Source organism: Melopsittacus undulatus, chromosome 8 (genome assembly GCF_012275295.1).
Source record: "Melopsittacus undulatus isolate bMelUnd1 chromosome 8, bMelUnd1.mat.Z, whole genome shotgun sequence".
NCBI lineage: Eukaryota > Metazoa > Chordata > Aves > Psittaciformes > Psittaculidae > Melopsittacus > Melopsittacus undulatus.
In genome coordinates this window covers 18,238,570-18,360,465 of record NC_047534.1, presented here as the reverse complement: position 1 = coordinate 18,360,465, position 121,896 = coordinate 18,238,570, and the positions used below count along the sequence as shown (strand labels likewise).

Here is a 121,896-nt window from a genome sequence, read left to right as displayed (position 1 = left end):
TGAAAGAAAAACCAATTGAGGGTCGTATAGCTGGGGCCTTGGCTGTGGTCGGGGCTGCCATTGGTCAGACTGCCTGTAAATCACCAGCTGCGTGACCCATGGTAGTTTGGGTCACGGCATGTGGCTTTGTGTGTAACGCTTGCCGGGAAAGAGAGTCTTCCGCGGTACGGAGGAGCGCAGCTGAAGCACCGAGCTCACCTGCCCTTCCCACCTGCCCTTCCCACGGCCTTGCCACTCTTGCTGGGGCCTTAGCCCGGCCATAGAGGTGGTGCGGCGCTCAGCTAGCCCGGAGGGATTCGCTAGCCTAAGCGAAGCTGGGTTGCTGTACAGGGCCCGTGGCTGCATTCCCCAGGGCTGTCTATGCTCTCCTTGGAGTTGGCAGGGATAGTGCCACGGTGTCCACCAGGGAAGCGCAGGGCTTGGTACCTAGCATCTTGCCACAGCGTGCTCTTGGCGGCTCGGTAGTGTCGGTTGAAGAACCGATCGCTTCCCGTTGCTGTTGTAGGAGAGGAGCGCTGCTGCAGAGGCCGTGCCTCACAGCAGCTTCTTGCTGGATAGCGGTGTTAATTAGAGATGTTAATAAGCTCTTTGTGGTTTGTGGAGGTTACAAATAACATATGAAGTGATAAACGCAACATCTCCTGGGAAGGTTGTGTGTGTGCACAGCCCGGGCCCTCCCGAAAAGTTTGCACATCTGCAGCTGCCCTTTGCAGGGATCTCGATTTTTAATCAACTGTCTACCAGGTTATGAAGCTTCAGGTAGTAATGGACTGAATTAAAGGGTGAATTTCGTTTGCTGACCTAATGTTTTGGCCTGTTTTCCAGTCACTGCTCTCTGATGTTGTGACTTCATGTTAACTGTCAGAATGATTAAAAAAAAATCCTACAACTAGTACTGCATGAGATTTTATTTCCTTAATAAATCCCTTGTGGGAAGAACGTTAGATGATCTTTTTTAAACGTTGTGCCTATCATAGCAGGGAAAAGATGCCTTAGTCCCATTCTGAGGAGAATCCTCACAATCTGTAGCTTAGAAGTCTTAATGTTATAAAAATTTAGTCTTAGCCATGTTCTGATCCAGTGAATTTTATTACAATTGATTAATATCGAGAGGCAATAAGCAAGCAGCGCAGGGTGCGCCAGGGCGTCTCCACTCCACCAGGGATGCACACTGGGATCTTTGGGGTATAGTCTCTTATACTTCTTGGTCTTGGGTTTTAGCCAATCCTGTCGTCTCCTTTCCATTGTTCTTTTCTTGTTTGCTGGGGTCTTCTCCTGTGAAGACTTTGATGAACTTTCTTGGTAACGTATTAACAGAAAAATGCTTACAAGCTTAACCGTAGTCTTAACATTTTGTTCTATACCTTATATGGTTATTTGCCTAGTACCCGAGGTTTACAACATCCTGTAACAAGATGTATCTCTTGGTTATATAACCTCCTTAAGCCATTCAAGAAGTTAAACAAAAGCACCCTTTGAAAAACAAAGCGATTGATTAAGAGAGATTATTCCTTTGTTTCTCCTTCTCTTTCATCATTGTATTGACAGGAGCACTTATTGTAATCATTGTCACAAAGGGGGGCTGGTTTCACGCAAAGTGCAATGGTGACAAGGACTCCTAAGTTCCTGACACGAATCATTCCTGTATATTTCACATTAACAATTTAAAACTTTATGATGGCATCTAAATTCTGGAAGTTTGGGTTCCCATGGAAAGTGTTACAAGTTTAATCTCAGGATGGTGAATTAAACTTGAACGTGCCTTGGGCTCTGTGTCATCTCCTATAAATATGCTGTGAAGCATACCTGTGAGTAACCAAGTATATTGCTATAAATGGAATTTGTCAACAAAAGAGCCAAATTGCTTCATGGTCTTGTCTCCATTGTAGAACTTTGCTTTAAATCCACATCTTAAATATTTTCGTTGGGTTTGTTTTGGTGTTGGTTTTGGGTTTTTGTTTTTTTTTTGGGGGGGGGAGGATGTTTGTTTGTGTTTTTTTTGTTTGTTTGGCTGGTTTTGTAGGGTTTTGTTAGAATGTAGCACAGAATCATACAGCTGTTTTTTGCCAGTTGGTTTGACCACAACCAAGTTTAACCATGCTGACAGGAAACGATGCATTTGCCATCTGCAGAGCCATGTATTTCCGTAGAGCTTTTGCAAATCGAAATGAAGATACATGCAGCTTCTCATGGAGCTCGGAGTTGAAGGTTTCCACTCTCTATGTAAATAGCTTCATATGCTTAAATAGCCCCATTGCCTCAAGTGCACTGTTAAGGTGTGAAATTGCTCCTGTGTGTAAATGTTTGTGAAAGAATGACTGAGTGAAAAGGAGTTGGATGAGAGCTGAGAGGCAGGGGCTAGGTTGAGATGTCAAAAGACATTTGAACTTTCATTCGTTCTTTTTTAACAGTAGGAAGGGTCCATGGTCCTGCTTTGGCAGACCTGCATGGGTACAAAATGCACGTTGTCTTTCAGTGTTTGTTGGCAGGGTTTTCTAGACTAGGCAAGAAGGTTAACGCAGATTTGTTGCACATCCTGTGTATTTTAAGTTATGTATAAGAAATTGCCTTTTTAATAGAAATAGAGCATACAATACAGAACATCCAGAAGAAGGACAAAGTTAATACTTCTGTTTTATATTGAGATGTTTTTATTTTTTTGTATGTAATGTGCATGACCATTACATTCATTATAACATGAAAATACTTTTCCAAAGCTCTTAGTTGTCAGAAGCCAATATAGCAGATGTCCTGTATTTTCCTTTCAGGCTACTTAGAAGCTACTACATTCAATTCATAACTCATTTGTTCTTAAAAGGCTTTTAAATTGTTTAATCTGGCAAGTGATAATGGATGATTTTCATGTTATTAAGAAGTTCTTTCTCATTCAGGTGAGAGGATTTAAACTGAAGGTCAGACATTTGTTGTTGATCCTTTATGACTTACTAAATAGGAAGCACTTAACCATGCAACTTTTTTTTTTTTTTTCTCAGCATGTCAAACCCTTAGAGGAAGGGATGAAATGCAGTGTGTATGACTACACTACTGCTGCCTGTTCTTAGCCTGTCCTGGAACTTCAGGGACTCAAAGCTGTTGGACATCTTCTACAAGTGCAGCACTCAGAAGGGAAGATGTTCGGGTGCCCTGTTCATTTGTGTAATTGGGATAGAAATCTTTTACAACGGCTTCTCTGTTGAATATTGGAGGGCAGGAAACTTTAATTTCCATCTAAGCCTGCACAAGTAGGGATGTGTTGTTTACTTGTTGGGCAAAATTTTGTGTAACATAGAACCAGGCAATTATGAAAGCTGTAAAAATGGTCACTTGACCAGAAGCAGTTTGGGGTTTTTTAAATTATTTTTCTTCCAGCCAAGAAAGGCTGGAAAGAAGGAAAGAAAGGAAGAAAAATAATGGACCAGACAATGGCCTAAGGCTCCTACTGGCCAGGGAGTTCTGACTTGATTGTACTGTGTGCAATTGTACTCAATTATACTGTGACTCTATGTAGTTACACTAGTTTCCTCGTTAGCCTGGTTTTCTGAGAAAACAAGACATTTTTATATGTGGTCTGCTCAAATACTGAGGTATGATGATATCAAAATTACAATGAGCACAGGGCAAACAGTCAGCTGAACAGAGCCAAGAAGTAAATTACTGACTGGACTGTGGGAGTGCCACCTGATTGAGATAATGGTGGCATTACATGTCCAGGAATCCACCAAGAAGAGATGCCATGAATTACTTTGTTAGAGCTGATGCCTCATAAGGGAGAAAATGGAAAGCTGCAGGAAACAGGACTTTGTCAGTTCTGCTGCTCAGCAAATAATTTGTTCTAGAGCAAATCACTGAGCTAGTAGCAAGAAGGTGTGAAGCTAGTGTTTTGTCTCTCTGACTAAAGCCTGTCTCTGAGTTCTGGAAGAGACACAGTGGATTTTAATGCAGTTTACCTCCCACCATTTTTTTTTGCCCTACTTGCTAAAAAAAAAAATATTTTTTTTTTCCCGTCAAAAGTGTCCAGGTAATTGCTGTATCCTTGGAAAAGGGAAACGGTGTGAAACACCACATGCCAGAGGTTTGGCAGCTTCCTATCTGTGTAGAAGTGTTGTGACATCAGAGGAACTGCAAATGATTGTGGAGGTAACAGAAAGAATAAGGATTGAGTCTTGAATTCTTTCTGTTGAAAATATGTTGGGTACAGGTAGCTGCTAAGGCTGATTGCAATGGTGGGGAGTGTGTGTGAGGGCAGCTGCAGGAGAGTTGTGTGGGGCTACCTTCACTTAGAACCATGGAACTGTAGAATGGTTTGGGTTGGAAGGAACCGTAAACCTCATCCAGTTCCAACCCCTTGCCACGGGCATGGACACCTTTCACTAGACCAGGTTGCTCCAAGCCCCATCCAACCTGGCCTTGAACACTGCCAGGGATGGGGCAGCCACAGCTTCTCTGGGCACCCTGTGCCAGTGGACTCACCATCCCAACAAGGAAGAACTTCTACCCAAGTTTTCATCTCAACCTCCCTTCTGTCAGGTTAAAGCCATTCTCCTTTGTCATGTCCCTACAGGCTCTTGTCGAAAGCCCCCCTCTGCCTTTGTTTTAAAATATGAAGCACCAAATCTTATTTCTAGTAAAAAATAAGCAGTGATTTATAGGAAGTAGACACTCCTGAAATATAGAAGTGCCCAGATTTCTCCATCTGAGATGAAAAGAAAAAAGTCTTAGGAAGGTGAAGATTTGAGTGCCATTCTCTCAAGCAGTATTCTCCAACAGTACAGTGTTTCATTTGAGCCAAGGTGATGATAACAAGTTCTGGATGAGGTCAGTTTGGTTTTATCGCTAAGCAATAATTTTGGGGTCACTATGGTATTATCTGTGATTCTGTGACTTGCAGGTTGCAACTTTTTAAAAGCCTCCTTGCCTTTGCAGCTATGAAGAACCCTTCAACAATGTGAGAACTAAACCATCTGCCAGATTTGCAAAGACAGTATCACCAACAGAAAGTGCTACTTCAGCCTGTCTGCAAAGCAGAGCTGCTCCAGCCCTCACAGCATCTCAGTGGCCTCCTCTGGACCCGCTCAAACAGCTCCACGTTGCCCCAGAGCTGGATCAGGACTGCAGGGGGATCTCCCGAGAACACAGCAGAGGGGAGAATCCCCTCGACCTGCTGCTCACACCCTGCGGACGCAGCCCAGCATACGGGGGTTTCTGGGCGCAAGTGCTCACTGAAGTCTGGTCATGGGGAGCTGCTCATTGACCAACATCTCCAAGTCCTTCTCCTTAGGGGTGCTTCCAATTCAGTATGTCACTAGGTGTTGCTAGAAAAACTTGGCCGCTATTGTAAAAAGTTACCCAATTCCTCTTCCCACAAAAGCTCTGAGAAGCTGATGTACTCTGCGCTATACAATCGCGCATGGTTCTGGGTTGTATTTGTATTTCACTAAGTCCCGTCTGGGTCAGTCTGTCACATTGGGGCTTGGTGTGTTTGTGACGAGATCTCCACTTCCAGGAGCTCGGCACTTTCCGTCTCTCTCCGCTGTGCCAGGGGACAACTTCGGTTGTTTCCGTGATACTTCGGCTCCAGGTCGGGAGTTTCCGTGCCAGGGCTCTCCCCGTTGTCAGGGGTAACGCAAAGCATCTCGGAGCGACTGCGGCCTTCTGCGCCTGGCCGCGTTCCGGTGCTGCCGGTGGGTAAGAGCTGGCAGGAGGGGCTGGCCCGCTGGGGTCGGCCCGAGCGAAGGCGCTGGGAGCCCTCCGCGGCTTGGCTGGCTTCTTCCCGGTTGGTGCGGGCCTGGTCTACGGGCGCGGGGTCGGCCGCGATCCGCGTGAGACTCCGAGGAGGCCTGGCCGCGGGTGGCGGGCGCCGTGACGAGAGAGGCCGGACCTCCCGCGGGGCGGGACCCGCGTGTTTACGGCCTCAGAACTCCTGTGACTGTGACGGGTTCTCGGAGCCCATCGTCCTTCCGTGGGGTGGCGATCGCAGGTCGGCCGGGGACACGGCGGGGCTTGTGTCGTGGGCCGGGGCCGGCCCAGCGCCGTCTCTGCTCCATCTTCTTGCCAGCGCGCTCAGGATTCAGGCAGGCTTTTACTGTTTACTCCTACCTGGTTAGTTAGAGAAAGCACTGTTTAGTCGTTCGGCATCATTTTGTAGCGTAACTCAGTTTTGTATTTGATTTTTTTTTCTGGGGCTAGCTATTTTAGAATTCTAATTGCATTTATTATGGGTAGGGATTATAAGAAAAAAAATATTTTTTTTTCGTAGGAAATTGTCAAGTCTTGTCAGGATAACCACCCAGTATTGGTGCCGTATGACCTGTGAGCTGATAAACCCTGAAATAAAGCTTGATTTCCTCAAAAAATCTGATGTCCCAAGCACAGGCCACATTAGTATGATGTATGGTGTATGATGTCTGGACTAGAGCTCACTTTTGTCTGGCCAGTTAAGAACAGGGACAGAGAATGACCCTGAACCTCTCTTCACTTTTCCCTGTGGGCAGACATTCATTCCTGTTGTCTTTAACGTTTGCCTCATAAAGCTCAACAAGGCCAAGTGCAAGATCCTGCACCTGGGTCAGAGTAGTGACCAGTACTGGTACAGGCTGGGGGATGAATGGATTGGGAGCAGCCCTGTGCAGAAGGAATAGAGATACTGCTGTATGAAAAACTGGATGTAAGCTCATAGTGTGTGTTCGCAACCCAGAAAGACAAGGGGATCCTGCCCCTCTATTCTGTCTGGTGAGACTTGGCTGGGGTAAGTGTTCATCCAGCTTTGGGGTCCCCAGTGCAAGAAAGACATAGACCTGTTAGAGAAGGTCCAGAGGATGCCGTGAATATGCTCCAAGGGCCAGAGCAGCTCTGCTCTGGAGCCAGGCTGAGAGAGCTGGGCTTGTTCAGCCTGGAGCACAGCAGGCTCCGGAGAATCCTTAGAGGAGCTCCAGTGCCTAAAGGGGCTACAAGAAACCTGGAGAGGGGCTTTGGACAAAGGCCTGTAGGGATAGAACAAGGGGGAATGGCTTTAACCTGACAGAGGGGAAACTGAGATGAGCTCTTAGGCAGAAGCTCTTCCCTGTGAGGGTGCTGAAGCAGTGGCACAGGTTGCCCAGAGAAGCTGTGGCTGCCCCATCCCTGGCAGTGTTCAAGGCCAGGCTGGACGGGGGTGGGAGCAACATGGTCTAGTGGAAGGTGTTCCTGCCCATACCCGGGGTTGGAACTGGATAAGCTTTAAGACCCCTTCCAACTCAAAGCCACAGCTTCTCTGGGCAACCTGTGCTAGTGCCTCACTACCCTCACAAGGAAGAACAACTTCCTAATGTCTATGTAAAAATGTTCACCACCTTTCTAACCAGTCTAATCAAAGGTGCTGAATCAGATTTAATTTTTCTTTTATTTTGTGAAGATAGACTTCTTAAAGCAAAATATTTACTTTAAGCACTGACAGCATATTTGAGGGAAAGAGACTTTAAAACAAGAGTCTGGTTGTGTCCATTTTACATTCTGGTTCAGCTTCCAGCTGGTGATAGCTGAATAGAGCTGCAGGTCTGGCTGTACAGAAGAAAAAGTGTCTTCCCCTGAAATGTGAAGGGAGTCTTGAACTTTTCACAAGTTTTTTTGTGTGTGTTTTTTCACTGTGTCTTGGCATTATTTGCTAATAACTGGAGATGGTTTTCTCAGTCGATTTTGCTATTGAAACCAAGACACTCAAATCACGCAACACAAATCCCGAAGACCATTTCCATGTGTCATGGAGTGACTATCTCCATTTTTGACACACAACTCTGACAAGAGCATTGCTTTCAGGTTTTCCTTGGAATGTCAGCACTTACTGAGTGTTTTCATTCGAATGTAAATAACAGTTCAAATGTAGGTAACAGACAGTATGAGTTAAACTAATTTTGTATAATTTCAGGAGTACAAGCTCCAAGGTGGTGACAGCTGTTAAAACTTACTTTGAAAGACTATGAGACTTTACAACATAAAATTGCTTTGTCTGTACATTAGTTGACACCTTTGGATATGAAGAAGTGGAAGTAGCTTTCTGGTAAATTCTGAGTTATTTCAGAGTCTTCTGAAATAAGCCAGTACAAGCCACTGGTGAGAGGTTGGTACTATCCTATGTGTACTATGAACCTACAGACTACAAGGCTCAAGTGTTCTTCTGTGTTTTTAAAACTACCACTATAACCTTTTTCATGTCTCTGTTGTGTGTATTAACATGATGATGCTGCAGCTTTATTTTTTCCCCCATTTTTAAGTATACTTATATACTGTTTAACCATGCCAAGTGCAAGGTCCTACATCTGGGTCGGAGCAATCCCAGGCACAGCTACAGGTTGGGGAAAAAGGAAATTCATGGCAGTCCTGCAGAGAAGGACTTGGGGGTGTTGGTCAATGAGAAAATGAACATGAGTTGGCAGTGTGCACTTGCAGCCCAGAAAGCCAACCATATCCTGGCCTGTATCAAAAGGAGTGTGACCAGCAGGTCAAAGGAGGTGATCCTGCCCCTCTACTCTGTTCTCGTGAGACCTCACTTGGAGTATTGTGTGCAGTTCTGGTGTCCTCAGCATAAAAAGGACATGGAATTGTTGGTGCAAGTCCAGAGGAGGGCCACGAGGATGATCAGGGGACTGGAGCACCTCCTGTATGAAGACAGGCTGAGAAAGTTGGGGCTGTGCAGCCTGGAAAAGAGAAGGCTGCGTGGAGACCTCATAGCAGCCTTTCAGTATCTGAAGGGTGCCTATAGGGATGCTGGGGAGGGACTGTTCATTAGGGACTGTAGTGATAGGACAAGGGGTAACGGGTTGAAACTTCAACAGCAGAGGTTTAGACTGGATATAAGGAAGAAATTCTTTACTGTTAGGGTGGTGAGGTACTGGAATGGGTTGCCCAGGGAGGTTGTGAATGCTCCATCCCTGGCAGTGTTCAAGACCAGATTGGATGAAGCCCTGGGTGATATGGTTTAGTGTGAGGTGTCCCTGCCCATGGCAGGGGGGTTGGAACTAGATGGTCTTAAGGTCCTTTTCAACCCTAACTATTCTATGATTCTATGAATATAGCATAACTATGTATGGTATATTGTTAAGCATGTGTGTTTTCCTTGTATAGGTTTTCAGCCTGTGACTGCCTCTGTTGTCATGGCTGTGTATGTGGATCACCGAATAGAAGCTCCAGATTCAGTTACATCCACTTCTCACATAGTGTGGCACCCCCTGCACCCGCTCCTGGCAGTGGGTTCCATCAACACAGCATCTGGAGGCTGTGTGGATATCTACCTGGAGCAGGTGAATCAGCAGCAGCTTTACTTTTGGGCTTTATATTTTGCTGGTTTGAAACTTCATGTTTTTAATCTATTTATTTCCAGCCTTACTTGTGCTCTTTGAATCCTTCTTCCTGGGTTTTACTTATTACTAATGTCCCATGCTATATAGGACTTGTCAGATTAATCAGCTACTGATTAAATGTATTTTATTAAGAAGTCTTCATAAACTGATCTATTGAAATTAAACTTTTACAGACTAAGTCTTGTTTGTGATAGTTACCAATTTGCTTTTTACTTCTCATAGTACGAGAATTTCAGGCTTACAAGTAAAATGGTCACATGCTTTGTTTTGTTTGTTTGTTTTTTTATTTTAAAGAGAAAACCTGTGAATAAAATGTACTAAGAAATTAAAAAAGAAAACCATTCTTCCACCTGAAGACTGAGGTGATGTGCTAGACTCAGCTTGTTCCATTTGAGTAGGTAGTTTCCTAGTATGATTTTTGACTCTAAACAAATATTTCCTTTGCCTACTCTAAACTTTACACAAGAGGCTTGTGTAGGACTTTGGCTTGCATAATTTTCAGGCAAAAAGTGGTATTTAGGGAACTGGCACTACAAGCTACCCAGCAGCAGATGTACTGGATATATTTCAGTCTGTTAATAGAAGTAGCCTAAAATGTACACTTTTCAAAAGGTATGAAAAATTGTCATCCAAATTTCACAAATTGAAAAAGAAATCCACAGAGAGGTTAAATGATTTGCCTGAAATTTTATTGCAGACTATGCACAAAGGAGGGTCTACTTTTAAAAGCTGCTTAAGCATTAGATTATTCTGTGTCCTCTTGGAAGTGCTTTATTCTTCTTTAAAAGTTTGTTTGTTTTTTCCTTGAAATGTACTCAATGCCTGTTACCCATCATATAGGAGTAAAAGCTTGATACTCAGCGAGAGGTGCTCATATGTGCTGCGAGGGAAGAACAACCTGGAAAAGCAGAGGGAGGCCATCACTTAACACTGCTGTGTTTTCATTAACGGTTTTCAAGTGGATGTAGTATAGGTTGTAGCATATATTTATGCATGTGAAATAGCTGCAAAGAGAATTTGTGTAGCCACTTCATATCTCTTTCAGAAAGCTCCATTACTTGTCAGTCCTTCATCACAGGAAAATATCTTGTTGACTGGGAAGTGAATCTGAAGGTTTAGCAGGACCCTCATACTGAGTTTCCATTGCACTGAGCTTGCACTTTATTTTCATTTGCAGGGAGAACATGTGTCTGATTCACATGTTGAGAGAAGCTTTCAGGTCACATCACTTTCCTGGCACCCTTCCAGACCCATTCTTGCAGCAGGCTGGGAGACCGGAGAAATCATGATACTTAACAAACAAGACAAGGAGCACCACGCTGTGCCACCGCATCATAATGCCACCATCACAGTCCTGAACTGGAGCACAAATGGTACCTGCCTTGTGTCTGGTGACAGGGTGAGTGGTTGAAATGCCAGATGTGTGTTTGAACATGGTGTTGCAAACCCTGGGATGAGAAGGGGTTAGAATTATAGAATAGTTAGGGTTGGAAACGATCTTAAGATCATCAAGTTCCGACCCCCCTGCCATGGGCAGGGACACCTTGCACTAAACCATGTCACTCAAGAATCTGTCCAACCTGACCTTGAACACTGCCTGGGATGGGGCGTTCACAGCTTCCCTGGGCAACCCATTCCAGTGCCTCACCACCCTCACAGTAAAGAATTTCTTCCTTATATCTAACCTAAACTTCTTCTGTTTAAGTTTGAACCTGTTACCCTGTGTCCTATCACTACAGTCCCTAATGAAGAGTCCATGGATTATGAATGGATTGTTATGAGAAGGAATAGTTGTGGCAGAGATAGATTTCCTTACTTTAGGTACAAATAGAAACTATTAGGGAGTAAAATAAAATTCCAGTGTTTTAACTTTTTCTACAGTACTTATTGCTGTTTTATCCATTTATCTTTAAATAAAAGTGTATTTAATCTCAGTATATCCTGAGCAGTAGGTTAGGGTTTAGGCTACTTAATAGATGGGGTGACTGAGGCCTTATTTATATGGAGATAACACATTAATGTAGCCACGGCTTACATTAACCCCATATTTATAAGCAAACTTCTTTTCCAGATTAATTTAATTGGTGTAAGATCACAATAACGAAGTTGTCTTAAAACAGATATAGCGCTTCTTACAGTCATATATAACATTTTATTGATTTATCCTAACTGCTCCTCTGATGAGAGTATTAATGGCAAATAAGTAGTGGTTTTAAACAAGTACCTTAAAATGACAAAACAAAGCCAATTCATCTGTTGGCATGAATGGTCTTCAATTTTATGTAGTTTCAATTGCTGTAGTTGGAAAGACTAAACTCAACAGATGGAAGAGCAGCACAGCTGAACCCAGCAAAGTTCATTATTGCAAAATAGCTGTGTTACCCTCAAACAAACATTGAAACATACAGCTGAGCACAGCTCAAGGTACTCTGGCGGCCATGGTCCTTAAAAGCCTACAGCTGTGTGTGTAGTGGCCAGCTTGAGCTAATTAGGTTTGCTCGGAGCCAGGCATATGAGGCAGAGCATATAGCTGGTTTAGCAGCTCATGCCTAGCTTTGAGATGATCCCTCTGTCCATCCTTTGTTTGGTCCACTCAGTGTTGTACCATGGTCTGGGGTGCAGCTATGCTTCATTTCCCGTGTAAAAGCAATAGCTTTCAATTTTAAAGTGCTTCCCATGAAGGCTGATGTTCAGGAAGTTTCCATTAGATGAGTACTGCTGGGATCACATCCTGCTCATATTAGAGGTATAGGCTTAGAAAGAAGATAAATATTTGGGCCCTGATTTGCTTTCTGTTTGATCTTCACTGGGACTTTGTAACTGCAAGTGCTCAGCTGAGAACATTCAGTAGTCATAAATCCTGAGTTGCACAAAAATTATTTGGAAATAACTCCTTAAAGCTCGAATATGACACTGTGAAAATCAGAAGCTCTTGATTTGTGTTATAAGTAACAAATAACATGGATGACTTCCAGGTTTCAATCACACAAAAGAATCCTAAGGATCTGGGTGCTTTCTGTAATGAAAGTCTATTTAGAAGGCAAATAACCTATATAACAAGAAGCTAAAGCTTTGGGTTGTTAAGAATGACTGGGAAGATACAGGATAGAATCACAGAATACCTCAAGTTGGAATGGACCCATACAGATGGTGAGGTCAATATTCCTTGTCCTTTTGAAAAAATACCATTTGAAAACAGACCAGTTCAGCATCTTTTCTATAATCTGTGACACTCAGAAGAGATAGTGAGCTTTTTTATTTCCAATCTCAAGTGCTTTAAACTCAGAACTGAGTTTGCAGCTAGGCTAATCTAGATACAGGATGGGACATCTAGAATGGAATGGAAGGAAGGTCACAGAATTGTAGAATCGTGGAATGGTTTGGATTGGAAGGGATCTTCAAAGGTCATGTAGTGCAATCTGCCTGCAATGAGCAGAGACATACTCATCAAGATCAGGTTGCACAGAACCACATCCAGCCTGACCCTGAATGTCTTCAAGGACGGTGTATCCACCACCTCATGGGGCAACCTGTGCCAATGTTTTACCACTGTCATTGTAAAAACTTTCTTATTCAGCCTGACTATCCCCTCTTCTAGTTTAAAACCATCAGCCCTCATCTTGTCGCAACAGGTCCTTCTAAAAAGTGTCTCCCCATTTTTCTTATGGGCCTCTTTTAAGAACTGCAAGGTTAAAAGACCCAATTCTATCAACACTTCCTCAGAGGAGAGGTGCTCCATCCCTCTGATCGCTTTGTGGCCCTTCTCTGACCCTTTCCAACAGGTTCATGTCTTTCCTGTACTGAGGACTCCAGAGCTGGATGCAGTACTCCAGGTGAGGGCTCATCAGGGCAGAGTAGAGGGGCAGAATCACCTCGCTGGCTGTGCTCCTTTGGATGCAATCCAAGATATGAGACATGGCTAGGCATGGCTGCCAAGCCATAGCTCTGTGCCCCCACCTGCAGTGACTATGTGTCCTCTATGAGAGCTCTCACACTCAAGCCCCAGCAAACACCCCCAGGGAACAGACGGAATAGATGATGGCCCCGTTTACCAGAGTTGTCCTGGGTAGCTCTGTTGGAGCTAGGCACTTGTCCTCATTCCAGCACAGATCTGGGACATGCTCCCATCTCTATTCCCACCATACTGCTGCGGGGCTTTACTCTCCTGCAGTGGCCTCTCTCAAGGCACCCAGGCACATCTCAGGCTCTGGCCAGTCTCTATGGGTGAGGGAGCTTGCAAGCCCCCAGTATGCCCCGGCAGAGCACTGCCATAGAGGGCTGGAGGAGGAATGGGAGAGGAAAAGCTACAGAGGTGAAGAGCAGCACAGAAATTGCAGAGATACAGAAGAGGCAAGTGAGGACAGGAAGCAGGTGGGTGAGAGCAGTTCTATAAAGCTGCAAGCTTTTCCTCCAGATTATAAATGGTGCAGGTGTTCTTAGTTGGGGTCCCTGGAATTTGGAGACATTTAATGGTGAGGGAAAAGTGAGAGGAGGATCCAACAGGCCACAGATATTCAGAGCCTCTAAGCACCTTTCCTAGGGCTCTATAGTCCTTCTTGATGCTTTCTAGGCTGCTGCTGTCTGTATCACTAACACCCACATGGACCACTAGAAGTGGGTAATAGTCAGAAGGGCTTACTAGACCAGGCAGCCTCTTAGCAACATCCCTGATTGGAGCCCGTGGTAGGTGACACATCTCCCCTGAGATCGGGTCAGGCCAACAGATGGGTACCTCTGTGCCTTTCAAAGTAGAGTCACCTACCACAATGACCCACTGCTTTTTTCTGGATGCATATTCTTTAAATTGTAAGAAACAGCATTGCACTTCATAAACAGTTTTGAGTGGTTTAAATATTATCATCTCACTGCTGAAAAGAAGTTAGAACTTTGATTCTTAGGCAAGGAAATATTACTTTGGAAGGCATCAGCTGCACCTTGTGTGTCTTCTAGTTAGGATGACAAAGAGTGTTCAGAGTGTACCACTGCTACTAGTGCTTCGCTTCTAGAAGGACTATACTGAAAACAATAAAGAAAAATAGAACAAATTATAATACCTCTTTACTGTTACCTATCTTAATGAAATAAAATGAGATTGAACTTGATGGTGCAAATTGTTACTGCTTTTTTCATTAAATGCTTGCACAGAGGACCTCCAAATGCAATTTGGTTCCCTAAGCACTAACATAATAACAAGGTAAATAATTATCTTAAAATTGCAGCTGTAGCATAAATCACTTTTGGGATGGTTCCTGTGTATGTCATGCTGAACTGTCTTTTTACTTCTCTGTCTTCTCCATTCTCTCCAGTCACCAGGGGTTTGGTGCTCAGTCTGAGCTGGACCTGCAAAATGAATGCTCCGAACATGTGCCAGGCTCTGAGCACCAGCTTCTATTGCCTGCTGTTGAGTCAGTTAGCTAACCTATCTCCCTTTCTTTGGCATCCATGATTTTTCTGGTTGCTAAGTTCTGTTTCTAAAAATTAATTCTTGGTGTACTTTAATGTCTACTCTGAAAGAATTGGAAGCTCCAGAAATTCTGGAATTCTTCCCTTTGGTTAGCTGCATCCTGTGACTTCACATGTGTATGGTCATACACCCACGCTCATCTCTATCAGTATTATATGCACTTACTCAGGGGTGCAAATCTTATGCTTTACTACCCTTTTTCTCAATATGTTTTGTTCTAGCAATCAGATTACTTGCAAAGAAAAAGTGGAAAGAGAGTTACCTAAACAAATATTTGCATATGCTGCTTACAGAGGAAAAACAAGGCTGTTTCATTTAATTGTTCTGGCTGTGTTTTTTAAGAATGGATATAACCAACAAGCTTTCTGATATAACTTGATTTTAAATAAGCAAATAATATAATGCTAAAGATACTTTTAATTCTTTGTGGCTTAGTTTTAAGTGGGAGATGTGTCAACTAAATGAGAGTAAAGGTGTAACCTGTCAATAAAGTGTTGGTTTGTATGTGCACTGGGTAGCTGGAATCTGGATTCTCATTTGTTTACGAAGTGTAACGAGTTAATTGTTGTCTTTTTCTAGCATGGCATCTTGGTCCTCTGGAGAATGGACCAGCGAGGAAGAGTACATGGTCCTTCCCTGATGAAACAGGAGTATGGACAATCTCTGTGTCATTATGTCTTCCGACCACCCCCTCCAGGCGAGTAAGTCAGACAAACCTTTGTATAAATATATATATAAAAAGTTATTCTCCTGACTGTTGTTTATTTTCAGGTTCTTCTCCTTCTGTAGTAGTTAGCTATTTGTGTCTTGTATTCAGAAACAAATCTTCCTTTTGTTCATGCCTTTCTCTCTTTTGCTGTTGTCTTTTCTTCCTTTAGTTCTTCTGATTAAAACTGTCACTGATTGTGAAAAGCAGAAAGCACATTGCAACATCCATGCAATCTTTGGCAAGAATAATTAAATTTAATAATTAAATGAAATAATTAAATTTAAAGTAACTTCTTAAATAATATTATCTATTTCCTCTCCAAGTAAGAAATAGGAGACAGCTCAGTAGAAAAATTTATTTCTTCTTGTCTGCACCACTTCTGTTTCATATCCCTGTAAAAATAAGGATGCTTGTGGAAAAAAAAGTGAAACAAGTCAAATGAAAATTAGTATAAAAGTTTTGCTTTGTATCCTTTTGAGGTTTTTTTTTTCCAGTCAGTGTATGAAACATCCTTATTCTCTCTTTACAATATGTTTTATTAACTACTCATTTGTTCTTTGGGATGGAAAGTACTCTGTCATATAAGAAAATGGAAATAAAATATCTGTTTGCAGGGACTTTGTACAGCTGGCAAAAGCAGCTGTGAGTGGTGATGAGAAGGCCTTAGATATGTTTAACTGGAGAAAAGCTGGAGCAAGAGCACCTCTGAAAATGGGACTCCAGGAAGGACTGTCATTCTTTATTGCCTTGACAGATGGTAAGAGCAAAACAACTTCTCCAGTCTGCTGGAAATTTGTTCCCTTAATGCTTCAAAATAGCCTAGTGCACAATAGTCCTGTTTCTCTATGTCCAAGATCTAGAATATATCTATATATCCATCATATCCATCTATCCAAAAGAACAGAGTATTCACAGAAGTTGAAGAATATTGGTAAGAAGAAATTAACATCTTAGCATCTTCATGGTGCGTCCTTTCCAAAAGGACACCATAGGTATTGGATTACTCATGTTCCTGAAGAAAAGTGATCTCTAAGTGTAAATAAAATTAGAGCTTGTCAGCATTTTGTGCAAAGCTTCAAAATAATGCATGTGTTGTGTTTTTTTTTTCTAGAAATAGCAAATGCTGCTAGAACATACCTTTGAAAAGAAATTATTACTTTACTTTTTCAGTTTTTTCACATACCTTGAAATGATGCTTCAAGGGAGCAAAATAATCCAAGTATTTGTTTTGTTAGCTTTCTTCCTAATACTTTTTCTTCCCTGGCATTTGTCTTGTCCTGTTACTGTTCAGGTTACTAGTTTGCTCTGAGCTCGTTTTCATCCTACCCCAGTTGTTCTCATTATGCCTTCTCTTTCTCTAACCTGCCAACTCTTTGAACCCAAACCAGAATGTGTGTCACAAGTATTGTAATGAGCATGTGTCTGGTAGATGATTAGAGTATGTAATCTTCTCGATTCAAGTATTAACTACTCTAAAAAACATTAAAGTTATGCTGTTTCTGCAGTTACATTTTGATTTGGATTTACATTTTCAAGAATGAGACCCAGCATTTACACCAGAATAGTTTCTGAATGATTTCAGGGGTGGGGTTGTCCAGCTTTGCAAGACATTAGGCTGTACCTTCATTGGATTCGTGAGTTACAAGCCTCTTTACTAGATATTAACCATTTAAATGTAAAGGGTACAGGGCACTTAAGCGTGCAAAGAGAAAATCTGCGTGACTATGCCCGCTACCCTGTCACTTTGACAGCAGCCGTTGTGGTGCCACACAGCTCCATCTAGGGACAGACTCTGCATCCTGCAAGGGGCTCTCCTTCACGGCCTGGTTCTTGAGCCTTGTATACAAACTTTTCAGTTAGATGACACTGACCTTCTTTGGAGCAGCCTTACTGCCGAGGTTATTTGGGCATATGTATTTTGGATACAGTTCTCAATCTGGTTGATTATCTTTAATAACTCCAGGATTAGTTAATATTTTTGTAGGGTGTAAAGTTGACTTGTAAATTCCCTCCAAGGTACAGATTCTCAGCTCAAACTTGTTTAATAAAAATTAAAAAAAGAATTTTATTACATGTTTTTAAAATCTCAAAAGAGATTTGACTAATGTCAATAAAACATATTTTAAAGCAAAACTAAACAATGAAGCTCCTCAAAAAAACTCAAAGCAAAATTAAACCCTCTAAGTTACAAGTATTTAATGTTTAGATATGTTTTGGTGCTTCCAAAACACTGATTGTTGCAGTAAAACAATAGCTGCAATTCAGGTAATGTGTTGCATGAGACACTTTTCTGAAGAGAGGATCCCTGAACTGATAACAATTTTGGAGGTTGTTTCGTAACACTTTTCATGAGCATAAAGAAACATCTTCATTACTGAGCACCTGAGATGACTGGTACAGGTTTTAGGACATAACCAGAATAGTGGAAATCATCCTGATATTTTTACTGAATGTACCTTTGTTTGTTGAAAACAAACAACGTTTTAGGTCATGAGCAGTAATTTTCTGTGGTCCCCTTTTTATTTCCTAAGCAACATACACTTTTTGCTGCTTTTTGTCTTCTGAATGTCAGAGTTATTTGCTCTACTTAATTAGCTCAGATTTGCTAACTTTTGAGATAAGTCTCTTGTATGATATAGTGTGAAGACTTTCTTAAAGTTACTTAGAAAGCTACAACCTTCTCCGTACCTGCCTAAGTAGGTTCAAAATAGTGGTTAGCATTATCTGTGTGATTCCTGATACTGTATGGCAATATTCAAGTACAGAAGGTTAATTTAATTTATGAAGCTATTTCAGATGGCAAATAAAATCACTGTTTCTTGTAAAAGATCACATAAAACTGAGATACAATAGATAATCAATTACTGCAGAGTATTACTACAATAAACAGATAGCTGTGTGTTAGAAAATTAAAAACTATTCCAACAATCCTGAGTATCAATAGAGGCTGGGGAATGAAAGGATTGAGAGCAGTCCTGTGGAGAAGAAACTGAGTGTACTGGTGAATGAGAAGCCCCAGTGACCTGACTTCAATGTGTGCTTGGGCCCAGAACCACCTGTGTGCTGGGCTGCATTCTGAGAGCATGAGCAGCAGGTTGAGGGAGGGGATTCTCCCCCTCTGCTGCACTCTGGGGAGAGCCCTCCCTGCAGTCCTGATCCACCTCTGGGGCAATAGCACAAGAGAGACGTGGAGCTGTTGGAGAGAGTCCAGAGGAGGCCACTGAGATGCTGCAAGGGCTGGAACAGCTCTGCTCTGGAGCCAGGCTGAGAGAGCTGGGCTTGTTCAGCCTGGAAAAAGCTCCAGGGAGACCTCAGAGCAGCTTCCAGTGCCTAAAGGAACTACAAGAAACCTGGAGAGGGCTTTGGATAAGGGCCTGTAGGGACAGGACAAGGGGGAATGGCTTTAACCTGACAGAGGGGAGATTGAGATGAGCTCTTAGGCAGAAGTTCTTCCCTGTGAGGGTGCTGAGGTGCTGGCACAGGGTGCCCAGAGAAGCTGTGGCTGCCCCATCCCTGGCAGTGTTCAAGGCCAGGTTGGACGGGGCTTGAAGCAACCTGGTCTGATGGGTGGTGTCCCTGCCCATGGCGGGGGATTGGAACTGGATGAGCTTTAAAGTCCCTACCAACCCAAACCATCAACAAGAGCAAAGTTACATGTTCAGTGTTTTATTTCAGGGAGAAAATGAAGCAGTGTGGGAAGAGGTGGGAGAGTAGTTAAAAATTTTTTACTTAAATATGTGGAACGTGGAGGATGGTAACATATTGTAAGAATTTTGGAAAAACATTCTTTTTATTAGATGCATCATATTGCCTCTTGTATGCAACATTTTAGCATGTATCCTTAATGTTCATTCTTAAACATTTGTGTTTTCTATTTCAGCCTTTTTGGGGAAAATATTATTTCATAAGGTTTTTTGATTTGCACTGGTTTGAAATATTATATTTATGTAGTATGAAATATTACATTTATGCAATACCATAATTTGCTAAGAAATTATGTGTGTGTGGCAGGAGATCTGTCAGATTTTGATAACTTGATTTGTTTGGGTGATTTCTGTAATGCCATTTGTACACTCTGTGCTAGTTCAAAGGTTTTTTCACTGGGTAGACCTGTGCATGATTTACACAATATTACACTTTAACAAAAGCTTAATGGATTTTAAAATGTTGATACGAGCTGTGGTTGTCACATCATTCAGTACTGTTGTAAGTGCTCTTAGAATGACACTATTCCATTTGCTTGTGAAATTAATGTGGAAAATATGTATTTAGTGTGTGTGGTGTGGTGTTGGAGTGTTTCTAAGCAATTAAAACCTCCATATGCAGAGTTTTCTGTAATCTGTATTCTGCTGTAAATTGTACCAATTCTTAGCTACCATTCCTCTTTCACAAATTGTTATTAATACTGAAGATTTCAGAAGCAATCATTTGTGCACATGTATGCAGAAAGTTTACTTGTAGTTTAAAATTACTTGAGTGACTCCCCTCTGGATTTCCTAGACAGGGAAAAAGTGAGTAACTTTTGGATTATTGCTCTGGTGAACCATCATAGTCTGTATCCTGAGACAAACTAGAAGACAAGAGAATTATGGTTATTTTTACCTTTTCAGCACTTGAGGAATATTTTAAGGTAGGAAGCAGCAACTTTGATTTTTGTAGCTGAAAACTACTGACTAAAAGCTATACTTTGTTTACATGTACTGCAGGTTCTGTGCATTATGTGAATGAAAAAGGAAAGACAAGGCATATATTGTCCACAGACAGTCTGGTCCAAAAACTTCTGTTCATGGAGGAAAGAGAGGTTTTAGTAGTGATAACAGAGAACCTGCAATTGTCCTTGCATGCAATTACTCCTGAGGGAGAGGCAGAAGAGCTCACGAAGGTAAGAGGCTACAAGGAAAAGTTGCAATGTTTAATCTTTGTAAGTGTTTGTTAGGGTTTTTTGATTGTCACTTTTTCCTTAAAAATTAATCAACTCTCATTTTTATTTCTTGGCTGATACCTTGATGAGTAAATACATCCTCATTTAAAAGTGGAAGAGAGTGATGTGTTATTGAACTTGGAAAGATAGTTTTCATCTTGCCTTCCTATTTTTTCTTGTTTTTTTTTTTTTTGTTCTGGCCCTATGTTAATTCTTTTGCACTGCATTTACCTTGTCTAAGTGAATTTGAAAATAATTTAAAATTCCAGTATGATCAAATATTCGTAAAAATTTGGATAAATAGTTCATAATCTGTGTCCTTGGTTTTATTATCGTCAGTTGCTCAGAGCTGTTTTGCGTTTCAGATCAGTAGAAGTAGCACCTTCTCTTGGTGATACTGTCTGCAAATCTGGCAGATGGTTTAGATCTCACATTGTTGAAGGGTTCTTCATAGCTGCAAAGGCAAGGAGGCTTTTAAAAAGTTGCAACCTGCAAGTCACAGAATCACAGATAATACCATAGTGACCCCAAAATTATTGTGTAGGGATAAAAACTAAACTGACCTCATCCAGAACTTGTTATCACCTTGGCTCAAATGAAACACTGTACTGTTGGAGAATACTGCTTGAGAGAATGGCACTCAAATCTTCACCTTCCTAAGACTTTTTTCTTTTCATCTCAGATGGAGAAATCTGGGCACTTCTATATTTCAGGAGTGTCTACTTCCTATAAATCACTGCTTATTTTTGACTAGAAATAAGATTTGGTGCTTCATATTTTAAGGCAATCTTTATAAAGTTCTAAGAGAAAATGTAATACAGGAGAAAAATCCCTGCTCCTTACTTACTTCATTAACCCACTATGAAGTTTCTTTTATTAAATTTATGCATCATATAATTGATGCATTTAGTGGTGATCACTGCCAGAGAGCAACTGTCGGTCTGTCTGAACTAACAGACAGCTGTAGTTATTCTTATATTTTTAGTCAAGCTAGGCAACTCAGCTGCTTACTCTCTTTCAGTGTTTTTCTCCTACCTTCTGTAAATTTATTTATTTGCTTATGGTTGGCAGGTGAAGTTGAGTGGGAAGGCAGGTCATTCTGCAGACATCATTTTGTTAGACCACAGCCTTATTGTTACAGCACTAGGTGAGACAGTCATCAGGTAAGAATCCTGTTTTAAAACTGTTCTGGCTGCCCATGAGAAGTGCCATCTAAAAGGTCTGTGGTCTGCAGTGCACTGAGTATTTTTATTGAAGTGCTTTTTCATTTTGTTTTTTGTTTATTTTTGCTTTGGTTTTTTATCAATTAAGAAAAACTTCCATTATTTTCTAATTTTGCTTCTCAAAGTAAATAAATGAAATAAAAAAATCTGTGTCCTTGCAAATGAAAACTAATTCTATATATCTTTGTCTCTAGTTACTTTATTTTGTCAGGCAGTACTACCCACGTCTATCTCTTTCTCAAGCACTGTTAGTGATTTCTTCTGAAAATACACTCATTTGTGTTCTTGCATGGAAAAGATAATGACTTTGCTCTTCTTCCCATTGTTACTATCTGATTCTTAGGATAGTCACAGCATCAGCAACAGGAAAAAAGTGCTTGCTTATAAGAATGTGTATCTGTTGCTGTTATATAAGACAAGAATTTGTTACTTCTATACCTAATGATTTAAACTAAGTAAGTTAGTTTGCCATGCTTCTATGTTACAGTGTTCTGTAGATTTTTAAATTTTTTCATCTGAAAAAAAAACAAACCAACAAACCACAAAACAACCCCCTAAATCTTTTTCTTCCCTGTCTTTACTAAGATTTGTTCTACCTGTTTCCTCTTAACTTTTGTTGTGGGGTCAGGCTGTTTCGTTATGTCAGTAGTTCACTTTCTTGAGCCTCTAACAGCTGCTATCGGACAAAAATCATCTGTTACTTTTATGAGAATGTGATAAAGACCAAGTATCAAGAAGGAATATGTTTGATGACAATATTCAGTGCTAGAAAATAAACCTAAAGGATTTAAGTAGTCTAAAGGATTAATGTTTAGCCATGGAATATTTTTAAAATAGAGAAGGAGGCATAAGTATGGAGGAGGAAAGTCAGAACTAGACCTCACTTCTTTTCTGTTCTACTTTTCTTGAAGCTTGCTTTGCTTCTGACTTCTTTCTTCATAGGAAAATATCACAAAACATGCTTCAGGTTAAAAAGTCAAAGGGAAAGGAAGGAGATTATTAAGAAATTCACATTCCAGAGGCAGCTGTTGGCAATTTAGTTTTACAGATTGAATGATCTGGTCATTAAGGAAATAGCAAATTAATGCCATCTACAGCCTCCAGTTATTGACTGCGTTTAGCAAGACACCTGTAAGGAAAGGCATTGTTAACACTCTTTGTTTTGTATACCCTAGGTTCTGGGATTTGGACCGAGGCGAGAACTATGTGCTCTCTCCAGATGTGCAATTTGGCTTTGAGGGAGGAGAATGTATTAACTGTGTTTCTTACTGCAGTGCTAAAGGTGAGAAATAACATGTCAGCTGTGATCTCTGGATCCTAAACCTCGTCTTCAGTGCCATGCATTCAATGCAGTATGTTCGTCTTGTTACTGAGGGTTTCGCTAACAGCATGTGATGTAGAAGTGTTTTAGTTCAGATCAGGAGTGTGCTTTTGAAGGTACAATGAGATCATTTGATACGCAGTGTCTCAGTGCAGAGTTATCTCCTGGCACACAAGCTGGATTCCCTGTGGTGACACTGAACTGGTCTAGGTACTCTTGTGGTCCACCTAATGCACTCCAGTATGTTGTGGGCTTTCAGTCTAGAAGCCCACGCTAGAGCTAATGTGAAGCAGAACTCACCAAACATGTATGGCATGAATGTCAGGTCCTTCAAACTGATGTTTTCTACAGAGCTACTTCTGTGCATCACCTTGTTTGCCAGTGTAGGCATAGCTTGTGTCTGCTAGAATGGTTTTCAACGGTGATTTGTCATGGTGCCTACAAAACCAACTATTCAAAAATAAGTCATTAAAATGAAATCTGATATATTTAAAAGATAACTTCAGCTGGTAGCTCAGAAAATGGGCCTTGCCTTGTGAAACTTCTCCCATTTTGTCTCCAGTTCGGGACTAGGATGCTGGTTTGCAGTAAGGTAAAGGAATAGATGCTGCTAGAAAAAGGCTTCTCAGTACCTTAGAAGCGGGACTAGGATGCTGGTTTGCAGTAAGGCAAAGAAATTATTCTATGATTCTGTGAAATGGATGCTGCTAGAAAAAGGCTTCTCAGTACCTTAGAAGCGGGACTAGGATGCTGGTTTGCAGTAAGGCAAAGAAATTATTCTATGATTCTGTGAAATGGATGCTGCTAGAAAAAGGCTTCTCAGTACCTTAGAAGCAGAGCTAGGCTGCTTGCTGCTTCGTAAAATGTGGTTTTGTTTTTTGGAAGTTTAATGTACAAAATGCCTAAAAGGTTTGTGAATGGCAGGTCTCTTGGCAGCTGGTACTAACAAAGGGCGAATAGCTATGTGGAGGAAAGCTGCAGGGTCTGATCAGGGCACACGGGCTTCGGAGGGCAAGAAGTGGAAGCTCCAGGCACCTACAGAACTTGAAGGAAGTGTCATTCAGATAAAGGTAAGACAGGAAGGTGTCTTCTTCACAAGCATTAAATGAGTAGATCATCTTTGTGCCACAGATGAGTATGATCACTGTCATACAGATGTGTGCACCAGCAGAAGCTGGTTCTTCTTCAGAAGGATGAAAACCCATATAGTCAGTAACTTTGAAAATTGAAACAGTCAGATATATTACTTGTTTGTAGCTGTTCTGTTACAGGAAGGGTTGAAATGCTCAGCATAACACACTAAAATGCAAATACATCTCTCTCTGGGAGAATTATCAGTCATGGTTCCTTAAATCCAAATATCTTTCCATTATATGTCTTACTGACAAACACTTTGGATTCAGCACCCTGAAATGTTTTTCTGAAAAAGGCAGATTGTCAGAAATGTCAAATTTACAGAAATTTATTAAAATAGAAAGCAAGGAAATTTGAATAAATGAATGATTTTATTTGTAGATAATTTTCTTCTTTTTAGGCACTTCCTCAACATAAAATTTGGTCTTACTGGTAGTTACAAAAATAAAAAGATGTATTTATAACCAAATATTTTTTTGTGGGAAGATGCACAATCTGAAAGGGAATGCTGTATTAGTACACACAAAATTATGTTTTCAGCTTTTTTTTTTTCTCAGAAAAGGTGTCTTTACTGGTTAAGTTTTTAGGTGTGACAGACTAGATGTGAATGATAAGTTTTCTCTTGCAAATATGCAAAACTTCGCTTTAAAACATTTCTTCTGCTATTTATAATATTTGTAATGCTGAAGGCTATGCCAATAGATAGCACTATAATATTTATTTTTAACCCATTCTCTGTTAAGTGTCAGGGTGCAGCATTTTAATTTATTTGAAATGTTTACCTTTGTCATAGGCGGCTTAAATGCTGACATTCTGTAGTTACTAGGATCTCGATATATGCAGAAGAGAAATGCTGAGCATTAGAATTGTAAATTTAAGTAGTTTTACACTAAGTAACAGTTAACTTCTTTGACCACCACCTTTTAGCTGAAAAGACAAAGTTTGTTCTTTTAGGTTCTCCAGCATTTTTTGGTTGGTTTTTTTTTTTTATACACTAAGTTTTTTTGGGGCTTTTTAGAGATTCTTTTCTAACTTAGATTATTCTATTGCTTTGCTTTATACATGAGAACATATCTGTTATTTTTTTTGGAAGGTGCCTTTCAAGAGAAAGTAATTTTATATTTTCTTTTATTTTGTATTCACATAAAAATGGAAAGTATTTTAAAAGCAATGGCATTTGCTTGTCCTGGGTTGGCATACACTGAGTACAAAAAGTCCAGGATATAGGAAATAGCATGTGCCATTAGTATATCATACATCTGCTAATACGTTGGGGGAAGGGAAGAAATATAGGTGTTTGTGTCAGCTTGAGCATTCAAGCATATTCTGCATCACAAAATATGGAGCACTGTCCAGAAATAGCACCTTGTTCTCAATGTTCGTTAGCATAAACAAAAGCATTGCAAAAAGTTGTCAACAATCACTGTGCTTTTATCTCCTGTTATGAAACTGGCCTTAATTATGGAAATCCTAGATTATTTTTTATTGTAATCCCTGCATTCTGAAATATATTTTGTAAAAGATCTTCAAAACTTTGTAAACTGGGCAGGTTTAGTGTGGAGAAGAGAAGGCTCGGGGGTCATCTATCACTCTCTACAACTACCTGAAAAAAGGATGGAGCCAGGAGGTGGCTTGTCTCTTCTCCCAAGTAGCAAGCAATAGGGTGAGAGGAAGCAGCCTCAAGCTGCACCAGAGGAGGCTTATACTGGATATTGAGAAAAATTTATTTCCCCAGAAGCATTGTCAGGCATTGGAACAGGCCGCCTAGGGTGCTGGTGGAGTCACTGTCCCTGGAAGTGTTCACAAACTGTGTAAATGAGGCCCTTAATGCCATGGTTTAGTGGTGGCCTTGGCAGTGCTGCATTAATGGTTGGACATGATAATCTTAAGGGCCTTTCCCAACCTAAACAATTCTGTGATTCTTTAACCTTCATAGAACTCACTGGAGGAGTTAGCTGGAACATGGAGATTCTTCCAGGAGAAGGGGAGAAGTGTACTTTTGGACCCTTTTATTGATGCATGTGATTTAGCAGGCTTTGCTAGGTAGGGAGCTTGAACTGACTGAAAACCTTATCAAAACTGCAGAAAAGAATATGGCAATCAAAAAGAAACTATGCATGCAACTGGCTTTTACAGATTGCAGAGTTATTGATCCCTTTAAATATTTGATGCCATCTTGCAGGAATAAAAGTAAGGTGGTACCATAATATTTCAGGAAAGAAAAGTGGTTTTGATTGAAAAAACAGCTTCTGTACTTAGTCAAAGGCAGTCTGCATAGCTGGGTAAGAGCATAACAGCTTTAATGGGTAATAATTTCTAGTCATTTTCTAGTTGCATTTAGAGAGTAGGACTTTGTATAAAAATGTTTATCCTACCACTTGCCATCTAATGTAGGGCATTGCTGTGACTGCTCAAGATCTTAGATGAAATTGTGTGTTGTTTTTTTTTTTCTTCCCATTCTATGCAGTGGGGCTCTCGCAGAAACCTGCTGGCCGTGAACACCACCACCTCTGTGGTGATCCTCAGTGAGCAGGCCATGTTGTCTCATTTTCACCAGCAAGCAGCCATTGTGCAGGTGTCTCCCAGCCTGTTTAACATGACCAGCTTCCGCAGAGGAACCACACACAGTCTCCATGTTGATATGAATGTTAATGGAATCTTCGCTACTGAGGTTAATTGTTTTGGTTTTTTTTATTCATTTGCTTGGTCAATTGCCTAGTTAGGTGTATGGAGACCAATTTTATAAGTCTCTAATATAACCCCTCTTTGATATTCAATTTATTGTGTTATGGAAGTATTATTATGATAGTAGCAATGATGCTGTGATGGAGCTGATTTTTCATACAGCATAGTGACTTAGTAATTCTCTAGGCACTGACCAGAGAACTTTTGGATTACCAGAAGCCTTCCAACCGAAGATACAGGGGCACTAGTAAATGGTGGTGATTGTGTGGAAGGTCTTGCTGCGTTACTGCATGAATTCCTGTATGATTCAAAAGAAACTGATTGTGTATATCCTTTTGCTTTTTTGATGGTTTAGGATGCTGTAGTATTCTGGAACAGGAAGCAAGTTACTGTCTTTGAGTGTGCAGGAGATACCTTCAGAAGTGCAGGTAGGACTTAGAATGATAAGAGTTAACGTGGTTCTCTTCCTCCAAAGTTATAAATACTCCTCATTCATGAAGCTGATGGACTGTGATCATATACGCAAGTTGAAAAATATTATATACAGCTAAGTCAAGTAAATTAGGGGTTTTTTTCTATTATTAATTTCCCCTAAATATTTCTGCCTTGAGAAACAGGTTATTCCATCATTCCCATCCAAAATCTTGAGATCTTTTAAGACCCATCAAGTGTTTCCTGTTTCTTCTTGTCTATATTTACTCATTTATTTTAGAACTTTCCCATGCTGAATCAGTGTGTTAGTGCCACCTAGGTTTCACTAGTCTCTAACACTCGTGAAATAATTTAAAAGACACTCTTCTGACAGAAATTCCTTTATCATTCTTCAGTTGTAGTTCAGTGAAGGAAGGAATGAATTCTCTTAACAGAACCTCATATTGCACTTGTCTATCCCCCTCCTTCCTTCCCCCTCCCTCCCTCCCTCTCCTCTGCTCTCTTGCTCTCTTTCTTCTCTTCTTTGTTTTTGTTCTTACCTCTCCTCCCCTCCCTCCCCTCCCCTTCTCTCACTTTCCCTCCCTTTCCCTTCCGCCCCTCCCCTCCCCATATCAAACCTTTCCCCTTCCCCTCTGCTTGTTCTCATGGGCCGAGTGTACAAAGTTCCTGTTTTCAGTAGAGGTTCCAGCTTTTGGTTGTAGTGGCAGAATGGCTGCAACACCAGAGAGTTTAAGAATCAGTGGAGACTGATGGATTGACAGCTGTATTTTGTGCAAGATAGTGAAAATTGAATGCTTTAAGTCAAAATTCCATTTCCCCCCTGCCCCTCTGCCCTTTTTAAAAATCTATTTATTGCAATGATGGCTTTATTATGACTGTTCCAGGCTCTTTCCCTTGTGACTCTCCAGTTCTGTCTGTGCATGGAGAAAGCCTGTACACAGTTGAGCCATATCAGATCCAGGTCCGTACCTGGCAGGTAAGGGCTGATGAAACCATAAACTGACAAATGTCTTCTTGTTTTCAAAGATTGCTGCTGCAGCTTAAAAGTTAAGTGCATGTTCTATGAATCTATTAACTATCTGTGTTAGAAAAAATATTTTGAGTATTTCAGAAGAAATATTTTTGATATTTTGTGTTCTTGAAAAAGTCTGTCACTTTAAATACTGTAACTGAGAAGTATTTGTGAAAGAAATCAGAATTCTGTAAAGAATAGACTTTAAGAGGATCAAAATTGCAAGCAGGGTGAATATTTATACTACTGACAGGAAAATGAACATATTGAATATACTTATAAGATAATGAAAAATATCCTATGCACATTAGCCTTTGCAGCCTCTGCTAGTTGGGGAGAACCAAAAAGAGAAATCTAATTGTTAGAGTTCTGTGATAATTTTATTTAGGAAATTTATATATTAGGAATATATAAATTCCTATATATAAATATGTAATAGGAAATACTATATTCAAGGATGTGTTGGATTTATCACAATAAGAACTGATTTCATTCATATATTTATTTTTGCATCTGTGTACTAGAGGACCTTCAAGTACTTTTATTTCTCTATCCTTCTTGTTTGGAAAAAGTTATATTATTGAAGTAGAGATTCTTGCAGGATACCTCTATATGTTAATTTTTTGGGGGGCTCTTCATTCAGTTTTCAGCCTGAAACACAGGTTGCATTTATAGGGACAATGTCTGTAGTTCCTCTCACTTTGCTGGTAGTGATTTGTCTAACACTGAAGTTCAGCCTGGTGAACTTGGTGACAAAGTAAGTCCCTTCTCCTTTGACTCTGAACACATAAACCTGTGTAACATGTTTTTTCTCAGGGAACAGTTAAACAGCTGCTGGTGTTCTCTGAAGCAGAAGGGAATCCATGCCTCTTGGACGTCTGTGGGAATTTCCTGGCTGTGGGAACTGATCTGTCTCACTTTAAAATCTTTGATCTCTCTCACAGGTATTAATAAGCTTTTTGGAAACATCTGTTTATAACTGAGCATGTATTTTGTGGGGAGGGGGAAATCTTCAGTTGGTTTTGGTCTGATGAAAAATGATAACTCCTTTGAATCTTGAGATTCAGCATGTGCAGCCTATGTGAACTGATGGCCTATCCCTAAAGCAAGGGAAGAGACAATTATTAGACAAATCATGGTATGAGTAATAGTAGCAATAGTAATAATAATATTTAAGGATATTGTGAGTGATATGTGTGCATTTGAAAGTATGTGGAGATTTTATGGAAGATGAAGACAAGGATGTCCCATGTTTCTGCTGATAACTTGTATAAGACTAATCTCAGAAGAGTTGAAATAAAGAACACGCCCACCCCCCAAGCCAGGTCTTTTATCTCCTCATAAACCAACAACCTTGACTCAGTGTATCAATGGAGGAACTGACCCTAGAATTGTTGACACTCAGTTCTTCCTCCTGTTCAGGTTAAGAGTCAACTTTACTTGACTTTGTTAAAACTTTTCTGCGTGTTCCCATGCTGACAAACAGCTGTGGCATGAAAAAATCCAAGACTGACATGATCTTCAGTTTGGTGATTTGCCTGCTAATGACAAGTGTAATTTTGAAAATCTGAAAAACCTCAGGAGTCAAGTGGATTATGTTCTTAACATACTGTCACCAGAGGAATGCTCAAGGCTAGTTAGTTACCCACTTGGAAACTCATTACATGTGTTGAGATCACACAGATTCTGCATGGGGCACAGTGTGAAGGTTATTGGATTTGGGAAGGTTATAATTAGCACAAATATTGGATTATGATGTTTGATAGTGAAGAAAAAGTAGCTCAAATCCTGCACATGATGTACATTTTTTGTGGCTAGTAATGAAAACCAAATGGTGACACTATAGTGCTTTTTAATTTCAAAGCATGCATAGTTGGTGTAGAATAAATGAGAGGTCTAAACATATAACCCAAGAATGTTATTTTTACGGAATCAGAGGTTTTTTTTTTCAAGGGGCTGTATCATAGGTTTAAATTAGTGTCACTCCTTTCTGTCATATTCTTTTGGTTCATGAGATTTGTCCTCTTTGTGGCTTAGTGATCTCTGGGTTTGTGACTATACCAGCAGTGAGATTCTTTTGAAATAATATAAGCTGTAGGCAGGTGAGGGTGGGGAAGGGTGGGTGTTAAGTATGTGAATGATACAGTCTTTTGAACTTAGGTACAGAGGGAAGGTCACCACTAATATGACATAAATAGAAGCCCCCAATGATATTTCTTTATTTCTGCTCCACGGTGTGTTCTCCATACGAAGAACTTTTATGTGTGGCCTGTATTCAACATTCATGGTACTGTTCAACTTACTAATGTAGGAAAACACACCTCAAAATTCTGCTAGGATGTTCTTGCTGGATAGCTGTGTTTGGGGGATTCTGTAGGAGCATTGAAGTTTATTCTTGCTTATTCATTGAGGAACAAGTGTGTCATTAACTTTTTCCTGAAAGAAAGCAGTTGCAGCAGTTCTCTGGAGAGGAAGCTGGAGTCTGGGGCAGGGTTGTCATGAGGTAGAAATAGTTTGTTTTTAAAAGACTTACCCATCATGTGAAAATGTTTTGGCTCATGTATTGCCAGTTGCTTGTCACTGATTTAAGTTTATTCCTTTCCACAGAGAGGCAAAAGTACATTGCAGTAGCAAGAATTTCTCCGAGCTGTTTCCTGGCCTGGGAGGTATTGCATCTGTCAAGTGCAATGCTAATGGTAATAAAGTCAGCATCCTTGTTAGCAAGGTGAGGCAAAGCTCTTCACTTACTACCCTGAGACCTGACCATCAGTTAATAGACTGGTGCAGTTCCAAAAGATTACTGAAGACCAAAGATTAGCTTCTCAGAAATAAACCTACATGTTCTGTGCAGTGTATTCAGATTTGAAATGTCATGTCCAAGCTTCTAACTAATTGGTAAAATTAAGCTATGTTATCTGAGAAGAACAACCCCCCAGAAAAGGAAGGAATATTTTAGGTACAAAAGCTCTTTGTAGCATTTCAAAGAAATCAGAGGCTAACTTGATAGAAAAGAAGAACAGCAAGAAATTTTCTAATTATTTCTTCCAAAGAATATTTTTTGTGTGATTACCAGTAAACACCAGTAAACTGAGAGCATGAATCCCATGAGATAAACAGCCCTCTTTTTGACTGCATGCTTCAGCAACTTGTTTTCCCTTCTTGTAGGCGGATGGGAACATTGATTCCAAGATCTGTTTCTATGATGTTGAAATGGACAAGGTCACACTCTTTGATTTCAAGGCTGAACAGGGAAATGGTAGAGAGAAACTTTCTTCTGAACGAGGCATTGACAAGTAAGAAGCTTTTATTTCAAGAAGTATTACTTGTAGGTTTAAGATAGGAATCTGCCCTATGAAGGCAAGCAGCATCTTAAACTAACATTCCTCTGTCTTTGTGTAGGTACTCGTACAAATTTAATTATTTTATTTCTAAATAATTAATTAAAACTGGTGCATTGTATGTCAATCAGCCTGCATCCCTGTCTCTTCCAATATATAAACTAGGGGGTGTCAAATGAAGGTATTGAGAGCAAGCTCAAAATATGCAGGATGAGGCAGTTCTTCAGACAACACACAGCTGAGCTAAGGGATTCCTTGCCAAAGGAAGATACAAAGTGTGAAGGAGGGTTCATGCAAGTATTGGACAATACACAGAAGAGAAGTGCAGTGGGAGTTGTTAGATATGTGGAAGACATAATTGGCTCAAAGGTCTCACTTGAGGATGATTGGGTGTTGAGAAGGTATGTGTAGAGGTACTATGGGACTGGAATAAGGATCCAGATCTTAAAATAAAAATCTTGGAAAATCTTGGAAAGCTACTCTTCCATGAAGAGTTTATGGGGTCAGAACTGAAAAAAGTCATGTGGAAGCTCCATCTAGGAAAAAGTTATTTTTTAAGTTCGATACAGGATGTTTTTGTATGGATAAAAACCTCATGAAATGTCTATTTAGAACTGCCAGCTTTGTTTTTGTGCAAGCTGGTCTGTGGCAAATACGTTAGAAATCCTAGTAGCAAGGCTGCAAAATGCAGTGAACTAGGAATTCTCTTGGAAGTACAGTGGAACGCTGGAATACAAATTCCCATCTGTTTTTACAGTATTTTTTTCTGACTGTATTAAGAAAAACGTAGTGTTAGAATAGAAGCTGGTTTGAATTCTTAGAAACTGTCTTCTTTAGGTCTTGGAAGCAAAAAAAAAGGATTTACTCTCCTTAGCATTGAAAATCAGAAGAAACTACCCAGCTCATCAAAAGCTAAGAACACTGCCTTATGTCTTGGTCAGTTAAGCAAACAGCAAAATAATGAGTAGTGAGGAAGTTGTTTTCAAGTGTAGTATCTTGTGTAGCCCAACAGAGGCCACCAGGAGCTAGTGATGCTTTTTCACAGATACTTGAATCCTGGATGGTGTTGGTATGAATAATCCATTTATCTGTGCTTCATTTTATAGTATCTTGAAATTGGAATGAGTAAACTCAGCAGAAAATAATAATAATCTACACTTCTTCCCCTTCTCTCTCTCTCTTCCTGAAGTAGAATCTAAACACTCCCTATTTTTTTTGCACAAATCCTGTTTTTCAGTTTGCAAGTAATTTAGTTTAAATTCATGGCATGGAAAGGACATAGTATATTTCTGCATCCCTTTGGATCTTTTCCTTAATTTGCCTTCCAGCCCTACTTCAGTCCTCTCCACAAAGTCCACCCTTCAGTGGTGACAGCAAATAAGAAAAATATTATAATGTCTTTGTTTTTTCTCATTTTTAAAATTTGACACCTATTTATAGTCTGTATTTTTTCAGAAGGATTCTAAGCCAGTGTTAAAACAGTCTGATACTGCATAGAACTCTGGAGTTCCCCTCACACTGCAAAGTTCAGCAGTTCAAAGCATCGATTGTGCTGCATGCCCAGATCTCTTTGCTGAGCTCTCAGTAGAGAGAGATCTGTTGCCTGGGAATATGCTTTTTTCCCCCATCAATCTAATTACAGTTGTCTAGTTGTGACCTCCTATGACCATTGCTTAGCTGGATTTGGATGTGACAAATCCCATGTGAACCTACCAGAAACTCTCTCTTTACTGGTTCTCTAAATGCACATCAGTGTCCTCAAGCTCTCTTTTAATGCCTGGCTGAGCATTTCTAGCAGTGTTGGCAATAAGCACTGTAAAACCCACAAGAAGACAGAGCTGAGGCAGTCCTCATGTTACAGTACCTACACCAGTAACAGTCACTCAGATAGATTTTTTGAAGGATGTTCAAGTATTTCCGTTGGGCACATAGTCTCAGTGGAGGCAGATTTTGAGTGTCTATTTGTATTTGTGGTAGTACCACCTTTTTTCTACAGAAATGCTTTATGTCCTATGGTCATGGTTAATCTATACAGAACAAATTAAAAGAAGCATTGACATGTATAAAGTGTAATGAGCCAGGAAGATAGATATGGTTAATGTTACAATGCAGAGGTAACTGATTGTCATCTGAAAAATTATCCTTTGGTTAGTCCTTTATTTACATTCATGCACTGAATGGGCTGGAATTATTTTGTCTCACTTTCTACATTTTTTTCATCTTTGGGTAGGTCTGTTGTGGAGTATCCAGAGTTGCACAATCATATCCCTGCTTGTCATTTCTGGGACCAGAGTGAATCAAGACTTTTTGTATGTGAAGCAATTCTTGAAACAGGCCTAGAGTCTACAGAGCAGAAGAAAAATCAGACTGAAAGCACAGTATGGTCTTTTTGTTTGTTTGTTTGACCTTGCTTTACATGGAGTTCTCCCTGTCCAAGTAATAAGTCATTGGTCCTTCATTAAGGGTGTGGGAGTAGGTATATTGTACAAAAAAGAGCAATGAAACTATGCGTTTGGTGTCTGTGGCTTCAGGCAAGCTTTCTGTACATCAGCTCTCTGGTTTAATTCTGGCATGCATACACTGACAAAGAAAAGGAGGTGATTTTGAGAATGATCATAAATGCAAGATTCTATCAGGCCTACAGTTTTTCAGGTGACATTTTGGGTAAATTAATAATCTAGAGGTTTGATACTTACTCTCTCTTCTGTTTTTTCAAAATAATGCATACTTTATATCTTGAGTTCACTTTTAGCTGCAGTAATTAACTTGATAGAGTAACAGGGACCTTACTGTTCACGTGAACAGTGAAATACACTTTTCCCACCCAGTTCTTACCATCTTCTGCTTTTCTGGACAGACATTGTACATTTTTGTGGTAGCTTCCAAATTTTCTTTCACAGTCTTTTTTACATTAGAAAAAAGATTCAATTTTTATTGATCAGAAATGATCTAATCAATTATTTCTTTCATCAGACCAACAATTCTTCCTCACTTTCCCTGCTAACATGCTTGTAGCAGTCCTTACCATTTTATCTGAACAGAGCTGCCTGTTCTTCATAAATACTCCATTGATTTGAGACATCCATGTTGATATAAATTTTCTGATTCATGCATGATTTTAGTTAAACCTCTTCCAATTGGAGAGAGAAAGCTCTTTGTTTCTTTTGTTGGTTGAAATGACCTCAGAAAAATCATGGGAAGATCAATGTAGAAAGGAGGAATGGAATAGGGATGTCCTTAAAGGCCTTGCTAAGATCTTCTAGAAAGAAAAGAATACTTCAACCTAATAATCCTAATATAAGCAAGAAAAAATATTTGTCTTCTACATAAAATTGAAAAATAAAATTATATGAAAAGAGTGTAACTTACTCTTTGGCCTTATTCAAAGGGACTTTTAACTGTGTGTTTATCCTTCAAGAAATGAGAACTTAATCTGGAAGTAAATACTTCATTTTGACTTGAGTCAGGTCAGTGTTTAAGCTGTTAAAGAAACTTTTTGAATGGCTGGTATATTCCCTGGAAATTTAAACCAGTCGGTGAACTGCTAAAATTATGATAGAAATAACATAGTATTAATTAAAAAAAAATAAATTAAAAATTGTTGAAAACAACTGGGACTATTTCTTTGCCCGGAGTCAGATCTGTCAGAGAGACTTCTACAGCAGCCATCTGTGGGCAGGGATTTCCCTCTTCATGGTGGTGAAGTTGGTTCCTGAAAGGTAGAGGTGGAGGTCCCTTTGCAGTCAGAACACAGTCTATATTGTACAATGAGTCATTAGCTGCTTACTCTAGAGAGGAAGTGTGCAGCTCTGCCTTCTCCAGCCAGTGGGGGGGTGTGAACGTATATGTCATTATTTTCAAGAGGCGGTTCTGCCAAGTGAATATGGAAAATAAAAACAAATTGAAAGAAGGATGTTGCAGCATAAAAACAAAACAAAGCTTTGCTTCCTTTTCCAGGTGGATGTTTGGATTTTATCATTCTTCAGTACTGAAGAGCACGGCTTTTTGCTTCAGGAGAGTTTCCCATTGCCTTCATCCTATCAGGTTCTTCTGGGCATAGAGGTGCCCTACTATTACTTTGCAAAAAAGGTGAGGAAATCTTTCACAATTCCTGCCCTTCCCATAAGTGCAGACTTCACAGGGATCAAATTTAACCAAATGGAGTCTGGGATAAGTAGAGCAACTACAATGGCAGTTGCTGCATCACCTGTATAAATGACATAAAGATATTTCTAATGTGGGCATACTTTGCAGTATTGTGGAAATTGCACTGAATTGGCGTTTCATGGGTATTGAAAACTGGATGTGATGAACAAGCACAGGAGACGCAATAATTACCAGGAAATGTAACTAAAACAGGGATATAAAACAATTCTCTTCTACTCTATATAGTCACTGCGCCTGTTGCAAAGGGGTGTGTGTGTGTGTGAACTTTATATAGGCAGGAGGGGGCATTTCCTACTGGCTTCAGTAGAAGAAACCCATTTCCTTTTTGGAATGGAGCTTAACCAGAGAGAGCAAGAATACTCATTTTGCTCTATCACCAAATGCCTATGTGCTACAAATACCAGGAATGCATGCTTTAACTTCTTAAACTTGAATATGAATCCAAAATTGTTCGCAGTTTATGTAAATAATGCCATGCTTAATTCCATGGATACTGGAAGAAATGAAGCTTACAAATTGGGTTTCTGTTTAAGATCTAATCTGAGTTTATTAGTGCCTGTTAAGATGATGATTTTCACTGCTCCCTTCTAGTAGGGGGAGCTTACCAGAGCATTTATTTTTGTTAGATCAGCAGGAACTTAATATTAGCAAGACTTCTAATCCTCTATATCTTCTGAATAAGATAGACCAATATAATCATATCAATCTAATTTCATGTAGTTTAAGAGCAGTGTTAAACAGGGTGAATGTGTCTAGATGTTTATCTGCTTAATATATTTAGATTCAGAGCAGTACTGTGCAATTTACCCCCTTCCAAAGAACTGACTCTTGTCATTCTTCCTGGGCAGATCTAGCTTTTAGAGTTGCACTACATTTTACTTTGCTTTTTCTCTTAATTTAAAAAGTCAAAGGTGATCTGCTGCATTTTCTATTCTTTTAGTGCTTCCCCCCATCATGTCTCGTGACATTTTTCTTTGATATTATGTCTCTTTTTTTTTTTTTTTAAACTCTGCATGGATTATTGATGCTGTTAGTTGTTTTTTTGGAGGGGATGTATTTATAAACCTGTAAGTATCTGCATTATTTTGAGCCTCTTCCTTAATTCTCTGCTTTTCTGTTTCCATTTTCTTCCCTCATTAGGTTCCTGTGTCTTAGTGACTAAATTACTTGTTATAAGTAACTCATTTTGGAAACATGACTTAGTATATGAACAGAGTCTGATTTAAATACAGCAAATCGAGTTGACGCAACCAGTTCTTTTGACCAACTTTCATTCCAGGGTTTCTCCTTATTCTTTATAATGTCTTTTCTGGGAATTTAAAATAATAGGTGCTATTGTATTAATAATAACCATACATGAAAAATAATTATAATTATGACTACAATAACAGGAGGCTGTTTCTCCCGTGGTATTTTACCACTCTCCAAGCTATCCCTGAAGTACTGTGATTGTTATGACGCACCATTCTCTTTTATGACACTCAATATTTTGGGTCATTTTCTAGGAAGTTCTGAAACATTGGAACTGTTGCCACTATTGATCATGGTCCTGCAGAAATAGAAAACTTGGACTGTAGTGGAAATCATGTAATTTATGACATGTACACAAAAGAGTAACTTTCAACTTACTTGATACCTAAATGATAATATTCTCATTTTAGCTGGGAGAAGCTGAGAAAGGACAAGCAGAGTCTGGCTCAATAGAAGTCTCTCAGATGGTTGCGAGAAGACCCATGAGAGATTTCATTGGATTAGGAGATTGTGATAAGGCCACCCAGGATGCCATGCTAAACTTCAGTTTCTATCTGACTGTTGGAGACATGGATGAGGCCTTCAAATCCATCAAGCTGATAAAAAGGTATAAATTTTTGTGTGTATGGGTACAATTTATTTTTGTTAAGCATTTGTAGGAAGTTTTGATCCTCCTAAATTCTCCTTATATTTTTCCTGTCTGACTTCATTCTCCCTTTTGTTTCTAAGAAGATGAAACATCTTTATCTTACACCATTTTAATATATTTTCTGACAATTCTTTGCCTAAAAGATGTTGCAAGTTCTGTGGGTTCTTTTTTCCTAAACAGGAAGAAACGCTTGATAATTAGCAGCCACCTTTCTGTGTCTCTGCAAACATCTCATGTTATCACTAGAAGAAACTAAATATTCACAACTTTATTTATACATCTAACATAATCACAGTAATACTGAGTATTACAATTTACCAACCACATAGCTGATTTTTAAAATTAAATGTACATTATTATAATATGGATATTGCAATATTAGAAGAAATAATATAATGTCTTTTAAATACTCCATTATTTTATTTTTCAAAAACCCTGCAATTAATCGTAGCATATTATTTCTAGAAAATATTTTCCAGAAAGTAATGCAGGCAAATGAATACAAATCTTAGTTGGTTTTTACAAACCTACTGCTAGAAGAAACTCTTTTTCAGCTTTATGGCATTCTGCCCAATGGACTAAAACATTGTTCCAGAGCATCAGTCTCTGCAGAGTGTTGCTCACTTTGAACATGGTGCAGAGCAGAAGTTGGGGTTGAGTTTCTTATTACATCAGAACTGAGTGCAGAACAGAACTCAAGAGCCAGCTTGATGATCACATTTAACAAAGCGTGGAACAAAGTATGCTGGAAATAAAGATAAGGGAGAAAAGCAGCTTACTCAGCTGGGAGTGACACAACAGTCCTAAAGAATGTGTAACATTCACAGCTCATGGTCTTCCAGACCTCTCTATAACTGCTCAGAGTAGCATCCTTAGAGTTTTTAAATATCTGTCATTGCCTCTAGTTGCTGTATCCCAAGAACTTCTGCACAATAATTTTTGTCCTTTTTTTTTTTTTGTTCTCTCCCTGGAAGTTACATACGCATGACTGCTGTGAGACCACATGCAGGGTCAGGCTGATAAACATTATGCCTAATTCCATAGGTACTAATTATTCTCATTTCAGTCCCATATTAAGTTACCAGGTAGATCTGTCTGAAATCTGATGCTTAATCCTGTATATGTGTCTTAGTCTCTAATTTGGGTTCCTGGGAGGCAGTTACATCCTCCAGCATTATGTGGGCAGAGTTAGGTGTCCTGACATAGCACTCTAATCTGAAAATGTCACAGCAAATGTTAAAGCTAGCTGAGAAGAAATCAATTTGGACTGAAATACCTGTTCTTAATAATAATTTACAATAATTTAAGTTAATAGTATCTGTGATTATTAGGGAGTCCTTCTTTTGTAGATATTTGGCCTCGTAACACTGAAGTAGATCTTTCAGTAATGTGTATAGCCAATCCTAGCTGTGTACCCTCTTTATTTTTAATGGCATGTCTGTTTACGTACAGGAGAAACTCAAATCTTTGTCTCAGGATACAAAAGAAATGTCTGAAAAACTGCAACTTATTTCTTCTGCCTTCTATGCAATTAGCATGGTTAGAGTTGCTTTTGCTTCTTACTTTCTGGGCTATGCTATGGCTGCGGAGCAGGTGCTGCAGCTAATGAGAAGTTCCTTGAAGAGAGGTGGATGGAAGGACTGAAGATTCATGAAACTTAAATAGCTGTTAAAATCATCGCTTATTCTATAGTCAGTTTTCTGCTTTCTTAGATTGCCAAAGCTATTGTCACTGGTCTCCTATAGACTTTTTCATTATTATTAGGATAACTTTATGCAGGCAGAGAAAACATGTTTGGTTGCCTCTTTTCTATATTCTCATTGCTTACACTCTACATCTGCTGCAGCTGACCCTGATGACATGTAGCTGTGCTGCTCTGTCAGGATTCTGACAATCCAGCATTCTGTGCTATACAGCAGAGGGAGAGGGCAATATAATATAATATAATATATATAAAATTACGTGTTTTATACATATGTATATAGATGGAGCCCATCCAAGTAATAATTGAGGGCCTCTGCCCACAAGTGTGAGCTTTGTGATGTCTTTCAACCCTTAGTTTTAAATTATAGCATATATTTATAGAAGACAACTTCAATGCAGATCTCCTTGAAGATCTTTCCCCTTTCAAGTCCATGTTTTCAGCACGGGGACTCAACATAGTCATTTTCCAGCCCGCGGCGAAACCGTGCTGTTAGGGTACGGCTAATGACAATGACCCGGGGTGCCATGCAGTCCTCACGTCTGTGAAGGATGTTCCAAATGAGAATGGCAGCTGCCAGTGTGGCCAAAAGACAGGCTCCAATGTTCAGATAGCAAGACCATGAGAGGTTGGTGTATGGTCCGATGCGGTAGAAAGTCACCAATCCGATGACCAGAACAAAACCTGCAGGAAGAATGTGAGAATTACTTTTAGTTAGTTATTCTCTTGAATTTCTATAGTGGCAAGAGGCCATACGCCAACAATTCTGAGTCTGTAAAGCCTTTCCATCCCTCCTATGATGTATGTGTTCTCCTGAAGGCGTATGTGGGCATGATATATATATATATATAATTATATATGCAAGGACTGGGTGCCTAAATGGAGTCTCAGTGTCAGGTTTAGATCTGTTCTCTCTGATTTAAATTTCTTACACCCACTTAGCTGTATTTCATGTGGTGGGGTTTTTTCCCATCCTCTTTTCTCACACAGATGTCCTTATTTCTGTTGCCACTGCAGAAAACTGGTATATTAATAATGAAAATCTTTTATTCAGAATATGCTACACTTATTCTGAAATGAAAAATGTTTATGTAAGGCAGCCTGCTATTGTAAACTGCGAAAATGATAAATAGCTAATTATCTTACAGAAATAATAAAAAAAATGTATAGAGGCTTAAAAAAGTGGAAGGTGAAATAAATGGGGCTTTATGGTCCTACTTTTTCTATGCCAGAAAAAACTGTTATTGGCCAGGAGCAATATTATTCCTCCAGAAGCTGCCAAAGGCAAGGTTTCCATTCCCTCCCTAATCTTAAGCACAGTAGTACATTCCCTAAAAGGTAAGTAATATAGAGTGATAACACTGCACTTAGGACTTCTGGTTAGAGATGATAGACAATGAGATCTGCAAAAAAAGACCCTGAAAAAAAAAATTTTCCACATTGTTTTTGGTAGACACCACTTGTAAATAGTGTTATTTCAGAGATGAGGAGGGCTGAGGTGGGCCATGCAGGAGGCCCATATTAGAACAAGGGGCAGAACCCGTATCTCTGACTCCTTTTTATGTTACTAAGACTGCCCTTTCCCTGAAGAACACACTGATAAGCACACAATTACTTTTCTGCACTTTATTAGATTAGTGCCTTCCTGTGCCTCTTCTCAGATAAAACTACTTTTCAGCTTTTCAAGAGAAGTAATTTATATATGTGATTAGATTGAAGCAAAAATACAAGGAGGCAAATGTGCTTCTATAGCTGACAAAAGGTTCTCTCTTTTCTCCTACACACTTCCTTTAACCACCATCACACAAGAAACAGCACTGATCAAAGGACCCCTTCATGAAGAAAGACTAGAATAAATGAAGACTCATAAATAGCCAGAGGATTTCTATATACCATCTTCCTAAGTTCATGGGCAAGGTCTGGCAAGAGCAAGTAGGTCCCAGTGGCTGCATGCTGTCCTCTCAGCTAGCCACACTGCCTGCAAACACTATTCCCACAGATCTGTGGCTTTAACATGGTGGAACACCTGGCTCTGGTCCTTGATTTTCTGTAAAAGAGCACATCCTGACTATGCATTGTATCAGGTTTCTTTTTAAAAAGAGTATTAGTAATACAGTGAAAATGGAAAATTATGAATTATATACAGATGAAAAAAATAGAGGAGGGAAATGAAATACAAATAAGATGAAAAAAATCACTACATAAGTAGGCACGACATTTTTACTGTTCTCAGAGTTAAAAATGTGAGGGCTGAATCCCCCTCCTAATGAAACAAGCAATAAATGAGTATTAATTCCACAGACATCTGGCATCCTTAGCTCTCTTTGTTCTACTTAGAAGGTGGTTTGTAACAAAGTTGCTTGCTGCACCTTTTTCTCCTGAGGCAGCACTGTTCCACAGATGCCATGGACCACAGAGGGTTTGAAGTGAGGCATTTCTTCCTAAGGATATATAAAGAGGAAATAGGTTCTTACAGGAGGAGTAGCTTTTTCCTGCTCTTTAACTACTCTGCAGTAGCCTTTGCTGGGAAAAAGTCTAACATAGGTTTTAGGCTGTCAACTCAGTTGTAAAAACAGCAGTTAAGAACAACTTGATTTAATCAGTTAAGTCTAGTAGTTATTTAATGGTTCAGCTTAGTTTTAAAAGTCTGGAGAAAATGTGGTGACATGGAGCACACTGACTTAATTGAGTTGCAGAGATCACTGGTCTAGCACTCACAGATTCAGTCTGTAGGATTACTTCTAATGTTAATTATTTCTAATGTTAAACAGGTTGGAGATGGGTTCCCAGTACACAAGTGGTCATCTAACATTATTTCAGAGTATACAGGTTTGAAAGTTGTTTCTTCACCCCTGTTCAAAAATATACTGAGTATAGAAAAATTGTAGAAGATGTGCTTTTGACCAATTAAGCTTGAATCTTCATTCATTTTTTTCAGTAATCACTGCTGAATGACAGTATGGTATGAGGTACATATCATACTGTGCATACCTTTTAAAATCCTGGTCTCTTGGAGACAGGCAGATGTTATCTACATTCTTGGATAGACTGTTGAAAGCAAGTGATCTTCTTCAAAGGAGTGGTTTTTTTCTGTATAGTTCTATGCTTAGCTCATCACCATGCGAAAGTAGGAATGTTCTTATGCATTCACAATCCTCATGCTGATGTTTTTTCAGCATTCAAAGAACTGTACTTTTGTCCTCAAAGCCACAGTAAATTGTGCTCTTCCTTTTCTATGGTGTTTCCTTGAATTGCTTTTAAATTCTCATGACTTTACTGATTGGTGTTATCTGGGTCTTTTACAACTTTAATCTGTTTCTTTATTGTTCATGGTAATGGCATACAAGAAGACAGCAGAAAGAAAATAGTTTTCCCTCACTTCCGGTGTCAAAGTTCAGTTTGTCCTAAGGCATACAGTAGAGAAGAGAGGGGGAGATCAGATACCGTATAATGGAATAAATCAGCTTTTTAAAAACTCTCTTCTGAGATGGCTTGGTTCCCATCTGTGGAACCAAAATGATAAAACTTCTCCTGTGCTCTGTTTTGTAATTAAGAGCTTTGGGAGCAGAGTGTGCGAGTTGTAATGCACTCATAGGGAGAATATATATGTCTACATCTATGTCTGAGGTCTTTAGATCTCGTAATACAGATAATACAGATAGTGCTTTGTTGTACCACAGGTTGCAGTTTACTTTTCAAAGGGTGATAAATACCAATTTTCTGATAAAGTCTGAACCAGGGAAAAGAAGATTACTTGCACCTCCTATGGCCAAGTTGTTGACCTGTTTCTTTTTCTTATGGTTTAAAATTTGCAGGAAGAAGGGTATTCTGGTACAAATCAAGAAACCCATCTTCCTGATGAGTCTGGCACATGACAAAGGTGTGTGTGATCAGTTTTCAGAATTCTTTTCCAGTTCACATACACTTTCTCAGAGAATCCAAAAAGCATTAAATAAGAATAAACCAGATGATCCTTAAGGTCATTTCCAAATCTAACCATTCTGTGATTCTGTGAAATTTTATTTTTCAAGTATGATGCAAATCACAAAACCTTAAGCAGGAGAAGCTTTGAACTAAGCTGTTTGTACCAGTGACTGCTTACAGGTACCTCTGAGAGACAATTATAAATATTAACAAAGGTGCACTTTATCTTGCATTATATGTTTGAGGTTTTCTTGGCAGGAGCTAGGTTCAGGAACACCAGTTATGCAGAGTAACCCTGCTACTGTTGTGTCTTGCAGCTCAATTTCCAGGTATGGAATTGTGGCTGGTACTTTCCCACTGTAGGTTTACGGCTATTTATCTCTGCCTTAGGGAAGTATGGATGGTTAGCACTTTTAGTTTAAACTGAAAGCTGGGTCTGCTTGTGCAAACCTGCTGGGAAAAGATGGTTTGCACAAGTGTAAGAGAACTGTGCTCCTTAGACATCAGTTTTGACCCATTCTTTGTTTATTTAGCTAAGGCAAGCAGCAGTGGAATAAGCTTTTCATCAAGCAAGCAGAAAATACACGTTTCTTTATGGCACAGTACAAGCTAATAAACACCATAGGAACATTTCCATTATTTAAACTTTTTTTTCCCCCCAAATTACTCAGCTTTTTCTTTCTTGCTTATGTATTGCTTACAGCTGATTACTGTCCTAAATGGCTACACATTTCTGTGCTAGACCGTCCACCTTCATGAGCTCTCTTCCATCTGATGGAGCAATCCTCCGCCAGGAAGAAGCAGTAAGGCTTCCTTACTGGTCCCCAAGTAAAACTCTGCTAGCAAGACTGTTTCCCTTCACAGGCCCTTTGCCTGAACCCTGATCAGATGAGCAGCTGGTTGTGCAAGAGGCTTTCTGTCCTTTTGCAGTTTAGTGCCACTGTCTGAGCAGGGGGGAACAGGAAGATAATGGGTTTGCAAACTCCTGGCTTGACAGGTAGCAGGATTGAATCACTGGAGCTCTTGAGTGAAAAATGTATGATCTGTTCAGAATACTTTGCTACAGGCTGAAGAGAAACTGGCATTTTAGAAGAGAGAAAAACATGATGGAGGTGGGAGAGTTGAAAGCATGTTACTGTAGAGACTTTCCACCATTAGTTTTACAGTTCTGCCAGTGTATGCGAGTTCCAGAATAAAAATGCCACTGTGAACATCATTTTCCAGCATTCTTATTTCATATTAGCATGACCTGATACTGGATTTATGAATGTAGGAACTAAGGGGCAAAGGGTGAAGAAATCATATTAATGCAAAAAGAGTGCATTTGCATACAATGATACTTAAATTTTACTGAGTGCTGCTATTGTAAAGATGATGTTGTGTAAAACCCCTCAGAGAGGGATTTTGTGTGTAACAACTTAAGCAAAATCAGATTTCTTGAAGCAAAGTGTTCCACTGTACTGCTTATCTTTTCCTTGCCCTTCCAATGGTGTTGTTCAGCAGCTAGGAATTGAGATGAAACATTCAACAGCAAGTCAGCTCTCTAAATGACTGGGCAAACACTAAATTCTCTAGTTGTGCCAGCCTAGCCCTTCTTTACAGTTTCTTCTTAGGAAAAGTAAGATTTTATTTAATTTTTTTTTTAATTATTCCTTTGTTATACGGATGTGGAGTCTATGGAGGAGTGGTGTCTTCAAGGTTTGGATGGAACCTTACTGGTAATTATGTGTGTACCACTGGGTTCAGACCCTCATGCTCTGATTCAGGAATACTCAGTTGCTGTAAGGAAAGAGAATGAAACTGAAGTTTGACTAATATTTTCTTTTTACTAAGAAGATAGGTAAAGCAGAGCATTTTCATGATATTGATATCTCCAGTTTTGCTTACTGCTTTCACCGTGTTATCTTTGACAACATTTTAATTTGATGCCTTTGAATACTGTTAAGTATTCAATTAGTTTATTACTTGTATGAGAATTTACTGTAAGAAAAGTGATGCTGGAATTCTACTCCTATTGATACTTGTGTAATATGCGTTTGACTCAGTTTTAATGTAAATATACCAGTGCAGAATGTGGTTTTGGATGTTAAAAGTACCTATAAAAATTAACCTTGTATTAAGAATAGCTTCTGTCTCCATGACTAAAACTGACTGTGGTGACTTTTCACTTTTAAAAGACATTTGTTGAATTTAGTTTCAGTATTCCAATAAAATACCTGAAGGGAGACAGTTAGCTTTCCAGACTATTTCCTGTGGGTAACTCCTAAAAATAACCAGAAAATTCCTCTGCTTGCCATCAGTCTTCTTGATCTCTTTATTTATGATACAGTTCGAAAAGGGCTAAGATTGAAATATTTCCTTAAATTTAGTTTTAAGTTTAAAATATTAAACATTTTCATCTGATTTGGTTTCATTTCTGTTTTGTAGCAATGACAAGACTTTCAGATGCATAGCTGAATTTCCTTGAATTAATTTTATTATGTGCATCAGTCAATTCCAGATCATTTTATTGTGTATTGTCTAAAGTCTGGACAGAGGCCACATCTTCACTAAAAATCCTGATGAGATTACTTAAAGTACTTTATTTTCCCATAGAGCTGCTGTTTATCTCTAGTTGTTTCCCATCCATAGCCAAACAAGTCTGGCTGGGGGGACTTTTTCACTGGGGAAGGAAACAGATAATGAATTCACTAGGAAGACTTTTGATTGGTACAGTATTGACTGTGAATGAGGGTGGGTTGGGAAAATGTTACTTTTTGAACTTACATTTCAGTTCTGTATACTGAATTTCCTGTTTGACTGTAACTGGCTGTAAGCCACCTACAGATTTTTACCATTTTAAAAGAACTCTCATAGGCACTTTTTTACTCCTGTGATAGTTTTGTTTGTTTGGATTGGTTTCTTTTTAGACACCCCTTGATTCACATTCCTCCTTTTTATTAGTACATTGATGTTGCAGTTGAAGAAATCTACACTGTTTTTTTCTAGGTTGGTAGAGAGTCTATATTGGGAGATATAGATCTCCTCTTTACAGCTGGTCCTCTAGGATGACTTTTGCTTCCAGGAAAAGAAGGAAAACAGACCAGCCAGACTGTTGGGAATTGACAACCCACGCCTTTGCAGCAGAACTGCAAACAGGAAGGAGAAATTTTTCGCCCCCTTTCTACACACCCCATAAACATTTACAGGGAATGATTTAGCTGCAATGAACCACAAGCCTGAATCAGCCGCTTGTAGGAACTCAACTCATTCTCACAGTGAGATAGATTCCCAAAGTGCGATTGCTATAGGACTTATGTAAATGATTACTCAACACCTTTTCCTGTGTCAGCTTGGAACAAAAAAGAGTTGCTACAGTGTGAGGCAAATGTGGAGCTTCTGTAATCATAAAATCGCAGAATCCCAGACTGGTTTGGGCTGGAAAAAGCTCATCCAGTTCTAACCCCCTGCCACGGGCAGGGACACCTTCCACCAGACCAAGTTACTCCAAGCCCCGTCCAACCTGGCCTGGAACTTTGCCAGGGATGGGGCAGCCACAGCTTCTCTGGGCAACCTGTGCCCAGCACTTCACCTTCCTCACAGGGAAGAGCTTCTGCCTAAGATCTCTTCTCAGTCTCCGCTCTGTCAGGCTAAACCCATTCCCCCTTGTCCTGTCCCTACAGGCCGTTGTCCAAAGCCCTTCTCCAGATTTCTTGTAGGGCCCCTACAGTTGTGTAGTAGTTGTGATCTCTTAGTTGTAGTACCAGGCTGAAGCTGCAGAAGTGTGCTTGCTTGGTTTAAATGCTGTGCAGACTTTAGTGGCCTTTGAGTTTTCAGTTGTACATTGTTGAGTACAATAAAAATTTCCTTCCAAATATTTTGGTAGAACGTAACATTTCTTAGAATGCAGAAAGAAGTGTGTAAAATTACAAGTTCTTCAACTCAAATATTCACTTCATTGCTTATGAACATGCATGTTACGTAGACCAGCCTTCTCAGGGGCAGTATGACCCTTTTGTCCTTCACTTTTCACCACTGAATTAGAATGGCTTTCCACTTCTGCCTTTAACCTGGTAAACTGTGAAATTTAGTCTAAGGCAGTGGGTTCTACTTTATGTTAGTTGGAAATCTTTAAAGGGAGTTGTAGAGCATTATTTAACAAGCCTACTGACAGTGAACTTGCTTTTCTTTGTTACCTTTTAGAGGTTAACTTAGAAATTATGGCAGTCCTTGAACTGAAGGCTGAAAAGGATTCCCTGTGCATAAAGCGTAATTCTTGGTTTACATCTGTTTACATAAGGATAATTGTGCAGACTTTCACCCAGAAAGTCAGCAGCAAACAAGCAAACTTGGCACCTTGATTCAGCTGGAGTCAAAGCAAGCTCTGCTTTTGGTGGCAGTAAACTGTATCAGACAGAGGTAAGAGCTCTTGTCATCCTGAGGAAGAAACAGCTTGCGCAGAGAGAAGCAGTCACTGATGAGTGAGCTTCCTGGAAGCTTCAGTGGTTATCTACTTCTGTTTTTCAAATGCTGTGTCCATCTCCTGATGCATCGAAGAGTTGTGTAACTGGGGATCTAGCTAGGAGACACCTCCATGTATATGTAATATGCATGTTTGTAAGCAATGAAGTAGATATATCAATTGAAGAACTTCTCATTTCACACATTTCTGTGTGCATTACTGCATTATCTCTAATGCTGTGTCTGTCATAAAACGTGTTCCCTGTACTTGCACATCCAAATGATATTTATCTGGTGATATATTTGTTACCGTATTTCTCATTAGAATATGTGCTCTTGACACTGAGATTCTACAAGTCACCTGCTACTCATATATCAGTATTCAGGCAGGAAGAATATGCACAGGTCAGTTGGGTTCAATGTACTTCTTTGAGCTACCACCCATCCAGTTTGCTGGTTCAGCTGCTCACTTGAACCATGTCAGTCAACACAAGTGGGATAGGCTTTTATATTTTAAGATCTTTGCAAATGTGAAAAAAAAAGATCACCTTATTGTTAGGCTTGCAGTCCACATAAAGAACAAGCAAGTTTGGCACTGAGGTGAAATAAAAAAGAGAAATAATGAAAACAGTACAAATTAAGCAGTTAAGTTCTCTCTCTTTGATATGATTTTTAGATTATTTAGAGTATCTCATTTATTTGCTTCATTTTCAGGAAGTGTTAGATTTACAGCTCCATAGATTCCATCTTGCAACAGATCTGGCTTGAGGGTGTTATAAAGGAAAAAGGCGGAAGGAAGTAATACAGAAATCAAAATCACACTGGTATCGTGGATATCTTCAGCTATATTTTCCAAATGGCTGCTTTGCTAGTCTGTCTGCATTAAGATTTTCTGGAAGTCAACCAATCTAAAGTTGTAGTACCCAGAAAGAAGTTAAATGGCCTAACAATTGTTTGATTTCAGTTTAGTAGCACAGAAAGGAGAGTATGGGTAAATTCCAATTTCCTGTAACCTCTTGGGGTCTGGAGTGAAATACACTGTCAGCAGAAAAACACAGTGGAAAAAGCTGGAATGCAGTGCTTGAAATTCAAGAGAGGTGAGATTGTAATTTATTTGGCTGTAAATGACAAGCTCTGTAGGAATGCAGAACTTCTTAATCTTCATGATCTGATGTACTGAAGTAATTTAATGCTGAATATGGATTTGCAAGAATATTAATCATGATGATTCAGGTTTATTCTAATCTTGGACTTTCAGAAACTTGGATAAGATCCAGTGTAAGGGATATTGTATCCTGGATTTTCCCCATTATGCTTCAAACATTTCACTCTAAAGTCTGTGATAATCACCATTGTACAAGGTTGAAGACATGGCTGGAGTCCCTTCAGGTCTGATACAGTCTGGCAGGTTACTGCTTGTAGTAGTTCAGTTTTCTCTGAAGTGCTCTTTCTTCCCTATCCTGTTAGTATGAACTTCCCTTTCCAGCTGATCTTCTGTCAGCTCTGTTATTCAACCTATATTCAACACATAGAGGCTGTAACAATTCCTTGGGGAAAAAACAAACAAACAAAACCCCCAAAAAAAACCAAACAAAAAAACCCACGCAAAAAAACCCCAAACACAACAACAACAAAAACACGAAACTCCAGAAAACCCAAAACCCTCTGGAGGGAAATTTCTGAACATTGACACAAAATTCCACATACAGCACTGGTTCCATTTTCACCACATGCCTTTTCCAAAGCAAACAGCTTGCTTTCCTGTTAATGGGGAAGTGTGAGGTTGTAGAGCTAACTGTGTGAATCCCATTGCTGTCTCTGGAGCAGTGCTGTTTCCTCTCTTCTTTCCTTCCTCTTTACTTCCTGGGGCTTTGTTTTCTGTCAGAGGTCCATCCTTTCTGAATGACTGTCAAATGCTTTTGCAGGTGACAGGAGTGAAAAGCAGTGGAGCCTGGAATCATTGCAGGCTCCAGTGGGGTTAGAGATGGGTGATTTCAACTTGTGGTAGGGTTCAAAGAGAATACTTGATACACTTAGTTTTCTAAAACAAAAAGGACTTTTGTTCAGACATTGGGAAACTGTGATGAAACCCGTACATAATGTTTCAATAGGTAAACTCTGACTGAAAATAAGAAAATTGTGAGTTGACTTTGTGATTATGAACCACGTACTCAAGCCTTCCTCCACAATAATAGATTTCATTCTATAGGTGATTAGTTCTCTATTTTGTTGGCATATTCCAGTGTGAAAGATAGGCCCTTGATTACCTAAGTAGTCAGCAGCTAATGTAACACTGAAAAACTAGGGAGGTCTCCAAAAAGTCTATTTTATATTGGATAATGGCAGACATGATGACTCCTTCACTCTTTTTTTTGAAAGTATACATTCCAGAAGACTTCAGCTGGTTGTTCTGGCTATTGGGAAGAAATTTGTTTAAAATAAAAACTTCATTAAGATAATGAGATGGAAAATGAGTATCATGTTACTGATTGCAAGGCAGAAAACCATCTGATGATGGTGAAGGAAAGTATGGCGTAACTGCAGAGGAAGATGGAGGGGGGGCAGGGGTAGCCACCAGAGTCACTGCATTATTTCTGCAGATGGGAGACCTCTTATTCATACAGCACAATGTCTGTCTCTGTAACTGTCTTGTGCTGCCAGATCCATCTCTTCACACCTTTTGAACACAGGCAGGCAGATGAACTCCTTGGTTCAACAGCTTCTTCAGCCATTCTCATTAGTGTTTTGTTAGTCATTCTGACTCTGGCTTCCCTCCCCTCTCCCCTCCTAGCACTGGGGATTTCAAGGTTCAGCTTGCATAACAGGTAATAGCAGGCATTTCCTTCTCCTGTGTCGGGATATCCTGGCGCCCTTCAGTCTCTCTCTGACTGTGTTTAAAACAGACTCCAGCACAGGAAAAAAAAAAAAAAAAGGAAAAAAACCCAGTCTAAAATTAGCAGCCCTGATAGAAGAAAGGCCCAGGGCTGTCCCCCTGTGCTGTTTGTCAATGAAACAACACAGCTAAACAGGGCCAGAATGCATTTCCGCTCTGGGAAAAACAGACATGTCAAGTTCTGAGGAGATGGGGAGGGAGTAGGAATTGAGCAGGCATCACACCAGTCATCAGGGAGAACTAAGGTATCCAGAGTTGCAAACACCATGGTGTACATGAAGAGGCTGTATGGAATCTTTGTATGGCAAGGTTGTATATGTCTCTTGGTAGCACTGACTTCTGCTTGAGGGTCTCTGCTCCTTGAGGCTGGATCAGATGCTTTGAAACTCCTCCTCTTGTTTGGCTGTCATGTTCGTCATCCTTAATGGCTGTTCACTGCTGCACACCTTATTTCAGTGACTAGGTTCTGATCATGCAGCAGTATAAATCTGAGGTCTCAGCAGGTTTACACCACTCTAAATTGTCTGAGTTTTTAAAGTTGAATTTAAAATTTACAGAAAAATAACCTGTGCTTTACATTAATAACAACATATGTTTTTAAGCTGATCTTGTAAGCAGCTTGGATGTTCTACTCCATTAATGACAGTTTCATGCATGGGTATTTTAAATGATTGGACTTCTGCTGTAATGAGTGACTTATGTAGTAAAGAAAGGCATTATTGCAAAAAGTTTACAGTTCATTGTCACTGCTGTCAACATGGAATTGTGATAAAGCCATTTCCTCCTTTCCTCATTCATGTGGTCTGTGTCCATGAAAACTATTGTGGGAATTTAATTTTAGCAGTCAATATTGTGAATTGACTCCCGCTTTCTTTGCTAGATTGCAGATGTGTCTGTCTATCAAAATCCATCTGACAGTCCTTGAGTACAATTTAGTTAGCTAAAAGCAAATAATCATATTTCAGCAAGACTTCAAAACTTTCCTCAGCTGTTCTGCTCTGTTTTCAGATATACCAAGCCTTTGGTATATTTTGTCCTGCTAAACTGGGGGATGACTTTGCATCCCATGAATTTCTTTCATGTTTGCCTTCCTGGTTTCATAGGAAATAATAAAGACTTGTTTTTCTTGGTTGGCAGAAGACTCATTCTGATATATCCAAGATAAAAGCTTCTATTCATGTACTGCAGAATCTCATGGGGAAAGCTTTTAAGAGACAATGAGCTTACTTTTAGGTTTAGGCCGCTTTGCCTATTCTTTATCACTTGAAAGTCTTATAAAATAAGAAACTCTTTTTGACCTGGATTTAGTAAAGACAAAGTATTTTTCTATCAGTAAAAAGAAGTGGACTTACTGGCAAGTTGAAACACGGCAGCTATAGCCTCCTCCCACCACTGGGTATCCTGGGAAATGATAGGCAGCTCCATTAGGCCCAGGACAAAGATGAGCTGGCCAGCAGTCAGAGCAACAGTGGCGATGAGGTTGCAAGCACGCATCATGTCAAACTGCACTAGGGAAACATAAGAAGTATGCATGACGTTAAAATGATACAAAATGGGGAATAATAAAATCCTGGCTGAGAAGCTAAGTAAAATGTGTCAGTCCACAGAAAATGATTCTGGCACTATTCATAATCTAGCAGCCCCCTGCTGTAGCTGCATTCCCTGTGGTCTGCTTAAGAAAAGAAAGAGCTGGCTGATGGGACCTCTCTCTGTCATTTTGCATTGGTCTTGGGAGTCTGGAGAGGTCTCACTTGACTGGAAGATGGCAAATGTTGCCCCGGTTTTTAAGAAGTGTAAGAAGGAAGGTCCTGGTAAGTACAGGCCTGTCAGTCTCACTTCAGTGCCTGGTAAAATTGTAGAGAAGGTTATTCTGGGAGTTACTGAAAGGCAGTTGAGAGACAACACAGTCATTGGTCACAACCAGCACGGGTTCATGAAGAAAAAGTCCTGCTTAACCAGCTTAATTTCCATTTATGACAAGGTCTGCCATTGAGTTGACCAAGGGAAGCCAATAGATGTGGTGGGTTTGGATTTCAGCAAAACTTTTGGTACTGTCTCTCACAGTATCCTTCTGGATAAACTTTCCAGCACATGCCTAGACCAGTTCATCATACAATGGGTGAGGAATTGGCTTGCAGGTTGGGCTCAGAGTTACAGTAGATAGGGTGACATCAGGCTGGTACCCAGCCACTGGTGGGGTTCCCCAGGGCTCAGTTTTGGGGCCAGTGCTCTTTAATGCTTTTATAAATGGTCTGTATGCAGGAATCAAAGGTACATTAGATAAGTTTGCTGACAATACCAAAGTAGGAGGAGTTGTGGACTCCCTTGAGGGTAGAGAGGCCTTACAGAATGATCTGGATAGGCTGGAGAGCTGGGCAGTCACAAACAGTATGAAATTCAAGAAGAGCGAGTGCCTGATTCTCTACCTGGAATGGAGTAATCCTGGCTATGGGTACAAATTGTAGGATGAGAGGCTGGAGAGCTGCTCAACAGAAAGAGATCTGTGGGTTTTGGCTGATGAACACGAGTCAGCAGCATGCCCTGGCAGCCGAAAGGGACAAGTATGTCTTGGGGTGCATCAAGCATAGCACAGCACAGTCAAGAGAGGTGACTGTCCCACTCTGCAATGCACTGGTGTGGCCCCACCTTGAGTCTTGGGTGCAGTTTTGGCACCTCAATACAAGAAGGATATCAGACTGAGAAGGTGCTCAAGGGAGAGCGACCAAGATGGTGAAAGGCTTCGAGGGCAAGACTCGAGCAGAGTCTTGAGGAACAGCTGAGGTCACTTGCAGAAGAGAAGACTGAGGGAGGACCTCATCACTGAAGGGGGACCTCATCACAGCCAACTGCCTTCCTACATCACTGCCTTCCTCAAGGCAAGCAGCGAAGGGGAGGTGCTGATCTCTCTCCAATGACCAGACACAAGGAAATGGAATGAAGCTCCATCAGGGGAAGTTCAGGTTGGAAGTTAGGAAAAGGTTCTTCACTGAGAGGCTGGTTGGTCAGTGGAACACGCCTCCAGGATAGTGGTCACAGTACTAAGCCTGTCAAGAGGTCAAGGAGTGTCTGGACGATGGTCTTAGTCATATGGTTTAGTTTTAAGTAGTTTTGCAAGGATCAGGGAGTTGGACTCTGTGATCCTTATGGCTCCCTTCCAACTTGAGATATTCTGTGACTGTATGATTCTGTGGTTCGATACTAAATATGAAGAACAAATGCAGAAATAATTACAGACATAGATATCTGGAATCTTGAGCAGAAACCTGATTAAATGTGTCTCCCAGCTGGCTACTGAATGGAATACATTCATTGTAAAGTTGAGTACTTTTAGTCAGGCTTTTTTCCTACTTTTCCTGTTAACCTGATGTATGTCCTGTTTTCCTCCTTTTCCTTCCTCTTTAGCAAAAGGTGGGATTTCTAAATATCATTGTGCCAGTTCAAGATTTCTTGCTAACATGTCGTTGCTATTCTGAAATGGAAGCAGCTCAGTGTTTAGGTTTGGCATATGTTAGAAAGACTCTGGATGTGAATATTCCCCAGATTTTTCAAAAGTAATTTAACTGGTTATAAGTTTAGTGGGTGCACACAGTTTGAATCCTGATCTTCCAAGGAGACAGCTGGGAAGTGCACAATACAAAACTTGATATCAACAAGCATTGTGGTCATCATTGAGTCTGGTCTGCTTTTTTGAGTTGTAAAAATGAGTTTTCCCTCTATTTTCCCCTTATGGGTCATCTTTAGCTTCCAGTGTTCTAAGTAACAACTCATGATTTAATTAAAATTTAATAAAATACGGTATTGTATCTGAAAGATGGTTAAGAACCATAGTCCATTAAACTTTTTCACATTGAATGAAATGTTAAGAAGATAACATACTAAGTATTTTTTTGTTTTCCTAGTGAGTTCATCTCTCATCAGAGAGGAAACTTATTTCACTCCAGAAAATAGTTCCTCAAAGATTTTGTGTTTAACTTTCAAAATTGTCCTGTCTAGCATTGGGAGCATTTAGATCTTTTGCCATGTTGAATGCTTACAGGTCACAGAGCATGTTGGTTGATAACAGAATCATATTCAGATGACTGAGCTTTGTAAATATCAGTAAAACTTTGGCATTTGGAGTGTTCTGTTTTTCCACTTAAACAGACTTCTCCAATACCTTGAAATCAATGCTTGTTGAAGAGTTAGTGACACCTTTCGAAGAGCTAGTGACACCTTTCAAAGGAGAAATGTCCTAAGTAAAGAGTAGGCTTGCTGCCATTAATATTAAAGTACTTTGTCAACAGAGTTATCTGTAGTGTCAAACTAGAAAAATAGTTGGCTTACAGTCATAAGGAATTCCGTTGCCTTGTCTGTATATAATATGCATGAGCTTAAAAAAAAAACCCAACCAACAGCTTCTGTTATTTTATACCCTCTAAATGTCTGAAGCTTAGCCCATACAAACAAACACCAAATGTTTCCCTTCACTGTTATTTATGACTTCTTTTTAACACTTACTGGTATTGTAAATTCTTTTGGCCTTGCCATAGATGATATTATATCTAGAATGTTTGCACCAGTGAATTTATAACTGTGACTTCATTGAATTCCAACAAAATTTGTAATAATTTAGTCTTTAAATAATAGTTCTATCATCACTGTCTTCTTGCAATTGGACAGTGCAGTGGCATTGGATTTGTAACACTGATGATCTTTACTACTGTTTGGAAGAACTGCAGGTTTACAGATGTGCATTTGCCTGATACACTACGCTGTCCAGAGAGATGTAGAAATGCAATTACTATTTTGCATAGCTGCTTCTTTTAACCAGGAAGAAGGTTGCACTTGGTCCAGGTTGGAACGCCTACAGGATGATGACAGGTAGAATAAGGAGGAAGCAGCTGGTGTGATTTCATTAGAGATAGTTATTTTAATGGAATAAGGTATTACAAGAATTGAATTCCCTTCCATATTTTATATGAGAATATTGTTGTCTTATTCTAACGTGATTGTCATCTTTTGGTTTTGTTCTAAAATTGTAATGATTCCTCTCCCTCAGAGGGAAAAAAGTCAAACTTAATAATGTATAACTCTTATGAACTCCATTCTTCTTTCAGTAGAGCTCGTTGTTTTCAGCCTGGCAGTGCCCCTCTGCAGGTGACACTGACTCATAGCCGCAGTAACTTTGCACATTGCCAGTTTGGCACATGGTAATTCTATGTTGAACATATTCAGCCCTGAGCTGAGCTTCTGCAACATGAAACACCACAGATTGTAGTACCTGTGGAAGGCAGCTCTGGCCTCCTCTTACTGGTGACAACCAGCATACAACACTGATCAAGGAAGGGAACTGAGTATGCAATCTTAAAGCATTTCTTTAGAGCCTGTACCCAAAGATGTTTAAGATGTAAATCATGTTGAGGAAAGCTAGGCCACAAAACTTCTCCTGCTTGAATGACTGCTCAATCCAGGAATAAATATAACTCATCTCTTATAAAATTGCCAGCAGTATATTTTTTATGTGAAATTTAGTGTTTACCTTTGCGCTCTTTTACTCTGCCTGTTGCTATTTGAAATTATAGGTAAACCAGAAATTCCTCAGTAGCCAGCTTCAATCCATTCTGATGTGTTTTATATAGATTTTAAAACTAGTATGAATTTAGGCTCATATGTTCAACCACATCAAACATCTCTGCTTCATTTATAGTAGCCCTGATTGCATTGTAACTTTCTGTGGCCATTGCAGACTTCAACTTTTTCAGAATGATTTCTGTCAGCCACAATTTGTAAAACAAAAGGTTTGTAACAATAATAATATCTACACAATTACTGGTGGCGTTTGTGTTAACCATTAGCTTCTAGAATCTACTGTCTAAGACTGTAATGATGTAGGTATTTTGTATTTTTGATGTCCTGCTTTTGAGGGGTTGAATTCATTATTGCTCATGTCAACTGTCTCCTGAAGTTTAACTGTGGAAGGAGTTTCCTATAGCTGGATGTGGATGTTTCCAGCAGAACAGAGCTGGGCACTGCGGATCGTTATTTTGCATGTGTCTGATACAGGTGAGGAAGACACAGCAATCCAGATTCTCCCTCTGCTTTACTTAATACCTCTCCTTCACATCCCTTAAAATGCAGTTTGGCTGTCGAGAACTGGGAAAAGTGGTAGACACTGAATGTCTCCTAAAATCTCCTCTAAGTGGCCGTTGTTCATCAATATGAATAATACTAGTCACTGATTTCTTCCTTCTGGAAGCCCATCTTGATCCCACTTTATTCTGAGAAGTAGTGAGTTCATGGACAGCATATCCATCTGATTCTTGTGTACAGCTTTGGATATTGGCTAATGAATTCTGCTTTGTTTAAAACAATGATCAGTCAAGAGTCAAAACCCAAACTCCAGGGATGAGACCAATTCAAATTCCTTGTTTTTCTCACATCCCAGACCGTATGTATCCATCTGGATTAGAAATGTTAATTTGATTTTGTTATTTGCAAGCAGTAATTTTGTTTTGTTATTTTCCATGATAGCCCCCGGACTATTTGTGTTTTGCAGAAATAGGTTGATCATACTGGAAAGTAATTTGCAGTGCTTTGGGTTAATGAGGAAGGATGACCTCACTGAAAAATCAAATTATGCTAATGGCTTGAAATGTGAAGTTTTCTTCCTCTTTTCTGTCTGCATAGAGGGAAAAAACAATCATAGGTGGGGAATCATGCTTTTTACTGATAAAAGTACAGAGTATGTATGAAGGAAACTAAATGGTCCAATATACTGTGATATTTGTCTAAAACTTTAAAACTTCCCCTGAGAAATACCATTTTTGGTGAACAAAAATTGTAATGCAAACTTAAGTCCAGCTTCTGTAACTTACTAAGTTTCCAGCCCTGGGAATGAGTTTAGTGATGACACGTTTATCCCTAGATAGGAATAGCATCAACTCTGAACTGTGTGGCTTCACAATTCCTGCCTGTCCTCTAAGCATGCTGTTACTGTATCCCCACTGTAGGGCATGAAAAATGCTATTTAAAACTTTGGGAGTCGATGGGCAAGAATTGATTCTGCTGAGCTAAAGGAGCGCATCATTTTAGGCTGCTGCTAATTTGATTATATCGGTCAGTTTACCCATACTCTAAATCTCCCAAGGAATTTTGCTTCCTTGTTTTCTATTGATTCTTTTGGTGTTTAACGATCACTTTAACTGTGTTCAACTTTACTATTCATTTAAGCAAAAGTTACACTTTTAGGTATTGGTTTAAAAATTATTCCAACCATGTTTGGCATGTAATAGCTTTTTATCACTAGCTTGCTCTTTAAACATTACTCAGTTGTTAACCTCTTTTAAATGTCCATGTGAAAAGGCAGAGGAGGAATTCAATGGCTGTATGTTTGCAATGAAAGAAATTAAAACCCCAAGTTATTCTATCAGTGCTCTCTCCTTTTTATGGTTTTTGGGTTTATTTATTGATTACTTATTCAGTGAATTATTGAGTATGCCGCCTGAGATGTACCTGTCTTCATAAATGCTTAGTGTTCATACATGGCTTTATCCTGGAAAGGAGGATGAACTGTTGCGTTTCTGAAATAGCAATTTCTAAATAATTATGGATAGAACTTCTTATGCTGAAGTTGCTTCACTTATTTTTGTAAGAATTGGTTTTCAGTTGCTGGTAAGTTTGCTAGACTTCATCTTCCTGGGCTGGATGTCTGCAGGCTGAGATCATGTTATGCTGTAAAAATTCAATCCAGCTAGGTCAGTAATAAGATTTTTCTGTAATATAATCAGGAGATTGAAACTGAGTACACAGTTTTCCTTTGGAACTTGACATTTTGCAGAGGTGTTACACTGAGATAAGGGGTGCATCTCCTGCTATTCTGTTAATTTTCACTCCAGTAAGTAGTTTGGTGTTAGCATACACTGCCCTGACAGAACCATAGCTGGCAACTAAATTCTTGGAAAGCCGAGCCCTGCTAGGCATGGTTATCACATCATACCTCCCTTGTCCTGGAGCAGTGTGGTTGACACAATATTGACTACAGTCTGCATGTGTTCATCCAGCCATTCAAGAGCAGAGAGCAAAGAACTCATTCTATCCAAGCTCTGAGCACTCCTGCACAGCTCCTGTGAACTCCACTCATCATTCCTGCACACATTACTAAGTCATTTGGAAAATAAGTAATAGTCATGCTTGTGCATTAACTTAGAGGGCTGAAGCCTGCCCAGGCTTTGGCACATGGTTTTGTATAGCAGAGTTCTACTTTTTCAGCCTTTTGGAGTATTTGTTAAGATTCACATTATAGGGACTTCAAAAATGCAAAACCAAGCATGTAAGCATTGGGAAAAGCCAGAACAGTACATTTTTACCCAGCTGGGTTTTGTCACCCAATACATGAAATAGTGCTTTGCAAAAACACTGAACTGGTGCTGTTATACCAGTTCTCTGTTTCATTTCATTCTCACAAACTCTTATTTGTGGTCTTACTGGTAATGAAGTTGAGTTCCAACCTGGAGAAAACTGAATTCCATATTATAAAAAAGGGCTTATTCTAAAATTATTTATTAATTCTAAAAACATCCACTTTATTCAAACTTTTGGCAACAGAGTGTTGTTTTGGATGTCAGTATTGTCAGCCAGATGTGCAGAAAAGGTGTCAGCAGCGACATGGAAATCAGCTGGAGCTGTGTCTTGAATGTCCCTGTAATTATTTATTGACGGCATCATGTTGCACCTCCCAAACTTGTACTCTATTTATGAACCCTTTGGACATTTAATTTCTTCTGTTGATTTAAGTTTGTAGTATTAATGTTGAGCTGGGTTTTGGAATATGAATTAGGAAATATATTGAAACACTTTAAAGGTATTTGTGAAACAAACTAAACCAAATGCTGACAGTATCTAAGTGCACCTTTGCATGACTGTCTAACTGAGACTAAGAAGGTTTAATATAGCACTGCCTTTTTGATACAGATATATTTTGTTGGTCTGAATAGACACTAGTTTCTTAAAAGTGAAAGACATCTGAACTGATCTTTCTTCATTGGTTTGTGCATGATGATGTTGTTTCCATGTCTTACTGTCAGGACAGGACTTGATACTGAAAAGGAAAGTCTCTCCCTCTCTATTTTAAAATCTTCATAAGCATCCATATAGCTTTCAGCTACAAGGAGTCCTCAGTGTGTTCTATTGCTGGATGGATATCTTAAAAATTATAACAGTAACTTATTTTGCTTAGCTTCATCTCTTGCTTGAAGTATGCAATTTCTGCTTTTTCACTTAATATTAAAGAAAGGGGGAGAGAAACCATTCTATTTCAGTACAATTAAAAGAATGTTCTGGTGTGACAGACTGGTGAAATCATCTGTTTAGATATTTTGAAATTTGATGATTGAACTCATCTGAGTGTGAAACTTCAAATGTGAATATTGAGTTTGAAAGGCACACAGATCTTCTTTGGGGAAAGAAGAGTGTGCTTGGCTGAGGTTTGGTTGGCTGGTTTTTAGTAGCGTCAGTAGTTACTTTGCAATGAAGACACAGACACATCAACTATTTTAAATATGAACAAGTACTAATGATTAAGGGGATTTAAGCAAACTTGGCATTGAGAATGCTTCTATAGTTACCAACAGATAGGGCTTTGATCTAGCAGATCAGAGCTCTAACAGATCTAGCTTTGCAAAGATATTTAGTTGTCTCCATGTTATAGTTTGCAGTTTATAAGCATCAGTAGGGTATACTCTGTTGGTGGCTGTAATAAATGTTCAAATGTTCAAAAGCTCCATTTTCACTCTTAATCCCTAAATTGAATTCAAAGTCTTGATAGTGAGAAAAACCAAATATTGATTGCTCTGATAATATTTCTGTACAATGCATGTGAAGGTACTGTATTGAAAGACGTATTAGGTTAATTTTCTTATCCTGAAAAGTTTTGAACTTTTTCATATACACAGCATAGTAAAATCTACATTAAAATGAGCATTCACATTAATTTGAAGAGCCAGACCTCTTACAATATGCCTTCACTGGTATTTACCATTAATTTAGTCATTTCAATTAGAATCATAGAATCATAGAATAGTTAGGGTTGGAAAGGACCTTAAGATCACCTAGTTCTAACCCCCCTGCCATGGGCAGGGACACCTCACACTGTTGATCATAATGCATGTGTTGGAAGGGAAAATCACAAGCCCAAGTTGTCACTGCCTCCATCTCTGTGCAAGAGCCTGAGCTGTTTACCAGGCAACCATATATATAATAAGGTTTTGGGCATGCTTTAATCTACTGGTCATTCCTGTCTTCTCAAAATGCAGTGGGCTTCCTTTATTGATCTGCATATATTCAAATAGTAACACAAGCCTACAACATGCTCAGCTGCTTGGCTCAACCTGGCTCCCACCCAGTCAAATTTCAGAGACGTGTGGACCTTGGAAATTCATGGACATACAGTGGATGTGTACACTCCAGTGAAGTGTTGCCTCTGCAAACCAAGGCAAGCTCCTTGCTCCCACATGGCACAGCATCCTGCAGCATACTGCCGTTGCTGCTGTGTTTCATAGTGTACTTGTGTTTGCATAAATCATACATTTAGGCTGGACAAGTGTTTATGTTTGGGCCCTGTGGCAGTCACGTAGGTGCTCATGACACTGTGCCTCTCCCTGGCACCGGTTACACTCCCTTGTAAGAACTACAGTTGACCAGAGCTATCTTGCTCCAGGCATCTGTAGCTGATAAAAGCTTCCCACTGTTGGGACTTTTGTTATGTCTTCTGGAGCCCTGAAGAACTGAGCAAGGTTTTTATAACTTTTCAAACCCCTCCCTATTCCTGTATTTCCGTATTGTTTCTAATGTTCTTTAGACAAAAAGGGACAGACTGTGATCTCGTGTAATGAATAAATCAGCTCCATCTGTACACCCAGCCAGCCTTGCAGCACAGTAGGAATTTGAGGTGTATTTGTACGGTGCAGTGTGGTTAAAAATATCTAAGCTGATTCCAAGTAATCTGGTGTGCTCACACAGTGCAACACAGTTATTACTGGCCTGGTACTGGGCTAGGACATAAAAAACAGTAGAGGGGCTTTTGACAAGGGCCTGTAGGGACAGGACAAGGGGGAATGGCTTTAAACTGACAGAGGGGAGACTGAGATGAGCTCTTAGGCAGAAGTTCTTCCCTGTGAGGGTGCTGAGGCGCTGGCACAGGGTGCCCAGAGAAGCTGTGGCTGCCCCATCCCTGGCAGTGTTCAAGGCCAGGTTGGACAGGGCTTGGAGCAACCTGGTCTGGTGGAAGGTGTCCCTGCCCATGGCAGAGGGTTGGAACTGGGAGAGCATTAAGGTATCTCCAGCCCAAACCAGTCTGAGATTCTATGATTCTAATAACAGTGGCTGGGAGTAGGTTTGGTTTACACTGAGAGGGCATCACTGGTGGTGTAGCTTCATGTTCACACTATTCGAGGTAGCCTGTGTGTCCTTGCATGATGCTGTATTGCTCAGTATAATGTGTCTGCTGATGCATTAAATGGGCCCAAAGCTGAGTATTGAAGACTCAAAACACACTGTCTCACCCAAGATGTTACAAAGTGCATGCTTCTACTACATGTGGTATTTTTTGAAGGGTTAAAGGATGCAGGCAAGTGCATAATCTTCTGAATTTTTGCAACAGCTCTGAAACTGCATCTTTGGCAAATTTCTCTGCCCTTATTCAGGTGACAAGAGAGTTAGGTGACCTGGCTAGGTTTCCTTAAAGTGTTTGAAGAGGGGGCGTACCATCTGAGTTCTTGATGAAGCCTTTAGAGTTTGTCATTTAGGTTTGTCCATGTCGGAAAAACTTTGATTGGTGTTTTCATAACTGGGTTCTGCTTCTCAGCGTAAGTACATATTTCAGATCTGGTAGTTTGTTGCCACTTTGAGGGAGCTATCACACACTAACAACACTCAGCTTGGGTTAGAAGCAGAACTTGTTGGACTCCAACAAAAAAATAACTGCACAAAAAACCATCCCATCACCACAGCCCAAAAATTCCACCTGTTTTCTATTCTTACTGTTAGTCATTTTAACTGTCTCACAGAAGCTTCTTGGCATCACAGATGGTTACAAGAAGGGTGCAGGGTAAGGAGAGAAAGAAGTGGATAAAGAAGATTAAAAACTAGAGTTGAGGTACTTTCCCTTACTACCAGTGTCATCCATGTTTCTTGCATTGTGCCTTGCTGAAATAGTTGACAGTGAGACACTTTGTTTCCATGTCATTTTTTAAATATCATTTACTTCTATCCTTGGATTTCTTTTTTTCCGCATTTCTAATAGTTTATTTCTCATGTTGCCTCTGCTGCAGCATCTGTAAACTCCCCTTGGTCTTTTGTGTCACTTAGCATTTATACCAGTAGTCCTTTACTGACACTTAAATATCCCTGATGCAGTGTTTACATCATAGAATATGTGAAACACCTTCATTTCCTCTAGCTCCAGTGGTTTGTGTTATGGTGAAATAATTCACACAGGTGTCCTGTTACCAGGGAACTGGATCAGAAAGGTGTTTCTTATGGAATGTGACTTTGCCTTTTCAGACAGGCTTTTGGCTGACATGCTCTATCGCAGTGACTTTTGTAGTTCGTTCCCTGCACAATCTTTTGACAGATCATTTGCTATGATCTGTCATACACACAAAAATGTGCATAACTTCAATTATGATTAGTTTCAGTTTGCTGTAGTTTCTTTTCGATTTAAGCACATGCAATCCTGACACAATGAGCTACTTCCAGAGTTTTTCTTGCAGTCATTTTGCTTGAGCTGTGTACATGATGATAGGGGGAAAACCCCACCCCAGCTGTGTTGTGTTCTCTGAGAAGGAGCATTGGCTGTGGTTTCAGTGGGAGAATGAGCAGGCAGTGAAAATCAGTGAAAAACAGAAGTTTTAAGAATGCACTTCTCTCTGTCAGTAAGTGAGCCTGCTTGTAGTCTTGTAGTAGTGCATTTAGTTGGCTGTTATTCCCATAGTACTTGTATGAAGCCATCAGTAAAGCAAATTCTCAAAGGTTTTACTTTTTTTCTGTTTATCTGTGATATAAATAACTTTCCCCCCCATGTATGTGTGTGTATACATATATATATATATTTTTTTTTAATATGAGCAAGATCGTGGCTTTTATTGCATTGCTGTTGGAAGAACATATTTTCTGTTTATTGTTTGACAAATGGAATCCAAAGTACTGCATTTTAACTCTTATCATTGAGGAAGGAACTTCTTTGTTCAGAAAGTTTTTATATGTATGTATAAACATGCACATACATGTTTGTGATTTATGTATAACTGACAGATGAGGATTGCCATATATATATTTCTAAAATAAGGTGTGATTTCTCATTAGAGAAATGACAAAACCATGGATGTAGAATCACGCCCATATTGACTATGTACAATCCTTGGAAACATGTCTGTCAACAGATTTGTTTCCTGCTTAGTTTGTCATGGCACAGCTGTGGAGATTCTGTTTTAAATGCAGAATTGGCCATTTGCTTACTATTTACTTCCAGTTTAAATAGTTAATGGATGCTTTATTCCTATATAAATTGTGTCACTGGGCTTCAAAGTCTTCCTTTAAATTAGAAATTTTAAGAGTTTTTGTTACAGGATTCTTCTGGGGACTTGACCATGCTTTGATTATTACTTTGAAATTTTAAATTTTCCTATCACATTTTGCTTTTCTTTGATGTAAAAAGTTGCTGCCCAAACAACTCTTGTTATGAAACTGGCATATCTGCACTCATCTTTTTTCTCACCACCCATCTTCTGACTTGTGCAGAGCAAGAAATACAATTTGGTGGGTTTAAAGTGCTGCAGAGGCCAAATTCCAATATGCAGCTCTTTCCAGCTGTTGATTACAGAATGTGTACTTTTAACATTTATGACTGGTGTGCATGTTTTTCAAGTTAGAAGTAGCTTATAAATGTTAATTGGGATAGTGATTCTAGTGAAGAAATTGCTGATAAACATCAAGGAGCTTTTCAACAGTCATCACAAAAGTTCTTTCAATGAAAAATAATTGCAAGTAAGACTTAGGGTTTTACAACAGTTTGTAAGTTTTCTGTTTGTGCTTTATGCAGGTTTAATATTAGCAAATGTGAAGGAAACACTACTGCACAATTGTGTTGGAAAACATTGTGTGGAATGGGTCCACATTAAAACAGGTTTTTAAAGAAGTCCCCCTCAGACTTCTGGGGTTTCATCTTCAGAGACTGTGAGGAGAGCAGAGCATTTTCTCTTTCTCCACATTTCAAACCATGAAAAAAAAATCTCTGAAATCACTTCTGTTATTACTAATGGCATCAAGGTAGCAAAGCTGTTTATGAGCACCCTTAAAACTTCTGGAAAGATCTTAGTGTCTGTCAAGGCATAAACTTCACAGTTCCGTTAAATTCAGTTCCTTGAAGGATGTGGGTTGGAACTGGATGATCTTTTAAGGTGCCTTCCAACCTAAACCATTGCATGGTTCTTTGAAGGCAGAGCAGTGATGTGGGGGACACATGGCCCTGGCTGTTACCAGCTGCTTGTGGCCTGCTCTGAGTGGCCACAGCTACTACAGGCACAGCTCTGCTCTAGAGCTGAGCGACAGCAGCGGTGTTAACACAAGGACTGTGAGAGGTAAACATTTTTATTATTCAGCTTTGTATTTCTCAACAGGTTACAGGTTTCATCTCATCCAAAACTTGTAGCTAGCTCAGGTTAAGCCATAGGCATCTGTAAGGTCCCATGGGTCTGTGAATTTGCAAAATTAGAAACACACCATGCTTCATGACATTCATGTTCCCCAACCAGGATACCATTTGCTGTATGTATTTGCATACATTAAGGCCTGTCTCAATTTTACATGTTTTAACCAAAGGTATTTCTGTCTTTTCCAAGCTCCTGGCACTTCCCACAAATGTAAGCAGAGGGCTAAATATCTTCATGTGGCATCTGAATGCTTACTTTTTTTTTTTTTAATTTTATGGTATTCAGAGGAACTGGGGTTGGGGTTAAATGTATTGAGCAGCAAGGAACATGCTGATAGCAGGGACCCAGGAGGCAAAAGCAGGCAGCAGATGTCTCAGAGCTTTGGACTTGCATTTATATAGTTCTGTGTACTGTGTAAAACAACACAGTATAAATTACTGCTTTGTGGAGTCTAGAGGAGGAGTTCATTACTGGTGAACAGCATTATTTTTTTTTCCCAAATTAATTTATTTGAGGATGAATGTTAAGCGATGTTTAGAATCAGTCATCAACAATTTTGAGATTAGGTTATAAATCTCCTGGGGACCGGGTATACTGTGTCAGTTACAGCATAGCAAAAGCAGAGCAAACAAGAGATGGGACTTACGTTTGACAGTGCTGCGGGATTCCTGGAACCCAGCTGACTCCGAACCCCAGCCCAGGGTTTCGCACTCGCGCTCCTCCCCTTGCCCGTGCCTGGCATTCGTGCTCGCACCTCCTTTGCTCTTCTCTGCCAGCCAGCACATCCTCCAGAGCCCCACACTGCGCTTACGCCCATCCTCCAGGGTCTGGTACACCCAGTTGGAAGTAAAGGCAGCGGCATTGTTGAGAACAAGTGAGACCAGGGCTACCAACACAGCTGTGGCTACCAGTTTCTGGACAGTCATATCTGACTGTCAGCTTGCTGCCAGTCCCTATTTGCAGAAGACACGAGGTCTCAGTCAGCTGCAGCACATTGAGGTTGGACTTGAAACAGGCAGTTTTGTGAGGATGTTACAAAGGGCTAGAGAACATCACCGTTCATTCTCAAAGTAAGCTCCAGAGGTGTTTTTGATCAAGGAAATGAAAATTTTGCGAGGTAGGTTGGAGAATTCCATAAAATAAGAACACAAAGAGGCTTTTTTAGGTGCTTCTCAGCTTTGGCTTATCCACCTTCTTGCACTTTGATAAGTAATGCCAGTCGTGTGATAAACTGAACAGGGAGGTCCATTCCTTGTGAGATGCGGCGAATCCTGACAGAATCCAGTCTCGAAGTAGGAGGTTGGAACTGCTGTCGGGGCTGAGGCTGGGATACTGGCCAGCAGCGTGCCAAGCGCCCGGTCCTCTGACTCAACCAGCACTGCTCCAAAAGCCTTGGTTTTGGGTGTAAGCTTCAGAATATCCCGCAAACTGTGATAAATTTCATTCTCTCAAAGACCAGCCAAACCGGAGGGGAGTGCTGTCATCTCACAGAGAGCTGCGAGTTTGGAGAATCTCCAGGTCTTTGCTCTGCCGTGTCCCTCGCTGAAACCCAAGCTGCAAGTGCAGGGGCCGGAGAACAGCCACTGCTGTGGGGAAAGAGCCCCCCCTCCCCCCCCACCCGCGGAGAGGAAATGGTTGTTTTTGTGGCTGTTTTTGGTGAGCCTCAGGGCGTAGTCGACTGCAACAAACAGAGTCACTGCCACGGCAGTCGAACATTAACAGGATGTGTTTCCTGAAAGGAAAAGACTATGGTGACTTCTAAAGTTGTCCCCCCTCCCCGTCCCACTCCTACTCGCCCATCCAGGGCTGCGCATCCTAGCGGAGATGGGGAGCAGCCCAGAGGTCCTATAAGGAAGGGAGGGGGGGGGGGGGGGGTGTGTGAAATCCCCAGTATCAGCCTTCGGAGCATCGGGTCTGCAGGAACAGGAGGAGACGGATTCTGAAATAATCTTTATTGAAAGCAAAACAATAGGGGGATTGACTGCCTTAACAGCATGGTGAATGCAGTGTGTGTGTGCCCACTGATGTCCCCCATCCTCTCTGCAAGACTAGAAGGGAGCATGACAGATAAATAGAAAATATGAAATCTCGAGAGTCTCCACCTGATAAACAGACAGATTTGGGGGTGGCCGAAAAGTCAGTTGCAAGTGTTTGCGATGTGGATGAAGTTGCAGATGACTGGCACAGCCCTGAGCCACACATCCTGCTTTGCTGTAAGCACTGGTGGCCCTGCAGAGCCCCTGGGAGGCTGGTAACCTCCCTTTGATGCTCAGAGCATGAAAAAGCCACTGCAAGTTGCTTAATACAATTCAGTACAGCATCAACATCCAGACCAGGTCTGTGGCACTGATGCTGCAAAAGCTGCAAGGAAAGCAGCTCTGATAAGCAAATTAAGAAGGAGTTGTTGAGGCCATTATTTCACACTGTCCCTGAACACAGATGTTTCTGGAGGGGTCTTATAGAGACTGGCTCTCCACGTGGCGGTTTGATGTGTCCTGCTCAGGGCTGAGATCTCAGTGGGTAATACCCTGCTGCAGCTACCAGCATCCTGTGCCCCTGCCTGGGATTCTGCTCTTTGGTCTGAGCCTGTCGAAGTCCTGCAGTACGGAGTGTATTAAATAGTATATGGTGAGGTGAAGGTGTGACATTTTTGTCCATAGCCTGGAGAGGGAGCAGAAGCCATCATTCAGTGCTGGCATCACCAGGAGCAGCTGCACCAGCCACACCAAAGATGCTGACAGGAGAGTTCACATCAGTGTAATTAATAAAATAGATTAGAAACTGATTTAATTTTATAGCAGCTCTGTCTTACCAGCTAAATTACTTTGCCCTAATTGACAGATCCATCCTGACCCTCTATACCTAGACAAACTGGTTGGGATTTTTTTTGAAAGGCAGCGTTTCATTTTCCAAGACTTGTTGCTGAAAGTAGTGGATAATATTCCAATGAAGTTAATTTGCTCTATAATTAGTTTTCAGCTATTGGAATTGAATGTACAAATCTGGCTATGAATTCATCCCTCCTCTGTGTGCTTGGTTCATTTTAATCCTTAAATGGATTAAGCGGTAGGTACTTTGAGCATCTGCATCCTCTGACAACAGTACAGAAACTTTGGTTTCTATTTTTTTTCCTGTGTTTGATAATGTTTCTGTACATCTCTAAGTTTAGAAATTTCAATCTACATAACACAATGGTTGGTGTCTGCCATTCTTCAAGGAAACTTCCTAACAACAATGACCATATTTCCATATTTTATAAGCCATTGATTACTTGTTTTATTCAGCAGCAAGGGGGTTGTTCATGTACAGATAATGCCAGGAGAGATTCACCTTTGGGGAAAAATCTGTTCTACCCATCACATACCTGCTTCTGCCCACTTCTGTCTTCGGCTTTTGTGATTTGTGGAAGTACGAGCATGTATTTTCGGAAGGGCACAAACTTTCTTTGCATGTTACATGTAAAATTTATTTTACAAAAGCTGAACAAATCAGTCTAATAATTTAAACTTAGTCAGACCTCTTCCTCTCTTGATACCAGTTATTTGGTGTGAGAATATTCAACCTCTTAATTCCTTCAAAATTAAAAATAAATCATATTCTTCCTAGGTTATACTTGTCTTTGAGTGTCAAAGGGACCAGGTGATATGAACATCATGGCATTAGTTTGAGATTTATGATACTTGAGAAATTCTTCATGTTACATATGCAAATCTATGCAAGTCAACGAGCTTGCATTTCAGGCAGTTTTCCTGGAGGAAAACGGTAGATGTTTGTCCCAGATTGCCTCTTGCTGTGGCTGCAGATGGGTGGGTGGGTACAGAGTGGATTGCAGCTTGGAACGGATGGGGATGAGAAAAGTGGATCCATTTGCCATCCTACAAAAGATAGGAGGTGGTGCTGGGACTGGGGACAACGCTGGCCTTGCATGAGATGCTTCATCCTTCTAACTGCAGTGAGGTGGTCACTGCTGAAGCCTGGAGGATTTTATGTGCATATAGTCTGTCTGTTGATGGGTGCTACCACAGCACAAATGATTTGGGACTTTTTGTAATGATGGAAATGTTTCTGGGAATGCTGATTGCTGCTTACAGAGCAGAAAGGACAGCAGCACTGCAGTCTGCAATGGTGTGATGGTCAGTGTCCTTTTTATAGACATTTCTGAAATTCTACATAGTACTTCTGAATGACCAACTTTTCATCCCTGCTGACCTTCAGTGTCACACAGTTTTTATCATTTGAGCATGTCCAAGCCCTCTGTAGCCATGGGCCACAGCATCACCTGTGTGTAAAGTTGATAATGAATTAATTATTTGTTCAGAATCCACCACTGTTGTACATTTAAACCTCATGACATTATTTTCACACGTTTTTTCAGGGATCAAAAGGTGCAACTCTAAGTTACTGGTGTCCAGGCAAATTATTGACATTTGAAAAATACTACTGGATGTGGTTAATTTTCCATAGGAAGCAGCATCTGCTTTATTCCAGCCTTTTCCTTTGCTCCCAGCACAAGAGGGATGTGGAACTGTTGGAGCAAGTCCAGGGGAGGCCACAAAGATGCTGCAAGGGCTGGAGCAGCTCTGCAGGCTGAGAGAGCTGGGCTTGTTCAGCCTGGACAAGAGAAGGCTCCTTAAGGGGAGACCTTAGAGCAGCTCCAGTGCCTAAAAGGGCTCCAAGAAACCTGGAGAGGGGCTTTGGACAAGGGCCTGTAGGGACAGGACAAGGGGGAATGGCTTTAACCTGACAGAGGGGAGACTGAGATGAGCTCTTAGGCAGAAGTTCTTCCCTGTGAGGGTGCTGAGGCACTGGCACAGGGTGCCCAGAGAAGCTGTGGCTGCCCCATCCCTGGCAGTGTTCAAGGCCAGGTTGGATGGGGCTTGAAGCAACCTGCTCTAGTGGAAGGTGTCCCTGCCCGTGGCAGGGGGTTGGAACTGGATGAGCTTTAAGGTCCCTTCCAACCCAAGCCATTCCATCATTCTATGATGAAACCCCACCCTCAGGAGCACACAGGCTGGGGTGGTGGCTGGGGAAGGCTAGTACGCAGTGCTCTGCAGCAGTGTCCATATCCTGGTTGCACCAGGTAAGTCCCATGGCAAACACATCGTGACCACTGTGGTTCCAGGTGCCTGCACTGCTGAGTTGAATTTCTTATGTGGTTTATTTTTTGATGGGGAGGTGGAGTCCTTGTCCCCACCACTGGGTCTGCAGCTCCCCAACTGGCTGGATTTATTTCCATTTTTGCCAGCCCTGGCTGTGACTGAGGCACAGAGGGATAGCCTCCCATTCCAGGGAGATGTACACATTAGGGATGTGATCATAGATTAGAATATATTGTCTATAATATAATGTTATAAGGGTGCAATAACATGTTGTTCTATACAATACAGTGTTATAACAGTTACATCTGATGTTAGTGTTAAAAATATTGTGTTAGTGTTTCCCTTTGCATTAAGCTGTAATTTTTTAAAGCAGAATGCTTAGGGTCCAGTTCAATGAGGTAGGGCACAAATTGAAAAGAGTCTTTTTTTCCCCTGATCAAGATACTTGGAGGCAAGAGATAGAACATATGTTCCTTTTCTAAATATACCCCATTAAATGGAAAGAGGTGTTGTAGTGAGATTCCTCCGACAAACAAATCTCCAGCTCTTTTAAATAATACTCCCTTTACGAGATTTTTGCTTTAACATTTCATGCAAAAGGCGCAATGAAAAATACATAGTAACAGGAGGGTTTATAAAATCACACAGTTGGATGTTGGATGCTATAAAGTTTCATAGAGTAACAGATTCAAAAGATCAGATACAAAGGAAGAAAAACTTTCATATCAAATACATGGTAAAACTTGTGTCCAGTCTTAAGAGGCATCAAAGTTTGCTGCTGTGGGCTGAATCCTGGGCAGTTCAGGATTCGTGGATGTACTGCATGTGGAGGGTGCTCCCAGAGCCCATTCCTGTGGCTCTGCTCATACTGTCGCTGTATCTGGTCTTCATTAAGTTTCTAGCTTCAGCTGATGAAGTACCGATGCGAGTGGCTTTCTGTGGGGAGTCAAATAGGAGGAGGGGAAGAACATGAAATTTCTAGAGCATGAGCTGGTGGCTGGGTAAAACATTACTTGGCATTTTGTATGTGACAGTGGCACTGGGCCTGGAAAGAATTGCTGCCTTGTAGGAATGTGGGGACAGATTTGTTGTTCTCCCTATACTAACAACTGTGGATAGCTAAACTGTGGATTTGACTGTCCTGTACCTCCTGATTCTTCTTCCTAACACAGACCTGCATTAATTTGCCCCCATTCCAAGTGGCAGCAAAGCTGATGGACAGAAATCCGGTGCTGGAGATGTCTGCCTGCCAGGGAAGTTGTGCCATTCCAAGGCCAAGGCCAAGGCTGGTCTGCTTGAAACACACGGAAATGTGGAAGTGTGTTGCTGATACTTCCTGGATGATTCTCTTCTCTAAACCGACCCCTTCCCTGTGGGCATGCCTGCTCATGGCAGCGAGCCTGATGGGTGCCTTGACCTGAGGAATTTGCAAGCTCAAAAAATATATATTTATATTACATATATTATTATATATTATTTTTCATAATATGTTTTATATAGGTGATATAGAGTGTCTGTTTGCTCTGATGAGCCATGGTGTGGAGAGGCTGGAGGTGTCTTTTCAGGATGAAGGTAAAAGAGGTTCTGGCTGAAGGTCCTCAGGTCTTCCTCCAGGAGCTGGGTGCATAAGTCCCAGTGTCCTGGCTGTGGCTCAGGTCTGGGAGTGCACATCTGTGGTGTTATCTCCCAAGGTTTTGGTGAGACACGGCCCATGCCATTGCCCAGCCATGGCATGGTGCAGTGGTCTGTGGTGGTAACAGCTCTGGCGTTAGGGCCTCTGTTAGGCAGTGAGACCTTCTGGGTGCTGAGTGGTAGTTTAGTACTTTGAATCTTTTGCATTTCACACAGTTGTGTTACTCTGGTACCATTCTAGCTTTTAAATAAGATATAATCACAGAGTCCCAGACTGGTTTGGGTTGGAAGGGACCTTAAAGCTCATCCAGTTCCACCCCCCTGCCATGGGCAGGGACACCTTCCACCAGACCAGGTTGCTCCAAGCCCCGTCCAACCTGGCCTTGAACACTGCCAGGGATGGGGCAGCCACAGCTTCTCTGGGCACCCTGTGCCAGTGCCTCAGCACCCTCACAGGGAAGAACTTCTGCCTAAGAGCTCATTTCAATCTCCCCTCTGTTAGTTTACAACTATTCCCCTTGTAATAAACAATATATTAAAACAATAAATGCAAACAAATATAAGTATACAAGAGATGCACATGAAGATGGTCTTTGCAAGCAAACAGTATGTTGCTGGGTCAGAAATACTTGCATACCTTAGCAGAAGCATGTGGAGCATGGTGCTAAAATGAATGGTCTCTCAGAGCGGAAACAAGTTTCTAATATTTTGCTGGAGGAATAAAATTAAAATATCACATGTATGTGCCTTTTTGTGAGGGACATGTCTGCTGGAGATAAGCAGCCTCTGCTGCAACTCCACATGGACCAGGGGAGAAGGTTTGGCTGTGCAGCTCCTAACATAACGATCCTTAGCTCCAGTGGGAGAGTGGGAACCTCCTCTGCAGAGCAGGGCTGGGTTTGTTAGATGAAATATTCCTTTAAGCATTCCTGGAGGGCAGAGGCAGGGTTGATGGAGGCAATGTTTTTATGTGTCACAGGTACTTGTGCTGCTGAGCTGCTCTTGGCCCATCTCTTGCTTCAGGCTTTGTGCTGGGTAAGTCTGTGCATGCACTGCCCTACCCTAGATACTTCCTGAGTCTGTCTGTGGTCTGGTGTGACCACAGTGCTGAGCTCTGGAGGGTATTTCCCCTCTGTTGGAAGGCAGGGCTTGCAAAAAGATTACTAAGCACAGGGCACATTAATTGGAAATGTTTCTTCTTCTATATGTTTTGCACTAAAGTGGTACTACACTGCCAGAACCCCTCAAGTTAGTTTGACAAGCAGCTTGGAGTGGAGGAGGGAGAGGTGGCATGTCAGAGCTCCAGCTCCTGAGGAAGTAATCTGGATGGCCCATGGCACACAACTGGCTTGGTGCTGGGGTGGCTCATGGTGTGCATGGGGCAAGAGCTCCCAAAGGAAACCTGGGGCAGCAGCTCCCACCAGGGTCTGAAGTTGGAGAGAGGCCATTGCTGTTCAAGAAAGAGTAATGCAGCTGATAGGTGGTGAGTAACATCTCCCTGTAACTACCTGAAAGGAGGATGGAGCCAGGAGGTGGCTGGTCTCTTCTCCCAAGGAATAAATCATAATAAAAGAGGAAATGGCCTCAGGCTGCACCAGGGGAGGTTTAGACTGGGTATTAGGAACAGTTTCTTCCCCAGAGGGTGTTCAGGCATTGGAACAGGCTGCCCAGGGCAGTGCTGGAGTCACAGTCCCTGGAAGTGTTCACAAACCGTGTAGATGAGGCCCTCAGTGACATGGTTTAGTGGTGGCCTTGGCAGTGTTGGGGAATGGTTGGACTTGATGATCTTGAAGGTCTTTTTCAATCTAGATGATTGATTGATTGATTGATCCTAAGTCCTGCTGTGTGTCTCTGCATGCTTATAACTATGTGCTTTAAAATACCCTATCTGGTCTGTCTCCTTTCAGAAGTTTCCACTCCCTCCAGTCTAAATAAGGTTTCTCATCTACTCCTCTGCTCAAGCCCATGAACTTTCATCTTGCACTGAGGGAATTGTGAGCTGTCAAAGCTCTGAAAAATAAAGGGGTTTGTTTCCTTTCAGAAACTTGCTGTTGGTCAGTTTGACAGAGCACAGCACCTGACTGCATTCCTTTACCAGAATGACATGGCTTTTGGCAGCTTCTGGCATGCAGACAGGAAAGCATGCTTCTTTCCCATATAGTGAAGCACAGCCATGCCCACGTGCCCAAGATTGGATATGACACAACTCCCTCTCCATGTTGATCAAAGCCAGGTGACAATGTCTGATGTGACCTAAATGTGCTTTAAAGGTATTTTTCCTACTTTTTCCAGTTCCAGATACAGGCAGTGGCTGGAATGAAAGAGAAACCAGTTCTAGCTTCTCAGAAATTAGGAAGGTCACATCTGCTGCTGAGTCAGCATTTCTGTGTTCGGTGGCAATGCATGGACTTGCACTCAGCTTGATCTATCACTGATGTTTTGGTAAGACCCTTCCAGCTCTGTGCTCTCTTTCAATGATCCTTTTGGTTTCCTAGACTGGGGGGCATGGATGTGTCAGAGCAGAGCATGGCAGGAGGCTGCATTTGAGCCAAATGCAACATGAACATGGAGATGGAAGGAATTCAGTAAAATATTCAGATGCATTCTTACTTTTCTAAGCAAGCAGAACTTCTGAACTATCTGAAATTTGCTCCTGATCTATCACTTCTGATCCTATGTTATTTTCTCTGTACTCTTTGTGCCACATATTTATGTTGATTACTACCTGAAAACTTTATACCAGTTGTAGCTGCAGTCTGTGATTCTATGATAATTGTAAATTAGGAAATGCATTTTTTCTCTGCCTTTCTTCATTGTATGTGTCTGACAGCACATTGTGTCTCATTTGCTTTGCTGCTTCCCAGTTAGTCACTTTTCCCCTGTTTGTACAGGACTTTCCCAGAGCAACTGGGAAGCAAAAAACATTTTAATCATAGTAAAACTGGAAGGGGATTTGCATGTAGATGCAGGACCTGAAGTGGTATTCAATTATTTTTTTTATTTTTCATTTTTTTTCATCTGCTTTTATCATTTAGATAATTATTTTGTGCTGTGCTGGTGTCAAGAACTGTATGGACCATACCTCCACTGAGGTTCACACACTGAAGAAACCCACATTTTGAATGCTTATTGCTTCCACTAATCAAACATGCTGCACTTTATTCTGAAAAGCCTCAGATGTAAATAGAATCTGTGAAAATCTTTGCTTGTCACCCTATGTAATGGTCAACTGTGCCGCGGTCCTTCTGTTGAGTGATGCTGCCTGCAGAGACCTGATGTTCCTGCATGGGAGTGCAACCCTAAGGCTCCTAAGAGCTGTTCCATGTTTGACCTATGCAGGACAGTAGCAGGATGTTTCCAGTGTAAAGTTTATGTATTTAAGACTTTTCCCATAGTTTTTCTTTTGAATTCTGAACATCAGCGTGGGAGTAACTGTCTATACAGCAAGAACCACAGTGATGCATGATAAATGTTTATATATGTGCAAATGTAACTGCTTTTGTTTAGACACTGGTGTAAAACAAACCCACAGTATTTCCTCAGGACTCTGGCATTCAGCTCCAGAGCTAACCTTTATATCTGATGCCTCTTTCTGTGCCTCTTCAATCTTTCTTTGCACAGCAACTGGAGTCTTTTTGTTACATGCAGAAATTGTCTGATGTACTACCAGTTTATCCTTTCAGGCTGTCCTCTTCCCAGGCCTTGAAGGTGACACCATAAGAACTCTCCTTTACTTTCCCTTTCTCACAGTGAGGCTGTCTGGGAGAACATGGCTCGCATGTGCGTCAAGACTCAGAGTCTCGATGTTGCCAGAATTTGCCTTGGAAACATGGGTCACGCAAGAGGAGCCAAGGCACTGAGGGAGGCTGAGCAAGAACCAGAGCAGGAGGCCCAGGTGGCTGTGCTGGCCATTCAGCTGGGCATGCTGGTAAACCCACCAACCATACAAGGGAATATTCACCTGCTTCACTAGGGAAAAAAAATGAAAAACTGGTGCAAAAACCTTAGAAGGGCAAAAAGCCTATTGCCAGGTTTTCAAGGAGTGATGAAGAATAGTTCTGATAATTCTTTTCTTGAAGTTGAGCTTTTATCCCAGGGAAATAGGCATCCCTTTCAGCATGATCTCTCTGTTGACACTGGCCAGGGGCTTCCCCTGAGCTCCAGCAGCTCAACAGTCCCCAAACCCTTTGATGTTCCTTAGAGGGTAGGTGATAACAAGTATGGCAGGATCTGATGCCTGGAAATGTAAGTACCAGGAGGCATTGCTGCCTAAGGGGATAGCAAATTAATCACAGAATCCTAGACTGGTTTGGGTTGGGAGGGACTTTAAAGCTAATTCAGTTCCAAACCCCTGCCACAGGCAGGGACACCTTCCACTAAGCCCAGGTTGCTCCAAGCCCTGTCCAACCTGGCCTTGAACACTGCAGCCATCTGTTTCTTCTGTTTTTTTAACTGGTATACAGAATTTATATGGAGAATTGCTGAATGAAGGAAAGTGCTGAACAAAGGAAACATCTTTTAAGGATAGTTTATGTGTGAAACATTAAGTAGAAAAACTTCTTGGGACATAATTCTACCAAGCTTAATCATTCTAGTTTTGATTGGATTGAAAAAGGATGTGTTTCAAAGTATTCCAGCTAAAATGTTTCATCAAACATATTTCAAGGTTCAGTATGGAAAATGCAAGTTCCATTTTGATATGCTTTTGGAGTGAAAGGCTAAAGCTCTGTTCTGCCAGACAGTGAGAGCTGCCTTAAGGTGTTTCAGGAGTTTAGGCAAAATGGAGGTTTCCTGCATGGATGGACAGCTCTGGTGAGTCACATCCGCTGCTGGTGCCATCCCAGGCAGCCGTGCTCGAGTGTTCCATCCTGGCTTTTCCCACTGCCTGAGCAATAACTTGCCCAGATCCAGCGGAGCCAGAGGGCATGGTCATGCTGTTTTCCCCGTAGTTTGGTGCATAGGGAGACAGTCCCTTGGGCCTGTACCTGGCAACAAGTACCTATCAAGATGGATCTTGTCTTCATCATGGGTCTTTATCATAGTCTGAACCCACGCCCCCGATCACCATCAGACATGAGATCTAAAATGGGTTCAAGAGCAGATGAAAACTGGGAAAAGCAGTGCTGAGATAATGAATGATAAGACTATGTATTGCACTCACTTTACCTTTATTTAATGTCTTCCTCAATGATCTGTAAGAAAAGCAGAGATTTCTAGTTTGGGAACCATAAAAGATCCAGACATATGATCTGTGAGAGGGAAAAACTGGGAAAGGAGAATTGATGAAATACCCCACAGTTCATAGGAATTCATCAATTAGATCAAAAATGGTGAGGTGCTATGATGGTAAAAATCTATTTGGGGCTGCATTTGAGGAGACCCCACATCCTGGGGCTCTGATTTGATGACTTCTTTGTATTTGTTGCAGCTACAGCTGGAACACTGACTTTCACCCTGAAGTATCTCATTACCAGAAAAAAAAAGTTGATGGAAGAAGTTCAGAGAAAAATCAGTGCAAATTATCAAGCTCTTGGGAAGATTTCACAGACAAGGAAATCTTTAAGATAGCAGATTAGAATTTGGCTTAAAAAGGTGTTTAGCAACCTACAACAATTTTAAGAGTATAACTGGTAGAGAGTAACTATTCTGAGTTAAAGTGAAGAAGTAAAGGAAAATTCAAACAACATGTTTGGAAAAACTTCCTGGCAGAGAAAGCTGTGAGGCTGAAAAGTGTCAATATTCTTTTTGGGTATTTAGATCTGTTTGGAGAGGTGGAGGGAAACTGCACCAACCCAGATGCAGTTCTGTTGGTTTTTTTTGCATCTCCTACAGACTGATAGAGCAGGCATCTTCCTTCTCTACTCTCTATGTTGTTTTTTTTTAATTTAAAACAATAAGAGACGGAAACTATTTTTCAGTCTTGGACAGATAATCCCAATTTACTAAATATAGTGTTCAGCTGGACAGCCACTGGATAGAGCAGGAAAATGCATCTTCCACAGGAGGACCTCTCAAAGCATAAAAATAATCGTTCCCATTTGCTCACCCTTGCATCAGCATCAGCAGAATTCTCCTGTTCTAATTCTGTCTTAAATGAAGAGCGGTTATTCCCATGAATGGATCTCAGTTATCCAGGATAGATGTTGCTGCCCCTGAGGCACGCTCAGAGGTCTCAAGGAGTGCTGGACCTCCCTTCTGGGCAGTCAGCCCCACAGTGAGCAATCTCCCCTTTCTGAAGTGGTTTATGCTCCTGATGGCAGTGGTTAATTGCTGATGGCTCACTCCTGTGTCCCTCCCTCCCTCCCCCCCCAGCTGATACTGTACAGTAAATGCCAGGATCTGAGTGCTTTCTTTTTCACATAAACATCCTGTTTCCCACTGATGTGCTATTCCAAGGCTATGTATATTTAGTTGGTTAACCCCCCTGCCCGAATTTTTATTACTTTACACTGACCTGTACTGATGAACTACCCTGAAGTGCAGTGATTGCAGCAGGGGACACCAAGGAACCAGGGTTAGCAGGGGTTTGTGTGCTCTCCTCCCAGGAGGATGCCGAGCGGCTCTACAAGGCTTGCAAACGCTATGACCTCCTGAACAAGTTCTATCAGGCCTCAAACCAGTGGCAGAAAGCCATTGAAACGGCAGAAGCTCATGATCGGGTTCACCTCCGCACCACTCACTACAGCTATGCCAAGTACCTGGAGGCAACCGGCGAGCAGAGCCTGGCCCTCAACCAGTAAGCACCAGTCAGAAGCACCCGGAGGGTTGGAGCCTTGTTCTCCTGTGAGGGCTTGGGGCAGGGAAGGGGGGATTGCTGATGATGACCAGTAATAATGAGTTAATGTCTTTTCCTGTTTCTGGTGGTTTCTGTCTCATGGAGTGACAGCATTGTTAAATAAACTTCCCAGCACCCTCCCAGGATAATACAGCTTAGTGCTGGAAAGGATAAGTGTCTTGTCAGGGACAATGGTTGAACCCCACTAATATCTAATCCTGTACTTTGGCTCTGGAAGACCACTGCCCTCTTTTCCTTCCTTTTCCATGACACTTGTTTACTTCGTTTCCATGACACTCGTTTACTTCGTTTACTTCTCCTGAGTGTCCCATACACAACTGCTCTGGCAGAATTTAGTTGGACCTGGGTGCTTCTGGTGCCTAATCCTCTCCCAGAACTAATGAGCCCCTAGATAAGTTAGTGGAAGTGATTTTTTAATGTAGTTGGTGTTTGAAATCGTGGGTTTCTAGTTTGCCATGTGAAGTCTAATAATAATAATAACAACAACACCACCTTTTTCTTTTTTATGGTGCTGGCAGACTGCACCTGGTCTTATAGTGAACTTAATAGCACAGATGAAGCAGTTACCAGTTTTGTCACTGTATGGCTGTCAAATAACATTAATGGATTTTTTACACAGGAACTGGGCTAAGGTGGTCATTTCACATCTAACATGTTCTTCTCTGCTACAGCTATGAGAAGTCAGACACGCATAGATTCGAGATACCACGAATGTTTTCTGAAGACTTACAAGCCTTGGAGAGCTACATCAACAAGATGAAAGACAAGTCAGTGCTATGCTTGTTCCTTCTCCATAACTTCAGTCCTTTCAGGTCTGAAATACAACTTGTGAAGAGAGCAGGGAAGGAGGAGTATGAATCCCTTCAGCCACAAGTTCAACCCCTGCCTTACCCATAAGATCCTCCTCAGCTTTTCAGGATTTTACCACATCTTGCTCAAGAAAGAACCTTACCTAGCTAGGCTGACCTCCCTTATGGTGAATGTCACTCTTGAGGTGGGGTAAAGCCTTGTCTACATGCTATAAAATGTATCTAGTCTTGAGTTCAAGATCTCCAGGAGTGACAAAAGCAGTCTCCAGTGATTCTTGTTACTGCAGTTAATATTGTTGCTTTTCTAGGAACCTGTGGAAATGGTGGGCACAGTATCTGGAGAGCCAGTCAGAGATGGAGTCTGCACTAAAATATTATGCACTGGCTCAGGATTATTTTTCCCTAGTCCGTGTCCACTGCTTTCAGGGCAACATTCAGAAGGTGAGGCATAGAATCACAGAATTCCAGACTAGTTTGGGTTGGAAGGGACCCTAAAGCACATACAGTTCCAACTCCCACCATGGGCAGGGACACCTTCCACTAGACCAGGTTGCCCTGTCCAACCTGGCCTGCTCCCATCTGCTTCTGGAAAGTGCTTATTCCTGGGAGACTGTGAGCACAAAGTAATGCTATTAAAATTTCCTTTTCAGGCTGCTGAAATAGCAAATGAAACTGGGAATTGGGCAGCATCGTATCACCTGGCCCGCCAGTACGAGAGCCAGGATGAAATCAAACAGGCTGTACATTTCTACACCAGGGCCCAAGCATTCAACAATGCTATCCGCTTGTGTAAGGTGTGTGAAGACGTACATTTCTATCACAAAGCAAAGTAGGATTCTACCCTTAGGCAGCAGAATTAAAGCAGTACAAGTTGTTTATGCCCATTTCCTCTTGTGAGACTGCTTGCTCATACACAGCCCACAACAAAGATGCTCCTGGTTTCTGCCTGCTTGGTTGTATGGGATATTACTTTCTTTCATATATCAACAGAAAACTGCCTGAAACAAATTATCATTGCAGCTTGAAGTTACTTGGGTTGATATGGGTCTTACACAGAAGAGGGTTGATAGGCTTCTATGTGACAGCATAAAGCTGCAGGCTTGCCAGAAGACAGAATTAATGAAAAGTTTGCAGCATTCCTAGAGCTAAATCTTTGTTTTTGAATAGGAGCACAATTTAGATGACCAGCTGATGAACCTGGCTCTTCTGAGCTCTCCGGAAGATATGATAGAGGCAGCCTGCTATTATGAGGAAAAGGGAGAGCAAATGGACAGAGCTGTCATGTTATACCACAAGGTAAATGCCTTTTTAGTAAAAAATATCAAACTTTAAACTGAAGCGCAGTAGAGGAATCAACTGTATCACAGAATCCCAGACTGGTTTGGGTCAGAAGGGACCTTAAACTCATGCAGTTCCAGCCCCCCTGCCACAGGCTGGGGTACCTTCCAGTAGACAAGGTTGTTCCAAACCCTGTCCTACCTGGCCTTGAACACTACTTTTTACTATATATACTGTTTATTGGTCATTCATGCTTTATTAATCCATTCAAGAGTATCCTGTAACCTGATCTGCAGTGCTTATTCTAGTCTCTAAAGCATTCAAGTATTCTTAACTTTGCAGGCAGGACATTTCTCCAAAGCACTGGAGCTAGCCTTTGCCACACAGCAGTTTGGGGCACTACAGCTGATTGCTGAAGACCTGGATGAGAGGTCAGACCCAGCCCTCCTGGCTCGCTGCTCTGATTTCTTCATCGAACACACACAGTACGAGAAGGCAATGGAGATGCTGCTCACAGCCAAAAAGGTAAGCTCCAGCCTCACTGGGCCCTTCCTGCATGGGTAAAGAGGAGGACAAGAACTGCCTAAGTGCACACACATGCATTGGTCTTTGCTGGTAAACAGACATGGAGGCATAGATAAGGTTTGAAGCTTCTTCTCGGGCCAGAGTGGTGGTAGCCCAACTGGCTCAACATTAGAAATACGTTCCTGACTTTTGGTCTTATTTTTTGCTTAAAACCTGCAGATTTTGCAATCTTGGGAAAAGAACAACTCCTCAAAACTAACATATTTGTAGACAAGGAAATTAGAACATCATCAACAAAAAAACCCCATAATGTCCCTCCTGTGTTAGTTAAGGTCCTTCATTCCTCCCCTAAATTTTCACAAATTCTACTGTGCTGAAGCTCAGCCTTACCAGAGCAGTCCCACACCTACTCCTCTTCAGTGAGCTCCAGTCCTACTTTCTTCCATGTTTTACAAGGGTAGGGTAGCCTTTTTCTGGTCTAAAAGCTATTATTTGTCCCCTTCAGAATTTGTTCCTATATGGGAAGTAACAAATATTTAACAAAATCTTTCAAATGCCTATATTTTATTTGTATTTGCTGAAAACCTTCGTATAATCAATCATGCCCAAGACATCTGTGTAACCTGTGGGCCTCTGAGAATGTCATGTTCAAAGAGATGAAATGGATGAATCTTTAGTGCCACACTAGTGTCCTCTGAGAAAACAGGTAAGAATCAGCAGTCTTCATGGAAGAACAAATATGTTCTTAGCAAACAAAATGAGATGGGGTGTGCTTGAACAGGAATGGATGTTGGGATGCTTCACTGCACAACAATGTTTTCATCCAGCATCCACAGCTGCTAGCGTTTGTGCCTTCATATAGCTAATTTCACAAGCAATATGAAGTATCAGCATAGTGCCTGCAATATCTCATTGCTTTCGCACTCCCATTAGTACCATGAAGCTCTGCAACTCTGCCTGAAGCAGAACCTGACCATTACAGAGGAGATGGCTGAGAAGATGACTGTCTCTAAGGAGTCCAAGGACCTCTCTGAGGAGTCCCGGAGAGACCTGCTGGAGCAGATTGCCAATTGCTGCATGAGACAAGGCAATTACCACCTGGCCACCAAGAAATACACACAAGCAGGAAACAAGTTAAAGGTCAGCCGGGTATTCAGGGAGAAAAGCTGAGGAGGCTGAGCCTGTTACCTTCCTAAGATTCCTCAAAACAAGGGTGTTTTGAGAAGTATATCTTGGAACAGACTTCATGCAGTAGAGAGGCTTCTAGTCCATCTTCACATAGCTTATGGTATTTTCCTTCCCCTTCTTCCCCCATGTGTCCCTTTCCATTGCTAGGCTATGAGGGCACTGCTGAAATCTGGAGATACTGAGAAAATTGTCTTCTTTGCGGGAGTTTCCAGACAAAGAGAGATCTATATCATGGCAGCCAACTATCTACAATCCCTGGATTGGCGTAAGGACCCAGAGATTATGAAGAACATCATCAGCTTCTACACCAAAGGGCAGGCCCTGGACCTCCTGGCAGGTTTCTATGATGCGTGTGCTCAGGTACATCCCCTTCTGTGACTTGCTAAAGGTGCTTGGTTTATTATCTCTGGAGCAAAACATCTCATTTCTCCTCTGCAGGTAGAAATTGATGAGTATCAGAACTATGAGAAAGCACAAGGAGCCCTGACAGAAGCCTGTAAGTGCCTTTCAAAAGCAAAGACTAGAAGCCTTCCAGAACAGGAAAGCAAACTAGCACATCTGCAAAGCAAGCTGACCCTGATTAAGCGATTCATCAATGCTCGGAGGTGAGTTGCAGGAGTCAGAGCATGTGAGCTAATAACAGAAATACCAGATAAGAAGTTCTACAAATACCTGCAGTTTAATAAGACAATTTGCAGACTCACCTCTAAAAGCTGCTGTTACACTTTTCTAGCAAGGAAACCATTATGTGTTTTTTTTTTTATAAGTGCTGTTGACATCAAAGATGAAAAGGTAACCTGAAATATTAGCAAGTGTGTTGACCAAAGTGTAGTCAGAAGGGTGATTATGAAACATTATGAAACATGGCACAGTAAAAATAAACCTCCCCTGGTCTTCCCATACAGGCTGAATGCTCCCCCCTCTCTGATTGTTATGAGTTTCCTTTTGCTCTCTACTAGAGTTTACTGTCAGGATTCCAAAGAAGCAGTCAGACAGTGTGAACTTCTCCTAGCTGAACAAGATTATGACACCATCATCCGTCACGGTGACATTTTGGGATTTCTGGTTGAACATTATGCACAAGTGGAGGAATTCCATATGGTAAGTTAATTCTTCCAATCTACAGAGCCTGTGCTTTACAGACACCAGTGCAGCTTGGTATCACCTGGTTCTCCAATAGGAAGACATTCCATAGTAGAGGCTCCTTTAGAGGAACCAAACTGCTCAGCAAGGTGTGATAGACCACAGGAACTACATCCATATTAGCATGGTGTTGGGTGACAAGTTCACTATGACTTGGCTCTGTGACAGGAATGGCTTAAACGCTGCTATTATGAAACACAGCGATGCCAAACACAAGTTTCTCACATTGTTTTGACGCTGCTTCAGCTGTCAGGAGAGTATAAAAACAGGCTTGGAGACCCCTTCTTTATTAAACTGAACAAGATGGAATTCACACAAGTCACTAGGAAAGGTTCCTCTGTCAGCCAAGGCTGCAGCTCCTGGCCTCATGCTGGCATCCGTTGACACTGAGCTCCTGTCACGGCCTCAGCTGTGTGGCATGGGGGGCTGCTGGAACTCACTCAGCACAACAGCCTCATAACAAGCTCTGTGTATTGCTTTAGGCTTACCAGTACCTGGTGGAGATGCAGAAAAGAATTCCAGTCACCAACCTGAGCTACTATGTGACACAGCAGACCCTCGAGGCAGTCCACCGAGGAACAGGCATTCCTGTCAGCCAAACCTCAGTTTCACAGCCTGTTCTCCACAGCAGTATGGAGAACAAGGAAATGGGAGAAGTGGCTGATGACGTAGAAGAACCTTGATAACTGACATTTACCAAAGGCAAAGCAGACTCTAATACCAGGTCATTTATTCTGTCTGTGTTAGGACCATGTGTCATGATGGCTGCGAGGAGGCTTTTTGATTATTATCAAGAAATTTATTTTTCCTATTCAACTGTATATGCAACAGTATTGAAGTTACTCTCTTATCTCAAACACTACATACAAACATTTATGTGGATATCCTGTTATAAAGCTGGTTTTAGTATTTTAATGAATTTGAGGGGGAAATAAACCCAACAAGGACTGCATATTGTAACTTCAGGCCTTTTTCCAATAGGCCTTTTTCCAAGTACAGAAAATTGCTGAGTAACTGAGGTGAAAGTTCCTGAGATGACAAAGTTTTCAAGTCCAGCTTTGATTTGCTGAGGTGAAAACTGACTGGTCATTCCCTGGAAGTCACAACTTCTGAAAACAATCCCTGTCCTGCTTGGGTAGGAGCTTGGCTAAAAGTCAAGTCAAACTCCAGGAAAATGAAGGAGCGTTCTCCCAAAGCAAAGATTTTGTGTTTAAATACATTACAGGGTCACACAGGCTAAAGCCACATACAGAAATCTGACTGAACCTCAGACTCATGGAATGGTTGGGGTGGAAGGGACCCCTTGAGGTCACATCTGCTCTAATCCCCTGGCTCAAGCTGTGTCACTTTGAAGTTTCTTTTCCAAACATCAGTTATGTCAAGCTGCACTGTACTAATCAGGCTTTAGGCTGCAAATTTCTTCCCAGGCATGGGAAGAAGCTGGGCGTCACATGAGAAGTGAACCCCAGCGTAAGCAACCAAGGCTTTGCTCACCTCCAAGCCTGTCACCCTGCCCATGAAGGTCTGTCTCATACATTTCATACTACCAGACAGCCCTTGTGCTGAGAAGGGATTGTCTTTCTCCTGTTTTGTGACTTGCTTCAAAACTTGGGGTGAATGTGAAGTTTCTGAACTGTATGCTTTCAGGGAAGAAGGGGAGGGACAGATTTTAAGGTAAAAAAATCTGAGTGTTAGCTATCCTTTAACAGAAACCTATTTCTGATACAAAAAAGAATTCCTGCTGTGTCCTCCCTTAACCACTGTGCAGCTTTAGCTCAAGCCTTTTAAGGCTTGGCACATGTTCAGGACTTCAGCTGTCCAGTTCTTACATCTCACCAGCAGTGGCATTCCATACACCCCTCCAACAGCAGACCAGGAACTACTGCACCAAATGCCGACTGCTGGAAGACATGGGAGCCCTGGAGGTGCATGGCCCTCTCCAGCCTCCGTTTTTCTGATGAGAAGCCTGCTATGAGATCTTCCTTGTATTTTTAGCAGAGCACTCAAACCTGCCAAGGTTATAAATAGCTGGGGTGGGGGTGGGTGGAGGATGGCAGCGCTTGCCTACCTTCCTGCATCTGTACACGCTGTACCGGATAGCAGTAGCTCACTAAGTTGGCCTCTACTACAAAGTCCAGATGTCAAGTCAGGTTCGCTAGTTCACAGCTCTGCACCCTTCCCCTTTCTTCCTCTCCTCCAGCCAGGTGACTGCTGGAGGCCCAGGCAGTGCCTACACACATCCAGCTGGCAGAAGCACAAGACAAAGGTCATTTATTTTACCCTTGAGCTAGGAAGGCGCAGTTTGGAGTTTCTTTTTCAGGTTCTCCATGAATAGCAAGTTCTGCAAGGCCAGTCTCCTGCAGTCCCTGTCAGGATCTTTTTCCACCACATCTGTAAAAGAAGCAGCCACCATTAGTTGGAAAATGGGAAAAACTGTCCTTTACCTGACACTTCTTCACCTAATCTCACTTAGCAGTACTGCTCTTTCACTCACCACCCCAGAACAGCACGAGACACACCAGCATATGCAGTGACATCTAGGCTGGACATCAATACTTGCAAGAATTACCCTGATCATGTTCAGCAGTATGAGTTCAGCTAAACTCTGTCACATGTGACAACGCTCAGTTCATTCTCATAGCAGAAATAAACAGCTGGGTTGAAACACCATCAAAACTGCCTGACCTTGCATTCCATGGTGTAACTTTCTTGTCCAGTTTGACTTGTGCCCTTGAACTATCTCCTGTCACATCACCTGTCCACAGGTGAGCTTCTACCATGAATGCAATTTGCAACTAGAATCCACTTATTCAAAAGCCTGAAGTCTCCATTCTGCCAGTTCCTGTGTTCTAGACACATGCTCAGTGCTCCCTCCTGAAACTTGTGCCTGTGCTGCCCTTCAAATGGGGGAAAAAAAGAGGCAGGATCCAAGTTCCAACACATTCACCGTACTGAGCAATTAGTCTTCTGCTAAACCAGTGGTTCTTTCCCACTTCATGCAGTGTGTAAGGGAGGGCATGAAGCTGCTTCTGGCAGCTGTTATTTCAGGGGCCCTTAATCGGCCTGCAAAGTAAAAACCAGGATGCATGCAGGATGTCTGAGCAGGGGGAGCCTGGAAGAGCAGAGAGCCTGTGTGAGGATATCCTGTACGCACAAGCAGTGTGCTCAGAGCCTGGCTCATCAGCCCAAACACATGACTCATTCAGAGTGGGGCTATTTATACTGCAGGGAGAGCTTTCACGATGGTGTTTCCGTACTCTCTACAGAAGGCAACAAGGGGGAGATTACAACATGAGCACAAATTCAGAAGCTAAGAGAATGATGCTGGCAGTGTTTCCAATTGCTGTGAGCACAGACCTTGAATTGCTGCACTAAAAGGGAGCTGTGGGGCACCAGAGTATCATTCAGGTCCTTACATAAAACAAACTTACCTATGACATAGCTCTACAGCACTTGCAAGTGGTGGGGAACTCCCTCAAAGGAAGCTGCTGAGAAATTAAAGGAACTGTTTCCTAGAAATGTTTAGGTATTCCCTCCCTCCCCAGGGAAAGATCAAGCTACTACATTAGGTCCGGCATGGCACTAATGAAAAACAGGACAAGGTGGATCCCAGCCTCTCTTTCCACCTGAAATGGCCCAGAACATCCACTAATGGATAGTACTGTGACAATGACTGAAGTAGTTCCTTCCAACACACTGGAAATGCTTTGATGGGGAACAGTTCTGTTGAAGGGCAGGAACAGTCACATTCACACGATGAACTACAACAGTCTGCACAGACATGACAGAGAAACAAACTGCAGCAGATTCATAGACTTCTACTAAATGTTCATGGATAACATTTTCTAGCCCACTACTTCTCATGTGCTTTTGCCACAGCAGGAGAAATGCAGATGCTTCAAGCTGACATCCAAAAATATGACTTCTGGCCATTAGGTATGGCAGTAGGTTTGCATGCTTGACAGCTTGTCATTTTTCCAAGCTATGACAGTAGGTCTAATACATGACACGTCTTGTACATCTTTCCTGGGAGAGCATGAAGCAGCAGCAAGTGCACAAGTTTAAAGTAATGATCCAGTCACAAAGCAGGTCTCTAGTGACCAACTTCACCAGCTGCAGCAGTGAGGAGGAGCCTGGTGCCTACCAGTCCTACAACAACGAGCAAAGGGACAGCACAAGAAGCTTCTTGTTTCAGGAAGCAGCTTTGGCAGCACTTTTAAACTGTACAGGAATCATATGTGACCAGATGTGGAGCTGGGTAATACTTTTAAGGTTTCTAAATGTCTCCTGTAACAATTTTCCCTTCTCTACCACACACACAACTGTGATCTTATGTGACCCACCAGGATCTATCACGCAATTTTCATGCCAAAGCACTACATGTAAAGGAATGGCTATTACACTACCTACAGGCACAAAAAGAAGCTGCTGGCACTGTCATCATCCTCCTTCCAAAAATAGCTCATTAAAAAGAGATTATGCAGACCCTCATGCTGAAAATACATTTAACATAATCGTGGGAAGGCTGTACTTGATAACAGCAGTGTTAACTACAGAGACAAGCAGATTCCCCAGAACACACCATGTCATGGGAAAAGTAAAGTTTTCAGCACAGGGCACAGCTCTTCCTTTCCAAGGGCACAGAGCTCCACAGCCTGCAAGAATCCCAGCCCAGCTGTGTCAGCATCTCTTCCTGCCTGCTCCCTGTGGGAAGCCAACTCACTAAGAGTGAGAACGGTGAAGGAAACCAATCCAGGGAGTCACACAAGTTCCTCCCAGAATACAGGGAAGGCTTCAGAGCTACAAAGCACACAGCATTATTTCCTCTTCCAATACACTGTGATACCTGACCCCCAGTTTGTGTTTCCATCCTAGCAGGACCCACAAGCAGCCTGAGTGGATGGAGGGAGACTGACACAGTCATCTGCTATCTTTCATAGGCTGTTCTTTCCATCAGCAGTAGGAAATGGGGCCATGCTCCTCTTCCTTCTATCTTAAGGAATAATGAAACCCATGTTCTGCACACATGGTGTAAACGGGATGTACAAGATTTATATCAGGTTGGATGAAGCCTTGGGTGACATGGTTTAGTGTGAGGTGTCCCTGCCCATGGCAGGGGGGTTGGAACTAGATGATCTTAAGGTCCTTTCCAACCCTAACTGTTCTATGATTCTATGATTCTATTACTGGTGTAATATGCAATATGACAATACTTTCTGCAGCTTTGTGAAGTGGGTCACTGGATGCTTAGGCAGAGAAGGAGGACACATAATATATCTGGGGACTTTTTTGGCTGGCCTGTGAGAATAGTCACACTTTGAAATGCACAGCTCTCAGCTTATACTTTACATACCTCGGTAATACAGTCCGAGACCACTGAACCCTAAACTAGCAAGCAATAAATACACGTACTGTGCAAATCTCTGGTGTATGACACTAGGACACGCCTGCTGCCATCACTGTCAGAGATGCTGCACAAAGACTGCACCATGAACCAGAAAAACACTGGTGTACACCACTGTCTCTTACCTCCCAGCCAAGACTGAGTCTCCAAAAGCTCTTCTGTCATGTCTTTCAGAAGACACTCTGCAGGGACACTGAAGAGCAAGGAGGAGATACAGGACAAAAGACCCTGGCGCACGTACCTGTTGGAGAAAGGCTGTTTGGAGCCTGCAGCTTTGTGCTCTACCTTGATTTCCTCACCTCAGGGGTTCTCCAGTTTCAAATGTTTGTGATTAGGATGAGTTTTGCCATATTCCTACTGATCAGAAGTGGAATCATGCAACAGCTGGCACAGTGCTCACATCAGGAGCCCCTGCCATGGGGTAGGGCAGGGAGTCTAGTGTAGTTCAGAGTCCTGGGAAAGTCTGAGACCAACCCAGAAACTGGATTTTTGCAGCATTTTAGCTACATGTCTTAATTTCTTTCCAGTGTTGCATACTGGAATTGAATCAAAACTTCTGTGAACCCCCCAGATAAAGAGATGAAACTATCACATGGATAGATGATCAAGAAATTTGTTGTGCTTTCCACAGTTAATGACTGTACCTCCACACTAGGAGAGAGTAGCCAGGTTCATATGTTGGCCTGACATTAAAGCAATGCCTTCATTTCATATTCTTGTAATACTCAGGATGGAAGAGAGCATACAGTTAATATATTAAGTCACTGACATTCTCAGTCTGGTGCTACCTTGGATAAAAAGAAACCATGGCTGGAGACTGGCTGGCAGCTGCTCTTTAAAAATTAAAGCACACAACCAGAACTCACGAGTCAGTGTGGAAGCGCAGAGCCCAGACAAACTCCAGCAGTGCCTTTCCCATTGCAGCAACTGCCTGCAAAACAGGATGATGACAAAAACACTGAACACCTTCACATTCACACCGCCCTACAGAACTGCACCTTGAGATGCGCTGCTGTGAACATCAGGGTTACGATTAACTTTATCTTAAAGATGAGGAAACTTAGGTAGCAAAATTATGAGCCCAGCCTCCCACCCAATTTGATAGTTTTTCTACCAGGAGCAGCACAGGACTGTGCAAGGCTCCCTTGCCTCTTCTCTCACCATTTTTTTTCCCAGCTGTTTTCTCAACTCCCAGCACACGTGGCTCAAACTTGCTGCCAATCTCAGAGTGACAGGCCCCAGGTTCCCAGGCTAGAAGCCTCCCCTGCTCTCTGCAAGCTCACACAGCCTTTCTTACCACAGTGTTGACAGCCAAGTACATCAAGACTGCTAAAGTGTGGACCAGTCTTCCAAGGACAAAGTGATCTTCCCCCAGGAGATCAAATGTTGTCAAAGGCCTGCAAGTGCAAGACACACAGTCCTGTAGCAGTGAGAAGGCTGATCAGTGCGTCTTTGGAGCAGTGACAGTGGTTATGCAGGGCAAGCTCCTGCACAAGTCTGAATCCCTATGACATAGTCATTAAAGTTAATCCCAGTTTAACACAAGCCACAGCTGTTTGCTCTCATCTTTGCTCCCAGACCAATGATACCTCTTACAGCAGGTATCAGTTATTCTACTAAAAGACTTTACTACTGAAAGCACTACTGCCATACCAGAGATAAAGCATTAAGACTGGTATGCCAAGAATCTTGATTCTCGTGGAATCAATTATTCAGCCATCTTTAGGTAAGCAAAGACCTAAGTGATTAACAATGAACCACATCCTATAACATGGTCTCAAGGACCAGTCCAGGTGACATGCCCAAACCTGAAACAGAGTTAACTTTGGCTAAGACTGCAATCTCCTCAAGGAGGAGGGTCAGCCAAGACAATTGGTTTAGTACTGCCAAAATCACCACTGTACCTGCTGACAGGTTATTCTTCCAAATGGACCTTCTCTTCTGCAGGGTCTCATACTCTTGCCCAAAAAGACTTCATAGGCTAAGTCCAAGAGACCACAAACCCCTCCTCTCTAAGCTTTATGCATGAGCCAGGCATCAGTGTGGTGTCACTGGACTCCCACACAGCTTCTGGGTTTTAGGCTGCTGCTCTGAGGCAAGTTCACTCAGCCACTGCCATGCCCATAACCCAATATGCTCACACTCACCTGTCAAAGTGCTGAATCAATGGAAAAAAGAAGTGCCCAGCAACAGAATTGAACTCGTTTGGGCTGGAAGCCAGTTCCACTTGAGACTGACCCTGTCCAAGAGAAAAATGAAGTCTAGACACAGGATGCAGCATCTGACACTTCACACCTCTGTTGAGACTACAGGTTCCTTGCAGCCATCCTGCTGTCAGTCACTCCCTGTTTGTATGTCTACAGCTACTAGTTTCCAGATTGGATGGATCACTTCCCACTTCAGATCCTCTCACACATCTAAGTATTTCAGTACCATGTAACTCAGTATTGCTGGGTTAGAGACAAGAAACAAGAACATGCAAAGGATAATGGAGTTTTGGCAAGCACATTTTCCAGGAAGAACCACACGGGAGTTCTGGGAACTAGGAAACTGGAATCCATTTATCTAACTGAAAATAGGAAGGCTAAGACAGTCCAGGTGCAGAGGCAGCTAGGCTGATGAAAGAGGCTCTGGGATCTGTGAGGTGCAGCCACAGCTCCCTGCAGTGGCCAGACAAGCTCAGAACAAGCATGGAACAGCAGCAACTATCCCTCAGTGCAAGACAAGCAGTTCAAGATTTATTTTCCTCTCCCTGCTGCGGAAGTTGGTATTTTGCATTGGTTCAGCCAGATACCAAGATAATTTTGTATTTGAAATTACACAGCATTTCCTTTGGACCAATTTCACAGGTACTGTGCTCATTCCAGATAAAACTACAGCAGCTCCCAGCATCCCTGTTTTTGCTGGATTTCACATTGGCTTGTGTGTGCCCTGGCCTCACCGTAGCAAATCTCCGAGTCTTGTTTTTGATCCTCTCATCAACAATTCTTCTCCAGTCCTTAGAGCTGTCACTTCCAGGAAGAGGCTGGATACAAGGTTTTGGGGCACCAGAATGCTTGGTCTTCCAATGGGATTTGGGACGGGACAGCTCCTGAGCTGACAAAACCAATACCTAGATGAAAAAGATTGAGGTTCTGTTAAAAAAGGTTGTACTAGAGAACAGTAACAGTTACCTGCACCCAAACTGCTAGGAATAGCAAGGCAGAAAGCACAGCAGGTTTTGAATACAGAACAGCAAGGTGAGTGACCCCAGATAGCCAGCTGGCTTCAAGGTACTGATCAAGCACTCAGCCCCTTAGCCCTGAAACAGAACAGGGGTTCCTTCTTCAGACACAGCAAGTGAAATGATGTAGGAATCCAGGCAGATTGCTGTCTTTTCAGAAAGTCAAGTTTGACAGACCAAGAACACGTTAGGAAACAGTGGCTTCTCCTGGGCAAAAGACCATCCCATGTTTTGCATTCTGTGGGGAAGGTATTATTGTAGTGTAGCAGGGTTACAAATGAGAGGGGAATGCCAGGCACAAATAAGAGATTTCCATGCCTCTGCTTCCTCTTCCAAGGAATAAAAGATAACCCCATTACCTCTCAGGAAAACTGCACTGGTGCAACAAGACACAAGTGAAGTGGGAAGTGAAAAGAAGAGCACTTACATCAAGAATGTCCATGCGCTGACGAAGACTGTAGTTCAGAGAATAGAACTGGGAGGTCAAGTACTTTGCTACCTGTACAGAAAAATCACAGCACAATGAACAAAAACCCAGTCTGGAAACAGCCTTCCCACTAATTCTAAATGCACTCCATTGCAGGAGAAGTCTTGCTTCCTGTCAACAGCAAGCCTCCAAGAGAAATGAAGAGACATGCTGTGCAAACAGAGGAAATATAGACACTTCCACTTCTAGATTCTCCCAAAGGAAGTAAATGATAAATGGGACTTTGCCATTCTTCTCTCCTTCCCAGGCAGAGGTACCTAAGAACTGCCACAGCAGTTTTGGCACTTCGAAGGAGACCTTTCTGCAGCCTTTTAATGCTTAAAGGGGCTTCTATGAAAGATCTAGGCAAACTTATCAGGGCCTGTACTGACACAAAAAGGGGTAAAGGTTTTAAAGCGACAGATCTAGATCAGACATAAGTCTTTTTTAGAGAAGCCCTTTGCACCTTAGCTTCTCTCTATGCAAAACAATCTCTCCTTCAGTGCAACAGGTCAAATTTAATTTGCTTTGTCAGATATACTAACAGCCTCCAAACAGTTCCTCCAGTCTGTTACAGCTCTGACAGTTTCTTCATTCCTGTTGTTTCAGTCATCTGTTGCGGGTTCTTCATTGCATTGACCATAAATGCTGCTAGACATGGACTAGTATTCTAAAACACCCTGGTAGCTGCTTCTATCAAGCTAACAAGAGACTTCAGCTCCTTAAATTTTTAGCTGTGCCTCAACTGGAAAAACGAAAGCAGTAAGAGAGACTCACGGGTATTGGATCCGTGGTTAAAACAGCTACTTGAGCTCTCTGTCGGAGCTCCACAAAGCCTTCAATACAGGTCTTCTCCTCCAGATGCAGCAGTATCTTTGCCAGCTGCACACTAACCTGTTAAAAACATGCAAAAAGAAATCAAAACACTGCAGGTGTTTGGTTTTCTCACAGGGCTTACACACTATTGCTAATGTTTAAGCAAAGACAGCAAGGGAGCGGAATAGAGGCAACATGTCCATTATTTAGGAGGCAGAGAAAACATACTAAGGTAAATGCTGTCAAGTTTTCTCAAAACACTGAACAAAACCATACGCCAACTTCTGTGTCCACATTCATTTTGGCTTTATGGACAAGTGGTGGCATCATTATATAGGAGCACTTGTCACTGTAACTGATGGGTTAAAGGGTACATCTGAAGCCCATACAGCTCAATAGCACGTCTGATAAGCAGCAGCTGAATGTGTGCTGTTTAACAGACTACACCAATTTGTCCTCTCAGGTGGCAGAGGTGGTTTCTCAGCTGCCTTCAAGTGTTCACAAGTGGTGGTCAGCACTCATCACACTGGTGACCTTGTCCCAGGTTCCTCACCTGAGCTTTTCATCTTCACCAGTAGAATCCAACTCCTCCCTCCAGAAGACATTATGCTTGTAGAAGCAAATAGAAGTCCATTTGATTTTTATCTCCCTTTTTGCTGGGGAGTAACAAATACAATTTCCATTCAAAATCAATAAAAAATTAAAATCATTTGATTTGAGGAATTTGTGGCTGCTCTGTGCTGCATTTCTTAGTTTTTTTTTCTGCCCAGCACAAAGCATGGAGCTTCCTCTGCTTCCTCACATTGCTGGCAAGCTTCACCTACAATGCATTTCATTTGCAGCACTGGAGCTGCTAAATGCCACTGTTGCTTGAACCTCTGCCTGCTGCTTTGTCCCTTTGTGCTCTGTAGCCTCGCCTCCAAAGAAACTATCTCCTTCTATTTCTTTTCCCAATCTGAAAGCTTTAAATCCAGGTATACATTAGCCTGGCCTGCTGCTCTGTTGCCATATTTAGTCTCCTCATGAAGGCAAAGGGATAATCCTGTACTGCAGCCCACTGGGAATTCAGCTCATACTACTTCACCTCTCTTGTTGCCTCCGGATTCTTTCGAACCAAGCTCTCAAGAGCCTTGACTGTAGCTTCCCATTTGTCCATATCTTCACATCCTGTCAAGACTGAAGGTAAAAGACAAACAAAAGCTATTAACAGAATAGCTGTGCTTGGGTATATACCCCTAGCTTTCTTCTGCCATTAGCATGTCTTGTTACAGGCAGAGATCACTGACCCAGTGCACAACCAGCATTAGGAACTTAAATGAAATTACTCACAATTAGTTAAGCCCAGATTACTGAAATCCTACAGCTTCTTCAAATTAACTCAGAAAAAAATAAGCCTACATAGGGATCGCTCTGCTAAAACCAGTAAGAAGCAGATAAAGACTCAGCCCAAAATCTTTTACCTTCAATACAGTCTCGGATATACAGAGGAGCCTTAATCTTTACTTCTTTATCCTGTGACATGTCATAAGGGATGAGGTCATCATCACTGTATGAGAAACGAAGACAGGAGTTAGTCTGTGAGGTATAGATGTTCTTCCTTTCTCCAGCTATCCATAGAAAAGGGAAAGAACCAGCACATATATTGTCATAACACTGTCACCTTTTGCAACATTCTGCAGCACTGCTTGAAGCCTAGCCTGAAAGGGTTCCTTAGGCAGTCCTATGAGTTACACCAAAGCTCAGTGAAAGAGCAGTTCTGTGAGCAGATCTGGAACTGAATCTCCTTGTCCACTGCAGGGACAAAGCAGATGACCAAAAGACCAGAAGCTGATTCCTGAGATTTCTTCATATATTGGTAAAGAATAAGGCAGGACCACTATCAGAATGGGTAAATATGTCCATAATTCTAGAATATGTGTTAGATATACCTGACCAATTTGGTGGCCTTCTTTGACGGGGCTACAGAACTGATGGACAGGGGTAGAGCAGTTGGAATCATCTACCTGGACTTGTGCAAAGCATTCGACACTGTCCCACACGACATCCTTGTCTCTCAATTGGAGAGACATCAGTTTGATAGGTGGAGCACTCAGTGGATAAAGAACTGGCTGGATGGCCACATGCAAAGAGCCCTGGTCAATGGCTCAATGTCCAGCTGGAGACCAGTAACGAGCGGTGTCCCTCGGGGATCAGTGTTGGGGCTGGTCTTGTTCAACATCTTTGTTGGTGACATGGACAGTGGGATTGAGTGTGCCCTCAGCAAGTTTGCCGATGACACCAAGTTGTGTGGTTTGGTTGATATGCTGGAGGGAAGGAATGCCATCCAGAGGGACCTTGACACACTTGTGAGGTGGGCTGATGCCAATCTTATGAAGTTCAACCATGCCAAGTGCAAGGTCCTACACCTGGGTTGGAGCAATCCCAGGCACAGCTACAGGTTGGGCAGAGATTCAGAGCAGCCCTGCAGAGAAGGACTTGGGGGTGTTGGTTGATAAGAAAATGAACATGAGCCAGCTTCAGTGTGTGCTTGCAGCCCAGAAAGCCAACCGTATCCTGGCCTGTATCAAAAGGAGTGTGACCAGCAGGTCAAAGGAGGTAATCCTGCCCCTCTACTCTGCTCTTGTGAGACCTCACTTGGAGTATTGTGTGCAGTTCTGGTGTCCTCAACATAAAAAGGACATGGAACTGTTAGAACAAGTGCAGAGGAGGGCCACGAGGATGATCAGGGGACTGGAGCACCTCCTGTATGCAGACAGGCTGAGAATGTTGGGGCTGTTCAGCCTGAAGAAGAGAAGGCTGCGTGGAGACCTCATAGCAGCCTTCCAGTATCTGAAGGGGGCCTATAGGGATGCTGGGGAGGGACTGTTCATTAGGGACTGTAGAGATACGACAAGAGGTAATGAGTTAAAACTTGAACAGGGGAAGTCTAAATTGGATATAAAGAAGAAATTCTTTACTGTGAGGGTGGTGAGGCACTGGAATGGGTTGCCCAGGGAAGTTGTGAATGCTCCATCCCTGGCAGTGTTCAAGGACAGGTTGGACAGAGGCTTGGGTGACACGGTTTAGTGTGAGGTGTCCCTGCCCATGGCAGGGGGGTTGGAACTAGATGATCTCGGGGTCCTTTCCAACCCTAACTATTCTATGATTCTATGAAATCAATAGAATGGTTATAAATGATGTGGGCTATGCAAAAAATATTGACTTGTGTGTAATTTCCTACATAAAGTCCTGCTGTGCTGCATGCCACAAGGAGGTCAGCACAAGATTTGCCAAGAGATGCAACTACCAATAGCTCCCTTCTCTCCCTGTCTGCTCTTAAGACCTTGCAATTTGTTTTCCATTTCCTAGCAGTTTCTTGCCCCATACCTGTCAAGCTCAGTATCCAGCTCCTCATCTGGCATCACAGGGGCTGCTGTATGGGATTTGTCATTACTTTCCAACACCACTGGCACTGCAGTGTCTGCTTTCTCATTCCTGCTGTGAGGAATAAGAAGTATTAAAACCAATACAACAAGCAAGAAACTATCCACACCATCAACCCTTGCTGCCTGAACAGAATGGCAAATAATTACTTCTGCCACAGTTTCCCACCTAGCTTGGCTAACACAAGGAACAAAGTCCTGCGAAGGAGAACTGAGTGACAGGAGAAGAAAAGCAGAGTGTAAGAGAAGAGTAATAGGTAACAAGAATTTGCTGTGCTCCCCTGCAGAACCTGGCCTGCCCCACATTTAAAGCTGTGAATGAAACTGAACAAATGGGGAACATATTTAGTAGAGTGAATACAGTAAGAACAGAAAGGCCCATCTGATCCTACCCAGGGGCACACAGGACCCCTGGAGCATGGTTTCACTGCATTCAGCTACCCAACAAGCAATTTTAATACATATTACCATTCTAGTTATGAATTTAACATAACTGCTACACTGCATTGTAAGAATAAGGTGCACTATAATGCTTAAGAATATATATGACATCTTGCATACTCTATACAGTTCTAGCATGTGACTCAGAAGAGGTACAGAGAGGACAAACAAATAGCATGGAGATGAACAGTAACAATATCTTACTCATCACGTGGAAGGCTGGGGACAGCACAAAATGGTGGAGTCTGCACCAGGAGGGACTTCAATTCTCTTGCTTCATCATCTTCTTCATACTGGACAGTCAGAGTAACTGTTACTGAACTCTATTTCATTGCAAATATGTCCAGCATTCAACATTTCACCATTCTGCTTCTTGACAGTGAAGACTGAATCACGAGCAGATGAAACAAACAAATCCCACTTGTCTGCATTCACTCTGCTGTCAGCAGTAATGTATTTATGTGGTAAAGCAATCTGTGCCACATATAATCTTTGTCCCTGTCTAACGGTGGCACCTGATCAGACCTTGCCCGAGTATTATTACAGTCTTTAAAACACTTAATAAATAGCAATGTGACATCAGGGATGATGCAGGGTTTTAAAGAATTAATATGATTTAATTACATAATTCTTATAAACTCTCCTTGAAACAGAAAAGAATATTTCCCTTTGTCAATCTTGAAAATCTCAAGTCAGAGGCTATTTGCTATAGAGTTGGTTTTTGTAAACAGATCTCTCTTTTTCAGAGTGTTGCCGCCCCTCCTTATTTCTAAAGGATGTTAGAACTTGCCAGAATGCCCTGGATCACCTGGCTTAAAGCTTTTATCTCCTCTACACCCCACATACCAGACATAAATTTCATTGTAACATTCACCTGAAACTTCAGGACAGGCCCATCAGTGTTTATCCTTGCACTAATGCTCTCTGCCACAATCATGCCCAGACGCCGTATTTGTGGCAGGCTGCTGTCCAAGTGGCATTTCACACCCTCCATCATGCTTGTGAGAAGCTCTGAAAACAAAACCAACAAACTGTGCATGAAACAGTGACAGAGAAACATACACCTTTATACTTCCTGAGACTGCATTCTTAGCTGCTCATCACCCAGCCATTGGAAGGAAGACAGTAAAGGCCTGTGCAACTGTGACTTTTCTTTCTGCAGTGGCTTTTTCATGGCGTATGAAGTCAACAAAATATTATAGAGTCTAAATTTGAAGTATTTCAGTTTTCACTGAAACAAAAAAGGGTTGTAAGTCAAGTCAATCTTTAGCTTTGTTTTGGAATGCTTCAAGGCCACTAAACTCATGTTTTGAGGAAGCTACAAATTCTGATCAGTACAACAATCATGAATGAGAAATTTCCCACAGTACCTAGGTAAGTTGAAACAGGCAAATAACAGTACTATTTCTCAGCCCACACAGAAGGATGGTTGCCAGCTTTACCAGGCAGGCTTACTGTGTTAGAAAGACAACCTTCAACTCAGAAAAGCTAACTATTCAACAGCTGTCAGATAAAAACCTGCTTATAAAACTACACTACTGTTAGTGGATAACAGGTCACTTATTCACCTAAAGAATTAATTTTAAATTAAGCAGATTAACAGGTCTTGTAAGTCAATCTGCTCCCCCCAAAAAGCCACACACAGAAGTAACTCTAAACACTGAGCAGTTTGGGGTTTTTTTTATTGCAATGAAAACATAAATTTCAGAGCAGGACCCCAATGTGCTTCACAGGGTACAATAAACTGGAGGTCCTTGGACACATGGCTAGTCAGAGACCAACCAAAAAGCTTTTTATTCTGACATACCTTCCCCTGTACCCTCTGAAGCCTTACTCATGCTCCAACACTAAACATATAAACTGCAAATCACACCACTCCTCTAACTATTCCTGGAGTTAATCCTCATTTTCCTGTGACAAAACTGAAGGGTTCCTAAACCATATTTAGGTTTGACCTCAGCTCAGAGATGCTTCTGCAAACTCGTTATTTCAAGTTATGCACTTGGTAATATATGGGTGCTAAAGAGGATTCCAGCAGGCTACCCTGTTTGCCAAGATGAAAATGGGACCATTTTGTTTATCCACAGAGCAAAACAAGATGTTTTTCTACTCACGGACCTTCTGCTAAATAAATCTCAGCCCCACTTTTCCCATTGTCTGACCTTGTCTGCAGCTCTCGATTTCAGTCTCCTTCAGGTGGGAGAGGCAGATAAGTATGGCCTTGCTGATATACTGCTGCTGCTCAGGTGGTGAGTGTCTCACAGTGCTACTGCTGCTCCACGTCTCCAACAGTTCTTGCAGCGCCTGAAGCAAAGAACTCAAGCTGGCCTGAAATGGATCTTCTCTAGATATAAAAGTAATCTTCTTTTCAAAACACATTTTGGTACGTACTTTAATACAACACGCTGTATATTCTAATTGCCCTTTGGTCTTCATGTTTCGCAGTGAACCTTATGCTCCTACAAATGGAGCTAACATTGTATTTCAGGGCCCAAAACATACTGTGTTTCACCAACTGAGACCTCCATGCTACCTTCATTTGATATATTATTAAATATATAGATTTTAAAAGTGGTAAATACACTTACTTTTCATAAATAGTCTATATAAAGCAATACATATTATTGTCAAAAAACAGTGTGATATGACAGGGGTTTAGTCCAATCTTATACAGTAGCCAAAATCTCCTTAGAATTTTAGAACATGTAACCAGTGAAGAGAAAAAGAAAATGGTAGAGGTTTCCAGAGATACGGATTTCCTAGAAGTGCTATCACACTGATGACTTGGAAAGGGAAAATATCTGCATCCCCAATGAGGAAAAGGTACATGAGAGATTCTGAAGCATCAACCATTTGGCACACAGACAGCTCTCAACCAACTTCACCACTTGCTGCCATCTGCCCAGCCATGCAAACAGGGGATGACAGAGGAAGCTCAGAAAGATGGAGGACAGGGGACATCTACTAGAATCCAAGCCTCCTTAGGTTTGCTAGCTGGCAGGGAATTTGGCAATTAATTATGAAAAACTAATGTTTCAGCAGTGCAGAAAGTCTTTGATTTGTAAATTACTATTTACTTGAGGCAGGGTTTCCCTCACACTCACAGATAGGAACAGAAGTGTTTCAAAGTACTAAAACTGTGCACCACCCTCCCTCCCCCCACACACAGCAGAGGGTTTTGCCATCGGCTACCTCACCAACAGTGTTACTACAGCTTACTTTGAGTAACAAGGCACGCCGAAGACTATCCACAGCCAGGTAGCCAAGGAGGTTCTGTAGCACTGCAGTCTGCAACAAAAACCACAGGACTTGCTTTAACTGGGCATGAAGTGACAGCAAGGACATGTGTGCACTTCTACTACATTAAACTTTTCATTCTGAGGGACTGGTTACAACATTCAGAAACAGGAAAGTGAGTAAATTCAAAAAAGAACCCAATCAACCAACCAAACCCACACACATGCAGCTGCTGACAAAATACATGGAAAACCAAGACAGGAATAGAGAGCAGTATTTTTACCATCAAAACCACATCAGCACAGTCCCAAGCAAACATGTGACACAAAGTCTAGAGACTATCTCTCTCAACAGTATCACAAATCACAGAACACATCTTAACACCCTGTGCCAAAGTTAGGTGCACAGGAAGAAACCAAACCAAACAGTCCTTGTATTATCTCTTTAACCTATTTCTTATCCCTGAGGGTGGGTCATGGCTTCTTCAGTGTCTTTTCAGATTCTAAATTAACTAAGTCTGCCCAGAACACTGAAATTATGTGCAAATAACCACTGGGTTCCAGAAAGAGAGTACAGTAATTCTGCTCACCATCAACCCTGACAGCACATGAATCCTGTGATTTCAAAGCAACTGCTTTGAACCTCTCCCTCTTCATTACCTTCAGCTGAGGGGATGTAAGTGAACAACTACACAGCTCAGGTATGTGCGGAGAGATTGATGTCAGAGCAAAAAGTTAAATCTTACCCATGAAGACCTGCAGCTCAGCTAAAAAACACACCAGCACGTGAGGAAAAAAAAAGGCATTCCCATGCTGCTGTTCAAGGCAGAGTTCTCACCGTGTGGCCATACTGCAAGAGCAGCACCTTCTGTGTCACCACAAACTGAGCTTTCTTGTTCTTCACAACCAGGTTTCCCAGCAACCTAGACAGGACATCTGCCCTAGCAAATCAAGAGCAAAACATTAGGAATCCATGGAATTACTGTCATGCCGCGATTAATCATAGCAAATTCTGTGAGTAGCTATTTGCAAGTCTATAAAACACTGCTAAACTTCAAGAGTAAGCCAGTAATTGCAAGGAATGTTTTCACTTGGTTTTTCACTGTAAGTCACAACACAGATCTTTAAGGAATGGCGGATGTTCTACATGAGAGGGAACAATCAACCACTTTACCCCAGAGTCTCTCAGGAACTGGGAAGAAACCGTTTGCACAAACACACCCCAGCATCTTTCAGACACTGACTCTACAAGTATTCATGGAAAACTTCCAGCCTTTGCTCTGGATCAGGGAGGAAAGCAGAGTTCTTACCCAGGTGTTTGCTGCACAAAACCAAGGACCACTGCCTCCATCCAGCGGTCTGGCACACATTCAACCAGTCTCCAGCAAATTCTTTGCCAGATGCAGTCTGACTTGGTGAGCTCCATCAGGCTGGGCACCAGAACACCCAGGATTTCTTCTGAAGCATAAGACGAAACACGTAAATACACCAGATGGCCAGAACTGCTGCAATAGTACTCAAGGTCAACAACCTTACAAGATGAAGAAATACAATGTACAGATTGTAGTTCTAAATTGCTCCTGTGGCAAAAACTAACCTAAGCAGGCTAAGGAACTTTCAAGCATTCCTCATGACACTGAACAGCTACAAAATCATTCCTCTTATTCCCCAGCCCTGTTCACTGCTTCTGTGTTCAGTGGCTTCAAAGTCCTAAGCAAAGCCAGACTGAAGGCTACTCCCATAGGAGTGATTTCTGCTGGTATTTACAAGGCGCTTTCAGAGCACTGGGTGAAAAGCCCTGAAAGAGCATTTAATAGTTTTGCCCCAAATGGGAGGATGAGGCAGATCATCACCTTATCTGTCTTTGAGAGGAGAACAGATCACATTGACAGGAGCTGACAGAAAAGCATCATCTATCAGATACGTAGCTGACTAGCCTCAGAAAGTAGAGAGCAGCCTGTATATCTGAACTCATGAAACTCCCAGAGCATTAACTGGTCAGTCTCCCACTTCCTTTGCCAATCATCACTGCCATCCTTCTGCTCTAACATGGTAAAACAGACCTTCTCCTCACCAGAACAGGATTGTGAAACACTCACTTTGTCTTCCATGAACGCATACCTTCCCCAGGACATGGGAAACAAAAGAGATTGAGCAATCCAAGCCACCTGGGATAAAACAGACACAAGCTTAACAAGGGCATTACCAGCACCCTTCAAACAACCTTAAGAAGATTCTGCAAGTGCTGAAGACTAAAAACAGTCCCTTCAAGCATCATCTCTTCCTCCACCACCTGCCTTCAGGTACAAAACACTGAGAGTCAGAGGACTAAAGTAGCTCAGTTCCTCTTTAACACGATGGTAACAGCCACAGTGTCATTCAATACCATTTAAATTTTCCATACGACTCCTTCAGCACAGACCAAATGACCACAGTTAAGCTTTGTCAACAAATCACAGAATGCCGGACTGGTTTGGGTTGGAAGGGACCTTAAAGCTCATCCAGTTCTAACCCTCTGCCAGGGATGGGGCAGCCACAGCTTCTCTGGGCAATCTGTGCCAGCACCTCACCACCCTTACAGTGAAGAGCTTCCTCCTAAGATCCCATCTCAATCTCCCCTCTGTCAGGTTAATGCCATTCCCCCTTGTCCTAATAGATGACTTGCAGGACTGCAGCTTTCAGTGGGATTTTAAAAAACCTTGGCCATCTTCCTCATCCCTAGTACCTTATGCTTTTAATCACAATGAACTTCAGCCTGAAGGATGAGCCTGAAGCTCTGCAATACCTGTCAGCATCAACCAACAGGGTCCATGCACAAAACACCCCTTCAGAAGTGTCATCTCCATAGCAGTCCTCCTGCAATCTTACCTCTTAGAGAATCAGAGATCTTCTGCAGCACCTGGATAATTGTACCACCCAGGAGAGGGAAGTAGTTCTGGGGGAAGAACACTGGTGGGTTTTTCCCCTCCAGTTTATTGCTCACGTGGTTGGGCAAACACACAATCCTGTTGAGCAGGACCTCCTGCAGCTCCTGGGAGCCGTTCTGGACTGGCTGCTGACAGACCTCCCACAGCAGAGCCAACATCCGTCCCTCCTGCAGGAACTGCTCCAGAACCTCCACCACCTCTCTCGGATGTAAGCTAGGGCTGGAAAAGAGTAACGGCAGTAAAGCCGCTGCCCCTCTTAACCGATAAAGAGAGACGTGCATACTGTTTGTGGTCTCACACAACACCGCTGCTTTATCAGAATGTCAATCAAAATCATATTAAAATCAAAACGATTTTAATCTCGTTGGTCTTCAGCCTCCTCAGCCCCTAATGTCTCAGGACACCCAGCCAGCATTGCTAAACACAGCCTGGTGACCTCTGCGAGCAGCACCAGCACTGCACGTGGGTTTGAAACGAGGAGACCCGAGGGCACGGCAAAGCCTCCCTCCTGCTATCGCCCGCACATTTATGCCCTCGTTGTGCACAAGCGGGAGACACCCTCGCCCTTCCCTCCTGCGTTGCGGAGAACGAGCCCCAGGCAGCCCCCGAGCGATATCCGCCCGCACCGGGAACTGACCGCGGGCAGCCGAGGGTCTCCAGGAGAACGCAGAACACGGGCACGGGCGGCCCCTCCAGGAAGCAGCGTTGCCACACGCCCTCGGGCCGCGCAGCTCGGGGCGCCCCGGCCAGACTCCGCAGGAAGGCGCCGAAGAGTGCCCGCTCCCGCTCCCCGAGAGCTGCCGCACCCCCCGCCGCCGCCAGCGCGGCCCGCACTGCGCCCAGAGCCGCCGCCGCCTCCTCCCCGGCCCGCTCCGGCCTCGGCGCGGCCTCCCGCAGGGCCCGCTCCAGCCCGACCGCCGCCATGGCGCACACGGAAATCGCGGTCCCACTTCCTTCCGCCCGCCCTCTGCTACAGCCAATCCGCTGTGCCTGCCCGAGCAACGCTAGAAAAAGGAGCCGTCCGGTGTTAAGAGACAGGCAGGGGCAGGAACGAGGCAGTCCGGATCTTAAGCTACTGCTTTATTCAAGAGTCTTACACAAGTACAAACACAACACGGCCCAAAAGGCTACAAAGTTTTACAAAACAAACCAAAGTATCTGTATAGCACTAACTGTACAAAGGGCGGTGAATCCTCTGCACTTCCCGAGGGAAGCCCAGCTAATCCAGCCAGCACCTCCCTGTCCAGCAGCCTCCAGGGATTGACACCCAGTCAACTTGGGATGCGTAAAAGCAGAAGCACTATTCCACCCAGGGCTGGGGGCAGGTTTTAGCAAAACCCGTTAAGAAAATGCGAAAGAAATCGATTTACAGGGGCAGCTACAAATCAGTTAAGACTTCCAGCTTCTTTTCTAAAGCATGATGTTCAGTGAGCTGGACTGTTGCTTCTGGTCTATGCGTTACAGAAGAGCTCGCCGTTAGAAACTAACCAGCTGTTTGGGAGTTGGGATAAAGCAACAGCTTGGTGTCTCAGCAGATATGGGCTCCAGCTGCTCTGAGAACTTCTATGCTGGAACCCCAAGCTCAGGTTAAATGCCTTCCTGTCTTACCATACAGGGTTATTGAAGTAGCTCAAGATTTACATGCTGGTCTGTAACAGCGTGCTAAGCATTTAGAAATCATCAAGCAGCAGCCTGCCAACTGGACAAAGAGAGGCTGCACCAAATTTTCCTTTCATTTAGCAGGAAAAGATGCTTTTGCAGCCTTTAAAAAAATCAAAGCCATTTAAAAATCATTTTGATTCAATGTCAGGAAACTAGAAGCCTACAGCACAGGTGATACACTGGCCAGGGGCTGTTGCTCTCTCATTTTAGGTTGCCTTCACTGCCAGGATTAGCTCCCTCTAACACTCCTCCTCACCCAGACCCATTATATAAAAAAATAATAATTAAAAAAAAGGTACAATATTTAGTCTGATGGGATTTAAGTTAAAAATTAAAAAGCTGTCCAGTCCTTTTGCTTTATCGTGAGGAGTTTGAGCTGGAGCGGCTCCGGTGGCGCCTTCGTCCAGGAGATCTGGATCTTGATCGTCGGCGAACAGGTGATCTGCGCCTTGGAGACCGGGACCTGGCAAAGAGGAAGGAGAAACCTTTAGCTACAAGACAAGAGCAACAGGTTCCAGTCATTTGTCAGCTTTTCAAACACACTCCTTCCAACCCCACCTCACACACCATGATGTGAGTATTTCACTCCAGCCTGAGAGGGGAAAAAGCCAATTCAACCACTGACTACACAACAGGGATATTCTGGCTACCCTCCCTCTGCTCCAGAAGTGGAATGAGTGTTTAATACCCACAGAACAGACAATCTTGTCTTCTTCCTCAAGCAAAACAAGCCCAAGTTGATTCTATATCAGATTGTCACCTGAAAAGTCAGCTTTGACTCCTGAAGTACAGTGTATTCAGGGAACGGATTCCTATAAACCCTTCCAAACCACAGGGACGTTTCTTAGAGGAAGTCTAACTTTAAAGAAGCAGTTAAGCTTCAAGCCCTTCAGTACTACAACCAATCTGTACAACCACCAGGACGACACTGAGGCTTCAGAAACAGAGTATTAACAGATCCTGAGCAGGGTAACAAAAGTTGACTGGGGAAGAATACAAACGAGGAGGGGATGCCAAACGTATCACCTGCCAGGCCTCAGTAAAAGGCATGTTCAGAGGAGGACCAACAGGCAGTGGTAGATCTCGTGCCACATTACATTCTCATTTTAAACCTGTAGCTCACAAAATGTTCAACAAGTGCCTCAAACTGGAGGCACTTTTACTAGCGACAAGAGTTTAGGTCAATTTCCAAGACTGAGCAGCTAACAGCAGAATCCCAAACTGGTTTGGGCTGGAAGGGACCTTAAAGCTCATCCAGTTCCAACCCCCTGCCACAAGCCAGGACCATTAAGATACTGAGGAAGACTCCAGAAGACTTACTATCAGAGCATGTTCAGGCAGCCTCGAGCCACAGAACAGGCACAGGCACACAGGGTCACATCCTGGGATCAAGTGTTCTCCACTCAACTAACACTTTTTGGCCATTTGCCCATTCACAGAAATAACGGAGGGAGGTGCAAGGGCAGCAGAAAAGTGAGTGGCTGAAGCAGGCTGCCAAATGCATTCTGCCAGCTACAAGTCCCTTCCCTCTCCACCTTGAAGCATTTATGCAGAAGGGACTCCAGGGAACAAGCTGGAAGGCACCTGACATTTCCAAGAGCCTGCATTTGGGGTGTAGGCCAGAGCAGGCCATCCTCATGTGACCAACTTCCAAAGTACAGTCCACGTTCAACTGACACACACGGTGCTCCTGCCATTTGCAAGTGAAAGTCAAGTCCAACAGGATGAAATTATTGCCCAGACGAGTCTTTCAGCGATAACCTATTGTTACACTGAGAAGGAAATACAAGTTGTCACAGCTCTCACCTTCTCCTCATGCGAGGAGGGGACCGGCGCCACATTGGTGGTGGTGGCAGCATCCTCCTGGGTGGGCTGAAGCGCCTGGGAGGTGGCCTGGGTCGTGGTGCCAGCACGGCTGTGGCAGTGATCTCCTGACCATCAATCTGGCCTTTTTAGGGAATCACAGGAACAGGAAGAAGTAAGTATTTTCCAACACTAATGTCTACATGTCACATTACTGCAACTCACAGCTTTGTCACCAGCAGCTGAACCATGAACTAGCCAACAGTGCCATTCCCACTACCTGCTCAGGGACTGTTTTGACAAAGTCCACGTACATGCTAGACTTCATAATCTGATATCCCATCACACTGCAGTTCAGATGTTAATTGGGAAAGGTTTTCACAGAGAATTAAATAAATTCATTACTATTCTGGAAAAAACAAACAAGCACAAAAACCCCATAACAAACAAATCACACCACCACCAAAAAAACAACCCCAACCCTCAAGTTTTAGTAGCTCTGTTATGTTTTGGATCTATCCTGAAGTACACAAAAGCCAAAGACCTTTGGGCCAAGATCAGTTCCCCAGAGTTATGAATCCCTATCATCTCTATCTTGTCTTCAGATCCAACTCATCTGCTCCAAAGACTTTTAAAAGCAACCAGACTCCTTGCAGCATTTGATACTTACCTCCATCCATGTGTTTCAGGGCTTTCTCAGCATCATCTGGGTTCTCGAACTCCACATAAGCATAACCTTTAGACAGGTGTGGATTTAGCCTATCAACTGGCATGTCAATCATTTTAATCTTTCCATAAGTGGAAAAAATTTCCATAATGTGATCCTGCAGAGAAAAGAGGAACTCTTAAGGACATAGATCACACTTACTGACCAGGTGTCGCTCATGCAGAGCAGTAAACCCATAGCACCAGATTAGCTTTGGATGAATGCCACCATGAGAAAGACAAACTTCATTGGTCAGATGTGGGAAGATTACAACTGCTTTCTCTATTGATGTTCAGCTCTTCCTCAGATTGTTCCAAACCTTAAGTTCTAGCAGCATTACTGCTGCATGTCAACACTGGATACAAAAATACAATTAGTGTAAAAATCTTCTTGGGGACCTGCAAATGGAGCTTATGCCCCCAGCTGAAAATTCTTAAGGTGCAACTGTAATATTTCTTAAAACACACCTTTTTTTCAGCACCCAAAGCCCTTTACCTCTGAAGACTTTTGAGCTACATTCTAACAAAGACAATTCAAACCAGCCCAGCTTTCTTCAGATCCTTTATCAAGAACCTCTATATATCATTAATGCCTCCAAGGTTATTTCAGCAGTAAGTTCTACTACAGCTTTCCTCCTAGGAAGGTAGGATACAAGGCCTGAAACACTGACAAAGCAGACAGACCTCTCCAGCACTACAGCTGCAAAAGCCTGCACTGTATTTGACTAAGTAAAATCCTACCAAAAATTTCCTCACTGATCATTTGGACAAAAAGCAAGGATTTCCAAAAGCAACACATTGGCAGCAACAAAGTCTTGAGAGCTTCAGAAGAGCCACTCACATATCCTCACAAATGATACATGAGCCTGCCATGACAGGGAGCATGGCATTACCTTGGTCACGTTTCTAGTGAGCCTTCCAACATGCACTTTTGTAGGTCTGGGTGATGGGCTCCGCCTCTTCCGCTCCTTTTCATCTCTTTTGGGTGGCTTGGACCTGATTTTGACAGCAGAAAATACTTACAATTTTCAGGGAACAAGCAAGAGGAAACCAAGAGGCTGGTCATTAACACATGATTAAGAAGTACCACTTCTCCTGGGAGGGCATCTTTATTCTTATGTTAAGAAAGTTAAGGTTAGGAAGCGCTGGGGTGGTGCTGAGCGCATTTCAATTGGAAACATCTGGAGACTTGCATTTGTCCTGTCTGCTTTTGCTTTAGAACCTTCTGGAATTTGAGAGCCTTTTTCTGTGAGTTTTCAATTCTACTGCAAGAAGGATAACAAACATGAAGTTTAGCAAACTTTTCTATAAAGTTGTTGGCCATAGTTTAAGAATTTCCCAGTTGTTCAGACAAAAAACATTCTTTCCCTCTACAATTTGAGAGGCAAAATGAGAACATAAGCACCAAAGCATACCACAACCAGGCAGTTAATGGGTCCAATTATTTGTGTCTCTGTACCTGCAGTTCACTACAAAATTTATACAATATTCCAAATATGCCACAGTTAAGTAGCTTCTTATCACAATTCCTTAAATAGTGTAGAAACCCCAAAAGTCTGGAATGTAACTTTAATCAGTAAAAAAAAAAATCAGTATGCAGAAAGTTTGGATTTATGCTTCTTTCTAATCTTACTCTCCATAAATGGAGTGATATAAAAAAAACCCCAAAAATCCCAACCAAAAACCCCACACTGGCTTATAATACTCCAGTGGATTTTATCAGCCTTCAGCACCCTATCTACAGAATTGCCCAGAAGAACTGTATGGACATTAGCAGAGCTTGATTCCAACCCTTAGAGAAAAATGCATCCCTTGCTCACATCCCCCCACCTTTCATTTTTTATATGTAAGAACACACACCATTTTCAGCTCTGATGTTTCTGCTAAGTCTTGGCTGTAACTTACAGGAAACAAAGAGCTTTACTCTTATCCAGTGCCCATTCAGACCCATACTATTGGGTAAACACTGGTTAAAACTGCCTCTACAAAGTTTAAAATCATTCATCTTAAAATGAGTGATTCTAACCTCTTTCCCTACAGAGAATATGTTTCAATCATAAGCAAAAGGAGCACACCCATCTTAACAAAATTCAGATCTCTAACTTGCGAAGAAAGTGACTAGTCTTCAGAAAACAATTTGTTCTGATCACAATCCTGCAATCTACGTGAAAAAAAAACCTGCCACCCGGTAATTCCTAGAAGGCAAATAAAACTCACTTGGAGCGGGAGCGCCTCCTGTTGTCATGTCTCCGTCGAGACGGACTTGGAGATCCAGAGGAGCTGCTGGAACTGGAACTTCGTGAAGTGCTGGAGCTCCCAGAGCGGCTTGAAGCAGAAGAGGAGCTGGAGCCACTGCTTGAACCAGTGCTGGAACTGGACCCGGAACTGGAAGTTGAGCTGGAACGGGATCTGGAGCATGGCGTGGAATAAAGATGAGTAGAATACCCAGAAAAACAGTGGCTGAAAAACTTCAGATAATTCCAGAGAGAGCAGCTGTGACCTTGAACAATGCAAACTATTGCTACACAGCTGACTAGACAGCCAAAGGAAACTCACACCTAAACCATCCCAACCCCTTCAGTTAGAAACACCTGCACCATGCCTAACACAGCACCAGCCTTCAACAGAAACATACCGGAAATCAAACTGGAGGTTTCTGAAAACACTGTAATTTCTTACTGCCTGGAGGAGTAACTACCTGGTGCTGCTGCTCCCACTAGAAGCACTGCGTCTCTTGCGTGTCTTGTCTCGGCCACGATCCTTTTCACCAGATTCCTTAGTGGCTGCTTTATCCTTGGACCGGTCCTTTGATTTCTCTTCAGACCTATCCTTGCGTTTGGTTGGTGAAGGAGCCCTTCAAGAACAATTGCAGAAGACATTTATAATACAGAGAAACACAAACAACAAATACCCCATTGCCCGAGGAACAGAACAGCAACACAAAATATTGAACTTCAATTCTAACTCAAGATCTCTGTAACTGCACAGTTAAAGCATCAGGCAAGTTTCGACTTCTTAGAAAAAGGAAAATACTTTACATTCCAGAGCAGCTTTGAGGAAGACAGCTATAGCATACAGAAATTCTCACATACAGAAACTCACGCAGGAAGAGGGGCATTTCCAACTCCTCACCCTCACTGTGACAGACCTGGCACCCTGTAACACCCCCAGGTTCATTATACCTAGAAAATTCGGACAGAATGATTACCTAGTGTTGGGTTTTTTATTATTTTCTTTGAGTCCTAGCAAACTCTTCTTTTTCAATCCTGATAACTCCATTTTCCCTTCGGAGGTGTCCAAAGCAGCACTGAATGGGCCTCACTTATCTCAAATCTCACTTCTAACTCCTTGATTCTGAGAATCGATCCCTAATCGAGTGCAATAAACTCCAAAGAACAGCCTAGTGACAAGATAAAAGGGTTTAGAAACAAGAAATTAACAGATAGGCACAAAACAACAAGCCTACTTTGCAGCAATAGCAGCACACGGGGCATCAATTGACTCTCATACTGTACTTCAGTCACACGCACTGTCACACTGCTGTTGACAGGCGGTCTCTGTGCCCCTCACATGGCACCCTGTGCCTGGTGTAGCAGTCTCCAGTTCGTATGACATTCACAGAGGTACAAAGCACCTTAATTATCCAAAGAATGGCAGACAGAGAACAGCCATTTTCTTGGCAAGATGCACAGGCAGCTCATGCATCTTTGTAACAGCCTTGTCTCCAGAGGAGTAAACACTAGTTTTCTCCAAAGAAAATTTGTGCCATACATCATACGTTTGTCAGGAACAAAGGGTTGCTCAGAACAATCCCCTCACTGAATTATGTCTGCTTTCAGTGTCAACTTGCTGCTCCCAAAGCTCTGTCAGCCCTGGAAAGACCAGGTTAAAGGGCCCAGTTTGCTGTACTGCTGCAATAGCAGATCCCACTTTAACTTCTTAGCAGAAAGGCTGAACTGGATTCTGACCTATTTAGCCCAAATCAGTTCCCTCTTTACTCTAGCTCCAAAAGGAGACAAATTTAATACCCCACTATTTAACACTAAAATACTGAGCATTAGTTGAATGCTTCTCATCAGAGGCTGCATCCACCACATATTCTGCAATATCTAAACAGGCCGTTGCATTTTGACCATTCCATATGGATCGTTTAACACCTGGATTACATGGCTGCCTCCAACCTGTGTTAATAAACACATAAAGAGGGTAGCAGATTTGATTTGCTGTGACACTCTTTACCTACTATGAATGGAACATGCAGGAAATGGAAGAGCAGGCACAAGCATGTCTGAACTACCAGGCCCATCTGAAGTGGCACTGAATATCCACAGTACTGCATGATGTTAGAAACATCTGTACCTCCACATGCATCACAGGCAAAATTAGTTAACAAGAAAAAAAAAACCCAACACCTCTCCAGCCCACTGCATCCAACAGTCTTGTTGCTTCTACACTTCTGGTAAGCAATTACTTTATTCACTAAACTACAATCAAATTAATGTTTGTTCACTCCTCAACAGCTGAACTTACTTTCCTGATTTTCAGCTTCACAGCTTTCCACAACACAACAACTCCAAAAAGCAATACAAATATTCACAAATTCAGGTCCCCACAGATCCAGAAGCCAAGAAAAACCCACACCTTTTTGCATGAAGAACAGCAAACCCACAACATAAATGTGACACCACAAGGCTTGCTGGGAGAGGAAAGGTCTTCCCTAACACCAGTGGTGATAAGAAGGCAGTCCACAGACTGCTCTGTAGGTGTTGGAGAGGTGACTAGAAAAGCAAACCTGTGTACATCATTCAGCTTTACAACATTTCTAACCAGCTCTATGCCTCTAGAGTGAAGCTCACAACTGAAAGCCACTGCATGAAACCCACTGACTTGCTTGGAAGAACAGACCAGACATGTTTCTGGACTCACAAGACCAAAAAATCTGATGGTTTCCTTTGTCTTTCTAAATATATCATAGCCAGGTTTGTGTTATATCTTTCTACACACCAACTTATCTTGCACCCGTGGATATCACAGTGCTGATACTATCAGCTCAGCCATGCAAAACTATCTCATATAATCTGATAGCTAGTTTGTTTGAGCCCTACTGGGAGGGGGAGAGAGGGCTCAAGGGAAGACCAGCACAGGCTTTGCTGCTGGAGCAGTAGAAAATACTTCAGTTAAACAGCTATAGCTCTGGTGCCACTTGACATCTGCATGTTCAGCAAACTTCCATATGGTGATACTTGCAGCATTTAAGCTGCCTCCAAACTAAACAGCATTTCTCTCCATCAAAATATATGTACCTATATCAAAAATGCCATTTGCCAGCTTACTTCAGCTGCAAACCTGAGCTCAAGAGACACAGCCTGTGGGACTGTCACCTGCATGTGTTCAGACTTCATGGGACGATATGGAAAGAACAAAACCATGGTCTTCACTGGAGGGTGTATAACAATTCGTTTCTAAACGACACGCTTTCTTACAATCCAAAATCCTCTCCATCCCTAGCCAGTCAATGTTTTCACAGCACTCACCCCAAACAAGTCTAAGAGCAATCTACACAAGCCAAACATTCACTTCATACACACACACATCTCTCTGCTTTAAAAAGCTGATTTGCACTCTTAAGAGAGCTGCAGTTTTGTGGCAAAGGAAACAAACTCGGCTCTCCCAGGACTTCCTGCCTGGCTACAGACAAGCCCTTTAACGGCATTTTGCTTCAAACCCTCATTTGCAAAATGGAGTAAAGATCTGCCGATATAACGGGAGAGTTCTATGCTCAACAGTCCTTTGCAAAGTTACGGCCGACAGGCACAAGCTAACTACAGCGCGCGGGGCAGCCAGCTCCACGTCCCGGTTCGCACGCCATGGGGTACATTACGGCGCCGGGCGGACCGAGGGCTTGTCGCTGCTGACCGCACCGTACGTGTTGCCATGCTATGAGCGAAGCCAAGGCGCGGGCTGAGGAACAGGGAGAGAAAAGCACAGACCAAGCACACAGTCGGTTCAGAGCAAACCCGCACCGCAGGGCCCGCGCCGCCCGCCCCCGAGGCCGCACAGCGCTCCTGCAGAGCGTGGAGCACCGAAACACCCGTCCCCAGCTCCCGTGCAGGCCCCGCCCCCCTCCGGCCTCCCTCCCCGCCCCCGGGAACGGTAGGCCGCAGCGCTGAGGCGCCATCGCTGATCCTCCACCCGCCATCTCCTCCTCGGCAGCTCCGGCTCACTACCCTCAGCACCCCCGCACAGCGACGGCTCCGCTCCGCGCCGCGGCCGGGCCGGATGGACGCCGATGGCCCCAGCCCCTGCCCCACTCACATCCTCGGCGCCCGCCACAACCGCCGATACGAGACCGTCGCGCGCAACCGACGCACCGCGCAAGGAAAGGGGCGCGGCGCACGCTGATATCGTCACGCACAGGGATAGGGAGCAGGGCGGGCTTAAAGGGACAGTGCCGGAGCCGCCTGGAGATGGTGATTGGTGGTGGTTGTTGATACTGAGGATGTTGATGGTGGCAGCGGTCAGGGGTTAGGTGTGTGTCTGCCTTTCAAGCATATAGTCTGTGTGGCCTTGTTAGAGGAGTTACAGGATGTGGGATTTGTCTTTTGAAGGCTTGGAAACATTTCATCCTAATGTGTAGTAACAGCCTTGGATACCTCTGCAGAGAGTTGAGATGAGCCTGAATTTCCAATGACTGCACTGTTGAGTACCTGTATAGGTTTGGAACAACAGAAAAAAGATTTTTGAGTTTTCTTTGTTTTCTGCAGAAGGAGGTGAATGTAGCAGTTTAGCTGAAACACTTGTAGATGAATGAAATCTTCAGGAGCAGTCTGAACATCTGGCCTGCCCTCTCTGGAGGTCTGAGGTTTGCAGTCTACACCAGCAGCTAGGCCATGGACAAGCTCAACGCTTAAGGACTATCTGCACCCGAATGTGCCTGTGCACACATTTGTGTTTCATGTCCTCCAGCCAACAAACTCTGCTACGATGCACTTTTTCTCTGTTTTCCTGCAACACTTAGAAGACATGCCTTGACCCTGCAGGAATATTGATGTTAACCTTCTTCAAATCTCCTTGCACCACAAGGAACAAATACCATGCAATGATTTATTTGCTTCCTATTCACCAACATGAAAGACACTAGAAAATCAAGGTGTGTTTGTGGTTTAGCCTTTGCAACTCTGCTGGAAGGGCTGTATCTTTAGAGACTAGACACTTAAGGCTGTATAAAACTTTAAAGAGAGGCTAGTGTTGACTGTCCAGGTAAAGGCAGGGAGGTACTGGCAGTATTTGTTCTTGTCCGAATACTTCAGCTCAGCCTGACAAATTTGTTGAGTCCCAGAGCAGAGATGGATTTCTGAACCTGGATGTGAAAACCCCCAGGTCTGTGAAAGCCTCTTTTTCCTTCAAGCTGTGGTTCCACAGGCCTTCATATCAGGTTTAGATGCTCCAAATAATTTCTTAATGCAAACCTGACCTTTATGAGGTACAGGCACAGAATCACAACCATGCTCAATGTGTTAGCCCTTGTGATACGGTGTTGTCCTGGTTTGAGCAGTAGCAGTCATTTTTCTCCTTCTTGGTAGCTGGTGCAGTGCTGTGTTTTGACTTTCAGGCTGAGAACGGTTGCTGATAGCAAGTATGTTTTGAGTTACTGCTCAAATGTTTGGTTTGTCCAAGGCCTTTTTCTGAGCTCATGCTCTGCCAGGGAGGAGGGGAGGCCGGGAGGAAGGAGAGACAGGACACCTGACCCAGGCTGACCAATGAGGTATTCCATACCATAGCACGTCATACCCAGGAGGTAACCAGGAGAGATTGGGAAGGGCTGGAGCTCTGGGGGGATGGGGGAGGTATCGGTCGGGCAGGGTGGGGTGAGTTATGGGTCGGTGGCTGGTGAGATGTTGTATTCTCTTTACTTGTTATTGGCTTTATCATTATTATTTGTAGTAGTAGTAGCAATAGTGATTTGTGTTATGCCTTAGCTATTAAACTGTGCTTATCTCAATCCATGGGGGCTACATTCTTTGGATTCTCCTTCCTAACTCTCCAGGAGTCGGGGGAGCAAGGGGGGGAGTGAGTGAATGAACTGTACGGATTTGGTTTAAACCACGACAAGTGTTGATATTGGTTTATGGTTTTGACCCATAGGAGACCTGACCCAATGCAAAGCTTTTTTGTACAAATCTATCCATCAGCATGATTTTATACAGTGTCATTGCTTTGTGCTGCATGGCTTTGGGACCTTCTGACCATCAGGGAGGATTTTCCTGTATTCCTGAAACTGCTCCTTTCCTTCCCTCAGTCATGAGGAAACAGTACTGGTTTTACCCTGTGCTGTATACTGTCCTAATACTCTTTACATGTACACACTGCTGTTTATCCTGTCACCTTCTCTTTATGTCCTATTCCCCAGTTAGCACCAGGCTGTAGAGGCATTGTCTGCATCAAAAGCAAGCTATGTGTAGCATCCTACTTGAAGTTTGTTTTGCAACCCCCCTGAACTGTTAATTAAAGAAACCTTGCAGGGACCCAACTTTCTTCAATTTGCACATACAGCAAACCTTAAAATAGAATCTTAAAGTTTTGTATTTTCCATTTGAGGATCTGATTTTTAAAGTGTGTCCTGTCAGTGGGTAGCTCCTCAACTGCTCCGAAAGCAGAGCCTAGAGGAATTGGTCAGTTGTCAAAGATGGCAGAGCAAACCTAGGTCTGGGCTCTGAACAGCTCACTTTTAAATCCTGGGCAGATATACAGCCCCTTCTCCGCTGTGCTGATGGCTGAAGTACAAGTTCATGGAAAAGCTTCTTGTGTGGTTACCTTTGCAGAGGGGCAGCCAGCATGGTTCAGGTAACAGCAGCACTATCTAAATTCAATTGGCACATCTCCGTTCAATAAAACCTGTAACAGAGCTGCTCCTTCACCAGTTTTGTGAAGAGTATCAGGGCTGTATAACATGGGCTACAGCAGTCCATATGGCTGATATACGTTCCTGTTGTTAGATAAGGTTACTGCTTCCACGAGGCTTCACAGATCACACAAAGCAGCAACACTGGGTAAAATTGCATTCTGGGAGAAACAGCCATTCTTCTCTGGCACAGATCTTCATGCTTTGGCAACAGTTCAGCATAGGACACCTAATATTGTTCACCCAATATTCTTCCAAGCTAAGTACCATTAAACCACATTGCCAGTTCTCTCTGAGTACTTTTCTCCATGAAGCTAAGACTTCCCAGCCTGTTTGTACAGCTGAAATACTGTTATCTAGGTGAAAAGCTAAGAACTATCCATGTCCCTTCATGGACTTCAGCAGCACAGACAGGCTGACCACAAGGAGAAGATGCAACTAAGAGAGAAACAGCAGGGAGGTGGGTCTCAAAGAAGATGCAAGGCTTCCTGTCATGAGGGTCAGTGCCAGGATGATCAATCAGGGATGCTTTGTGTTCTCCCACTGTGGGGCCTTGTTCAGTAGAAATGTACATACACCACAGTTCAGAAACAGTGTGGGATCTCTCTTCATTTTGCCTGCCCCTCGCTCCAACAGCAAGCAGGCTGGATCTCTCTTGGACACTGCCACCATGCGTGGAGCTGCACAGCGTGCCCAAACCCATGAGGTGAGACCACCATTCCACATATGAAGGATGCTACTAGAGGCGTGGCATCAACCACTGCATCATTAAGAGTATATCACACTTGTGTAGGAAATAGTATTTTACTGAGCAGAGTCCACAAAGGTCACCCTCCTCACCCAAATTCTCAGCAGACCTGGAATATGGCACTGCTCCTGCCTACTGCCTGGCCAGGACACAGACAGGACCATGTGAGTAAGTGTTGCATGCAGGCAGGAGCAACCTTTCTCTAACCCTATTCCTGGGCAGGGCATTTTCCTGGCTGTTGTCCCCAGCAGCATGGGCTCTCCCTCGTGTAGGCTGCTGGTGGTGCAGAGCTGCTTAAGCAGCAGGGGGGAACAGTGCTGAGAACCCCTTTGCCTCGGCAAGATGGGCTCAAGGTTGCTGATGAGCTTTCACTGCAGCAGTGGAGTCCAAAGGGACTGTAACTGGACTTGCCAGATGTGCAGGGGGTGGCCTTGGTTCATCACCCAGCAGTGAATCTCAAGAGGAGGCAGAATGTGTCCTTTCTGTGCATCAGCTAAGCAGGCTTATTGCTTTCTGGTCACCACGCTTAGCACAAGCTTTGTTTAGAAGTGCCTATCCCATTTCTTCGAACTCCTTGAGGCTGAGGTCAGCGTTTGTAGTGTAAAAGTAATCCACAAGTTTGTGCGCACACACAGACACAGAGCTGTACTCACATCCCACACACCCCTGGGTGGTTTCCAGGTTCCTGCAACAGCCTGGTCACAGTGACCCCCCAGACACATGGCTGTCCCACTGCTGTGCTGGCAGCATTAGAACTCTGCTTCCATCTTCCCATGGTCGCTCATTTCAATGTTGGTGTAGTTCTGGGGGTGTCTGAAAAGCAAAAGACAAAGGGAAACTGGAAATCAGTCACTCTGCTCTTTTGCACAACTAATCTGCATTTGCCTTGGCACTTGGAATGAAGAGGCTGCATCTGCCTTTCAGCAGGCACATGGTTTCCTAAGGTCTTTATTAGTATTTTGGGGAAAACCAAGAGCAGAACTGCAGTCATCACCTGGCTTGTGTACATCAACTTAAACCCATGCTAGTTTCCAAAACAGCTTCCCTAAACCTGACTTACAGTATTTCTAGAATGTCTTAAAATATTACTCACAGTTTTCTATTCCCCAGATGGATTTTAACGACTTTCTTCCTTTCTAACTCTTGTACATCAGATTAGTAAAAATGAATGGGACCAAACCACCTGGGCTAGTTAAATAACCCATCCACCATAGCCTTCATTTCAAACATACAGCCTGTCAAGCTGCATGTTGCCTGCTGACATTAGGGAACTTCAAGTAATTATTTACAGTGCTGCCATGTTATAATGTGGAAGCTGTTTCCCACCAAGGTAATCAATTCTAAGCTGTCTGTAGCTTCCACCTGCTTCCACCCTGAGAAATACAAGGCAGATGGGAAGATGGTTTCTCACCTTTTGATGAACTAAAATGCCAGGCAAACCAACAAGAACACGAGCAGGAGAGATCCCATGAGAAACAGGGCAATTTTCTATTCCTGGAAGGAAGCTGAGAGTGCAAAGGCAGAAACAGAGCATTGTAGCCAGGATCTCTCCCAGCACAGAGCATCACTAAGAGGTCACAGAATCAGTCACAGAATGGGTTGGGCTGGGCTGAACTGGGTTGGAAGGGACCTTTAAACATGACCTAGTTCAACCCTTTGTCCGTTTAAAGTCATTCCCCCTTGTCTTGTCCCTTGTTGTTTGTCTTGTCCAAGCTGGCCCTGAACACTTCCAATGATGGGGGCACACACAGCTTCAGTGGGTGACAACAGGTTGGGCTGTACCAGCCTCCTGATGTGGAGAGCCCCTCTTCCACCCCTCAGCTTCATCCCTGCAGTGTGCTGGCTCTGGTGAGCTCCAGCTGAGGTCCCAGCTCCTGCTCCAAGCAATTGGGCTTCTGAGCTGTTTGTCCAAGAGCTTCAAAAGCAAGGAGCTCACCAGTGAAGCCCAGTCTGGTGGCTTGTCCTGCACTGCTCCTCTCACATGGGGACATATCCTGACCCTGGTCCCAGCCCTGCTTTCTGTGCTGGAAGCAGATCACCATGCTCAGCTTTGCCTCCTGCTCACCAGTGCTGTGTGACACAGACAGGGTGGCTTTGGTGGCTGGTTTGCTGGAGCACTGCTGCTCTGACTGCTGAGCCCACACCTGGTCCCAGACCTTTAACAGGGAGCCCACACACGTCAGATTCAGTTCTGCAGAGGAACAACAGTGGTAGTCAGAAACCCTCTGGCTGTTTGGGAACATATTGCTCCCATGACCTCATGCCCTGCTCCAGTAAAACCCTCCTGCTCCCATGCTTTTCTTCCTCAGAAATTACGCTGCCATGCTTTACTGCAGGTAACTTGAGCACATGCCCTACCTTTGGTGACAAAAGGGACTTGGAACCTAGTAAAATACTTTGTACTACACTTTGTAACTTCAAGATCTCTACCTGGTAGTGAGAGTTGTCTGAAATGGTTCAAAGGGTCAAAAAGGTGTTTGAGTGAGTGAGACAAAACATGGCTGTGAATGCTTCACTTCATAGAACGATGGATTGGTTTGGGTGGGAAGCAACCTTAAAGCTCATACAGTTCCAAAGCTCTGTCAGGGGCAGGGACACCTTCCACTATACCAGGTTGCTCCAAGCCCCATCCAACTTTTGCCTTTTGTAACTTTCTTACAAAACCAGACAGAAAATGGGAAATGTTTCTTCCCATCCCTCAAACACTATAGGTCACTTCCAGAAGTGACTTTTTGGTCCAGGCATTTCAAATATGTATAAGACACTGAAGGAGTGCAAGCCTGCAAGTTTGGCTTAAGAAGGGACCATTCTGATGATGAGCAGAGTGGATGAGGGAGGGAGGAGGGCATTGCAAACTAGGTGAGAGGACTGGGACACCAACCTTGCAGATAGAGCTCAGAGATGCTGCAGGAGCACTTCTCCTCTAGGGAGCTCACCAAGATCCTTTTCCAAGCTTTCCAGCATCCTCCTATGATGCAGGGTCCACGTGAAAGGAGACACGGTTTTCTGGGTACATCTTAGGGCTGTTAATAAACTCCCAGCTCCATACCCCTTCCAAAAAACTTGGCTTCATGCCTGATTTCAGGCCTGTATCCCATCCTCTTCTGTCCCCTCCTTGTAGGGTGAGTCTTCACTTCTAGCCTTCTACCACCATGTATACCAGCTTTTCTCCTTCACCAGCCTTGCAGGGGAGTGGGGAAGAGGCATGCCCCACCACACAGCTGAGTAAAGTGGTCTCTCATGCTGGGAGAGGAGGGAGAGATCCACTGCCTGCCCCTCTCTGGAGGCTGGAGTTGGAGGAGGAACCTCTGTTTCATTTTACCCAGGTCTTGACTGCCCCAAGTTGATCCAAGCATGGCCTTTGCAGGGGCTGGAAACACCCCTGTACTTTTGCTTATGGAGTAAGGACTGAGCCATACTGCTTGAATTCAAAAAGATCAAGGTTCCTCTGAGGCTCAGAGCTCACTGATGCAGACAGCAGGAGGGACCAGCATTGAGGACCTGCTGCACAAGTTCTTCAGTGGCATCACCACAGTCACCTGCGGGGAGACACAAAAGCTGCAGCCACTGCTGCTCTCCACTGTAGAGCAGTTCACTGCGTCACCTCTTCCTTGTGCATCCTACAGCTCCCTGCTGAGGCATGAGGAGGACGTGGTGGTTCTGCCTCACACCAGCTGCTCCTCACCTCACCATCTGCTCAAGGGTTGTCCTGACCATGGGATCCCAACATCAGGCATTCTCATTCCTGCCTTTTGCTCCCACCCTTATGGCTAGGAACAACTCTCTTTCCCTAGTGTTGGGAGCACTACATAGAATCACAGAATCCCAGACTGGTTTGGGTTGGAAGGGACCTTAAAGCTCACCCAGGTCCAACCCCTACCACAGGCAGGGACACCTTCCACTAGACCAACTTGCTCCAAGCCCCATCCAACCTGGCCTTGAACACTGCCAGGGATGGGGCAGCCACAGCTTCTCTGGGCACCCTGTGCCAGCGCCTCAGCACCCTCACAGAGAAAAACTCCCTAATGTCTAATCTAAATCTCCCCTCTTTGAGTTTAAAAGCTTCTTTGTGGTCCTCTCCCACTGCAAACAGAGACCTCCTCTGCTTCAAGAGTTTTATTGCCCCAGTTTTGGATCTGAGCAAACCTCTGCACTGTCCTTTTCCCAGCAGGCATCAGCAGTGGGGCAGCAAAGCCCTCCCTTACCCAGCTTTGTACAGGGAAAGCATCCATATTCATTCTGGGGGACTACCTGAAACTAGCTATTTTGCGATTAAAAGGAACAGTTCAGATGCATTAGCATGAATCCATCACACCAGTGGTCGAGGCATGTCCTTCACACACTGGCCCTGCTGGTTTCAGGGATGTGATGTGCTATGCTACACATAAAG

General features: G+C 42.4%; 4 protein-coding genes across 12 annotated transcripts; 1 reads left to right on the top strand and 3 right to left on the bottom strand.

Annotated features, from left to right (window-relative positions):
* Positions 1-5,622: 5,622 nt before the first annotated feature.
* Positions 5,623-84,600, top strand: IFT140 (intraflagellar transport 140). Of its 6 annotated transcripts, none has more exons than XM_031050283.1 (30): positions 5,623-5,685; positions 9,097-9,272; positions 10,510-10,731; positions 15,376-15,497; positions 16,120-16,262; positions 20,212-20,387; positions 21,498-21,589; positions 22,825-22,931; positions 23,895-24,040; positions 26,572-26,775; positions 27,145-27,217; positions 28,106-28,182; positions 29,050-29,177; positions 30,841-30,958; positions 31,399-31,526; positions 33,802-33,949; positions 35,529-35,660; positions 37,400-37,596; positions 75,763-75,940; positions 78,558-78,748; positions 79,480-79,575; positions 79,926-80,058; positions 80,268-80,411; positions 80,785-80,913; positions 81,238-81,420; positions 82,354-82,560; positions 82,756-82,968; positions 83,047-83,213; positions 83,568-83,709; positions 84,234-84,600. In XM_031050283.1, exons 2-30 carry the CDS (start codon positions 9,126-9,128, stop codon positions 84,432-84,434), a joined length of 4,344 nt encoding a protein of 1,447 aa, XP_030906143.1. In that variant the 5' UTR covers positions 5,623-5,685; positions 9,097-9,125; the 3' UTR covers positions 84,435-84,600. The 6 variants fall into 6 exon arrangements, with proteins under 6 accessions (XP_030906143.1, XP_030906144.1, XP_005150714.2 ...); XM_031050284.1 differs by having other exon boundaries at positions 28,106-28,197; positions 75,763-75,907; XM_005150657.3 differs by having other exon boundaries at positions 28,106-28,197.
* Positions 38,010-66,829, bottom strand: TMEM204 (transmembrane protein 204). Its single transcript, XM_005150656.3, has 3 exons — positions 65,928-66,829; positions 51,950-52,105; positions 38,010-40,024 (listed from the first exon to the last, which is right to left on the bottom strand). The coding sequence occupies exons 1-3, from the start codon at positions 66,205-66,207 to the stop codon at positions 39,780-39,782; spliced, it is 681 nt and encodes a 226-aa protein (XP_005150713.1). The 5' UTR covers positions 66,208-66,829; the 3' UTR covers positions 38,010-39,779.
* Positions 84,023-104,457, bottom strand: TELO2 (telomere maintenance 2). Of its 2 annotated transcripts, XM_031050287.2 has the most exons (21): positions 104,324-104,457; positions 103,628-103,905; positions 102,859-102,927; positions 102,070-102,217; positions 101,598-101,700; positions 100,743-100,811; positions 99,686-99,827; positions 98,398-98,534; positions 97,728-97,816; positions 97,027-97,137; positions 95,121-95,206; positions 94,745-94,836; positions 93,622-93,738; positions 92,806-92,877; positions 92,097-92,267; positions 91,303-91,394; positions 90,453-90,552; positions 90,022-90,086; positions 89,281-89,396; positions 86,032-86,142; positions 84,023-84,245 (listed from the first exon to the last, which is right to left on the bottom strand). In XM_031050287.2, exons 2-20 carry the CDS (start codon positions 103,842-103,844, stop codon positions 86,039-86,041), a joined length of 2,100 nt encoding a protein of 699 aa, XP_030906147.1. In that variant the 5' UTR covers positions 103,845-103,905; positions 104,324-104,457; the 3' UTR covers positions 84,023-84,245; positions 86,032-86,038. The 2 variants fall into 2 exon arrangements, with proteins under 2 accessions (XP_030906147.1, XP_030906148.1); XM_031050288.2 differs by having other exon boundaries at positions 84,023-86,142; positions 102,070-102,214.
* A 288-nt stretch (positions 104,458-104,745) lies between these two features.
* On the bottom strand, positions 104,746-114,257 carry RNPS1 (RNA binding protein with serine rich domain 1). 3 transcript variants are annotated; one of them, XM_031050326.1, is made up of 8 exons: positions 114,172-114,257; positions 111,065-111,256; positions 110,555-110,710; positions 110,074-110,265; positions 108,750-108,852; positions 107,822-107,975; positions 107,155-107,296; positions 105,484-105,811 (listed from the first exon to the last, which is right to left on the bottom strand). In XM_031050326.1, exons 2-8 carry the CDS (start codon positions 111,133-111,135, stop codon positions 105,706-105,708), a joined length of 924 nt encoding a protein of 307 aa, XP_030906186.1. In that variant the 5' UTR covers positions 111,136-111,256; positions 114,172-114,257; the 3' UTR covers positions 105,484-105,705. The 3 variants fall into 3 exon arrangements, with proteins under 3 accessions (XP_005150715.1, XP_030906186.1, XP_030906187.1); XM_005150658.3 differs by lacking the exon at positions 114,172-114,257 and having other exon boundaries at positions 104,746-105,811; positions 111,065-111,135; XM_031050327.1 differs by lacking the exon at positions 111,065-111,256 and having other exon boundaries at positions 114,172-114,244.
* Between the last annotated feature and the right edge of the window lie 7,639 nt (positions 114,258-121,896).

Bases quoted from the DNA above. Each gene is read 5' to 3' on its own strand.
- IFT140 (XM_005150657.3), top strand. From the start codon at position 9,126: ATGGCTGTGTATGTGGATCACCGAATAGAAGCTCCAGATTCAGTTACA. The intron at 24,041-26,571 runs GTAAGACAGGAA...CATTCTATGCAG, and splicing joins GAAGTGTCATTCAGATAAAG to TGGGGCTCTCGCAGAAACCT. The intron at 80,914-81,237 runs GTAAATGCCTTT...TTAACTTTGCAG, and splicing joins CTGTCATGTTATACCACAAG to GCAGGACATTTCTCCAAAGC.
- TELO2 (XM_031050287.2), bottom strand. From the start codon at position 103,844: ATGTTGGCTCTGCTGTGGGAGGTCTGTCAGCAGCCAGTCCAGAACGGC. The intron at 102,928-103,627 runs GTAAGATTGCAG...GTTTTATCCCAG, and splicing joins GATCTCTGATTCTCTAAGAG to GTGGCTTGGATTGCTCAATC. The intron at 99,828-100,742 runs GTAAGCTGTAGT...TCTTTGCTTCAG, and splicing joins GGCGTGCCTTGTTACTCAAA to GCGCTGCAAGAACTGTTGGA.
- TMEM204 (XM_005150656.3), bottom strand. From the start codon at position 66,207: ATGACTGTCCAGAAACTGGTAGCCACAGCTGTGTTGGTAGCCCTGGTC. The intron at 52,106-65,927 runs GTAAGTCCCATC...ATGTTTCCCTAG, and splicing joins ATCCCGCAGCACTGTCAAAC to TGCAGTTTGACATGATGCGT. The intron at 40,025-51,949 runs GTAAGTCCACTT...TTCTTCCTGCAG, and splicing joins TGCCGTGTTTCAACTTGCCA to GTTTTGTTCTGGTCATCGGA.
- RNPS1 (XM_031050326.1), bottom strand. From the start codon at position 111,135: ATGGAGTTATCAGGATTGAAAAAGAAGAGTTTGCTAGGACTCAAAGAA. The intron at 110,711-111,064 runs GTAATCATTCTG...TTGTTCTTGAAG, and splicing joins AATAAAAAACCCAACACTAG to GGCTCCTTCACCAACCAAAC. The intron at 107,297-107,821 runs GTAAGTATCAAA...TTCCCTAAAAAG, and splicing joins CCTGAAACACATGGATGGAG to GCCAGATTGATGGTCAGGAG.